Source organism: Melopsittacus undulatus, chromosome W (genome assembly GCF_012275295.1).
Source record: "Melopsittacus undulatus isolate bMelUnd1 chromosome W, bMelUnd1.mat.Z, whole genome shotgun sequence".
NCBI lineage: Eukaryota > Metazoa > Chordata > Aves > Psittaciformes > Psittaculidae > Melopsittacus > Melopsittacus undulatus.
In genome coordinates, this window is record NC_047558.1 from 3,295,498 (window position 1) to 3,439,676 (window position 144,179).

Below are 144,179 nucleotides of genomic sequence, written 5' to 3' on the forward strand. Positions count from 1 at the left end.
CACAAGCACACTCCACACAACTACAGTATTTGAAACACAAAATCCAGACAATCATTGCTCCCACTGCACGGTCCCACATGCAGAACGTGGCACAAGGACCTTGTGAAGACTATCAGGAAACCAGCTCCGAGAAGCATCATTGCAGTGCGAGGTGGCAGGCTCAACCTTAGCGGACGTCCCCGCAGAGGCTCTGCCTCCTTCACATCGCATGAGGCTTGAGCTTTTATACTGACCAAAATGCACACTCATTCCGACACAGGTGGCCAGCCTATGTTGGAAGAAGTTGCCAGCAATATCTATAAAGGTTTGCAAGGGTTGATAGAAACATGGACATACTTATATTTACCAACTTCTAGTACATGAGTATCACAGAGAGACTATATCAAAGGAGTTGTATATGGGGTCCCAACTCCATGGTCTGACACATTCTGCCCGATACCCCTGATAAGAGCATACAAGAGACCTTCCCATCTCGGGTGGGAAGCACACACCCCATGGGGAACTGTGCAATACATCTGCATCCCCCACCCGTCTCGCTTCTCCCTTTACAGCTACCCATTTACCATGAGGATCTGGGGGATATAAATCAGGCTTTTTTTCCAGATGAATAGGCTCCAGGTAAAAAGGACTATCCAGGTCAGCATCGGCATTATCAGGCATCAGAATCTCAGGAGCAGCAACAGCAAACTGATGAACGCACACAGGCTCTTTCTTGGGGTCAAGAGGACCTGAATCAAAAGGGTCATCTTCATCCTCGTCCTCAGTCTTCACTGCCGCGGCGGCAACCAGTGGAGGTTCGGGGGGGAGGGCGGGGTGGTTGCGCACTGGTCTCTATGATCTCATTTTTTGCCTTTAACGTCTCTAAAACAGTTCTCCAAATGACTAACAAACTTTTCACAGCTTCATTGCCTTGCATGGCTGCATTCCACAGTTTAACTCCTGCTTCATTCCACAAAGAGATCTCAAGTCCAGTAGACTCATCAATCTCTGGGCAACGTGTCTTCGACCATTTCAACATTAACTTTAAGTCTGTCTCTTTAAAGGTTGCTCCCTTCACCTTAAGAAGCACTGACAACATCCATAAATCAGAGGCTTCTTCCTTAGCAATTTTTTCCCATGTCTTGAGATTAAAAGCTTTGCCAACTTCCACAATTAACTCCTTCTCCTTACTACAGAGCAACAATCTTTTTAGCATAGCTTCATCAAAGTCTGTCCCTCTCACAGAGAGGATATGTTGGAAGAGCTTAAGCATTACTTCTTCTTCTTTACTTAACTGGTTTCCCATCCTTAAGCTCCCTTCCAACCGTCCGGCTACTCACCTTATTTGCACTGCGCAGTGTCTTCCGGGCTCACAAGGCTCCGATCCGAGGATTCCCTCCTCCGAGGCTTCTGACTCCCGATATTGGTCCAGGCAGATCGATTCCAGCCGATTTCTTCGCGGCCCAGTGATTCACACCCTCTTCCGTTTCAATGTGAACTTATAGAGGGTCCCTGTTCGGGCGCCATTTGCCGCAGAACAGACTCAGTCAGAGATCAATATGATCAGACAAAAAGCCATTTATTGCAAAGCATTAACTCCTTATATACTATTGCTTACACACACTACAGCAATTTGGCATATCATGACTGGATACTTGTCTTGAAGACCCTTAGTGACTAACATATAATTGGTTAAGCACAGGTGTGAGAACTTGACCTCAAATGCTTGCCAGCAGTCCACAGTTCTCATCACTCAGTGAATTACAGCTTCTTCTTATCTTGCTTGCTTAGGCTTCCTCTGGCCTCCCACGGCCTTGCTGTATCCCTCGGAGTTATTCAGAGCTCATGTACCAAATATCCATTCTCCTTGTTGGCAACCGTTCGAGGTCAAGTTCTCACACCTGTGCTTAACCACTACTGTGTCCTATCACTACAGTCCCTAATGAATAGTACCTCCCCAGCATCCCTATAGGCCCCCTTCAGATACTGGAAGGCTGCTATGAGGTCTCCACACAGCCTTCTCTTCTCCAGGTTGAACAGCCCCAACTTTCTCAGCCTGTCTTCATATGGGAGGTGCTCCAGTCCCCTGATCATCCTCGTGGCCCTCCTATAAACTTGTTCCAACAGTACGATGTCCTTTTTATGTTGAGGGCACCAGAACTGCACACAATACTCCAAGTGAGGTCTCACAAGAGCAGAGTAGAGGGGCAGGATCACCTCCTTTGACCTGCTGGTCACGCTTCTTTTGATGTAGCCTAGGATATGGTTGGCTTCTTGGGCTGCAAGTGCACACTGTCAGCTCATGTTCATTTTCTCATTAACCAACACCCCCAAGTCCTTCTCCGCAGGGCTCGTTTAAGGTCCTTGGTCTTATTTAAGGTTACAGTATCTTGGGCTACATCAAAAGAAGCATGAACAGCAGGTCAAAGTAGGCAATCCTCCCCTCTAATCTGGTCTTGTGAGACCTCACTTGGAGTATTGGGTACAGTTCTGATGTCCTCAACATAAGAAGGACATGGAGATGTTGGAACAAGTCCAGAGGAGGGCCACAAAGATGATCAGGGGGCTGGAGGACCTCCTGTATGAAGACAGGCTGAGAAAGTTGGGGCTGTTTGGCCTGGAGAAGAGAAGGCTGAGAAACACACTGAGAAACACACCTGAGAAATGGGCTTTGCTTTGCTTTCTTGAAGCTGAGGTGAGGCTGGTGGAGTTTGGTAGCTGTCCAAAGAAGCAGCCAGGGGTGTGTTTTTGTGTGGTTTTTTTTTCTTTTTTTTTTTTTTGTACCTTTGCAAGCTCCATAATGAAAGCACTGGTCGGGATCCCCTATGTCAGATTGCTCTGAACCTGCCTGTGATGGAATGTGCTGATAACAAGGAATATTTCCTTGTGCACTTGGTTTGACACACAAATTTAAATATTACTAACTTTGAGTACCAGCCTCAGCAAGAGACTTCACCTCTCAGTCTTCCATCTGTAAATGGTGGCAGATCTTCCTAGCCTTGAATGTCTAATTAGACAACAGGCTTCATAACTTTGTCTCTCAGTCTCTGCATTTACCTCAGTGGAGCCTTGAATTCTCTGAAAGAGCAATAAAAGAGTCAACAATCCACTTACAATATGACATGGCAGCCTGATGTATTAGGTATATGGAAACAATTTTTGATCATAGAATCATAGACTGGGTTGGGTTGGAAGGGACCTTAAAGCTCATCTAGTTCCAAGACCCCTGCCACGGGCAGGGACACCTTCCACCTCCACTTGGAGGTTGCTCCAAGCCCTGTCCAACCTGGTATTGAACACTGGGGGGATGTAGCATAAATGTGGTTAGTGTGTAGCAAGATGACAGAACTCAGCTCTGTTCTGAATCATAACTTTCACCATGAAAATTAAATGAATTCTTTAAGGACAAGTTTTTCAATAATCTGAAGCTCAGGAGTGTTGCATCCTGAGTAGAAGGAAATGAGGCAGGAGGGCCAGAAGACCTCCTTGGATGGATAATGAGCTGCTGAGGAAACTTAGAGGGGAAAAAAAACCTTATAAAAGGTGGAAATGAGGACAGGTGGCCTGGGAAGAATACAGGGATGTTGTCCAGTGATTCGGAGAAAACTCCAGGAACAAACTTGCCAACAAAGTTTTCAAGCTGACAAGCAGGTATTCTTTATTGTGGCAACGGGAGACAAGGGGGATAACTCCTCCTAACGTGTGTCTCTCTATTGCTACACAAGCCATCCTTATATAGTCCCTGGGCATACATACATATTCATGAGGCTACGTATGGATTACATCACTTTCCAGAAAGCTCCCCGCATGTGTACAGAATTGTGGTGGTGGTCTCTGAGGGTCGTTTACTTCTTCCAACAATCTTCATCACTTCTGGCAGCCTTTGAAGCACACGCAGTAGATGCTTGTACCAGTTTAATTGGTTCGTTAGCATCAGAGACATAATAACCCTCCTATCCTCCTACTTATCAGTTAGTTTACCCGTAGCCTATCCTGGACACCTGCTATTCCCAGATACTCCTTATCCCTGCGTCCTGTTCTTCTAGACTGTTTTTCTTAAGACCACATCAACTATAACGATTTATCTTGTGCCAGTATGTTCTCTATCTGTACTCTATTTTTCTATGTACTATGCACCTCAGTAATTTTCCACTGCTACTGTTACAAAGCCATTGAACTTAACATTGCTTAAAACTAATTCTAAAGGTTTATATATTCCATTTTTGTATTCCCCTTGTTTCAATCCCCCCTTTTTCTGTCCTTTTGCAAATTCTTTTGCAACATTTTATATCTTGCCATTACCATCAAAAATCCTTTGAAATAATTTCCCATTTTTACTTGGTGCTTAATTTCATTCCTTGTCCAATCTTCATAATTTATCATAGATAGTTTACAACACCAGAGGGAACATTGTATCATACCACAAGTAATCAATATTAAAATAATTAACATCAATATTCTTGCAATAAGTTGCCTCAACCAGGAGAGATTAGGTAACCATGAAGTTAACTTTTTCCATATTTCTTCGAAACCATAGGAGGTGTCATCCATGGCTGTCTCATGAAATATCTTCGTTTGTTTCCAAATTTCCTCCAGATATGTTTCAATTCTGCCACTTTGGTCTATATTGGAACAACAGCTTTCATTGATTATGGAACAAACTCCTCCTTGTGATGCCAATAACATGTCTGGAGCCATTCGGTTTTATACCACTTTAGATAGGCTGGTTATGTCTTGTTGTTCTGCCTGCATTATATCAATATTTTTACTTTCCATTTCCTCTATGGTTGCTGAGATATTTACAATTGCTTTCTCTAATTCACTTACTCCCAAAGATGGAATTAGCCCTCTCACAAAACTATGAAATGCAGTGTGCCGTTCAATAATAGGGTTAAACCTTCGCTTAATCCGTTTAACAAAACTTCTAATCCAGGTTCCGGAAGGATACCTGTTGATAATAGTAAAATTGGGTATTACAGCACCTAAGGTGCATGCCCCCTTCCACTTGGGGGGTAAAGTCTTATAAGCATTTTCTCCACATAACCAATACCATCCTTTCCCTTTAGGAACAGGCCACCACTGAACTACAATGCCATCTATATTAATAGTGTGATTGCAATTTCAGTGGTGACTTACATCTGTAACATTTAAGCAAGTATAGTCTCCTACCCTGGTTCTGGGTGTAATACATCTTTGTGCACAGGTGTAATATTTATTGCCTGGATTAGGATTAACTATTCCAAATTTTAACCTTTTCCTTTGGATGTAGATTGCTAGTATTCACCCACGAATTTGTCCATGACAGTGTTAGGAATTGGAACTCCAATTAATGGGAGTTCCAGGCTTTCTCCTGATTTAGGCAACTGTGCACACATCCAACAGTCACTACGATTAAAAACTTCAGTAACATTTTGCATTAATTTCAGATATAAAATCTGGTCTCAAGCTTGTGCACCAGTTACCATATGATTCCAAATTATGACCGACGCAATTTCATACGTAAGGGTCCTGAAGGTTCGATCTGCCATGCCTTCTCTGGTTCCGGTGCTTTCTTTATTCTTGAATAATGTATCCAAGCAGGTTGTTCCTTTATCTTCACTGCTGTAAAGGTGGTCTGTAATATCTGGTAAAGTCCACTCCAGTTCTCCTGTAGAGGATCTCCTGAAAAATTCTTAACATAAACCCAGTCTCCAGATCTGAAAGGGTGAATTGGATAATCCAAACCTCTTGCTCTTGTCCCTACTATGCTCTTATTTATCTCCTCCGATTCTTTTCCCAGATCAATCAAAAACTGTCGAAGATAGCCTTCCCCCACTTCCTGAAGAGTTTCTCCTTTAAACTGGGACTGTTGTGGTCTTCCATATAAAATTTCAAATGGCCTAACTTCTTCTTTTGACCAAGATTTACTTCGAATTCTTAATAGAGCCAGTGGTAAACCTTGGTACCAATATACTAATTTGTTGTTTGATCAGACGGTTTATCTTTTCTACATGCCCACTGGCCTGAGGCCTGTGTGGAACATGTACTTGCCAATCAATTTCCAATTTTTGCTAATTTCTTGTAACAATATTGCACTAAACTGCAAACCTCGGTTGGAAGAAATTGCAGCTGGTACTCCAAAGCAAGGTATTATCTCATTAAATAATGTTTTAATCAGTTGTCTTGCATTATTTATCCTACAAGGGAATGCTTCTGGCCAGCAAGAAAAAGTATCTGTTAACCCCAGCAAATATCAATAACCCCCTTTTCTTGATAATTCAGAAAAATCTATTTGCCAGTGCTGTCCCAGGTAACTTCCTCTCACATAAATAGTTGCTACCTCAATGAGTTTTATTATGTTCTCCCTGAACTAACTTCCAGAGTTGGTTATAGGGGATTACAATTCGCCCATCAGGTATCTGAACCCAATCCTCATTGTTTTCCTGTCCTTTTAGATCCTCAATCAATTTTCTATCTTCTTTTGAATACCTAGGTTTAGATTTTTCAATTGTTAGTTTGCCATCAGGGATTAAGGACATGAATTGTGATTGTTCAACTGCTCGTTTGGCTTCAAAATTGGCCAAATTATTTCCAATTTCCTGATCAGAGTCACCTTTTTGATGTCCTTTACAGTACATAATAGCTACTTCTTCAGGTAGCTGAACAGCCTCCAGCAATTGTAGAATTTCTGTAGCATGTTTGTTTAAAACTCCTCGATCTTTCCAGATAGCACCATGTGCATAATCAGTCCAAATATTTATCCTTTTATTTTTAGCCAATTCCAGGGCTCTTGTTAATGCTATTATTTCTGCCTTCTGGGCAGAGGTGTTCGAGGGTAAAGTTTTAGCCCCTGTTACCTGTGAAGTGGTGGTAATGGCATATCCTGCCTTTCGTTTACCGTTTTTTATGAAGCTACTACCATCAGTAAACCAAGAATCAGCATCTTCCAGAGGTTTTTCTTTCAAGTCTGGTTGGCTAGAATATACAGCCTCTATGGTGGCCAAGCAGTTGTGTGTTAGTGGTTCTGTCGATTGTTCCTGCAAAAAGGATGCTGGATTGACAACGTTAGTGACCACAATTTCTATATCATCTTGTTCCACAAGGGTGGCCTGGTATTTAAAAAAACATGAAGGAGATAACCAGTGGGGTCCTTTCTGTTCCAGGACTGCTGATACAACATGGGACATTAGCACAGTAATTTTTGTCCCAAGGTGAATTTGCGAGCTTCTTCAATATTCATGACAACTGCTGCCACAGCCCTTAGGCATCTGGGCCATCCTTTGCTCGCTTCATCCAGCTGTTTTGAAGAACACGTCACTGCCCTTCTGTAGGGTCCTAGTTTTTGAGCAAGGACCCCCAAAGCTATTCCCTGTTCTTCATAGGAATATAGCCAAAAGGATTTAGTCACATCCGGAAGTCACAGAGCTGCAGCTCTCATTAGCTCTGTTTTTAAATTTCTAAAAGCACCCTCTGCTGAATTAGTCCATTCTAAAGAGTGAGGGTTTCCCTTCAACAGTTCATATAGTGGTCTTACCAGAACACCGTAATCATGGATCCAAAGTCTGCACCATCAAGTCATTCCCAGTAATGTCCGGAGCTCCTTGCTGGTTGATGGTTGTGGAGTCTGACAGATGGCTTCTTTTCTAGCAGCTCCAAGTTCTCTCTGTCCTCCTGTTATTTCATATCCTAGGTAGGAAACTAGGGTTTGGATTAGTTGGGCCTCTTGTCTGGATACCCAATAACCATTCAGTCCCAGAAAAGTTAATAATTCCACTGTCCACTGGATACATTCTTCCTTTGTTTCTGTAGCAATTAATAGGTCATCCACATATTGTAACAGAGTCCCCATCTGAGCAGGTGGCTTCCATGATCCTAGTTCTCTTGCTGATTTCCAGAAATTGCTGGACTGTTTTAAACCCTTTAGGTAATACCGTCCAATTTAATTGGGTTTCCCTTCCTGTGTCAGTATATTCCCATTCAAAAGCAAATAAATTTTGTCTTTCTTTGGCCAATGGTAAGCAGAAGAAAGTGTCCTTTAAATCCAGGTTGGCAAAGCATTTCTGATTATTATTCAATTTAGTCAATAAAACATACAAATTACCTACTACTGGACAAACATCCTCTGCAATTTTGTTGACTGCTCTGAGATCTTGAACCAGTCTGCAACTTTTATCATCCTATTTTTTTACTGTCCAGAATATTATATTCCAATTCACATTCAATTAATAATATATATTTTAAAATTTATCAATGACTTTTTTTTTAATTCCCTTTGATCTTCTAATTTTCAGGGATATTGTTTTATTCTAATTTGGCAGGCCCCCCTTTTTATTTCCACTTTAACAGGCAAAGCATTTTTCACCTTACCTGGAACTTCAGATGCCCATACTCCCAGATATACCTGATTAAGGATTTCTTCTATTTCAGGGAGGTCCTCCTGTTTGCTTTTCTGTTGAATTAAAGATAAACTCAGAACTGCAATTAACTGCTTGGTTTTAACTCTAAATTCCATTCTGCCGTCTTTAAATGTTGCTTCTCACCCTAAGAAAGATTTTAGAGAATTTGGCATGCATTAAAAAAACCCTATTTATTTTCCCAATTTGTACTTTAAGGGTTTCAGAAAGAATGCCTCAGGTTGTTTGTGGGTGTTTTTTTTTTTTTCTTTTTCTTGGTGGCCAGTAGCTTCCACATCTGTAACAAATTCCTTTCTCTCAGATTTAACACCGAATAAGTTGCTCCTCTATCCACTAAAATTCCACTTTATTTCCTCTAGTTCCTACTTTTAATTTAAAAAGTGGATCTGCTAGGGTAGATTCCCCAGGTCCCTGTCAGTCTAGTTCCAATTCAGTCGCTGGAGACACACCATGGCACTACCCCCCACAAGGGCAGTCTCACTTCCAGCGTCCGAACTCTCCCCCCCCCAGTTTCAAAGCAACTACCTCAGCCGTGGCTATAGCACGACCCAGCTTTTTCTTTTCTACCTGTTCCCGATTCCTATACGCTCTCCATGCTTCCTCCTGTCCCCATTTATTCAACAGCCCCTCAGTCCTGTCCGTGAACATGTCTGTTCCCACTTGTTTGCCTGCCCCAGCACCCAGCATCCCACGCTCAAACACAGGAGCTGCTCGAGCTCCCCTCCTTTCCCCCTTGGTTTTCCATTTTTTTTTCCTCACAGTTGGTCACCCTGCTCTGCAGGGGCTTCAGATGCCTGCCTCTGCAACAGCACCTCTGGTTTAACCCTTTCTGAACTCGGAATGTGCATCTGCCGCTTGGTGCCAGTGACAGCAATCTCTTGCTCCTTATGAATATCAGAGAGGACAGATGCAGAGGGTGCTCCTCTCGGAGGCACCTGTGAGAATTTTACAGCCTATCTTCCTGATTACTGTTTTTTAACTTTAAACATCTTTCCCCAATATCACAGGCTGAACAACATCTCTCCATCTTAACTTTCAGGTGTTCTCTGTCCTTTTCCAAAGCCAAAATTAAAGGACCTGGAAGAGCTATATTAATTTTGCAGTGCGTCTGTCACTCCATGTGGTCTCTTAAAGTGAAGAACATATCGGCATACATTACTTCATGCCATTTTCCTTGCAGCCTGAAAACAACATTAATTGCAACAATGTATTATAGTTCAGGTTCCATTTTTAGGCCATTTTTCCTGATCTTCCAAAGTATACAAAGGCCACCATCGGTTACAATATTTTTCAAAACAGCTGGACAACATTTTCTTATTTCCCGAGCCCCCAGGAGACCCTGTGAGTTCTTTCCAGTGTGCCAAAATGCATTCTAAAGGACTCTTTTGCATGACCTCTTCACTCTGCTGATTTTTCATTATCAATCTCTCACTCACACACACTAGGGATCCCACAGACACAGTCCACACAGTTACAACACTTGAAACAGACAGAGACTAAAATTCTATCAAAAAAATCACAATTAATTACACAGTTATAACATCCTGTCACCAATAGCAAAATCACAAGACCAAAATCCTTAATGCAACAAGCCACAAGATCCAAAACCATTTCCACGAGACACCCCCTGCGTCTTGCAGGACCCAAACCACAAGAAGCCCCCTGCTTCTTGAGGGTGTATACCAAATGGATGCTAGCAGCCGGGTATACGCCTTTACCTACGAGATTTCTTATCTCGATTTATGGAAGGCTTCCAAACCTTGCGTACGCTTACCAAACCAACCCAGTGACCAATGTAGTCTTTATGCAAGATGCCCCCTGCACCTTACAGACTATAGAAGAGAAAAGAAAAGAATACCTTTGATGAAGATGGTCCTTGTCTGCTCCCGCAGTGATCTGAATGAGTCGAGGGGTCCCTCCAGGAAAAATTCCCGAGGGCCCTAAGGAGCCCTGTCCTCAGTGGGTCCTGCAGCCGAGCAGAGAGGGTCCCACCTGGAGTGCCAAATTGATTCGGAGAAAACTCCAGGAACAAACTTGCCAACAAAGTTTCCAAGCTGACAAGCAGGTATTCTTTATTGTGGCACCGGGAGACAAGGGGGATAACTCCTCCTAACGTGTGTCTCTCTATTGCTACACAAGCCATCCTTATATAGTCCCTGAGCATACATACATATTCATGAGGCTACGTGTGGATTACATCACTTTCCAGAAAGCTCCCCGCATGCGTACAGAACTGTGGTGGTGGTCTCTGAGGGTCGTTTACTTCTTCCAACAATCTTCATCACTTCTGGCAGCCTTTGAAGCACACGCAGTAGATGCTTGTACCAGTTTAATTGGTTCGTTAGCATCAGAGACATAATAACCCTCCTATCCTCCTACTTATCAGTTAGTTTACCCGTAGCCTATCCTGGACACCTGCTATTCCCAGATACTCCTTATCCCTGCGTCCTGTTCTTCTAGACTGTTTTTCTTAAGACCACATCAACTATAACAATTTATCTTGTGCCAGTATGTTCTCTATCTGTACTCTATTTTTTTTATGTATTATGCACCTCAGTAATTTTCCACTGCTACTGTTACAAAGCCATTGAACTTAACATTGCTTAAAACTAATTCTAAAGGTTTATATATTCCATTTTTGTGTTCCCCTTGTTTCACCAGGAAGCTAGGGAATAGCTTAGGAAAGCTAAATCCCAGTTAGAATTGAGTCTGACCACGGGTGTGAAAGATAACAGGAAGGCCGCCTATAGGTATGCAGCAAATAAAAGACAGACTAGGGACAATGTGGATCCTCTCTTGAAGCTATCGGGAGAACTGACTACCCTGAATTGGGAGAAGGCTGATGTTCTTAATGACTTTTTTGCCTCTGTCTTCACTGGCAAAGGCTCTGACCGCACCACCGAAGTCTTGGAAGGTGGATGCAGGGACTGTGAGAATGAAGACCTTAGGCCCACTGTACGAGAGGATCTGGTTCGAGACCATCTTAAGAACCTGAAGTGTGAACAAGTCCATGGGACCTGATGAAATACATCCGTGGGTCCTGAAAGAGCTGGCAAACGAAGTTGCTAAGACACTGTCTATCATATTTGAAAAATCATGGCAGTCAGGTGAAGTTCCTGATGACTGGAAAAAGGGAAATATAGCCTCCATTTTTAAGAAGGGGAAAACGGAAGACCAAGAAAACTACAGACCAGTCACTCTCACCTCTGTGCCTTGCAAAATATCGGAGCAGATTCTCCTGGAAGGCATGCTAAGGCATATGAAAAACAACAAGGTGCTTTGTGACAGCCAGTATGGCTTCCCTAAGGGGAAATCCTGCCTGACCAATCTGGTGGCCTTCTATGATGGGGCTACGGAACTGATGGACAGGGGTAGAGCAGTTGACATCATCTACCTGGATGCAATGCATTCAACACTGCCCCACATGACATCCTTGTCTCTAAATTGGAGAAACATAAATTTGATAAGTGTACCACTCGGTGGATAAAGAACTGGCTGGATGGTCGCACTCAAAGAGTTGTGGTAAATGGCTCAATGTCCAGCAGGAGACCAGTAACAAGTGGTGTCCCTCAGGGACCAGTGTTGGGACCAGTCTTGTTCAGTGACACAGACAGTGGGATTGAGTGCACCCTCAGCAAGTTTGCCGATGCCACTGAGCTGTGCGGTTTCGTTGATACGCTGTAGGGAAGAAATGCCATCAGGAATGACCTTGACACACTTGTGAGGTGTGCTGATGCCAACTTCATGAAGTTCAACCATGCCAAGTGCAAGGTCCTACACCTGGGTTGGGGCAATAACAGGCACAGCTACAGGTTGGGCAGAGAAGAAATTTAGAGCAGCCCTGCAGAGAAGGACTTAGGGGTGTTGGTCGATGAGAAAATGAACATGAGCTGGCAGTGTGCGCTCGCAACCCAGAAAGCCAACCATATTCTGGGCTGCATGAAAAGGAGCGTGACCAGCGTGTCAAAGGAGGTGATCCTGTCCCTCTGCTCTCGTGATACCTCACTTGGAGTATTGTGTACAGTTCTGGTGCCCTCAACATAAGGACATGGAACTTTTGGAACAAGTCCAGAGGAGGGCCACGAGGAGGGCCTGGAGAAGGCTGTGTGGAGACCTCATAGCAGCCTTGCAGTATCTGAAGGGGGCCTATAGGGATGCTGGTGAGGGACTCTTCATTAGGGACTGTAGTGATAGGACAAGGGGTAATGAGTTGAAACTTAAACAGCAGAGGTTTAGATTGGATATAAGGAAGAAATTCTTTACTGTAAGGGTGGTGAGGCACTGGAATGGGTTGCCCAGGGAGGTTGTGAATGCTCCATCCCTGGCAGTGTTCAAGGCTAGGTTGGACAGAGCCTTGGGTGACATGGTTTAATGGGAGGTGTCTCTGCATATGGCAAGGGGGTTGGAACTACATGATCTTAAGGTCCTTTCCAATCGTAAGTATTCTATGATTCTACAGAAGAGAGACGGAGAGTAATGACCCCCCACTCTTCTCAGCCCCGCAGTGTAAGTCACCACACCCACACGCCCGAGAAGGAGCACTGATTCACCCCACGTCTCGCCTCGGAGGGCGGTATCAGGTGGCGCATGCGCGGTGGTGGTGCTCTGAGTTGTGTGTGGTATGGCTGTTGGGACGGAGTTTACTAGTGGGGGAGGAAGTGGGGGGGTGGTGGCAGGAGGAGGGAAGAGGAGGAGGTTGATGGGCGGGTTAACAAAGGGCAAAGCTAGTGGTGGGGTACGGGAACAGGGAGTTGGCTGCAGTCTCATCATTATGCCGCGGGTTGTCCCTGACCAGCTGAGCAAATTTGAGAATGAGGAGTTTTTCAGGAAGCTGAGCCGAGAGTGTGAGGTGAGGCGGCGGCGAGCATACATACTCCTCTTGTTTTCTTCCTTTCTCTTCTCGAAAGTTTTTGCGGAAGGGCCGAGGAAGCATTTCGTCTCAGTGTATAGCCGAGCCCGATGGGGTGGAGAGCACTCCGCTTCGCCCTGATCGCCGCGATTGGCCCTTCCTGATTGCACGTTCTGTCTTTCGTAGGTTAAATACACTGGCTTTAGAGACCGGCCGCACGAGGAAAGGCAGGCACGTTTCCAGAACGCCTGTCGTGATGGTCGCTCTGAGATCGTAAGTGGCGCTGATCTTATTTCAGGTCTCTGCGCTGGGTAGCCGCGAGCAGGAAGCGGCTGTCCCTGAGTGCGGCAGCTTCTCTGGGGCGCTTCCCCCTGTGGGTGGGATTTTAAGTTAAAAGTTTCAGGAAATCTTGGAGGGGGAACCTTTCGAAGTGCCAGAGCCTGAAATGCGGGGTGTGGCGGGAGGGAGCCGTGGTCTGTACCTGCGCTGAGAAGTTTTGCTGGAGGAAAAGAAAAATTCTGCCGCCTTTCAAAGGGCGAGGGAGAGGAGGCTTTCCTTAAAAGGCAAAATTTCTTCCTCTCTTCAGAATAGCGCTTTCCTCGCTGAAACGTGTCGCTCTGCTTTCTCCAGCAGTGAAAATATGGTTGGGGGACTGAAGGGAAGTGATGGGTGGGTGAGGAACATCTCGAGGCCACACGCGAATATGAACTGGCTGTGCTGCCTGCCCTGTGCACGTGTTAGTCATAAGCTGCTTTTTTCAATATTCGATTCCGTTTTCCAACCTTCTCCCCCTCCCCTCCATCTCAAACTAGCTTTCAGAAACGTATACAATTGTTCAGGAGATGCTAGCTAAAAGGTCTTGACTGAGCTGTGTGATGTGGTTGCGAATTAAATCATAGAATCATAGAATCATTTGGGTTGGAAGGGACCTTAAGTAAATCAAATACTTTTAAAATTAGGTTTTGAAACTCACCACTTCAGCCCTGGTTTTATCATTCCTTAGGATTAGTTGCAGGCTAATTGCTGCTTCTTAATTCAGAAGTGAGATGAAGTATGGCCTAGAGTAGTCGAACTGACTAGTTATTTCCTGGGTTGATTTCTGTTTTATGTTCTTAACTCTTTGCTGTTAATAAAATTAAGTAATCTCTCATTTATAGAATATAATGAAAGGTAAAAGAGGTAAAGATTCTCGTTCCATAGAAAATAATCCCTACTTTCACCAAGTTTGATTTATGATTATTTTTCTTTAATTCACATGGTATAGGTACTGCTGGTTAATGTATGTTGGCGCTATTCTTATGCACGCACATCCCAGCAAATATAACTGAATACCAGTTACTGCAACTGATCTTGTTTATTTGCATTTGTGAGTAAAAGGATGTCCATTCAAGTACATGCTTACCCTTTACTGAGTAACTTTATTTTTAGCTGGATCTTATCCAGTGGTCTTAAAGCTTGTGATATTATTTAGTGAAAAGGTCCTTGTAGCTTATAGTCAGTCTCTTTAAGTTTAATTAATTAAACATTCACCAGGGAAACAATGGGTAGGCAAGGAAAACCTAATTTGCTAACACTTGAAGTTCCTTAGCAGGTAAAAGTGTATAGTATACCCGAGTCTACTAAAAAATAAAACAAATGGACATGTAGGCTATAACCTAGCTTTCTAATGCAGCCTACACAGTTATATAAAAGGAAAATCACTGTAGTTTCACCTCTACTTGCTGGTGTCTTTTTTTAGCCAGAGCTTCATCTCTTGGAAGCAACCAGTGATGTTTGTCTTGCATATTTTTACTTAATTATGAAACAGTGTTTAATCTACTTGATCTGAAACATCTGGTTTTGGTTTGTGAACAGGGCACAAGTAGTTGGGTTTATTTAGAAATGTGTGTGTAATGACTGATGTTAAAAAGAGCTAGCTAGTTTACTTTTATTCAATCTTGAATAAATCCTTGATGTCTGGAAAATTTCTTTTTTATTTTCAAGAGGAGCCTTTGCAAATGGCCTTACATATTTTCAAGCAGCAAAATAATGCAGATAATAGCTTAGGGATTTAATGTAGAACTGGCAGTAGGTTGCTGGTTACTTCTGTCAAATAACTTTTGATGGAATAAATAAAATAATTACCAGTGTTACTGAAAAGCTTAACAAAAATTTTTGGGCTTACTGGTATTGCTTTGGTAACCTGAAAATAACTTTACATGTCCAGTTTATTTTGGGGAGACTTCTAACTACCTTCTTGTGTGGAAGGTATTAGTATACACTTACATGCAACTTAAAATGTATGCAAGTGGGTCAGATCACCCTTGTACTACCTGATGAGCTTTTTGTAAAATGTGAGGCATATGTAGGATAGTATTTCAGATTGAGCTTTATTTAAAAAGCTCTGTAAAAAAAACCCAAAACCAACCAAACAAAAACTTCATCCCCTTCCCCCCAAAAAAAATCAAAACAAAATGATTTTTCTGACTTTCAAGTTTAAGCCCAAATTTGTGGTGTGATTTTTCTTAAATATTTTTTGAATTTGCTTGTTATTAGAGGAAAATTTTTGGGTTCAGTCTAGTCCTGTATGGTTACTAGCAAGACTTCTCAGGTTTGATTTTGTGATAAACACCTAAATGTATTAGCTTTCACAAATCATAGGTGTTGCTATATGGATATAATTGTATGAGTTCCCAGTAACAGAAACAAAGTTCACTAAAGACACAAGATTAGACAGCAAGTTGAAAATGGCCAGAACTTGAGCAAAATGGAGTCACATAGCAAAAGAATTTGTAAAGGTAAAAGAAAAGGGGAGATGGGGATGGGGTGACTTGATATGAGGAAAGCTAGTACCTGGAAAATATAGGGTTAAAGTGAAGTACTTTTAGCTTAACTTAGGTTGAAGATAAAGAACAATGTTTGTGTTGTAAGTCTGTGGTGAGATAACAGGATTTAGTGGCCCCACTAAACAGTGAATTATTTCACACCATCCTTCTACTTATCAGGTAGAGACAGTGCCTCCTGAACATCTGCTAGCTTTGGATACTCCTTGTCTGCCCATACTGTTTTGCTTGCAATAAATTTTGCATGAAGGTCACACTGTTCTAAAACTTTGCCAGCTATCAGAAAAATTACAGATATAGCTGATTTCAGCTAGTTTAGTGATTACTGGGGCATCCGACTGTGCCAGAGGTGAAAAGTACAGTGAGGAAGACAGCATACTTCATCCTCAAGACTCCTGCCCACGATCACCGTCGAGCAGTGAGCAGATGCCAAGAGGAGGAGACTTATCATAAGTTCTTGGAGCTAGTTATAATATTCCCCACATATATGTGGGAATTATGAATATGTATATGACTAATGCAATAATGAAAGTATATAAGCCTGTAACAAATGCTAATCAGTGAGCCTCTAGCTGCGGTCATGTGCCCAGCACTGTTGCTTTTGCTTTATTGACTTTGTCCCTCAATAAAACTCTGTTATCTTGATTAGAGGACTGAGCTCATATTTCACAGTTTTAAGAAGCACATGGGTATTTTAATTGGATGTTTTTATCTGCTCAAAGAGAGGGATTTCAAAAATCCAGAGAATAAATGTCTACATAGCTTTTTAGATAGCCTGTGATTTAAACATTGCCTGGATAACTTGATGAGGCTGTGGTAATTTGTGCTGCTTTTTTTCTGATATTTTTCCCATGTTTTTTTTCATAGCACAAGTTTGTGGGTGGAAGCAGGGAGGCATGGGCACTTAAGTCTTTTTTTGTTTCCCAGAAGGCAAGTATAGTACCCTTGGAGCCTGAGGAAACCAGAGTGGTCCAGAGGGATAAGGATAGTCTGAAAGGGGACTCTTATTGCAGAGTATTAGTCTCCCTTGGTGGAGGGGCAAAAAGTCAATACAAAGAACTTCTATTTTCAAAATGGCAGGTATTAATCTTGTGATAGTATTGCAGTATGTGACTAGAACTAGAACTATGTAGAGCTATTGTGTCATAAGTAGCAGTACAGTTACACCAAAAAGTTACTGAATTTTGGGTTGCTTGAAAAGAATCTGCTTGTCAGGAGATTCTAACTATAAGAGCAGTATTTGTATAGCTTTTAAGGAAAACTGTATTCAGGATTAATGACTACTTAAAGTGATTATGGTAATCAGTGCAGTTATTTAATTGCAACAAATTATGTTTAACCCTGGGATTTTGAGTAGAGTTATTCTGGGAGAATGCTTGAGTATTCACATGCTTACAGGATACTTGAGTGTGAGAGTGAAGGGCATAAATATTGTTAACCTGACTTCTTGCAGAAATATTTTTTTTTAAATTGAAATAATGTCTAGAAATTTACATATGCTGTATGGCTTGGAGTTAGGATTGCAAATAAATACAGAGTTTATAAAGAGAACTGAATCTTTTATTTGATACTATAGAAAATTATTTACTTGAAAGCAGCTTATGCTTCTGATATGGTTAAGTCATGATCCTTTAATAAATCCTTTAATGATTTTTATGAAGGGCTGCAGCTGAGAATTCCTACAGTTGCCTATTCTTATTGACACAGCATCTGCTGATTTGGATTTCACTGGTTTCCTAATATGGCAGGAGGGCTTCATCCTGTTAAGTTTAATTGAGCTGTATATTAGATTACAAAATAGGAATAATTACATTCCAGTTAAGTGTTTACCTAGGTACAAGGTAGGTTGTGCAAGGAAATAGTCCTTTGAAAAAGAATTGTCCCATGTAACAGGTCTCAGGAGTTAATTTTCCTTCAGCAATACTTTGAGATATTTGAGCTCTTTGAAAAACATGGGCAATTTTTAATGTTTTAGGAACTGTAAGTAGGTGCAGGGTATCCAGACAGAACTGAAAGGACGGATTCTAATGTCAGCAAAACTGATTTGAAAGAAGTATTGATTCTGTGTTGTATTTTATACCCAAAGCAGCCACTGGCAAATGTTGTCAAAATGGAATCGGATGTTTATATTTAAGAAAAATGATGAGTGCATGTTTTGACTTTAAGTATTCTCTATGCTGCCTGGCTTCAGACATGAACTCATGTAAAAATTGACTGCCTACATAATTTATGTAATGTTTTGCTCTCTGATTCTGTTTGTATTGATTTTTCTAAAAGGCTTTTGTGGCCACGGGAACCAATCTGTCTCTCCAGTTTTTTCCAGCCAGTTGGCAGGGGGAGCAGAGACAGACACCGACTCAGGAATATGTCGACTTTGAAAGAGAAGGAGGCAAGGTAAGACAGAAATTGGTGTGACTGAAATGTACTTTTATGTTGTGCTTATGATGCTGTTAATATGGACCACATGTATGAGCTGAAATTAATATTTCACATCTTGGTGCATGTAGGTAGTTCCATGAGTACAGATGGAAACTGGTCTGATAAAGTCTGGTATCATTTTGTTTTAGGGCATTGTTAATATTTCTGGAGGAAAACACGTGGGCAGTCCCTATGGCTTTTTATTATTTTGAAGACTGCAACTTTATTTATGCTGTCATGCTGTGACAGAATTTTGGGGAACAACTTAAATTTGGGGTTGAGTAGGTGCTTCAAAAATTGTTCAGAAATTGGACTTTTGGCAGTGTATTGTAGTAGACTTAATGAAAATTTGTGCTTTGAATAGGTTACTTCCTTGGGTTTTAAGTTACCAGTTGATACAGCAAGCATTCACCATGCTGCTTAATGGAGTGAAACTTTTTTTTTATCAGTTTCACTGTGAGAGATAACACAGAAGCTGCATTACTTTTGGAATTGATTTCTGATTTTTTTTTTTTTCTCCTTCCTGAGGTGCCTGGCCCATAGATAGATGTTGAAAGTTAGAATTCCTTCATGACAGTGATGGCTACTGTGAAGCTGTACTAGATTTAAAGCCAGAAGCTTTGCTTAGTCTCATCAGAATAAAGTTACTGAAATCACACCTGCTTCCCCCCCCCAGGCAAAACATGTATTTAAAAAGTGTATGCTTTCTTTTATCTGTGCTGCTGTAGGTGCTTTGGGACTGATCCAAAGGTCACTAAACTCAATAGGAGACTTTCTGTAGACCCCAGTATGTTTGGACCAGCACTTAAGCCCCCACAGCCTTTCTGTTTCAGGGTAACTTCTGTATAACTTTTTTACTTTAAACATTTTTTAGTAGACCACAAAATTCTTTCTTATATCTAAAATTTTTACTCCTTGTAACAAGTAACAGCTACTGCTATGCAACTCACTGGGCTGGAGGAAATATTTGAAGCATATTTGGGTTTAATGGCATATTGTGTCTTTTAAATGCTGCTAGGTAGAAGATAAATATTTCCTATAGTGGGAAAAGTTAATTGGGAAAAAAAATCCTGAGTGCAGTTATGGCATTTGGAATTCAAGTTAATGACCTCTTTTGGAAGAAAGTTTTCCATTTAGTCTTGTGAGGCTTGCAGGAGTTTGACAAATTGGGGAGGAGGAGTAAATTTGGCTATGGTGAGTATTGACTGCTTTGCTAAGGAAACTGAATTGAATCTGGCTCTGACTGAAAAAATGTTGATTCTGGCTCACAGCTGAATGAGTAATTTTTCTTGTAATATGTAAGAAGACTGAAGTCTCTCTCCTTGTCAGTTCAAAACTAATTTTATTCTATGATTTTTTTTAACTTTTCCTGAATGAATTCTTAAAGTACTGAACTAATTCATCCATTTTCTTGTGTTGTCTTAATCATGTTACAAGCATAGTAGATATGTTGTGTATTAAAATAGAACATGAGCCTCACTAATGAATGCCACTCCTTGTTTTATGTGTTTACAGTAAATTCTAGAGTACTTTGTTAAAATGTTTAGAAGAATTCATCTGAATGAAGCTGGAGGCGGACAAACTAATAAATGGGAGTAGTGTTATGCTCCAGTATGAACAAATTGCAAAATCACGGTTGTAATTAAACTTTACTAGTGTCAATCACATGTGAATGTGGGCTTGCTCTGCACAGAATTAAACTTCTCTGGGAGTAAGCCACTCCTAGAGCTTCAGAAGAGAAGTAAGATGAGAGCATGTTCCTTGTATCAACAGAAAGTGTTTCATGTGAGTTGTCCTGAGACTGTCCTCTGTAGATTTTGGTTGTTTGGCTTTTAAGAATTTCTTAGGCTCCAGCAGTCTCTTAACACCATGTGATTTTTGTAGATCTGTGAAACATTGTTTTGAGAGCTTTGATTCTCGAGGCAATGCATGATGTACTTGTTCATCACGAGATTTAAGCCAGCAATGCATGTTTTTAATTATACTAGTAAAAAAGTCTGGGGGGAGATGTCAGTTTATTATTATTTTTAGGCATTAGTGTGAGATCTAGAATGTAGATAAACTTCTCAGATCTAGAGTATTTTTGTTCTGGAATTCTGCTTTGGGGTTTGGCTGAGCAATGATGGCCTAGAATAGTTTATCCGGAGTTGAAGTATGTCGCTATTGTGACTAAACAGTTTTGTACAAAGATTGACAAAGCCACCAATCTGCTAGAATTGCTTCTTAAGTGATTGAATAACACCTTTGTAAATCCACGTGAAAGTCGGGATTCTGTGAATACTCCTTTACAGGCTTGAGGTTTCTCTTTCTGGTATTTCTTAACTGAGGGGGGTTTGGTATGCTTAATTTGCCTTTTAATTTGATGCATCTGATCTTCACAGTGGGTGGGTAGGCAGTGGGTACACTATCTTAATTCAAGAATTGGATAGCTAAGTGCTCACTTAATGTTTTAACTTGCTTTAAACTCAAGCTTAACATTTTTTCCAATATAGTTTTAGCATTCTGTGCTGTCTTTGACCTGTGGCAAATCTAGTTGTATATTTGAACAATTTCTCAGGTATGACATAGCAAAAGTAGAACTAAAGATAGGTCCCTAGATTTGTAGAAATGATAGAATATTGTATTTCATTGTGATTGTGGGGGATGTGGAGGGTACATCAAATTCAGTGTATGTCCTGTTTCTGGGTATCCAAATCACACCAAGGCTTCCTAGTTTGTGGGGTTTTCATTTTTTTTTTGTTTGCTTGGGTATTCTTTTGTGTGTTTGTTGTGGTTTGTTTTTTTTTTTAAGATATTGTTAAGAAATCCAGAGGCAGACAGTAGTAGTCTAATGAAAAATCACATAATTGAACTCTAGAATGAAACCAAGAGCTTTATTTTCACTTTGATTCTCTGGTATTGTTAATTACTTAGACTGTTTTTTATTGTGCTTAATGGAGTCCTTGACTTCAGTTTTATATTGATACCATATAAACAAACTTCAGGCTGAACTGTGTGTTTGGCCTTCAGTGCTTCTCAGAATATGATTTTATTGAAAGTCCCCTTGTTTTGGTAAGAACTGTGATCAAATATCTTTGCATAATTTTTTTGTGTACTTTTTACAGTAAGATAACATGTTCTCAGTTTTTGATTGTTGCTCAACATGTTCATACAGTTCTTGTTTTTCTTACCAGAAAGAATATTAGGTCTCAGATTTTTTTTTTATTGTTTAAATATTAGTCACTAGGCTGATGAAATGTGTGAAGGTTGTTTTATTTCCCCTCCCCTTTATAATACTATTTTCCATCTTGCTTCTAATGCAGCTTAACTTCCTGTCTGCTGCTTGGTGCAGCTGCTCATACGTACACCAGGCCCTTCAATACAAGCTCGTTTCGGTATAATATGCTGTAAATTCCACAACTCTGGATGGAAGCACATCAGAGATGATCAAAATTGATTTGCAGTGCCTGGCATGCTGTGTGTGATATAGGCAGGATTTTTACTCACTAGACCATTAACTTTGTTCTAGCCATAACCAAAGATTACCATACTTCAGCTTTCTTCCTGAAGATGCTGAGTTTCTACTCATTCAGGTTTTTGTTGTAACTAGGAAATTACATTTGGCTATAAGTTGATGTTAAGTGATTGGATGAATTGAACTGAAAATATCTGTGCTGCAGATGTTACAGCAGTTACAGAATGTAATGGGGGGGGGGGATGATGATGAATTTGACCAAAAATTATATTTAAATGAAAGCCAACAACACCAATTTTCCCACTTGTGTCCTCTTCTATCACTAGAGGTTTGATAGGGCTTGTCCCTAAATCAACTTCTTTTCTGACTTCAATAAAATTTCAGAGATGATTGGGTTGGTGTTTTGGCTGTTCCATTTTCTGGGCAAATTCAGTTTCCAGTCAAACATAGGATCACAGTGTACCCAGTGGAATTTGTTTGGGAAATGGAGATTAATTTATGAGAAATACCTAAGTATCAGTGCTAATCTGTATAAAATCAGAAGTTTTTTCTTTAATTTTCTTGGTATCCACCAATGTTAGATGAAACATTAAGTCATATAAAGTTGGAGTAGCAACTTCCTTTTTTTCTTTGTCTTGTTTTTTCATTGTCACTGTCTGAAATGTTCTCACAGTTAGCAGTTACTTGTATGTGTTCCCTGCCATTCACTGAGTCTCTGGACCAATAGGATTTGAGTTCAACTATTTTCCGGATCAGTGGGAAAGGACATCTAGTGTTAGGGATTTAGGGAAAAAGAAAAAAGAAGTATGTTAAAGCCATACTGTGGTATGCCACAACATAGGGCAAATGATAGCCATGAGATTCATGTGGTCTTAGCAGTTATGAAGTCTTAATAATTTTATTTGTAGTAATTTAATGCTCCTTCAAATTATTATGAAGATCTCTTTTTAAAGCACTTCAGGAGCTTGTGCTACAACCCTGAAGAGGTGGGCATTACCTAATATAAAAGTTCATGGAGCTGTTTGTAGGTGGTGGAGGCATATGGGATGTAACTTAAAAAAACGAACTAGCAAATGTCACCCTTTAAGGGATGTCCTGGCATTGTTTGTGGATTGTCTATTAACATGGTGTCGTGGTTTAAAACCAAGTCCGCACAGCTCGTTCACTCACTCCCCCCTTTGCTCCCCCAACTCATGGAGAGTTAGGAAGGAGAATCCAAAGAATGTATCCCCCATGGGTTGAGATAAGAATAGTTTAATAGCTAAGGTATAACACAAATCACTACTGCCACTACTACTACAAATAATAATGATAAAGCAAATAACAAGTGAAGAGAATACAACACCTCCCCAGCCACCAACCCATAACTCACCCCACCCTGCCGAATCGAGCACCGACCGATACCTCCTCCATCCCCCCAGAGCTTCAGCCCTTCCGGGTCTCCCCTGGTTACATCCTGGGTATGACATGCTATGGTATGGAATACCTCTTTGGCTAGCTTTGGTCAGGTGTCCTGTCACTCCTTCCTCCCGGCCTCCCCTCCTCCCCAGCAGAGCATGAGCTCAGAAAAGGCTTTGGCCAAACCAAACATTTGAGCAGTAACTCAAAACATACTTGCTGTCAGCAACTGTTCCCAGCCTGAAAGTCAAAACACAGAACTGCACCAGCTACCAAGAAGGAGAAAAATGACTGCTACTGCTCAAACCAGGACACATGGACATGGTAGGACGTCTGGTAAGGACACTTTGTTTTCCCAGGAGCTGTCATGCTCATAAGCGCTCTCCCTTGTGGAACAGTCCTGTTACTTCCAGATCTGAAGTTGAGCTGAGGTTTTTTGTGTAGCTATGCACAGTCCTTGACTGATTTTTAGCTAGTCCCTTAATGCACTGGTGGGTCAAAATAATATTTTGGCATCAGATTTTTATCATGTTTACCCCCTGTTCTTTGAGCTAGCAGAATGTTGCAGAATTTCTCCTTTGGCTTAGTTTCAGCTTGCTTTGGGAATGTGGAGCAGTGAAGATCTGACCAGTGTTTGTCCTTGGAGATTGGTGAACAATTGTTCATCCTCCTATTCAGGTCTAATTAATGATCCCGCAACCCCAAAACATTGTGGTAGGTGAGAGATCCTTCTGTGAAAAGCCGGTGGTGGTCAGTGAAGGCACATCAGCTGCTGAACTGTGTTCTCTGGCCTTTGAGGTGCTTTTGCTTTCTTTGAGCCAAGTAAAGTGGTGTTACCATATCACTGTTCAAGGCCAGGTTGGACAGAGTCTTACAGGTTTAATAAGCTTTTCTTTGCATGCGTGTAGCATAGTGTGTAAATTGTGTTTTAGATAAACCTCTCTAACCCTCTGGAGTTTCTAGTTCTGACTCATTTTTTTGCTCTACTACTTTCTGAAAGCTTGAAAAGAAAGAATATATTTTCCAGATGGAAATCTCGAAATTGGTTGGGAAATTCAATCAGTGTGGCAGAAAACTGTTTTTTCCCTGTTAATTAACTGGTTTTGTGAGTATAAGCATTTTTGGTTACATGCATACATTCTTGTAGAAGCAGACCAGCAGCAATGTCCTAACAATGTTTAGCTGTGAAAACATTACTCTTTAAATATTGCAAGAATGTGGTCTTTTTGAGTGCCATTTCAGGAGAGTAAATTCAGCAATCTTTATGATATAGAGTCTAGTGGTAAAGATGTACTGATAAAAGACCCTGTGAAGTTTCACAGGGGAAAACCCTGGCATGTATTTGCCTTTCAGATTATATTCTGTTCATAGCATTTTTGTTGTTGCTTGGTTTGAGCTGTGTGGTTGGCTTTGTCATTTTGAAGGCAAGGAGTCTGAGTATGAGATACTTCACGTTGGGAGGCATTGGACCTTTCTGTAGTGACACTGAGAATATAAGAAGCTACCTACTTTTTGCTTTGTATTGGGTTTTTTTGATGGTTTTGGCCAAGTGTAGTGAATGTTTCCTGCATTCGCAGTTTCAGTATTGCGGAATGAACTGTAGAGATTTATTTATTAAATGAATAAAACTTCTGTGCAGTAGAATTCTGGTATTTTTCCCTGCTAGCTTCTAAGCATAAATACTGACCAGTGATCTTAATCTAGGAATAAAATGCTGTAGTCTTCACAGATTTGAATTGCATTTACTCTGACATCCTTAATGCTTCATATCTGTTCTTGTTTGTAGACTTTTTTTTTTTAGTTAACTGAAACAATAACTTGCATAGTCTAATGAAACATGGATCTCCTTTTGAAAAGGAGTCATGATTACATAGCTGAGCTAACTACACAGGAGAAATGTAACAACCAGGCACCAAAGAAAGTAAGAATATCAAGCTTTCTTAAAGTGACTTGTAAATTCTGTCTCTTCACTAAAGTGAGGATGCTACTTCTGCAGTTCTTTATTTGATGTTTTAGAAACCAATCATCATGATAGTATTTCAGTACTACAGAAAACATGTGGAGAGGGACATTGTTACAGCTCTGGTACTACTTAAAGACATTTTTTCATGTGAATCCATACATGGTTATTTTTCCTACTTAGAATTGTAAAAATGGATTCTGCTGCATCCAAATTTTATGAAACTACTGATACTTGTAAAAATAGGTGACTTGTATAAGTATACATCAAAGTAGGCTGAAGTACATACTACCAGGCCATCATGTTTTTCAACAAATTCTTCAAGGCATTTTGTTCCTGATAGTTGGTGAATTTGTATTTCCAGTGCTTTTTGTAACCTGAAAACATTGTGGTATGAAAGACTGTATTTAGAACTTTATTTTCTTTTGTTCGAAGTGTAACAGTCTGGATTGAGACTCTTGGCAAGTAATACTGTTAAAAATTCTGGGTTTGCTTGAGTTAACCTTTGTCATGTTTCTGGGTTTGCTTGAGTCAGCATTTGTCATAGCTGATGAAATAGAGTAACCCTTTTTCATTTTGACTGTTAAACATTCTTTCCAAAAGTTCTTGTGGTCTGTGAAAAATAATGCCTGGGTAGTTGTGTTTTGGATATTTCTGGTTGTTTTTTTGGTGTTAAGGCATGTGTAAGTAGCACAGAGGAAAGAAGAAAACTGACAAGTTGAAAAGGGTTTTTTTTCAGAAAGCATTTAATGCATTATAGCGGGCCTGGTTATTCCTGATGTTACCAGACTCTCTTCAAATTATTTTTGTAGTCTAAAATTGCAAGTGAAATGCCTTTCTGCTATGACAGAAAGGAAGGAGGAGCTGTGGGAACAGGTCACAAGCAGAAGAATGATGGTACTGGGTTCTGTAAGGTCTGCTGTGCTCAGCCTGGTGTTCAATGCCATCCTGGCAGTGCCATGTCCAACCACAAGGGCCTGTTGTTGGTGGAGTGATACAGTTGTGTTGTGGTTTAAAACCAAGTCCGCACAGCTCGTTCACTCACTCCCCCCCCCTTGCTTCCCCAACTCCTGGAGAGTTAGGAAGGAGAATCCAAAGAATGTAGCCCCCACGGGTTGAGATAAGAACGGTTTAATAACTAAGGCATAACACATCACTCCTGCTACTACTACTACAAACAATAATGATAAAGCCAATAACAAGTGAAGAGAATACAACACCTCACCAGCCACCGACCCATAACTCACCCCACCCTGCCGAATCGAGCACTGACCAATACCTCCTCCTTCCCCCCCAGAGCTCCAGCCCTTCCGGGTCTCCCCTGGTTACATCCTGGGTATGATGTGCTATGGTATGGAATACCTCTTTGGCTAGCCTTGGTCAGGTGTCCTATCTCTCCTTCCTCCCGGCCTTCCTCCTCCCCAGCAGAACATGAGCTCAGAAAAGGCCTTGAACAAACCAAACACCTGAGCAGTAACTCAAAACATGCTTGCTATCAGCAACTGTTCTCAGCCTGAAAGTCAAAACACAGAACTGCACCAGCTACCAAGAAGGAGAAAAATGACTGCTACTGCTCAAACCAGGACAAGTTGTGACATGGGTTCCACCCTTGAGAAATTTAGAGCTGTATTCATCTTGAAAGCCATAGCTGTGTCAACCAAGTACAACTGTTCAGGAAGGACTCTTGCTTGGTCAGGAGGTATCATTTCCTTTGTGCTTTTACAGCATAGTATAAAATTTAAATTGTAACACCACCTTATTTTCACATAGTGGAGGCTGTGTCAAGTTGTAGCTTTCAAAATAACTTAAACGTGTTTCAAGGAAGAATAGTAATATGCTTTAAAGCATGAGATGGAAGGGTTGATGTAAGTCTGATGTTTTGGGGTCTTCTGATTTGCAGTGATGTGTCTATTATAATATTAGAAACAGTAATAAATGTTTCCTTCATAGTGACTTTCTAAATGTGATTCATTAACAACTGTTTCTATTGCCTGTTTCATTCCAGGTTAAAACTGTATTATAAGGGGTTTGCTTTAGAATTGAACTTAGCCTAATAAATTCTGTAAACTCAATCTATGGTGGTTCTTTGTTAGTTTGTTTTCAAATGTGTGACTAGTATTTGAAGTCTGGTGTGGAGTAGTCAGCTTTTGCTGTAGCTTTAGTTATTACACTAGTGAAGGTATCTATTGTGTTTTGTTTCCCAAATAATTGAGGATTTTAGTGCATTAGTTAAAGTTTTAGAAAAGCTTTTTTTGTATGTTTTCTTTGGTTTTGTTTTAATAGATTGCTGCTTCTTTTATGTTTGACTAGTGAGGTCCAGCCCATTGACGGGTCCCAGGAGTCAAGGGTACTATGCTAATGGAATTTTCCTCGACTGGTCCACAACGATGTCTTCCCCAATATTTCCCCTTTGTTGGGCCATTTTATACTATTTTTTAATTAACGTCATTGGTTTAGCAGTAGCAGTCATTTTTTTCTCCTTCTTAGTAGCTGATGCAGTGCTGTGTTTTTTGACTTTCGGCTTGGGAACAGAGCTGATAACATTGATGTTTAGTCTGACCAAGGACATGGAGTCTCATGCTCTGCCAGGAAGGAGGGGAAGCTAGGAGGAAGCAGAGACAGGGCACCTGACCCAAACTAGCCAAAGAGGTATTCCATACCACAGCATATCATGCCCAGGATGTAACTGAGAGTTACCCAGAAGGGCACGCTCTCTGCTCAGTCGGTCTCGTTTTCGGTGGGTGATACCATTTTGTCTTCCTTTGTTACTTCTCTTATTGTTATTACTGGTGGTAGCAGTAGTGATTTGTGTTACACCTTTGTTACTGGACTGTTACTGTCTCAACCTGTGAGAGTTGCATTCTTTCAATTCTACTCCCCATCCCTCATGGGGAGTGGGGGTAGACGGTGGTCAACCTGTGAAGGAGACATTTTCTTATACTCCCAGACCCCCTGCCCCTCCAGACCATTTACAGCCTTATAATACTGTTGAGACCTGTTTGGTTGTGATGGGGATCACCATGGTAGCATGCATACAGGGTATGTTTTGCCCACAGTCATTTAGTCTGATTTCAAGAGTTAAGTGGAGTCAGGTTTGGGCCTTTATTTGGGTTAAACAACAATGTAGGAAGACCAAGAGATTTACCCAGAGGCTGGACAGCCATGAGTGGCAGGGTGTGTGGGATAGTATGGGCAAGTAGCTAGGTCAGTGGACCCTTCCAGTTCTTTGGAGTTTCACCACCGAACAAGTGCAAAATCCAGAAAAATTAGTAAAACACTTACATGAGGTGTGTTGTCATTCTGGCCATACCAGAGACAGACAAATCATAGCAATGTGCTGGGGCTTGGCCTATGCCTACAGGGCCTTCTTCAACACTATCCAGCACCTTCAAAAGGCAAAAAATGTCCCTGGATCTGATGACAAAGCAACAGCGCAGCTGCTCCAGCTCCAAGCACAGCAGCTACACCACCCCCAGTGACAAGTACAGTCGCTACTCAAACTTTGGCTGCAACGGGTAGCGTAACTACCCCAGCGACAAGTACAGCAGATATTCAAACTTCAACTGCAACAGATAGTGCAGGTATCTCAGTTCCAAGCACAACAGCTACACCACCCCCAGCAACAAGTACAGCTGCTACTCAAACCACAGTGATAAACACTGCAGCTAAACCAGAGTACCAATTTCTACCAATAGCGGTTGCCCCTGCACACAAGAGAGCAAAACAGAGGCAAAAAGGGTGAAGCAAGATGAAGAAACAATATATTTACCACATGGTTCAACATTTGATCAGGAGTCATCATCACATGACGGAGAAGAAAAATAGGGGACTTCTCAACCTTGGAATTCAACTGAGCTGCGGAACATGCAAAAAGATTTCACCCGTCAACCAGGGGAGCACATCATCACCTGGTTGCTCCGATACTGGGATAACGGGGCCGATGGTCATGAACTAGAAGGTACAGAAGCCAAGCAGCTGGGATCACTTGCTAGAGAAGGGGGAATTGACAAAGCAATTGCAAGAGAGAAAAAGTCCCTCAGGCTTTGGAGGCGGCTTTTGGCAGCTGTGAAAGAAAGGTTTCCATACAAAGATGATGTTATGAGTCGTTCCTCCAAGTGGACTACTTTAGACAAAGGCATCCAGTCTCTGAGGGAATCAGCCATCGTAGAGATGATCCATCACATCAAGCTGAATAACCGGTGTATACCCATACACTCAGATGAAGTCGAATGTACATGACCCATGTGGTGAAAACTTACACGGGATGCACCGTCATCATATGCCCATTCATTGGCAACAGTAACCTGGAATGACATAGTACCACTATCAGTGGATGAAATGATTCATAAACTCAGAGAATTCGAAGACAATCTCACCCCTTCCATCATCCCAGCTGTGGAAAAACTGTCCCAGGATCTCAAACAATTGAGGGACGATCTATCTGATTTATCCAGCTCCTCACGTGTGCCACCACACACCTCAGCTATTAACAAAAGGAGTCCTATTGTTCAAGAGAGAAAATACAGAAGGTACACACCATGGGCCACCCTATGGTTTTACCTGCGGGATCACGGAGAAGACATGATGAAGTGGGATGGAAAACCTACTTCAGCCTTGGAGGAACATGTGGGTGAACTGAAGAGGGGAGCAAGGGCCAAGATTGATCGCCCCATGAGAGCTGCAGCTTCAGTCTCTGGTGAGCCGGTTCCCAGATGGAGTAAAAGAGCTGATTTTACTTCAGCTCATGTGATAACAAAGAATAATACCTTTCAACATGACTTAAGTGTCCAACATTGTGATGACTATTAGGGGGGCCCTGTCTGCAGCCAGGTGGAAGTAGGGGACAATCGTATTTACTGGACTGTGTGGATCAGATGGCCTGACACATCAGTGCCACAGAATTATAAGGCTCCAGTAGATACTATTGCACAATGTACTCTCATGTCATCAAACTGTCAAGGGGTGGAACCCATCTATATTTCTGGAGCGACATAAGGATCCCAGGAGTGGACTGTACTAGAGGCTGAAATCAGCCTGATTGGAAGGAAATGGCAAATCACCCCATTGTGACTGGTCCAGAGGCTCCATGCGTCCTCGGCATAGACTACCTCAAGCGAGGGTACTTCAAAGACCCAAAAGGGTACTAATAGGCTTTTGGTATTGCTGCTTTGGAGACTGAGGAAACTGAGCAGCTGTCCACCTTGCCTGGTCTCTCAGGATCCTTCTGTTGTGTGGTTGCTTAAGATTGAAGGACAACAAGTGCTAATTGTGACCAAAACAGTGCACCGGTGTCAATGTTGCACCGAGACTCCCTGATTCCCATCCAGAAGCTGATCCGTAGATTGGAGAGTCAGGGAGTGATCAGCAGGACCTGCTCACCCTTTAATAGCCCCATATGGCCAGTGGGAAAGTCTATGGGAGAGTGGAAACTAACAGTAGACAATCGTGGCGTGAATGAAGTCAAAACCACCATTGAGTGCTGCTGTACCAGACATGCTAGAACTTCAATATGAACTGGAGTCAAAGGCTGCCAAGTGGTATGCTATGATTGATATTGCCAGTGCATTTTTCTCAATTACTTTGGCAGCAGAGTGCAGGCCACAGTTCGCTTTTACTTGGAGGGGTGTCCAGTTCACTTGGAACTGACTGCCCCAGGGGTGGAATCACAGCCTTACCATCTGCCATGGACTGATCCAAACTGCACAGGTACAGGGACAAGCTCCAGAACACCTGCAATACATTCACGATATTATCACGTGGGGTGATACAGAGGAAGAAGTTTTTAAGAAAGGGAGGAAAATAATCCAAATCCTGCTGAAAGCCATTTGCCATAAAATGAAGTAAGGTCAAGGGACATTCACATGAGATGTAATTTTTGGGACTAAAATGGTAAGATGGATGTCACCAGATCCCTACAGATGTGATCAACAAGATAACAGCAATGTCTCCACCAACTAATAATAAAGTCAGACAAGCCTTCTTAGGTGTTCTGGAGAAAGCACATCCCAAATTACAGTTTCATTGTAATCCCTCTTTATCATGGGACCCAAAAGACAAATGATTTTAAATGGGTCCCTGAGCAACAACAAGCCTTTGAGCAAATTAAATGAGAGATAGTTCATGCAGCAGCCCTTGAACCAGTCCAGATCGGGCAAGATGCAAGAAATGTACTCTACGCCGCCCCCAGTGAGAACGGTCCTACCTGGAGCCTTTGACAGAAAGCTCCACAGCAGACTCGAGGTTGACCCCTCAGCTTTTGGACTTGGGGATACAAAGGATATGAGGTCAGCTATACCCCAGTTGAGGAAGTGATACTGGCAGACTGTGAAGGAGTTTGAGCTGCACTGAAGCACAGCTTCTCCTGGCACCCCGGTTGCCTGTGCTGGGCTGAATGTTCAAAGGCAGGGTCTCATCTACACATCATGCAATTGATGCTACATGGAGTAAGTGGGCTGCACTAATAATGCATCGTGCCTGAATAGGAAATCCCAGTCGTCCAGGAGTTCTATGAGTCATCATGGACTGGCCAGAGGGCAAAGATTTTGGAATGTCATCAGAGGAGGAGGTGATGCATGCTGAAGAGGCCAAACCATGTAATAAACTGTCAGAAAGTGTAAAGCAGTATGCCTTGTTTACTGATGGGTCCTGCTGTGTTGTGGTATAGCATTGGAGGTGGAAGGCAGCTGTATGGAGTCCCTTACAGCAAGTTGCAGAAATTGCTGAAGGAGAGGCTAAATTGAGTCAGGTTGCTGAGGTGAAAGCCATCCAGCTGGCCCAGGACATTGCTGAACGAGGGAAGTGGCCAGTACTTTATACTGACTTAAGGATGGTGGCAAATATCCTGTGGAGGTGATTGCAGCAATGGAAGCAGAGCAACTGGCAATGCAGAGGTAAACCCATCTGGGCTATTGCACTGTGGGAAGATATCGCTGCCTAGGTACAGAACCTGGTGGAGAAGGTAAGCCATGTAGATGCCCATGCACCCAAGAGTTGGGCCACTGAGGAACACCACAGCAACCAGCCAGCAAGTGGATAAAGCTGCTAAGATTGAAATGGTTCAGATTAATTTAGATTGGCAACATAAGGGTGAATTCTTTTTGGCCTGGTGGGCCCATGGCACTTCAAGCTATCAGGGCAGAGATGCAATACATAGATGGGCTCGTGATCAATGGGTGGACTTAACACTGGTCACTATTGCCCAGGTTATTTATGAGTGTGAAACATGTGCTGCAGTTAAGCAAGCTAACAGTTAAAGCCTCTTTGGTATGGAGGTTGATGGCTGAAATACAAATATGGGGGGGCCTGGCAGATTGATTATATCACACTCCCACGAACCCACCAAGGCAAGTGTTATGTGCTCACCATGGTGGAATGAACCACCAGATGTCTGGAAACATATGCTGTGCCCCATGCCACTGTCTGGAACACTATCCTGGGCATTGAGAAACACATTTTGTGGTGACATGGCACCCCAGAGAGAGTTCAGTCAGATAATGGGGCTTATTTCCGGAATAACCTTACAGACACTTGGGCTAAAGAGCGTGGCATTGAGTGGAAATGCTCCATCCCTGGCAGTGTTCAAAACCAGGTTGGAAGAAGCCTTGGGTGATACATTTTAGTGTGAGGTGTCCCTGCCCATGGCAGGGGGTTGGAACTAGATGATCTTAAGGTCCTTTCCAACCCTAACTATTCTATGATTCTATGCATAAACTTCTGGGAAAATCGAGCAGTACAATGGTGCCACAGAATTGACTCAGAGATCAATATGATCAGATGAAAAGCCATTTATTGCAAAGCATTGACTCCTTATATACTATTGCTTACATACACCTACAGTAATTTGGCATATCATGATTGGTTACTTGTCTTGAAGACCCTTAGTGACTAACATATTGTTGGTTAAGCACAGGTGTGAGAACTTGACCTTGAAAGCTTGCCAACAGTCAACAGTTCTCATAAGTCAGTGAACTCCAGCTTCTTATCTTGCTTGCTTAAGCTTCCTCGGGCCTCTCATGGCCTTTCTGTATTTTTCAGTTATTCAGAGTTCATGTACCAAATATCCATTCTCCTGTGAGAACACTGTCTGCACACAACAGGATGTTAAAAACTACACTCAGAGCAATGGGTGGGGAAACTTTCCAGCTTTGGGATACACAATTGCCAAAGGCCACCTGGTTGGTCAACACCAGAGGGTCTGCCAGCAGTGCTGGCCCAGCCCAGTCAGAACTTTTACATACTGTAGAGGGGGGCAAAGTTCTTGTGGTCCCCATGAAGATCTTGTGGGGAAGATAGTCTGGGTTATTACTTCATCAGGTAAAGGCAAACCCACTTGGGGATTGCTTTTGCTCAGGGACCAGGGTATGCTTGGTCATAATGCGGGAGGATGGGCAAGTCCGATGTATACCTCAAGGGGATTTGATTTTAGGGGAAAATAGCTAATGAACTTAATTGTATGCTGTTGCCTGCTGTGTAATACTTTTATAGCCCATCAATTAGATGTCTTAAGGTCACTAGCGACTGGCCCTTACTTCCCTCCAACCAACAATTTCTGCAATAAAGGAGTGATCAGCATTAGCAGGCAACAATCCAGAACTGCACACAGCCTCTCCTGCCTCGAAGGACTGTTATGAGATGAAACCTGACATCATGGACTGAGTGGGCTATAGGGTTTGGTGCATGCACTAAGAAATTATCTTTTTCTCTGTGTCTTTGGATGTATATATATATATATGTAAGAGCTATGGTATAATGAAAAAGTGGGATTTGGGTATGATATGAATGGTATGGAATAAGGGATGGATACTCTCCTGGGTTCAGCAGTAGCAGACGTTTTTTCTCCTTAGTAGCTGACGCAGTGCTGTGTTTTTGACTTTTGGCCTGGGAACAGAGCTGATAACATTGATGTTTAGTCTGACCAAGGACTTTGTGAGTCTCATGCTCTGCCAGGGAGGAGGGGGAGCCGAGAGGAAGCAGGGACAGGGCACCTGACCCAAACTAGCCAAAGAGGTATTCCATACCACAGCATATCATGCCCAGGATGTAACTGGGAGTTACCCAGAAGGGCACGCTCTCTGCTCAGTCGGTCTCGTTTTCGGTGGGTGATACCATTTTGTCTTCCTTTGTTATTTCTCTTATCATTGTTATTATTGGTGGTAGCAGTAGTGATTTGTGTTACACCTTTGTTACTGGACTGTTATTGTCTCAACCTGTGGGAGTTGCATTCTTTCAATTCTCCTCCCCATCCCTCCAGGAACCAGGTGGGGCTAGGTTGTGTGGCTGACTTGCCTACAGAGATTAAACCACAACACTTAATTAAAAATAATGCTATTTGGATTTGTAGTCAGAGTTTGAAATGGAAAATTTAGATTGAAGTGAAATGTGCCTTATGTAAACCGGTCACCCAAACAAAATATTTAGGTGTTTTAAGCTGGTAAAACTTGCAGATATCAATATGTTATGTTTTACTTGTGCCTGTGCCAGTGTGTGGAAGGTGAGGGTGCAAAGTGAGGGCAAACTTAATCTTTGTAATACACATTAGATATAATAATTCTCAGATACACAACTGCCTACTTTTGCTGTCAGAAAGTTGTACCCATTTGGTTGTAGGCTGTACTCTGACAGGAAGCAGCTGTACAGTATCTCTTCTTGTATGTCCCTGTAATAATGTTTGTAACATTAACTTAATGCATTCATTCCATCAGAAAAATCCATGAAATTGATAATTGTCTGATTTCCAGTCCTTCCTCCTTCTACTGCTATCTTGTGATTTTCACTTAAGGGTTGGAGCTTTAAAAGACTTAGTTCTGGATATCATGAAAAGTGCCCAGAGGTGTGGGTAAGATTCATAACATTACATCAATGCAGTTAAGATGGGGTTAGCAACACAACCTTGAAGGAGTTATTCTAACAAACCCATCCTTTTATCTACTTCTAATCAAATTGTATAGCTCATTAATACTGAGGGGTTGAGTTGGGGCCTTTATAGAAATAATGTCTTTTTCCTTTGCTTTCTTTACTATGACTGTCTTAAGGCAACTTTAAGAATAGATAATTCTGAAGTTTTTAAAAGACAGCTTTGCTGGATTTTGAGGTACCATAGGAGATCATGGGCTCCTAGACAAGAGCAATAACCTATTAATAATTAAGTTTGGAAATTGAAAGGGAACTACCATGGCTTTACTTGAAAAGATTTGTGGTTAAACTGTTTGGGCAAGTCTTATGTGGTTTCCATTCTCGAGAAAGAGGTGAGGTAGGGAAAAGCGGTCGGTCCTGGGTTCAGCAATAACAGTACTTCTTGTTAGGAGCTGGTGCAGTGCTGTGTCTTCTGATGAGTCCTGGTAGTTAAAACACAAGACATGTGAAGCAGGACTCCACTGGCATGTTTTGTGGTTTTCTTGCTTGTCTCTTTGACTTACTGTTCTGATGACCAACTGCTTTATCTCCTAGTTGCACCTACCTTTTGCATAGAATCATAGAATAGTTAGGGTTGGAAAGGACCTTAAGATCATCTAATTCCAACACACCTGCCATGGGCAGGGACACCTCAAACTAAACCATGTCACCCAAGGCTCTGTCCAACCTGGCCTTGAACACTGCCAGGGATGGAGCATTCACAACCTCCCTGGGCAACCCATTCCAGCACCTCCCCTTCCTAACAGTAAAGAATTTCTTCCTTATATCCAGTCTAAACCTCTGCTGTTTAAGTTTCAACCCATTACCCCTTGTCCTATCACTACAGTCCCTGATGAATAGTCCCTCCCCAGCATCCCTGTAGGCCCCCTTCAGATACTGGAAGGCTGCTATGAGGTCTCCACGCAGTCTTCTTTTCTCCAGGCTGAACAGCCCCAACTTTCTCAGCCTCTCTTCATACGGGAGGTGCTTCAGGCCCCTGATCATCCTCATGGCCCTCCTCTGGACTTGTTCCAACAGTTCCATGTCCTTTTTATGTTGAGGACACCAGAACTGCACACAGTACTCCAAGTGAGGTCTCACGAGAGCAGAGTAGAGGGGCAGGATCAACTCCTTCGACCTGCTGATCACGCTTCTTTTGATGCAGCCCAGAATACGGTTGGCTTTCTGGGCTGCGAGTGCACACTGCTGGCTCATGTTCATTTTCTCATTGACCAACACCCCCAAGTCCTTCTCTGCAGGACTGCTCTGAATCTCTTCTCTGACAAACCTGTAGCTGTGCCTGAGGTTTCCCCAAACCAGGTAGAAGACCTTGCACATGGCATGGTTAAATTTCATGAGTGTGACATCAACCCACCTTACAGTGTGTCGAGGTCCCTCTGGATGGCATTTCTTCCCTCCAGTGTATCAACTGCTTGCTGTCATCGGCAAACTTGCTGAGCGCGCACTCAATCCCACTGTCCATGTCAGCAACAAAGATGTTGAACAAGACGAGTCCCAACACCTATCCCTGAGGAACACCACTCGTTACTGGTTTCCAGCCAGACATTGAACCATTGACCACAAGTCTTTGTGTATGGCCATCCAGCCAATTCTTTATCCACTGAGTGGTCCACCTATCAAAATGTCTCTAAACAATTGCAGTGAGAGAATAGCAGATGTTTAACGATTCATTTATAAAACATGTAAATCATACTGAAAGACAAAAAGAAGTCAAATCTTAGTAAAACATTAAGTCATTACAGCACTCAGCTGTTAATTATTGCTTAGAGATAGAGGCAAGGCTACAGGGTTTGTGCAGGTTAAGGAAGCATGAATCAGCTGGTTCCTGCTGCAAGGAATGACTGTATCTCGTGTGCTACTGCTGACACAGGAATTCCAGTGTCTTTGTTTTTAAACTGGTTTGAACATCAGCATGTGAAAACAGGCCTGAAGTGAGGGCTCTTTAAGCATAGGCCAAGTCCTACATCTTGCCATGATTTGTCCATGTCTAGCATGCCCAGGATGAAAACATACCTGATTTAAAAGTTTTACTAATTTTTCTGGATTTTGCACTTGTTCAGTGGTGAACTTCCCAGGCATGGTAGGGGCCCAGTGGCCTAGATACTTGCCCATACTGTCCCACACACCCTGCCCCTCATGCCCAAAAATGGTCCAGCCTCAGGGAATATCTCTTGGTCTTCCTATATCGTTATCTAACCCTAGACTGGTCCCAAATCTGACCCTGTTTAACTTTAGAAATCAGTGGGTAAAACACATTCTGTATGTGTGCCAACATGGTGATCCCCATAACAGTCAGCAGGTGGGGCTCAAGGGTACCCAAAGGCCATTCAAAACCTTCAAAACTCTCAAGTGAAGCTCTAAATAGTCTGGGGGGGATGGGAAGGGAAGTTATGGGAATGTCTACTTCATAGGTTGACCACCCATGGAGGAAAAAAAGATATTTAATTGCCAAACACTTCTATTATATACCTCCCAAATATAGAGGTGGAGACCACAATGGAAATGCAAGCCAGATCAGGTTCATGATCAATGAGTCTATTGTATTACAAGTCATTACCATAAAGTACAATGAAACAAGATCCTTAGCCCAAGGCCTCTAGCCCCTAAACACTAAAACAGCAAATACTGAGATCAAGAGCAACAACTTTGAGAGCCAATAGTAAATCAGCATTGCAATGAGTGACTATTAATACTAAACAATGAATGCTTATCGCAAATACAATTAGACACACTCTGGTCAGATCTGTTGTTATCTCAACCCTTCATGCTCCATATTGGGCACCACAAAGAACCATTGTGATTTAACTCCAGCTGGTAACTCAGAACCACTCAGCCACTTGCTCACTCCCCCCTTCCCGTCCCCACCCTCTTTCTGTATAACACAAAGCCACTACTGCTACCACCAATAATAATAACAATGATAAGGAAAATAACGAGGGGAAAGAATACAGTTGTTCACCATCTGCCGGCCAATACCCAGCCCAACCAGAGCAGTGATCTAGCCTTTTCAGGTAACTGCCTCCAGTTTATATACTGTTTCGGGAAAAACTCCAGGAACAAACTTGGCAACAAAGTTTTCAAGCTGACAAGCAGGTATTCTTTATTGTGGCACCGGGAGACACGGGCGATAGCTCCTCCTAGCGTGTGTCTCCCTATTGCTACACAAGCCATCCTTATATTGTCCCTGGGCATACATACATATTCATGAGGCTACGTATGGATTACATCATTTTCCAGAAAGCTCCCTGCATTTGTACAGAAATGTGGTGGTGGTCTCTGAGGGTCTTTTACTTCTTCCAACAATCTTCATCACTTCTGGCAGCCTTTGAAGTATGTGCAGTAGATGCTTATACCAGTGTGATTGGTTCCTTAGCACCAGAGACATAATAATCCTCCTATCCTCCTACTTATCAGTTAGTTTAACTGTAGCCCATCCTGGACACCTGCTATTCCCAGATACTCCTTATCCCTGTGTCCTGTTCTTCTAGACTGTTTCTCTTAAAACTACGTCAAGTATAACGATTTATTTTGGACAAGAATTCTCAGTATGTTATCTAGCTGTACTCTATTCTTTTTCCTATGTATCATGCACCTCAGTAATTTTCCACTGCTACTGTTACAAAGCCATTGAACTTAACATTGCTTAAAACTAATTCTTAAGGTTTATATATTCTATTTTGTATCCCCTTTGTTTCAAATCCCCCCTTTTTCTGTCCTTTTGCAAATTCTTTTGCAACATTTTATATATTACCATTACCATCAAAAGTCCTTTGAAATAATTTCCTATTTCTGCTCGGTGCTTAATTTCATTCCTTTTCCAGTCTTCATAACTGATCATAGATAGTTTACAACACCAGAGGGAACATTGTATCATACCACAAGTAATTAATATTAAAATAATTAACATCAGTATTCTTGCAACCAGTTGCCTCAACCGGGAGAGATTAGGTAATCATGAAGTTAACTTTTTCCATATTTCTTCAAAACCACAGGAGGTGTCATCCGTGGCCATTTCATGAAATATCTTTGTTTCCAACTTTCCTCCAGATCTGTTTCAATTCTGCCACTTTGGTTTATGTAGGAACAACAACTTTCATTGATTATGGAACAAACTCTTCCTTGTGATGCCAGTAACATGTTTAGAGCCATTTGGTTTTATAATACCATCTTTGATAGTCTGCTTATGTCTCATTGTTCTGCCTGGATTATATCAATGTTTTTACTTTCCATTTCCTCTATGGTTGCTGAGATATTTACAATTGCTTTCTCTAATTCACTTACTCCCAAAGATGGAATTAGCCCTCTCACAAAACTATGAAATGCAGTATGCTGTTCAGTAATAGGGTTTAACCCTCACTTAATCCGTTTAACGAAACTTCTAATCCAGGTCCCGGAAGAATACCTGTTGATAATAATAAAATTGGGTATTACAGCACCTAAGCTGCATGCCCCCTTCCAGTTGGGGGGGGATAGAGTCAGATAAGCATTTTCTCCAAATAACTAATGCCATCCTTTCCTTTCAGGAAAGGGCCGCCACTGAATTAGGATACAATCTATATTAATAGTATGATTGCAATTTGAATGGTGATAACTTTTCCGTTGAATACAAATTGTTAGTGTTCACCCACAGGTTTGTCCATGAGATAGTGTTAGGAACTGGAACTTTAATTAATGGGAGTTCCAGGCTTTCTCCTGATTTATGCAACTGTACACACACCAAACAGTCACTGCGATTAAAAACTTTAGTAACATTCTGCACTAATTTCAGGTGTAAGTACTGGTCCCAAGCTTGTGCACCAGTTATTATATGAGTCCAAATTATGACCTATGCAATTTCATACGTAAGGATCCTGAAGGTTCAATCTGCCATGTCTTCTCTGGTTCTGGTGCTTTCTTTATTCTTGAATAATGTAATAATGTATCCAAGCAGGTTGTTCCTTTATCTTCACTGCTGTAAAGGTGGTCAGTAATATCTGGTACGGTCCACTCCACTTCTCCTGTAGAGGATCTCCTGAAAAATTCTTAACATAAACCCAGTCTCCAGATCTGAAAGGGTGAATTGGATAATCCAAACCTCTTGTTCTTGTCCCTACTGTTCTTTTATTTATCTCCTCCAATTGTTTTCCCAGATTGATCAAAAACTGTCGGAGATAGCCTTCCCCCACTTCCTGAAGACTTTCTCCTTTAAATTGGGACTGAGATTGTCTTCCATATAAAATTTGAAATGGGCTAACCTCTTCTTTCGACCGAGGTTTAGTTCGAATTCTTAATAGAGCCAGTGGTAAACCTTGGTACCAATATACATTCATTTCCTGACATATTTTACTAATTTGTTGTTTAATCAGATGGTTTATCTTTTCTGCTTGTCCACTGGCCTGAGGTCTGTATGGAACATGTAGTTGTTAATCGATTTCCAATTTTTGCTAATTTCTTGTAACAGTTTTGCACTAAACTGTGGACTTCGGTTGGAAGAAATTCCCTCTGGTACTCCAAAGCAAGGTATTTGTCATGGTTTGAGCATGTTTTGAGGGTGTTTTTGTTCAAGGTTTTTTCCAGCCAGGTGGAGGAGGGGAGTCCGGGAGGAAGGAGAGACAGGGCACCTGACCCAGGCTAGCCAGTGAGGTATTCCATACCATAGCACGTGATGCCCAGGATGCATACTGGGAAAGAGAAAGCTGGAGGGGTAGAGCTCTGGAGGAAAATGGAGGAGGGAGCACATGGTGCTCAGCCGGGCAGGGTGGAGTGAGTTATGGGTTGGTGGCTGGTGGGGTGTTGTATTCTTTTCACTTGCTGTTTGCTATATCATTATTATTTGTAGTAGGAAATGGCAGTGGTGATTCTGTGTTATGCCTTAGCAATTAAACCGTTCTTATCTCAATCTGTGGGGGCTACATTCTTTGGATTCTCCTTCCTAACTCTCCGGGAGTTTGGGGACTTGGTTTAAACCACGACAGTATTATTAAATAATGTTTTAATCACTTGTCTAGCATTATTTATCCTACAAGGGAACGCTTCTGGCCAGTCTAAAAAGGTATCTGTTAACACGAACAAATATCAATAACCTCCTTTTCTTGGTAATTCAGAAAAATCTATTTGCCAATGCTGTCCCAGATAACTTTCTCTCACAGTTATCACTATTTGATTTCTATTTTTAGTTTTAGGATTATTCCTAAGACATAGCTGATATTTTTTGGTCACTGATTGAACTGTGGTGTATAGATTTCTTCCTACAATTTGTCTAAATACTTATATAAAGAGTTGCTACCCCAATGAGTTTTATTATGTTCTTCCTGAACTAACATCCAGAGTTGGTTATAGGGTATTATAATTCATCCATAAGGTATCTGAACTCAACCCTCTTTGTTTTCTGTCCTTTTAGAACTTGAATCATTTTTCTACCCTCTTTTGAATACCTAGGTTTAGATTTTTCGATTGTTATTTTGCCATCAGGTTTTAAGGACATGATTTTAGATTGTTCAACTGCTCATTTGGCTTCAAAATCGGCCAAATTATTTCCAAGTTCCTGATCAAAGTCACCTTGTTAATGTCCTTTACAGTACATACTTCTTCAGGTGGCTGAACAGCTTCCAGTAGCCATAGAATTTCTATAGCATGTTTAATCTGTTTCCCTTGTGTGTTCAAAAGTCCTCATTCTCTCCAGATATTACTATGTGCATGGACCACACCAAATGCATATTTAGAATCAGGCCAAATATTTATCCTTTTATCTTTAGCTAATTCTAGGGTTCTTGTTAATGCTATTATTTCTCCCTTCTGGGCAGTGGTGTTTGAGGGTAAAGGTTTAGCCCCTGTTACCTGTGAAGTGGTGGTAATGGCATATCCTGCCTTTTGTTTACCATTTTTCATGAAGCTACTACCATCAGTAAACCAAGAGGTTTTTCTTTCAAGTCTGTTTGGCTAGAATATGCAGTCTCTTGTGGCCAAGCAGTTGTGTGTTAGTGGTTCTGTCGATTGTTCCTGCAAAAAGGATGCTGGATTGACAACGTTAGTGACCACAATTTCTATATCATCTTGTTCCACAAGGGTGGCCTGGTATTTAAAAAAACATGAAGGAGATAACCAGTGGGGTCCTTTCTGTTCCAGGACTGCTGATACAACATGGGACATTAGCACAGTAATTTTTGTCCCAAGGTGAATTTGCAAGCTTCTTCAATATTCATGACAACTGCTGCCACAGCTCTTAGGCATCTGGGCCATCCTTTGCTCGCTTCATCCAGCTGTTTTGAAGAACACGTCACTGCCCTTCTGTAGGGCCCTAGTTTTTGAGCAAGGACCCCCAAAGCTATTCCCTGTTCTTCATAGGAATATATCCAAAAGGATTTAGTCACATCCGGAAGTCACAGAGCTGCAGCTCTCATTAGCTCTGTTTTTAAATTTCTAAAAGCCCCCTCTGCTGAATTAGTCCATTCTAAAGAGTGAGGGTTTCCCTTCAACAGTTCATACAGTGGTCTTACCAGAGCACCATAGTCATGAATCCAAAGTCTGTACCATCCAGTCATTGCCAGTAATGTCCAGAGCTCCTTGACAGTCGAATGTCGTGTAGTCTGACAGATGGCTTCTTTTCTAGTAGCTCCAAGTTCTCTCTGTCCTCCTGTTATTTCATATCCTAGGTAGGAAACTAGGGTTTGGATTAGTTGGGCCTTGTTTGGATACCCAATAACCAGTCCCAGAAAAGTTAATAATTCCACTGTCCACTGGATACATTCTTCCTTTGTTTCTGTAGCAATTAATAGGTCATCCACATATTGTAACAGAGTCCCTGTCTGTGTAGGTGCCTTCCATGATTCTAGTTCCAGTGCTAACTGATTTCCAAAAATTGCTGGACTGTTTTTAAACCCTTTAGGTATTACCATCGAAGTTAATTGAGTTTCCCTTCCTGTGTCAGTATATTCCCATTCAAAAGCAAATAAATTTTGTCTTTCTTTGGCCAATGGTAAGCAGAAGAAAGTGTCCTTTAAATCCAGGTTGGCAAAGCATTTCTGATTATTATTCAATTTAGTCAATAAAACATACAAATTACCTACTACTGGACAAACATCCTCTGCAGTTTTGTTGACTGCTCTGAGATCTTGAACCAGTCTGCAACTTTTCCCATCATATTTCTTTACTGTGCAGATAGGAGTGTGATATTCCAATTCACATTCAATTAATAATCTATATTTTCAAATTTATCAATGATTTTTTTTATTCCCGTTGATCTTATTTTAAGGGATATTGTTTTATTCTAATTGGGCAGACCCCTCCTTTTTATTTGTAATTTAACAGGCAAAGCATTTTTTGCCTTACCTGAAAGTTCAGATGCCCATACTCCCAGATATACCTGATTAAGGATTTCTTCTATTTCAGGGAGGTCCTCCTGTTTGCTTTTCTGCTGAATTAGAGATAAACTCAAAACTGCAATTAATTGATTGTTGTTAACTCTAAATTCTATTTTGCCTTCTTTAAATTTTGATTCTAGCCCTAATAAAGATTTTAGAGAATTTGGCATGCATAAAAATATATGCATTCCTATTTATTTTCCCAATTTGTACTTTAAGGTTTTAAGAAAGAATGCCTCAGGTTGTTGTTTTGGTTTTTTTCCCTCTTTTTCTTGGTGGCCAGTAGCTCCCACATCTATAACAAAGTTTTTCTTTTCTCTCAGATTTAACACCGAATAAGTTGCTCCTCTATCCACTAAAATTCGTTTTTATTTCCTCTAGTCCCTAGTTTTAATTTAACCAGTGGATCTGCTAGGGTAGATTCCCCAGGTCCCTGTCAGTCTAGTTCCAGTTAAGTCACCGGAGCCACCCCAAGGCACTCCCTCCTCAGGGCAGTCTCATTTCCAGTGTCTAAAATCCCTATAGCACACCCAGGGGTCTAGTTCCACAGAAGAAGAGACCACTCCTCCACCTCCACTGAACATCCTTCCTCCCACCCTTTGAGCTTCTCAAGCTCCCCTCCTTTCTCCCTTGGTTTCCCCCTTTTTTTTTTTTCCTCACAGTTGCTCACCCTGCTCTGCAGGGGCTGCAGATGCCTGCCTCTGCAGCAGCACTGCTGGTTTAACCCTTTCTTAACTCGGAATGTGTATCTGCCGCTTGGTGCCAGTAACAGCAATCTTTTCCTCCTTATCAGTATCAGATAGGACAGATGCAGAGGGTGCTCCTCTCGGAGGTACCTGTGATACATAATTTTCCAACCTATCTTCCTGATTACTTTTTTTTTTTTAAACTTTAAACATCTTTTTCCAATATTACATGCTAAACAACATCTCTCCATCTTAACTTTCGTTTTTTCCCTGTCCTTTACCAAAGACAAAATTAAGGGATCTGGTGGAGCTATATTAATTTTGCATTCAGTCTGTCACTCCACGTGGTTTCTTAAAGTGAAAGACATATCTGGATACATTACTTCATTCTATTTTCCTTGCGGCTTTAAAACAACATTAATTGTAACCATGTATTTTAGTTCAGAGTTACAGTTTTAGGCCATTTTTCCTGATTTACCAAAGTACACAAAGGCCACCATTGGTTACAACATTTTACCAATGTTTTCTTATTTACCAAGCCCCCAGGAGACCCTGTGAGTTCTTTCCAGTGTGCCAAAATGCACCCTAAAGGACTCTTTTCATGATCCCTTCACTCTGCTGATTTTCTGTTATCAATCTCTCACTCACACACACTAAGGATCCCACAGACACAGTCCACACAGTTACAAGACTTGAGACAAAGACAGAGACTAAAATTCTATCAAACAAATTACAATTAATTACACAGTTATAACATCCTGTCACCGATACCAAAATCACAAGACCAAAATCCTTAATGTAGCAAGCTACAACAAGATCCAAAACCTTATCTACAAGATGCCCACCGCGTCTTGCAGGACCCAAACCACAAGAAGCCCCCTGCTTCTTGTGGGTGTATACCAAATGGATGCTAGCAGCCAGGTATACACCTTTACCTACGAGATTTCTTATCTTGATTTACGGAAGGCTTCCAAACCTTGCGTACGCTTACCAAACCAACCCAATTACCAATGTAGTCTTTATGCAAGATGCCCCCTGCACCTTACAGACTATACAAAACAAAAGAATATATTTTATGAAGATGATCCTTGTCTGCTCCTGCAGTGATCCGAATGAGTCGAGGGGTCCCTCCAGGAAAAATTCCCGAGGGCCCTAAGGAGCCCTGTCCTCAGTGGGTCCTGCAGCCGAGCAGAGAGGGTCCCATCTGGGTCACCAAATTGATTCGGAGAAAACTCCAGGAACAAACTTGCCAACCAAGTTTTCAAGCTGACAAGCAGGTATTCTTTATTGCGGCACCGGGAGACACGGGGGATAGTTCCTCCTAATGTGTGTCTCCCTATTGCTACACAAGCCATCCTTATATTGTCCCTGGGCATACATACATATTCATGAGGCTACGTATGGATTATGTTATTTTCCAGAAAGTTCCCTGCATGCATACAGAAATGTGGTGGTGGTTTCTGATGGTCTTTTACTTCTTCCAACAATCTTCATCACTTCTGGCAGCCTTTGAAACATGCACAGTAGATGCTTATACCAGTTTATTTGGTTCCTTAGCACCAGAGACATAATAATCCTCCTATCCTCCTACTTATCAGTTAGTTTAACTGTAGCCCATCCTGGACACCTGCTATTCCCAGATACTCCTTATCCCTGTGTCCTGTTCTTCTAGACTGTTTTTCTTAAAACTATGTCAAGTATAACGATTTATTTTGGACAAGAATTCTCAGTATGTTCTCTAGCTGTACTCTGGTTTTTTTCCTATGTACCATGCACCTCAGTAATTTTCCATTGCTACTGTTACAAAGCCCTCAAACTTAACATTGCTTAAAACTAATTCTAAAGGTTTATATATTCCATTTTGTGGTTTTGTGTCCTCCTTGTTTCAGTACTGGCCATGACATGCTGTGGTATGGAATATCTCTTTGTCTAGTTTGGGTCAGGTGTCCTGTCTCTGCTTCCTCCCGGCTTCTCCTCCTCCCTGGCAGAGCTTGTGACTTACATAGTCTGTGGTCAGAGTAAACATTACCGAACAGCAACTAAAAACATTGGTGTTATCAGCGCTGTTCCCAGGCTGAAAGTCAAAAACACAACACTGCACCAGCTGCTAAGAAGGAGAAAAATGACTGCTACAGATGAACCCAGGATAGAGCCTAAATTTCTTTATCTGAAGTCAAGGAGAACCCACCAGTGTGCTTTGTGCTTTGAGAGTAGTTCCTGCATAAGCATGTCTAGTCTCATTGTGAATTATGCTAAATTTGGTGATATAGTTTTTTTAAAACTCTGATATCTTGCTAATGAATTCAGCTATTCATAGTTGAAATCTGTGTATTATCTGAGTTTTGTAGACCTACCAAATCCAGTGGTGCAAGGCTTTCGGGGCTCTGATTTGGAAGCAAGGGTGGAGTACTTTATCTGGAAAGGTCAGTCTGTATACCAGAGGTTCCCCAGCTGCTTTGTCAGCACCTCAGCTGTTGATCGCTGTGCTTAGGGCAGATAGTAGGCATCAGTAATCATATTGCTTCTGTCAACTTGGTTTTTTCCCCCCTTGACTTCTGAAGAATTTCACAGAATTTTGCGCATTGCAAGCCTGAGCAGGTCATGTTTAAGGCATTGTATTGGAATTACTGAGTTCTCAGCAGCTCCATCTAAGCTATGTGCTGTTGCACTGAGCTATGAAGTTTGCATGCAGTGCATTAGCAGCTACAGTGATCAAGGCAGTTGAACAGCCACTGAAACAATGCAGTTAGTTGCAGCATGGCATTCGTTGTTGAGGAAACAAACAAAAATTACTCTCTTTATAGACAACTTGAGCAGCTAGATTGTCATCTGTGGGAAGTCCTCCAGCTTTTGATGTCACAGGCTTTTGTTTTGGGCCAGAAGGGTAGGAGAGGCTAGGTGAAAGGTAAACCCTAAATGAAGATCAGTAAAATACTTGTTTGTTTTCTCAGAAAGAAATTGACAATAGAGTACAGACTATTTTATCTTTACAGACCCATAGTTGATGCTGCACTTTTTATTTTCTGCTTTCTCAAAGAATGATTTCTTACTCTGAAATTCTCTGTCTTTCATTTCTAAACCACTTAAATGCATCTGTTAAATTGACTGTGCCTACTTTGTTTCTTGTGAGATGAATGTGTGAACATGGTGCTGAAAGGGAGTAATATATTTTGTATGTTGTTTGAAATTATTAATCTTGAAATGAGGGCTGTGGGACATGGTTTCTTGGTAATTCACATCTTTCTCATGCTGGTTTTGACACCTCTGCTTGCAAAGGCTCTTGGTTGGTTGATTTGTGCCCTGCATAGCATGCTGTCATGGAATCACAGAATCCCGAGGGTTGGAAGGGACCTCGAAAGATCATCTAGTCCAACTCCCCTGCAAGAGCAGGGTAACCTAGAGTACATCACACAGGAACTTGTCCTGGCGGGCCTTGAGTATCTCCAGTGTAGGAGACTCCACAACCTTCCTGGGCAACCTGTTCCAGTGCTCTGTCACTCTTACAGTAAAGAAGTTCTTCCTGATGCTAACATGGAACCTCTTATGCTCCAGTTTACACCCATTGTCCCCTGTCCTACCACTGGATATCACTGAAAAACACCTAGCTCCATCATCCTGACACCCACCCTTTACATATTTGTAAACATGGATGAGGTCACCCCTCGGTCTCCTCTTCTCCAAGCTAAAGAGACCCAGCTCCCTCAGCCTCTCCTCATAGGGGAGATGTTCCACTCCCTTAATCGTCTTTGTGGCTCTGCACTGGACTCTTTCAAGCAATTCCCTGTCCTTCTTGAACTGAGGGGCCCAGAACTGGACACAGTATTCCAGATGCGGCCTCACCAAGGCAGAGTAGAGGGGGAGGAGAACCTCTCTTGCCCTACTAACCACACCCTTTCTAATGCACCCTAGGATGCCTTTTGCCTTCTTGGCCACAAGGGCACATTGCTGGCTCATGGTCATCCTCCTGTCCACCAGGACCCCCAGATCCCTTTCCCCTTCACTACATTCCAGCAGGTCAACCCACAACCTGTACTAGTACATGGGGTTGTTCTTCCCCAGATGCAAGACTCTACACTTGCCCTTGTTGAATTTCATCAAGTTTCTCCCTGCCCAACTCTCCAGCCTGTCCAGGTCTCGTTGAATGGCAACACAGCCTTCTGGTGTGTCAGCCACTCCTCCCAGTTTAGTGTCATCAGTGAACTTGCTGAGGGTACACTCAGTTCCCTCATCCAGGTCGTTGATGAAAATATTAAACAGCACTGGTCCCAGCACTGACCCCTGAGGGACTCCACTATTCACAGACCTCCAGCTAGGTTCTGTGCCATTGACCACAACTCTCTGCCTTCTTCCTTTCAACCAGTTCTTGATCCACCTCACTACCTGATCATCAAGCCCACACTTCCTTAGCTTACCTATGAGGATGCTGTGAGAGACAGTATCAAATGCCTTACTGAAATCAAGAAAAACCACATCTACCGCTCTACCATCATCCCTCTACCTAGTTACTTCCTCATAGAAGGCTATAAGGTTGGTCAAACATGACTTCCGCCTGTTAAAACCATGTTGGCTCTTCTTAATGACCCCCTCATCCTTGACATGCCTAGAGATGGCATCAAGAATAAGTTGTTCCATCACCTTTCCAGGGACGGAGGTAAGGCTGACCGGTCTATAATTACCTGGGTCCTCCTTCTTGCCCTTCTTATAGACTGGCATGACATTTGCCATCCTCCAATCCTCAGGCACCTCTCCCGTTTCACACGACTTACCAAAGATGATGGAGAGTGGCCTAGCAATGGCCTCCACCAGCTCCCTCAGCACCCGTGAGTGTTTTCCATCTGGACCCATCGATTTATAGATGTCCAGATTGCATAGCTGATCCCTAACCCAATCCTCATCTACCAAAGCAAACTCCTCCTTTGTCTTGACTCCTGGGGCTATAGGAATCTGGGACCCCCAGGGAGAGTCTGCAGGAGTAAAGACAGAGGCAAAGAAGGCATTTAGCACCTCTGCCTTCTTTATATCCTCTATCTCCAGGGCACCCACCTCATTCAGCAGTAGGCCTATATTGCCTGTTGTGTTAGTTTTATTCGCTATGTATTTGAAGAAGCCCTTTCTATTGTCATTAACCCGACTAGCAAGGTTAATTTCCAAGGCGGCCTTAGTTGTCCTAATTGCCTCCCTACATCCTCTAACAACTGTTCTATATTCCTCCCGAGTGGCCAGACCCTCTTTCCATGATCCATAGATTCTCCTTTCCCACTTGAGTTTGCCCAGCAGCTCCTTGTTTAACCATGCTGGTCTCCTAGATCCCTTACTTGATTTCCTACCCATTGGGACTCTCTGATCCTGAGCTTGTGTCATGGGTTCAGCAGTAGCTCATGCTCTGCCAGGGAGGAGGGAGAGATGGGGCGCCTGGTCTGGGCTAGTCGGGGAGGTATTCCATACCACAGCACGTCCTGCTCGGGGAGGGGACTGGAAGCTGGCCGGGAGGGAAGGGGTTAACACGCCGGGCTGGGCTCGGGGAGGCAACTGGAAGCTGGCCAGGAGGGGAGGGGGGAGCTCTCTCGCTCTTCCGGGCTGGGCTCTTTTTCAGCGGGTGGTATCGTATTCTCTCTCTCTGTCTCCTCTAACATTGATTTGTTATTGGTACCAGTAGTTATTTCTGTTATACCTTGATTGCTGGACTGATTTTACCTCAATCCGTGGGAGTTGTATTCCTCCAGCTCTCCTTCCCATCCCTCCGGGAGTGGGAAGGTGAGGAGGGGAGGGGAAACAAAGGGGGAACTGTGCAGATTTAGTTTAAACCACGACAGCTTGGAAGAAGTGGTCCTTGAATGCTGACCAACTATCATGAGCCCCTTTACCACCTAGTACCCTTTTCCATGAGACTTCCCTTAGCAGTTGATTGAAGAGGCCAAAGTTGTCCCTTCAGAAATCCAGAACTGTGGCCTTGCTAGGTGTCCTATTCCTCCCACACAGGATCCTAAACTCCGCTATCTCATGGTCACTGCAGCCAAGGCTGCCATTGACCATCACCACTTCAACCAGACCCTCCGTGTTGGTGAGTACTAAATCTAGCAGCGCTTCTCTTCTAGTTGGATTGTCCACCATTTGCATTAAGAAGTTATCATCAATCCACTGGAGGACCCTCCTAGACTGTGAATGATTGTCTGTGTGAGTCTTCCAGGAAATATCGTGGTAGTTAAAATCCCCCATGAGGACTAAGGCATGAAGTCATGAGGCTACTTCCAGTTGCCTGTAGAAAGCCTCATCAACTCCTTCGTCCTGATCAGGAGGTCTATAATAGACCCCCACAACTGTATCACCCATACCAGTCTGTCCCTTAATTCGTACCCACAGACAATCCACTTGCTCCTCATCTGCTCCCGGACAGAACTCAATACATTCTAATCGCTCTCTCACATAAAGGATGATTCCACCACCTCGCTTTGCTGACCTATCTTTCCTAAAAAGGATATAGCCATCCATGAGCACATTCCAGTCATGTGAGCTGTCCCACCATGTCTCTGTAATTGCCACTAGATCACAACCTTTAGACTGCACACAGACTTTTAACTTCTCCTGTTTATTCCCCATACTGCATGCATTGGTGTACAGGCATTTCAAGGAGCGAGCAGAGCATGCTGATGGCACTCTCGGGAGGCAGGAGGCCTTCTGGTCTTCATTAATAGTAGAACAGTGCCCCACTAGTATAGCTACAACCCCCTCACACTTTGAATCTAACCTGAAGCTCTGTGAGTGAGCTCTGCTAACTCTTGTCCTAGTACCCTTTTTCCCCTGCGGGACAGGTTCTAAACTATCCTTTCCCACAAATGAAACAATAGATTGATAGTCCTCCCTAGTCGGCCATCCTTCAAGCCCTAGCATGTTTCTCTTGGGCTTGTCCCTAACAGGCCCAGTTATCTCCCCTTCCCCCTTCATATCTAGTTTAAAGCCCTGTCAATAAGCCCTGCTAACCCCTGCCCCAAAACCCTTTTTTCCCTCTGGGACTGGTGTATCCCACCTGCCACCAGCAAGCCAGGTGTCTCATACAGCAGCCCATGACTGAACAACCCAAAACCCTGCCTTTGGCACCAGTCATGTAGCCATACATTAATCTGCAGACTCTTCCTATTTATCTCTTCACCCTTGCTTGTAACAGGTATGGAGGCAAACACCACTTGCGCTCCAGACCCTTTAACCAGCCATCCCAGGGCTCTAAAGTCTCTCTTCATTGCCCTTTCCTTCCTTGCAATAATTTCATCACTGCCAACCTGAAAAACCAGCAGCGGATAGTAGTCAGAGGGCTGCACCAGACCAGAGAGTTTCTTTTTAACATCTCTAATCTGAGCCCCAGGTAGGCAGCAGACTTCCCTGTGGCATGGATCTGATTGACAAATGGGCCCTTCTGTTCCTCTCAGAAGGGAGTCACCCTCCAGAGTTACTCTTCTTGGTTGGGGAAGTTCTAAGGCATGGGGGTGAGTGACAAGCCCTAGGTGACTCACTAGATAGATGTACCTCTCCATCTCCATTTACCTGGCTCTGTAGTTCCAAGACCTCATACCTGTTATTCAAGGGCAACTGGGAGGAAGGAAGGGATTGCGAGGGTTTTTGCTTACCTCTCTGAGGAGGGACCTCCCTCCATACAACCTTGTCCCTTAAGTTCTCTCCTTCTGTCTGATGGTAGGAGGGAAGGGGATCCATCACTTTTTCAACCAAGAAGACATAGGTGTGATGACATGCATAGCTAGTCTGTGAATACAGGACAGAAAACTGCTCTGCACTTCTCAGTGGAGACCCTACAGTAGGAATGCTGATAGAAAGAAGATATGCTTGAGCTAATATTATTTCTTCAGTATTAAGGTACTGCATGTTGTACTAATTAAAATCTCTGTAGAGTATGTCACTTCATACTGAAGTGTGATAAGTTGTAAAAATCAAGCTTGGAGATTAAAATCTGTATTTTCTTTTTCAAATAACATTACTTGCTTGTCACTTGGTTTTATTTGTTCCTTTCCACTCATGGACTGCCTTGCATGTTGTTCAGTATTTAATTTTACTATGACAGCCTTAGTGTAAGGAAGGCTTACCTATCTCCTATGGCTCTACTAAGTCTTTGCTTTTTCTGCTTGAATGACCTTAGCTGATGAGTGTGGAACAGAGCAAGTTGGCACACTTGGGGCGCTTTGAAATGCACCACAGTGCTAAACATTAGTTATGCTTTGAGGTTTTGCTATAGGATGAATTTAGAACTATTGGAGGAGATGCTGTGTGAAAATTCCCCTACCTAGCTGGGTTGCTACTTAAGGCATATTGATGCTGTAGGTGGTGCTTCTTTTAAAAAGCATTTTCACAAATGCTAGGGTAGATACGGGAAGCCTAATCTTAGCATGGTGTGTGTATGTATAGTATATTTTACCAAACTCTGACTAGTTGGTAAATCTGAGGAGGACTGAAACTGGTGCTTGTTCTTTGTTGAAAGAGCTTGTGTATTGGGGTAAAATCCAGTGCTGCTTGAGAGTTGGAAAGCATGTGTTGGTTTAACCATTTGAATGTGCCATAAAGGATTCTATGCTGTTTTCTTTGCAACACAAGGGAAAGCCGACAAGAAAAAGTTACTTTAACTGAAAGCACTAACAGAATTTTAACCAAATCCTAGTGTGTGCCAGTTCATAAAATGAGAACACAAATTTATTCCATCCAGTGCAGTAGGCAAACGTTACATTACTCAGTTAAAATGAATTCTTGGAAAGGAGGCAAGAGAAGCTAAGTGGAGTCTCGTGTTACCAGCTGGCTTGGAAGTTCTGAGAATATATATAGAAGCTTCCTGCATCAGTATTGTCACTGTGCAGGCATGTGTATAAATGCTTTCAGCTTCATAGCATGTATTTTGCTTTTGTTTCAGGTGTACTTGAAGGCACCTATGATTCTTAATGGTGTTTGTGTAATCTGGAAAGGCTGGATAGATCTTCAGAGACTGGATGGTATGGGCTGCCTGGAATTTGATGAAGAGAGAGCACAGGTAAGACAGTCTGCCCACAGCTACTATGCCTTAGACATTCTTGTTCTGGAAGGAAACACAGGTAGTGATCACGCATTCTAATGTGCTTGTTTCCTGCCTGCGCTTTGAGTACAAATTCCAAAGAAAACTTACAGCATAGAAGTTCAGAAATAAGTGATTGTAGTTAAACTACTGTTTTAAATTACATAAAAATATTAGGGGTAGGAATCATCTGTAGTTTACAACTTTCTGGACGATTTAACACTATGCTATGGATTAGTACATCTTGACGTATTTGAAAAGCTATGTCTAACTTGTAACAATTGAACTGGTCTATTTTAGCAGTTTACTTTAGGGTGGTTGGTTTTTAAGTCTTTTTTTCATTACATATGGGGGAGGATGAATAGGGTTTTACCATTTGTTCTCTTCTTTTCCCGGTCCTGCCCCCCCCCCCCCCCCCCCCGTTGTCCCATCCTCCCCACCCCCCTCCCTTCCCTCCCCATTGGCATTTGAAGGAGCTCGCTTGTGTTCTAGCAGATTCTGTAGAACATTTTTGTCTTTGATGTCAAGTGATCCCTAATATTCAAAAGAAATGTGATCTGATAGAAACAAGGGTAGTGTCTTGTATCACTTTGGTTTGTTAGCAGGAAGATGCACTGGCACAACAAGCCTTTGAAGAAGCTCGGCGGCGAACCCGTGAATTTGAGGATAGAGACAGGTCTCATCGTGAGGAAATGGAGGTGAGGGCTTCACAGCTGATGTCAGTAACTGGTTAGTACTTTACAAAAACTTTAGAATTGTTTCCATTTATTTGTCTCTGTATGATGTTGTGTTTGCTGTTTGTTGTTGAATAAAAAATGCAAGATGCATTTTTTTAACTCTTAAAATGAATTTGAAGGTTTTGAAGTTGTGATAAGAATTCTCAGGTTTTATCCTTCTGTCCTGGGTTCAGCAGTAGCAGTCATTTTTCTCCTTAGTAGCTGATGCAGTGCTGTGATTTTGACTTTCAGCCTGGGAACAGCACTGATAACATCGATGTTTTTAGTTGCTGCTCAGTAATGTTTCCTCTGACCAAGGACTTTCTCAGTCTCGTGCTCTGCTAGGGAGGACAGGAAGTCGGGAGGAACCAGAGACAGGACACCAGACCCAAACAAACCAAAGAGGTATCCCATACCACAGCATGTCATGGCCAGTATATAAACTGGAGGCAGTTACCTGGAAGGGCTAGATCACGGCTCGGGTTGGGCTGGGTATCAGTCAGCGGGTGGTGAGCAGTTGTATTCTCTTCCCTTGTTATTTGCCTTATCATTATTATTATTGGTGGTAGCAGTAGTGGTTTGTGTTATACCTTAGTTAATGGACTGTTCTTATCTTGACCCGTGGGAGTTAAATTTTTTCGATTCTCCTCCCCATTCCTTCGGAAGCAGGGGGAGGAAGAGGAGAGAGTGAGCTGATGGCTGTGTGATTTTCTGCATTGCCAGCTGGCCTTAAACCACACCAGTTCTTTGTGGTGCACAATATGGGGCATGAAGGGTTGAGATAACAACAGATCTGACCAGAGTGTGTCTAATCGTATTTGTGATAAGCATTCATTGTTTTGTATTAATAGTCACTCATCACAATGCTGATTCATTGGCTCTCAGAGTTGTTGCTCTTGATCTCAGAATTTTAGCATGTCATACCTGTCATGGTTTGAGCATGTTTTGAGAGTGTTTTTGTTCAAGGTTTTTTCCAGCCAGGTGGAGGAGGGGAGTCCGGGAGGAAGGAGAGACAGGACACCTGACCCAGGCTAGGCAATGAGGTATTCCATACCATAGCACGTGATGCCCAGGATGCATACTGGAAAAGAGAAAGCTGGAGGGGGAGAGGAAAATGGAGGAGGGACCACATGGTGCTCGGCCAGGCAGGGTGGAGTGAGTTATGGGTCGGTGGCTGGTGGGGTGTTGTATTCTTTTCACTTGCTGTTTGCTGTACCATTATTATTTGTAGTAGTAAATGGCAGTAGGGGTTTTGTGTTATGCCTTAGCAATTAAACCGTTCTTATCTCAATCCGTGGGGGCTACATTCTTTGGATTCTCCTTCCTAACTCTCCGGGAGTTGGGGGACTTGGTTTAAACCACGACAATACCTTACAGCCGGTATTTGCTGTGTTAGTGTTTACTGACTGGGGGCCTTGGGCTAAGGTTCTTGTTTCACTGTACTTTATGGTAATGACTTGTAATACAATAGACTCAAGTCCAGAGGAGGGCCACGAGAATGATCAGGGGACTGGAGCACCTCCCATATGAAGACAGGCTGAGAAAGTTGGGGCTGTTCAGCCTGGAGAAGAGAAGGCTGCGTGGAGACCTCATAGCAGCCTTCCAGTATCTGAAGGGGGCCTACAGGGATGCTGGTGAGGGACTCTTCATTAGGGACTGTAGTGATAGGACAAGGGGTAATGGGTTGAAACTTAAACAGCAGAGGTTTAGATCGGATATAAGGAAGAAATTCTTTACTGTTAGGATGGTGAGGTACTGGAATGGGTTGCCCAGGGAGGTTGTGAACGCTCCATCCCTGGCAGTGTTCAAGGCCAGGTTGGATGAAGCCTTGGGTGATATGGTTTAGTGTGAGGTGTCCCTGCCCATGGCAGGAGTGTTGGAGCTAGATGATCTTAGGGTCCTTTCCAACCCTAACTGTTCTATGATTCAATGATTCTATGAACCTGATGTGGCTTGCATTCCCATTGTGGTCACCACCTCTATATTTGAGAGGTATATAACAGAAATGTTTAGCAATTACACATCTTTTTTCCCCTACTTGGGTGGTCAGTCTGTCAAAGGAGACATTCCCTTAACTTCCCAGCTCCCCCACAAGAACATTTACTGTATCATTTGAGAGTTCTGAACGTTTTTAATGGCCTTTGAGTACCCGTGAGTCCTGCCTGCTGATTGTGATGGGGGTCACCATGTTGGCATGCATACAGAGTGTGTTTTACCCACCATCATTTTGTCTGATCTCAGAAGTTAAGCAGGGTAGGATTTGGGCCTTGTCTAGGATTAGATAACGATATAGGAGGACCAAGAGATTTTCCTTGAGGCTGGACAGTCATGAGGGGCAGGGTGCGTGGGATAGTATGGGCAAGTATATAGGCCAGTGAGCCCCTCCCATGCTTTGGAACTTCACCACTGAACAAGTGCAAAATCCAGAAAAATTAGTAACACACTTAAATGAGGAGTGTTGTCATCTTGGTCATACCAGAGCGAGACAAATCATGGCAACATGCTGGGGCTTGGCTTGTGCTTACAAAGCTATATTCTACACTATCCAGCACCTTCAATGGGAAAAAAAATGTCTCTGGATCTGATGGCAAAGCAACCGACAATGTAGCTACTCTAACTTCACCGGAGTGGAGCGGGGGGAGATCAGCATCCAGGAGCCTCACCTCAGAGTGACAAGAGCCACTGAGGAGGGAGCCTCAAGTCCTCGACAGGACTTGCCCAAGAGCCAGCAGCTCATTTCCCGTGAGGAGCTGACTCACCGGGGGCGGAGCCAGGAGGAGTGGCACCAGCTGTGAATGGTTAAAACTCTGCCCAGGGAGCGCGGTGACCAGGAGCGTGGCGAACAGAGTGGGTCGAGGCAGTTTGTGCGGCCGTTTGCACTGGCAGGTGAGTGGGATGGTGAGTGCTCGCCGTATGACCAGGGCGCGGTCTGGAATCTCTGCCGTGGCTGCTCTGAGGGCGGCCAGCATAAGTACCCAGACAGAGCTAGTAAGAGGGGACGCTGCGGTGCAGAGCTCGGAGTGTAGAGAGTGCCTGCACTGGTCTGGTGAGGGAAAGGTGTAGAATGGGCAGGGCTGCACTCGCTGCTCCCTGATGGAGGTCCTCCTGCAGCAAGTGGCTGAGCTGCGAGATGCTATCACTAAGCTGCAAGATGTCAGGGAAGCTGATAGGAAGTAGGATTGCTTGCTCCAGGCCCAGACTGTGCAGGGGCCTCAAGCTTCCCCTCTAACTCATGGAGGAAAGAAGGAGGCTGTTGACCCAGGAAACTGGGAATTAGTAACAAAAACAAAACAACAAAAGGAGGAAATGCCCGTAGCATGGGGAACAAACAAGAGAAATGAGAGATGTGTGCACATCTACGGGGCTATGATATAATAGGCATCACAGAAACATGGTGGGATGGCTCCTTTGACTGGAGTGTTGGAATGGAAGGTTACAGGCTTTTTAGAAAAGACAGGCCTGGTAGAGGGGAGGGGGAGTTGCCCTTTATGTTAGGGATAGGCTGGAGACTAAGGAACTGTGTCTGGGGACAGGTGATCAGTTAACAGGAAGTTTGTGGCTCAGGGTTAAGGGAAATCGGTGATGGGACACATTACTGTGGGGATATGTTACAGACCGCCTGATCAAGAGGAACCTGTTGATGAAGAACTCTACAGACAAATAGGAAAAACCTCACTTGCAGGCCCTTGTTCTCATGGGGGCCTTCAACCACCCTGACATCTGTTGGAGCAATGGTACGGCCTGGCACAAGCAGTCCAGGAGGTTTCTCGATTGTGTGGAAGACAACTTCCTTCTGCAAGCAATAGAGGAGCCGATGAGGAGAGGTGCCCTGCTTGACCTTGTGCTCACCAACAGGGAAGGGCTCGTGGGAAATGTGACTCTCCAGGGAAGTCTTGGATGCAGTGATCATGAGATGGTCGAATTAGAGGTCCTCAGGACAGTGAGAAGAGCGTGCAGTAAGCTCACTGCCCTGGACTTCAAGACAGCAGACTTTGGGTTCTTTAGGAACCTGCTTAGCAAGATACCATGGGATATAGCCCTAGAGGGCAGGAGGGCACAAGACTCATGGTTAATACTCAAGGATCGCCTGCTACAAGCTCAGGAGTGTTGCATCCCGACTAGAAGGAAGTGCAGCAGGAGGGCCAGATCTCCTTGGATGGATAAGGAGCTGCTGAGAAAAATTCACAGGAAAAAAGAGGCTTATAAAAGGTGGAAGCAAGGACAGGTGGCCTGGGATGAATACAGGGATGCTGTCCGGATAGTTAGGGACCAAGTTAGGAAAGCTAAGGCCCAATCGGAGCTAAACTTGGCAAGGGATGTTAAAGATAATACGAAGGGATTTTATAGGTATGTAGTGGCTAAAAAACAGACTAAGGACAATGTAGGCTCCCTCCGGAAGCTTTCGGGAGAACTGGCTACCCTGGATTTGGAGAAGGCTGAGGTTCTGAATGTCTTCTTTGCCTCGGTCTTCACTGGCAAAGGCTCTGGCTGCACCACCCAAGTCTTGGAAGGCAGATGCAGGGACTGAGAAAACCTAAACCTTGGGCCCACTGTACGAGAGGATCTGGTTCAAGACCATCTTAAGAACCTGAATGTACACAAGTCCATGGGCCCTGATGAAATCCATCTGCGGGTCCTGAAGGAGCTGGCAGATGAAGTTGTAAAGCCACTGGCCATCATATTTGAAAAATCATGGCAGACAGGTGAAGTTCCTGATGACTGGAAAAAGGAAATTATAACCCCCATTTTCAAGAAGGGGAAAATGGATGACCCGAGGAATTACAGACCAGTTTGTCTCACCTCTGTGCCTGGAAAACCCTTGGAGCAGATTCTCCTGGAAGGCATGCTCGGGCACATGGAGAAGAATACGGTGCTTGGTGACAGCCAGCATGGCTTCATTAGGGGAAAATCCTACCTGACCAATCTGGATACCAGTAACGAGTGGTGTCCTTCAGGGACAGGTGTTGGGACCGGTCTTGTTTAACATCTTTGTCGGTGACATGGACAGTGGGATTGAGTGTGCCCTCAGCAAATTTGCCGATGACACCAAGATCTGTGGTTCGGTTGATACGCTGGAGGGAAGGAATGCCATCTAGGGGGACCTCGACACACTGTAAGGTGGGTTGATGCCACCCTCATGAAATTTAACCATGCCAAGTGTAAGGTCCTACACCTGGGTTGGAGAAATCTCAGGCACATCTACAGGTTTGTCAGAGAAGAGATTCAGAGCAGTCCTGCAGAGAAGGACTTGGGGGTGTTGGTCGATGAGAAAATTAACATGCGCCGCCAGTGTGCTCGCAGCCCAGAAAGCCAACCGTATTCTGGGCTGCATCAAAAGAAGCGTGACCAGCATGTCAATGGAGGTGATCCTGCCCCTCTTCTCTGCTCTCGTGAGACCTCACTTGGGTTATTGTGTGCAGTTCTGGTGTCCTCAACTTAAAAAGCACTTGGAACTGTTAGAACAAGTCCAGAGGAGGGCCACAAGGATGATCAGGGGACTGGAGCTCCTCCATATGAAGACAGGGTGAGAAAGTTGGGGCTGTTCTGCCTGGGGAAGAGAAGGCTGCGTGGAGACCTCATAGCAGCCTTCCAGTATCTGAAGGGGGCCTACAGGGATGCTGGTGAGGGACTCTTCATTAGGGACTGTAGTGATAGGACAAGGGGTAATGGGTTGAAACTTAAACAGCAGAGGTTTAGATTGGATATAAGGAAGAAATTCTTTATTGTTAGGATGGTGAGGTACTGGAATGGGTTGCCCAGGGAGGTTGTGAACGCTCCATCCCTGGTGGTGTTCAAGATCATGTTGGATGAAGCCTTGGGTGATATGGTTTAGTGTGAGGTGTCCCTGCCCATGGCAGTGGTGTTGGAACTAGATGATCTTAAGGTCCTTTGCAACCCTAACTATTCTGTAATTCTGTGATTCTAATCTGTCCAATCTCTCCAGTTCCCCACGTGTACCAACCCACGTCTCAGCCATTAACAAGATGTGTCTTACTGCTTGGGAGAGACATATACACCAGGTGCCACCCTGCTGCGGAATGGACTCAGTCAGAGATCAATGTGATCAGACAAAAAGCCATTTATTGCAAAGCATTTACTCCATATATACTATTGCTTACGCATACCTACAGCAATTTGGCATATCATGAGTGGATACTTGTCTTGAAGAACCTTAGTGACTAACATATAATTGGTTAAGCACAGGTGTGAGAACTTGACCTCGAACACTTGCCAACAGTCCACAGTTCTCATCACTCAGTGAACTCCAGCTTCCTGTTATCTTGCTTGCTTAAGCTTCCTCAGGCCTCCCACGGCCTTGCTGTATCCCTTGGGGTTATTCAGAGCTCATGTACCAAATATCCATTATCCTGTGAGAACAGTGTCTCCACATCTACCCCTTTTTAGTTTTACTAAAAGTTTTTTACAATTTGGTGTGTCTGCTCTATCACTGCTAGACATGTGTAACGTAACAACCCACTACTCTAGGTATCTTTATTTCAGTAAGATTAGTCTGATTTGAGGTCACTTGAACCTTTATAACATGTGGCATACAGGTGGTTTTATACACAAAATCACAACCTCTAATAATAGCTACTTTACAAGCATGCATATTCAAGCTGTTACATATCAGTTGCCCCCAAGTGATGTTTTGCAGTCATTCGTTTCTCTCTATCTGATTCTGCTTGGGGATTTCACGGTCAGCTCCTGTAGCTGATGCATCGAGTTCTTCCACTCATCTGTCCCGCTCATGGGAAGGCTTGACAAACTTTGCAGGCAGCCGCCATGGATCTGTAGGTAGGAGGACACAAATATACCCCTTTCTCCCAAGGTTATCAGTTCTTGAGAAATAGACAGGTTAAAGTGATTCCTCAAAGCAGAAGCATTATGATGCAAACGGAATGTGAAGGAGCTGCAGAAATAGACTGCACATTTTTAACAGTCGAAGGGATTTGCTCCATCATTACACTACCCCCCCCCCTTTTTTTTGTCGCACAAGCAGAATCAAAAGCAATACTTCCTATCCCCTATGGCTCAGACCACATTTTAACATTATAAGGGGGGTTTCCTTGAACCCTTTATATTTGATCAGTCTGTCAGTGTCCCAAACACGACGAGACCCTTCTGTCCAACTAGCCTGTCTGCATCCCACTGTGGGAACTGTATTGGACAGCCCACTGTATTGGAGGGTGTTTCAACTAACCTATTCAGGAACCCACGCTGACAGTGTCACTGAATCAAATCCCTTACATGCTGTTGATAGTACACTGGCTGGAAAACAAGCTTGAAGCAATACACAACAAAACTACAGTCACTAATAACAGCTAGAATTAGTTAATTATTTAGCAATAGGTGTCCCTATGGGGAGAAGGCAGTGTCAGCCCATCAACTGATCCCAGAAGTTCCCATGAACTTCTCCCCTCCTTTTTTTTTTTTTTTCCAGAGTCGCTCACCCTGCTTTGCACAGCTACAAACACCGGCCTACCGGCAGCAGCTACAGTTGTCTGCCTTCTCAGCAGCAGCAACAAATATCTGCCGCACTTTTGCATTAAGCCTTTCTTTCCCATAATGTTAAACTGCTACGCATTAAAAAGTTTTACATGAACCCGACAACAAAAAATATACAGAACACTGTCTGCCCTCATCACACACACACACACGCATGGGATCCCACAAGCACACTCCACACAACTACAATATTTGAAACACAAGATCCAGACAGTCATTGTTCCCACTACACAGTCCCACATGCAGAGCATGGCACAAGGACCCTTTAAAAACTATCATGAAACCAGCTCCGAGAAGCATCATTGCAGTGCGAGGTGGCAGGCCCAACCTTAGCGGGCGTCCCTGCAGAGGCTCTGCCTCCCTCACATCGCATGAGGCTTGGGCTTTTATACTGACCAAAATGCACACTCATTCCGACACAGGTGGCCAGCCTATGTTGGAGGAAGTTGCCAGCCATATCTATAAAGGTTTGCAAGGGTTGATAGAAACATGGACATACTTATATTTACCAACTTCTAGTACATGAGTATCACAGAGAGACTATATCAAAAGGAGTTGTATATGGGGTCCCAAGTACACGGTCTGACACATTCTGCCCGATACCCCTGATAAGGGCATACAAGAGACCTTCCCATCTTGGGTCCAGCCAGATTGATTCCAGCTGATTCCTTCACAGCCCAGCGATTCACACCCTCTTCCGTTTCAATGTGAACTTATAGAGGGTCCCTGTTCATGCGCCATTTGCCGCGGAATGGACTCAGTCAGAGATGAGTGTGATCAGACCAAAAGACATTTATTGCAAAGCATTAACTCCATATATACTATTGGTTACACACACCTACAGCAATTTGGCATATCATGATTGGATACATGTCTTGAAGACCCTTAGTGACTAACACATAATTGGTTAAGCACAGGTGTGAGAACTTGACCTCGAACGCTTGCCAACAGTCTACAGTTCTCATCACTTTGTGAACTCCAGCTTCTTCTTTTCTTGCTTGCTTAAGCTTCGTTGGGCCTCCCACGGCCTTGCTGTATCGCTCGGAGTTATTCAGAGCTCATGTACCAAATATCCATTCTCCTGTGAGAACATTGTCTCCACACCACCCTATGGTTTTAATTGAGGGATCATGGAGAAGACATGAGGAAGTGGGATGGAAAACCTACCTCGGCTCTGGAGGGACAGGTGTGTGAACTGAAGAGGAGAGCAAAGGTCAAGGATGGTCATCCCATGAATGATGTGACTTCAGTCTCTAGTGAGCAGGTTCCCAGATGGAGTGGAAGAGCTGATTTTTCTTTAGCTCCTGTGATAAAGACTAATCCCTGTCAACAAGATGTAATTGAGCAATGTGGTGACTATTAGAGGGGCCCTGCCTCCAGCCAGGTAGAGGTAGGGGACTATTGGATTTACTGGACTGTGTCGATCAGATGGTCTGGCACATCAGTCCCATAGAAGTATAAGGCTCTAGTAGATACTGGTGCACAGTGTACCCTGATGTCATCAAACTGTCAAGGGGTGGAACCCATTTATATATCTGGAGTGACAGGAGGATCCCCAGAGTTGACTGTACTGGAGGCTGAAATCAGTCTGACTGTGAGGAAGTGGCAAAAGCACCCCATTGTGTCTGGTCCAGAGGCTCCATGAATCCTCAGGATAGACTACCTCAGGCGAGGGTACTTGAAAGTTCCAAAAGGGGAAGTACCAAATGGGCTTTTGCTATTGCTGCTTTGGAGACAGACGAAATTGAGCAGCTGTCCACCTTACCTGGTCTCTCAGAGGATCCTTCTGTTGATGAAGGTTGAAGAACAACATGTACTAGTCGCCACCACAATAGTCTACTGGTGTCAATATCGCGCCAACCGAGACTCCCTGGTTCCCATCTGTCCTGGTTTAAAACCCAACTGCAGTCTCCGTCCCACCCCCCCACCCCCCTACCCCTCACTCCTGGAGGGCTGAGGAGGAGAATCAAAAGAATGCAATTCCCACAGACTGAGATAAGAAGAGTCCAGCAACCAAGGCACAACACAAATCACCACCGCTACCACCAATAACAATAATGATGAAAGAAAAAACAAAGGAAGAGAACACGATATCACCCACCGAAACGAGCTCGACCCGGAAGAAAGCGAGCCCCTCCGGGGAATTCCCAGTTACTTCCCCAGGCATGACATGCTGTGGTATGGAATACCTCTTTGGCTAGCTGGGGTCAGGTGTCCTGTCTCTTCTTCCTCCCGGGCCCCCCTCCTCCCTGGCAGAGCCTGAGACTCACAATGTCCTTGGTCATAGTAAACATTACTTAGCAACATCTAAAAGACCATCGGTGTTATCAGCTCTGTTCCCAGGCTGAAATTCAAAACACAATGATGCACCAGCTACTAAGACCGAGAAAAATTGACTGCTACTGCTAAATCCAGGACACCATCCATAAGCTGATCCGTAGACTGGAGAATCAGGGGGTGTTCAGTAGGACCCACTCACCCTTTAATAGCCCCATATGGCCAGTCGGAAAGTCTAACGGAGAGTGGAGACTAACAGCAGACTATCGTGGCGTGAATTAAGTCAAAAACACCATTGAGTGCTGCTGTACCTGACGTGCTAGAACTTCAATATGAACTGGAGACAAAGGCAGACAGGTTTTTAGAAAACTTGATTATTGTTACTGCTAAACTACTTTTCTTCTGGCATCTTTATAGATAATTGAGATTAGACAAGCTTTTTTTCCCTTCCAAGTACAATTTTAAGGCAGTAAGCCTGACAATGAGAGGAAAGAGGCAGATGCAGAGAGTATTATCTCTCTCTTTGAATGGATGACTGGTGTTCCTCTCCTTGCAAACATTGATGTGGCCAGGTCAGATGTCATCTGTAGCAAAGGTAAAATCCTTGCCTTGGAGGACTCACTGCCCCTGGATCTTTGGAGTGACAGTGAGATTACCTGAAGTTTTCTGCCTTTGTCACAGCAGAGCTGGAACCTCCTTGTAAGTTCAGTTCAACTGGAAGGTGAAATTAACTTAAAGCTCTTCATGGAGATCTGTGACAGCCTGTCTTATTTCTAACAACACAGTAGGAACTTCAAGCCTGCTCCATGTCCTTGACCTCGATTTACTTCAAGCTTTTCTTGATTTTTGTTTTCTTTTACTGTGCCCTTCTTCATCGTTCCTGTTATTATGGAGAAGCTGATGTGATTACTGAGTGCTGAAGGTTAAAAAAAGAATGAAGCTTCCTGAAATAACTTCTGGAGTTCTGTGAGACTTATTCTTTCCTTCAAGAGTAGAAGTAACTTTTTTGCAGCTAGGATGTGCAAAACCCCTTTTAATTAACATTGAGATTGAGGTAGTATTGGGTATTTGGGGCAGCATGACAGACATCAGAACTTGTGACACTGAGACGCAAAAAGCAACATCCCTGGCCAGCTGCAGGACCTGGATTCAATAACTTCTGAAAAGACTCTGTCTTTTAATAAGGCAGTAGGCAGTTGTTATTAAATATCTTTATTAGCTGCCAGTAGACATTTTCTCTTAAAACAACAGCAATCACTGTTCCAGCTCTAAAGCACTGGTGTAGATCACCTACTGAAAGGAAGAAAAGGAAAAATTACTGACTTGAAATATGCTTAAGCAGAATGAAAGATTGTCAAAAGTTACTTCAAATTTGTTACGTCAAATACAGGATTTTAATAATTGAAATAAATTGTTATGCATACTTTAGATTTTATTTTACTGTACATGTGTAATATGTATAACAGAGATCTTTGCTTCAATTACTTGCAGTTCTGTAATTGGTGTTTTTTACATTTCAGTTTTTCATTTTTGTTTGGAGAAAGATGTCCTGGCTGTATATCTAGAATGATCTTTTGCAGTCTGGATCTTAAGACTGTGTAAAAATTGGGATCTTTTGAAGCAGTGCAGGGGAAAGAGCTAAGATAGACTTACAATACATTCCTAAGGAGGAATCAAATTTCCAAACAATTGTTTCCTTGACTTTCACTTTAGTTGTGTTCAGTGCAGTGTCTGGGCAGAGTCAAATGAACTTTAATCAGTAAGTGCTTAAGGTGCTCATGATCATCATACAGAATTCCCAATAGAAAGTAATGCAGAAATTCACGTTCCCATGTTGTGTTTATGGCTTATATCAAATTTTCCAATGCTTACATGCTTGGTCAGCTTGTACCGTATTGATAGTTGTGTTGCTGGCAGCTATAAAAACATTAGTCTAAAGTGATTGTGTACAGTTTATGCAATTTCAGTAGGTGAAATATCTTTGGTTACACTTGAAGGTTTTCATATCTAGAAAAGGTGTGTTCTAAGTGTGGGAAGTGAAATTTTCATGTATATTTCACTACACACAGATGAAGATGCCCTCAGCATGCATAATCTTTTCAATACAGTAGCTATATACTTTTCATCATCACTAAAACTGAAAATTTTTCTTTCCTACTAAGCTTGGAGAGTAAAACTCAGAATTGCCAGACCTGGAATAGGATCTCATCAGTGTTAGACTATTTTAAGAACTGCAAAACAGTATACAATTGGGATATTTCAGACAGTAGAATTACAACTGAAACACCTTTAATAGAGACCAGATTCTGCTTCAGTGGGGGAGGGGAATCTTGCACTATTTCACCCACTCCTACCCAAAAGAGAGGTGCCAGTGCTTTGGAAACATTTATCCACTCAAAGCCTGGCAGCATATGAAAATGATCAGATTCAGTTCTTTATACAGCTTTTGGTGTAAAAAACATTCTCTAGTCTAAGTCTCTCTGTAGACTTTTAAAACAAAGCGGTATATCTTTGCCTAGGAATGATTAAGGAAGGTTGTTGAAAAGAGTAGAAGTGGTTTGTTTGTATGTGGCACTGGCTATTAGGATGGTGATACTTTGAAGGGGAAATAGCTAGTGCATTAACAATTTGGGAGTAATCACTATTTTGTTACGCTTCTTAAAAAAAACACAAAAACACTGCAACGAATTAAAAAACAAAACCACAAAAAAACCCAAAACAATTAAAACCAAACAAAATTAAAAAAAACAAACAAAACCAAACCCAACAAAACACAACACACAAAACCAAACTAACACAACACACAAAACCAAACTAACACAACCAAATAAAGGCACCAACAAAAAAAACCAAAAAAAACCCAAAACCAGGTTTGTTTTCCTTCCTTTAATCACATAAAAAAGTTGTTTTGGGGTTTTTTTTGGTGGTTTTTTTTTGCATCCGCAGGCAGAATCAGTAGTGGTTGGTAGCTTGTGCTTAAATTTCCAGAAGTGATCAAATTTCTGTGCAGTTACAGCACTCCCCTAATGTAATGAGGATGTGATTGGATTTAGGAATTTTCATTGAAATTAAGTGCCTCTAAATTGAACTTTGTTCTGTTGTGTTTTTAATGTTTTCAGTTCTAAATACAAGATGCTTTTGTTTTTTTTCTATCAACTTATGTAGTTTGGTCACATCAGCTACTGCAAACCCTGTCTCACTGTTCAGTATTCTTTTGTTTCAAAGATGCTTTTGAAGTCAGTGAGTTCTTAATGGCTTCAAAATTAATAATTCCAATGGCTTTCACTTCTACAGAAACATTGGAATCCTGAGATAGTAAACATTTAATGATACACATGAAGAAAGTCCTTGTCCCCAGTTAAAAACTATAGTAAAAATAAATGGTTGTGTGAAGCTTTGTCAGTTTAGCAATACTGATATACTTGGCAAGCTTTCACTGTTTAGGGGCTTCATACTAGTTGAATGCAAAATTCTCTTCCCATGACAAGTGCCTCACAACTGGGAACTTGGTCCAAGGCCATTTGTTTCAGGGTGTGTTCTGGAGCTGATGCCTTTGAACAGGTATATGAATTTGAAGTATTTGTATGTTCCCCTTTGCCAAACTACTAGAAGAGAGGGAGGAGGCTAAAGAAGCATCAGCAAGGCAGATGCTTAATTTTCGCTATCTTTCTAAACCATGACACAAGGGGGATAGTCAGTACTAGTGTTTTCTGTTTGCTATGGCTTCAGCATGAATGATCAGAGTTCAGTGTCAGGATGAAAAGTGGCTTTTTATTCAGTGTTCTGGTCATAGTAACATGATGCAAAATGGTCATGGTTTAAGTCCAGCTGGTAACTCAAAAACCATGCAGCCGCTTGCTTGTGCCCCCCCCCCCCTCCCGCTCACTGGCAGCAGAGCATGAGACTCAGAAAAGTCCTTGATTGGGGTAAGTATTACATAGTAACAACTAAAAACAGTGTGCTATCAGTGTTGTTCTCAGACTAAAGTAAAAAACACTGCACTGCACCAGCTAGGAAGGAGGAAAAATAACTGTTATAGCCGAACCCAGGACAGCATTACACTGTCCAGAGAGAGATTTAAACAGCCCCCATTTGGTGAAATTAGAATACATTGCAAGTAACAGCCTGTGTTCAGTCCAGAAAAGCAGCAAGCAGGTGCTTCCTGCAGCTCTTCACTGGAGCAGCAGGTACAAAGCTGGATTTCAAGGGGGTGGGTAAAGAGAAGAGTTTAACTCATGGTGCAGTGTGCAGATAGTTGTTTTTCTAAAGGTTTGTTTTGTATAGGCAAATTAATTTCAGTTTTTAAGTGATCTGTTTGAGCACACAGTTTGTCCTACTCTACTACTCTTGAGCTTAGCCAAGGATGTTCTTCTGATTGCTCCTTTTTTGGAGGTGGGTTGGATTTTTTCGTAGTTTTACAACATAATTTGTTCAACCAGGATCTTTTAAATGTCACTTTTCTATGTTGTTTTCATTTCCCATGCTACTGCCACGCACTCTATTTTGGCAGCACCATTAGTAAAGAGGCAGAGTGGTTTGTTCTTCCCTGAAACAGTCTGGTCTAGTGATCTGTCTGGTTGTGGGCTTGTGCTAAATATAAATTATGTTAATGGGTAAGCAGAGCCATTTTGTGAAACTGCATGAAATTCTCATTTGGAAATCCTTAATTGTGCTGAGGAATAAACGACAAAATTGAGTAGTAGAACTTTCCTATTCTTCCAAGGCTCTAGACAGTGAAGTTGTCATTAAAAAAAGGGGGGGGGATTTAAGATGAACCTGCTAGTGTATATGAATTCTCTATGTTTTGTCAAATATAACTGGCTTCAGAAGAAAATACGGTATTACAATAAGGTTTTCTCTTTTCTTCTTTCTCCCCTCCTTATCAAACTCTGATTAGTTTCAAATGAGTTTAATTGCTACTTATTGTATGTACATATTTACAGTATGTGCTTCCTAAACTAACAACAATATAAAAATAGTATAACCTTTAATGCAGGTTTTTGGATGAGAAAGAAACACAAACTGCTAATTCTTCATATGTGGTGGAGAGTGAAGAGTGGGTATATGCTTGTGTATGTAGAAGTATTTGTGTATGAACATCTATATATGACCTGTTTATATTCAGGATGAATACAGTGCAATTTAGAAAATAAAGTATGTGTATGAATATGCATTGCCTCAAAAGGCTCTACAATGTGAGTCTAGTACAAGTAGGCCTGTAAGGTTATGACTAGATGGTTTCTTTGTTTCACAAGAACTTTCAATAGCTGGTACTTCCGTAAAAATGCTATGGAATACATATCTTGCAAAAACAATTTGTGCTGTACAGAGTCAATGCTTAGGGTAGTAGAAAGGAGATCAATCTTGCAAATCAGGCAACACTGTAATATAAGGGAATTAGTAACAAAAAAAAACCAAAAAAACAAAAAAAAAAGAGGAAGAGAGCAATTAAAAGCAAGGGGCTTCCTCCTAAATCTGCTGTACCCACCCAGAACCGCTTTGCTGTCCTGCAGGGGGCTGATGAGGAAATGCACTTGCATCAGAAACAGTCGGCTGGTACACTGGTACAGAAGATCTCTACTGGTGCCGCCAGGAAAAAGCGGCAGGTTGTAGTAGTAGGGGACTCTGCCTTGAAAGGGACAGAGGTGCTCATCTGTCGGCCTGACCTGGTTGCAAGGGAGGTGTGTTGCCTACCTGGGGCACAGATCAGGGATGTTGTGGACAGGCTGCCTGCTCTAGTAAGACCCACGGACTATTACCCACTTCTAGTGATCCATGTGGGTGCTAGGGATATAGATAGTAGTAGCCTGAGGAGTATAAAGAAGGACTACAGAGCTCTGGGAGAGGTGGTCAGGGGTTCTGGAGCTCAGATAGTCTTTTCGACAATTCTCCAAGACACAGGAGAGGACCTTCCAAAGGCTAGGAGGATTGGACAGGTTAATAAATGGTTAAAAGGGTGGTGTCCTAGTCAAAGGTTTGGGTGTCTTGGACATGGGGCCCAAATTTGTAGGCCAGGCCTACTGGGGTGTGGTGGAGCTGCACTGATAAAGAAAGGGAAGAGTGGTTTTGCTGGGAGCCTTGCCAGACTTGTCAAGGATGCTTTAAACTAGTTGTGTTGGGGGAGGGGAGCATCATTCCATCCCAGCACACCCAGTCAGTTGCCAGCACCTATAATAAATACTCTGAGCAATGTAGTAATATTCTAGCCGCTCCAGCCACCTAGCCGGCTTCACTTGGAGCTCAGCTCAGATGCCTTTATACAAATGCCCATAGCATGGGGAACAAACAAGAAGAAATAGAGATGTGTGCACATCTACGGGGCTATGATATAATAGGCATCACAGAAACATGGTGGGATGGCTCCTTTGACTGGAGTGTTGGAATGGAAGGTTACAGGCTTTTTAGAAAAGACAGGCCTGGTAGTGGGGAGAGGGAGTTGCCCTTTATGTTAGGGATAGGCTGGAACCTGTGGATGAAGAACTCTACAGACAAATAGGAAAAGCCTGACACTCGCAGGCCCTTGTTCTCATGGGGGACTTCAACCACCCTGACATCTGTTGGAGCAATAGTACGGCCTGGCACAAGCAATCCAGGAGGTTTCTCGATTGTGTGGAAGACAACTTCCTTCTGCAAGCAATAGAGGAGCCGACGAGGAGAGGTGCCCTGCTTGACCTCATGCTCACCAACAGGGAAGGGCTCGTTGGAAATGTGAATCTCCAGGGAAGTCTTGGATGCAGTGATCACGAGATGGTCGAATTTGAGGTCCTCAAGACAGTGAGAAGAGCATGCAGCAAGCTCACTGCCCTGGACTTCAAGAGAGCAGACTTTGGGCTCTTCAGGAACCTGCTTAGCAAGGTTCCATGGGATATAGCCCTAGAGGGCAGGGGGGCACAAGACTCTTGGTTAATACCCAAGGATCACCTGCTACAAGCTCATCCTTGTCTCTAAATTGGAGTGTCATCAATTTGATAGGTGGACCACTCGGTGGATAAAGAACTGGCTGGATGGTCACACTCAAAGAGCTGTGGTCAACAGTTCAATGTCTGGCTGGAGAACAGTAACGAGTGGTGTCCCTCAGGGATCAGTGTTGGAACCGGTCTTGTTTAATATCTGTCACTGACATGGACAATGGAATTGAGTGTGCCCTCAGCAAGTTTGCCGATGACACCAAGCTGTGTGGTTCTGTTGATACGCTAGAGGGAAGGAATGCCATTCAGAGGGACCTTGACATGCTTGTGAGGTAGGCTCATGAAGTTTAACCATGACTAGTGAAAGGTCCTACACCTGGGTTGGAGAAATCTCAGGCACATCTACAGGTTTGTCAGAGAAGAGATTTAGAGCAGTCCTGCAGAGAAGGACTTGGGGGTGTTGGTCGATGAGAAAATTAACATGCGCCGCCAGTGTGCTTGCAGCCCAGAAAGCCAACCGTATCCCGGGCTGCATCAAAAGAAGCGTGATCAGCAGGTCAAAGGAGGTGATCCCGCCCCTCTGCTCTGCATTTGTGAGACCCCACTTGGAGTATTGTGTGCACTTCTGGTGTCCTCAACATGAAAAGGACGTGGTGGTACTGTTAGAACAAGTCCGGAGGAGGGCCACGAGGATGATCAGGGGACTGGAGCACCTCCCCTATGAAGACAGGCTGAGAAAGTTGGGGCTGTTCAGCCTGGAGAAGGAAAGGCTGCATGGAGACCTCATAGCAGCCTTCCAGTATGTGAAGGGGGCCTACAGGGATGCTGGGGAGGGACTATTCATTAGGGACTGTAGTGATAGGAGAAGGGGTAATGGGTTCAAACTTAAACAGCAGAGGTTTAGACTGGATATAAGGAAGAAATTATTTACTGTGAGGGTGGTGAGGCACTGGAATGGGTTGCCCAGGGAGGTTGTGAATGCTCCATCCCTGGCAGTGTTCAAGGCCAGGTTGGATGAAGCCTTGGGTGATATGGTTTAGTGTGAGGTGTCGTTGCCCATGGCAGTGGTGTTGGAACTAGATGATCTTGAGGTCCTTTCCGACCCTAACTATTCTATGATTCTATGATTCTAAGTGTCATCTTTCAGTCAGTGAAGGTTAGAAAGGGTCTGAGCAATAGAGGAATACTTTCTATAGGTAATCAATATTAATGATTACCTTTATACCAGCTTTCAAACAATACTTTCTAAAAGGGAGCGTTTCGCTTCCTCCCCCCCAAAGAGAAGTTTTCAAAGTAAAGTAAAAAGTTTTAGTCTTTATTAAAGCTCTTGAGCTATGCACTTGCCATGTTGCTGCTTTTCTTGGTTTGATCTTAGTCCAGTTATCAATGTGGTAGTACTAGAATCTGTATCTTCATAATAGCTTTTAAACAAAGATGCAACTGCTGCAATGATTTCAGGCAAGAGACCGCATCAGGACTGGTAAGCAATTTATACTCCTTGGCCTGGTCATGCTCTATAGCTCTCTGTAGCTGGTGGTGTGAGAGCAGACTCTGAATATAACATGACTGATGTGTGTTTAGGAGGACTCTGTTTTTAGGAAGATCATTGGAGGCTTAAAATAAAATCTTGATGGAGGTAGGTGCTAAATATTTTTTATCTATGACCTTTATTAAGAAAATTGATTATTTTGACATTTAGTGTAGTTTCTCTTACTAAATTTGAGACTTTTCCATTTCTTGTATATTTTAAGTAGTGATTGATATTAAAATTAAAGATCAAGATTACTTCTTCCCAGGTTCAAGTGAAAAGAAGAGGTGACTGCAAAATAGCTGTTATGGCCAGCAAACAACTTCCAGAGACTGGATCTGGGCCACAAAGTCTTATGCTGATAGCTATACCTGCTAGGAATGTGATAAAAATCATATCCCCTACTGAGTGCCAGTGGGTTGTAGGTGCAGTATGTAGTGATAATGGGGTCCTTTTGATGCTATAGCTAAAGCTCTTCTGAGAACTGAAGATTGAGGAGAGTCTCTTCAAGCCTTGCAGAGACCTGAAAGCACACAGGGTGCTTTATCAGGCTGTGACTATGACCAAAGTAAGTCATATTATATGTAAGCTGTCATTCTTACTGTATTGTAGGGGCCTGGTTTTGGTGACTTCAGTTCTGAGAAGGCTGAGGTTTTTTTCCACCCCTACACTTCTACTGAATAAAGGTGACTGAAGTGGAGGCATGGTCAGCATTTTAACTGTGTTTAAATCTCTACAGGAGAGGTTCTAGCTAACCAGCAGCTTGGAGAAGAGCTTTCAGTTTGCCACTTTTCCTTATGTGGGTCTGCTTCAGTTTAGCAGGACTAACATGGAGAGGTGTGCTTGATTGGAACTGGTCATCTTTGAATGGTGCTCTCTGTTTCAGATTTTTTGGCTGTGTTTTTGTCCGGGTGTGTTTTGTCCTGTGGTTGTATACTTTTTGAAAAATATCTGCAGTGTGTTCTCAAGTTTGTATTTTCTTTTGGTGTCTTATTTAAATTATTTTCAGGAGGTTCACAGTCCTTCTAAGAGAATCCAAATGTTCACTGTTTAGTTTGTCATACCCTGATTTTTCCCTTTTTTAGTAAATTGTAGGTGACATGCCAAGGCACATAATGTATCTGCTCTGTTTCAGCAGTATGGAGTTGCCAGAATGCAATTAAAGAAATGTGGTCGAGTTGTCTGTGGAGAGACTTTGGTTACTCCTTGTGACAGCCCTTCAAATTATCTCCCTCCTCATTACCTCTTCACCAGTGTCCCAAGTTATATATGCAGTGCATATTGTTGTACTTGTGGTTTCACTGCCTAGTATTCAGAAGTCCCAATTTTGCCTGCTAGGGTATTTTTAGGTGATTCATTGAGAGGAAAGGCCATCTTCATGGCAGCCCTGTCCATCCTCACTAAATTTACTTCCAACTTTCTCAGCTCTGCTTTCTCAGAGCTATCGTGTAAGCCACATGGTGGGACTATGTTTTATTTTCTTAATGAACTTGTGGTAAAAGGAATTACTTATTCTTGGGTATGTCTGAGCCCTCTGAACATGCACAGGAAGGGGCTAGTTACAGATGCTTTCTCAAAGCCAGCTTAAGGGGTTTGATTTGCACTGTGAAATTCATGTTCAGCTGCAGTATCAGTCAGGGTTGAGTGGGCAGAGGAGGATGGTGGTGTCTGACTGTCTTGGCTGCTGGAGGAACTGCTTGGGTGCCACCTTCCTTAATCACCATTATGCTTAGATTTGGTTTTCCTAAGTGCCCCAGTAAGAGATGCAAATGCTTCAGTGTGATTGCTGACCAAAAGAGTCACAATCCTAAGTGAATGATTTGATGAACTGAAGCTATCCTAATTAAGAAGAAAATATTATACAGAGATTACTGCATCATTCTTTTGATAGGTATTTTAGTCTGTACCAGTTAAACTATATTTAAGTTTGGGAAAAGCTCAGAGATCACAGGGTTGAAGAGAGCATAGGTGTAAGAGCATTGAAGGGAATACTTTATGTGTTGGTGTAAACTCAAGTCAAGATTATTTTGTTAATAACTTTTCTGTTAGTATATTAGTACTCCTACGTGTCCTGGGTTCAGCTGTAGCAGTAATTTTTCTCCTTCTTAGTAGCTGGTGCAGTGTTGTCTTTTTGACTTCAGCCTGAGAGTAGTGCTGATAACAGAGTGATATTTTGAGTTGTTCCTAAGGAATGTTAACTCCAATCAAGGACTTTTCAGTTTCTCATGCTCTGCCAGTGAGGAGGGGCATGGGAAGCTGGGAGGAAGGAGACAGGACACATGACCCAAACTAGCCAAAGTGGTATTCCATACCACAGCACATCATGCCCAGTATATAAACAGGGAGGCTTTACCCAGAAGGCACAAATGGCTGCTCCGGGTCAGGCTGGGTATTGGTTGGTGGGTGGTGAGCAACTATATTGTGCATCACTTGGGTTAGTTGTTTTTGGTGGGTTTTTTTGTTTGTTTTTGTTTGTTTTTTTTTGTTGGTTGTTGTTTTGAGGGTTTGGTGTGTTGTCCCCCCCATGCCCCCCCCTTTTAGTTTTATGTTCTCTCCCCTTGCTGTTTCCCTTGTGATGGTGATTATTGGTGGTGGTAGTAGTATTAGTTTTGTATTATACTTTAGTTACTGGACAGTTCTTATCTCAGGCCCTGGGATTTAAATCCTTTTGATTCTCCTCCCCATCCCTCCAGGGGTGGGGGGAGGAAGAAAGGGGGGAGAGTGAGTGGGCGGCTGCATAGTTCTGAGTTATCAACTGGGCTTAAACCATGACATTTCAGCATCCGACGTGGGGCATGAAGGGTTGAGGTAACAACAGATCTGACCAAAGTGTGTCTAATCGTATTTGTGATAAGCCTTCATTGTTTCAGATTAATAGTCACTCGTCACAATGTTGATTTATTTGCTCTCAGAGTTGTTGTGCTTGATCTCAGAGTTTCAGCATGTCGTACCTTACTTATAGCCAGTATTTACTGTTTTGGTGTTTATCGGCTGGGGGCCTTGGGCTAAGGTTATTGTTTTGCTGTACTTCATGGTGATGGCTTGTAATACAGTAGAATCATTGATCATTAAACTGGTCTGTCATGTGTTCTCACCATGGTTATTGCCCCTATCCTTTGGGAGGTATATAATGGATTTGCTGAGCAATTAGACAGCTTTTTTTTTTTTGTCCTTGGAGAGTCAACCTATGAAGGACATTTTCCCTCACACCCTTTGCTCCCCCACCAGGCTATTTAGAGCAGCATTTAAGAATTCTAATGGTTTTGGATGGCCTTTAGATACCCTTGAAACATGCCTGCTGCTTTTGCTGGGAAGCAGCACGTTGCCACAAATACTACATGTGCTCTACCCACAGCCATACCCCCTTGAGAACACCCTATTTCATCTGATTTCAAAAGTTAAGCAGGGTTGGGCTCACGTCTTGTCTAGGATTAAATGATGATATGTGAGGACCATCAAGAAATTTTCCCTGAGGCTGGACAGTCATGAGTGGCAGGATGTGTGGGATTGTATGGGCAAGCACATAGGCCAATGGGCCCCTCCAGTGCTTGGGAAGTTGGCCCCTGAACAACTGGAAAATTTAGAAAAACAAGTAAAACACTTAAATAAGGTGTGCTCTTGTCCTGGCAATACCAGAGAGGGACAAATCATGGCAACATGCTGGGGCTTGATCTACACCTATAGAACCCTGCTCAACACTATTCACCACCTTTAAGAGGAAAAAGATGACTCTGGATCTGATGGCAAAGCAACAGACAATGCAGCTGCTCAACCCCCAAGCACGGCAGCCACTCCAAACCCACTGAAAGACACTACAGCCATTCCAACCACAGTGACAGACTGCAGCTTAACCAAAGGACAAATCTGTGCCAATATCAATTGCACTATGAGCAAGGGTAAAAGAAAAATTACAGCCACAAAGATCATAGAATCATAGAATAGTTAGGGCTGGAAAGGACCTCAAGATCATCTAGTTCCAACCCCCCTGCCATGGGCAGGGACACCTCACACAAAACCGTGTCACCCAAGGCTTCATCCAACCTGGTCTTGAACACTGCCAGGGATGGAGTATTCAGTACCTCCCTGGGCAACCCATTCCAGTACCTCACCACCCAAACAGTAAAGAATTTCTTCCTTATATCCAGTCTAAACCTCTGCTGTTTAAGTTTGAACCCGTTACCACTTGTCCTATCACTATAGTCCCTAAAGAATAGTCCCTCCCCAGCATCCCTGTAGGCCCCCTTCAGATACTGGAAGGCTGCTATGAGGTCTCCATGCAGCCTTTCCTTCTCCAGGCTGAACAGCCCCAACTGTCTCAGCCTGTCTTCATATGGGAGGTGCTTCAGTCCCCTGATCATCCTCGTGGCCCTCTTCTGGACTTTTTCTAACAGTACCATGTCCTTTTTATGTTGAGGACACCAGAAGTGCACACAATACTCCAAGTGAGGTCTCACAAGAGTAGAGTAGAGGGGCAGGATCACCTCCTTTGTCCTGCGGGTCGCTCTCCTTTTGATGCAGCCCGGGATACGGTTGGCTTTCAGGGCTGTAAGCACACACTGCTGGCTCATGGTCATTTTCTCCTTGACTAACACCCCCAAGTCCTTCTCCGCAGAACTACCATGAATTTCCTTTTTGCCGAACCTGTAGCTGTGCCTGGGATTGCTCCGACCCAGGTGTAGGACCTTTCACTAGTCATGGTTAAACTTCATGAGGTTGGCATCAGCCTACCTCACAAGCATGTCAAGGTCCCTCTGAATGGCATTCCTTCCCTCTAGCGTATCAACAGAACCACACAGCTTGGTGTCATCGGCAAACTTGCTGAGGGCACACTCAATTCCATTGTCCATGTCAGTGACAAAGATATTAAACAAGACCGGTTCCAACACTGATCCCTGAGGGACACTACTCGTTACTGTTCTCCAGCCAGACATTGAACTGTTGACCACAGCTCTTTGAGTGTGACCATCCAGCCAGTTCTTTATCCACCGAGTGGTCCACCTATCAAATTGATGACACTCCAATTTAGAGACAAGGATGTCATGTGGGACAGTGTCAAACGCTTTGCACAAGTCCAGGTAGATGACGTCAACTGCTTCACCCCTGTCCATCACTTTTGTAGCCCCGTCATAGAAGGCCACCAAATTGGTCAGGCAGGATTTTCCCCTAGTAAAGCCATGCTGGCTGTCACCAAGCACCTTGTTGCTTTTCATGTGCCTGAGCATGCCTTCCAAGAGAATCTGCTCCCAGATTTTGCCAGGCACAGAGGTGAGACTGACTGGTCTGTAATTCCCCAGGTCATCCATTTTCCCCTTCTAGAAAATGGGGGTTATATTTCCCTTTTTCCAGTCATTGGGAACTTCACCTGTCTGCCATAATTTTTGAAATATGATGGCCAGTGGCTTTGCAACTTCATTCGCCAGCTCCTTCAGGACCCGTGGATGGATTTCATCAGGGCCCATGGACTTGTGTACATTCAGGTTCTTAAGATGGTCTTGAACCAGATCCTCTCGTACAGTGGGCCCAAGGTCTAGATTTTCACAGTCCCTGCGTCCGCCTTCCAAGACTTGGATGGTGCAGCCAGAGCCTTTGCCAGTGAAGACCGAGGCAAAGAAGACATTCAGAACCTCAGCCTTCTCCAAATCCAGGGTAGCCAGCTCTCCCGAAAGCTTCCGGAGGGAGCCTACATTGTCCTTAGTCTGTTTTTTAGCTGCTACATACCTATAAAATCCCTTCGTATTATCTTTCACATCCCTTGCCAAGTTTAGCTCTAATTGGGCCTTAGCTTTCCTAACTTGGTCCCTAACTATCCGGACAGCATCCCTGTATTCATCCCAGGCCACCTGTCCTTGCTTCCACCTTTTATAAGCCTCTTTTTTCCTGTGAATTTTTCTCAGCAGCTCCTTATCCATCCAAGAAGGTCTCCTGGCCCTCCTGCTGCACTTCCTTCTAGTCGGGATGTAACACTCCTGAGCTTGTAGCAGGTGATCCTTGAGTATTAACCAAGAGTCTTGTGCCCTCCTGCCCTCTAGGGCTATATCCCATGGAACCTTGCTAAGCAGGTTCCTGAAGAGCCCCAAGTCTGCTCTCTCGTAGTCCAGGGCAGTGAGCTTGCTGCATGCTCTTCTCACTGTCTTGAGGACCTCAAATTCAACCATCTCGTGATCACTGCATCCAGGACTTCCCTGAAGAGTCACATTTCCAACGAGCCCTTCCCTGTTGGTGAGCACGAGCTCAAGCACGGCCCCTCTCCTCGTCAGCTCCTCTGTTGCTTGCAGAAGGAAGTTGTCTTCCACACAATCGAGAAACCTCCTGGATTGCTTGTGCCGGGCCATACCATAGCCCCAACAGATGTCAGGGTGGTTGAAGTCCCCCATGAGAACAAGGGCCTGCGAGTGTCAGGTTTTTCCTATTTGTCTGTAGAGTTCTTCATCAACAGGTTCCTCTTGATCAGGCAGTCTGTAACATATCCCCACAGTAATGTGTCCCATCACCGATTTTTCCTTAACCCTGATCCACAAACTTTCTGTTAACTGATCACTTGTCCCCAGAGAGGGTTCCTTAGTCTCCAGCCTATCCCTAACATAAAGGGCAACTCCCTCTCCCCACTACCAGGCCTGTCTTTTCTAAAAAGCCTGTAACCTTCCATTCCAACACTGCAGTCAAAGGAGCCATCCCACCATGTTTCTGTGATTCCTATTATATTATAGTCCCGTAGATGTGCCCACATCTCTAATTCCTCTTGTTTATTCCCCATGCTACGGGCATTTGTATAGAGGCATCTGATCCGAGCTCCAGATGAAGCCGGCTCGGTGGCTGGAGCGGCTAGAATATTACTACATTGCTCAGAGTATTTATTATAGGTGCTGGCAACTGACTGGGTGTGCTGGGATGGAATGATGCTCCCCTCCCCCAACACAACTAGTTTAAAGCATCCTTGATAAGTCTGGCAAGGCTCCCAGCAAAACCACTCTTCCCTTTCTTTATCAGTGCAGCTCCACCACACCCCAGTAGGCCTGGCCTACAAATTCGGGCCCCATGTCCAAGACACCCAAACCCTTGTCCTTGACACCACCCTTTTAACCATTTATTAACCTGTCCAATCCTCCTTGCCTTTGGAAGGTCCTCCCCTGTGTCTTGGAGAATTGTCGAAAAGACTATCTGAGCTCCAGAACCCCTGACCACCTCTCCCAGAGCTCTGTAGTCCTTCTTTATACTCCTCAGGCTACTACTATCTATATCCCTAGCACCCACATGTATCACTAGAAGTGGGTAATAGTCCGTGGGACTTACTAGAGCAGGCAGCCTGTCCACAACATCCCTGATCCGTGCCCCAGGTAGGCAACACACCTCCCTTGCAAACGGGTCAGGCCGACAGATGAGCGCTTCTGTCCCTTTCAAGGCAGAGTCCCATCAACCCATGCATTGAAGAAAGATGAAGACCCAATGCATGTACTAGAGGGGATGGCAAATGACAGTTATTAATACAGGAATCGGAGGAAGAGTTAATTTATGGATCCTGGACCTCGACCTAGTTGTGGAATATGCGAAAAGATTACATCCATCTTCCAGGGGAGCATATGTTCGCCTGGTTTCTCTGATTCTGGGACAATGGGACCGATATTCACAAACTAGAAAGTATGGAAGCCAAGCAGCTCGGATCACTTGCTGGGGAAGGAGGAATTGACTAAGTGCTTGCACAAGAAACGAGCCCTTAGCCTTTGGAGGCGCGGCTCCTGGCAGCAGAGTGCGTGCCACGAGTTACTTTTACTTGGAGGGGCATCCAGTACACTTGGAATCATAGAATTATACAATCATAGAATAGTTGGGGTTGGAAAGGACATTAAGATCATCTACTTCCAACACCCCTGCCATGGGCAGGGACACCTCACACTAAACCGTGTCACCCAACGCTTAATCCAACCTGGCCTTGACCACCAGGGATGGAGCATTCACAACTTCCCTGGGCAACTGTCATGGGTTCAGCAGTAGCTCATGCTCTGCCAGGCAGGAGGGAGAGATAGGGCGCCTGGTCTGGGCTAGTCGGGGAGGTATTCCATACCACAGCACGTCCTGCTCGGGGAGGCAACTGGAAGCTGGCTAGGAGGGGAGGGGGGAAGCTCTCTCTCTCCTTCCGGGGCTGGCCTCGTGGCGGCGGGTGGTATTGTATTCTCTCTCCCTGTTTGTCTCCTCTAACATTGATTTGTTATTGGTACCGGTAGTTATTTCTGTTATACCTTGATTGCTGGACTGATTTTACCTCAATCCGTGGGAGTTGTATTCCTCCGGCTCTCCTTCCCATCCCTCCGGGAGTGGGAAGGTGAGGGGGGGAGGGGAAACAAAGGGGGAACTGTGCAGATTTAGTTTAAACCACGACAGCAACCCATTCCAGTGCCTCACCACCATAACAGTAAAGAATTTCCTCCTTATATCCAATCTAAATTTCCTTTGTTTAAGTTTTGACCTGTTGCCCCTTGTCCTATCACTACAGTCTCTAATGAAGTGTCCTTCACCAGCATCCTTATAGGCCCCCTTCAGATACTGGAAGGATGCTATGAGGTCTCCACGCAGCCTTCTCCTGGCTGAATGGCCCCATCTTTCTCAGCCTATCTTCATATGGGAGGTGCTCCAGCACCCTGATCATCCTCGTGGCCCTCCTCTGGACTTGTTCTAACAGTTCCATGTCCTTTTCATGTTGAGGACACCAGAACTGTACCCAGTACTCCAAGTGAGGTCTCACGAGAGTAGAGTGGAGGGGCAGGATTGCTTCCTTTGACCTGCTGGTCAAGTCCTTTTGATATGGTTGGCTTTCTGGGCTGTGAGCACATACTGCCGCCTCACGTTTATTTTCTCATCAACCAATACCCCCAAGTCCTTCTCTTCAGGACTGCTCGGAATCTCTTCTCTGCCCAAGCTAAATCGACTGCCCCAGGGTTAGGAACACAGCCCTACCATCTGCCATGGACTGATCCAGACTACACTGGAACAAGGGCCAGCTCCTGAACACCTACAGTACACTAAGGACATTATCATGTGGAACGATATAGCAGAAGAAGTTTTTGAGAAAGGGAGGAAAATAATCCAAATGCTTCTGGAGACTGGTTTGGCCATAAACCACAGTAAGATCAAGGGACCTTCACCGGAGATTCAATTTTGGGGAATAAATTGGCAAGATGGATGTCACTAAATCTCCAGAGATGTGACCAACGAGATAACAGCAATGTCTCCACCAACTAATAATAAAGTCAGACAAGCCTTCTTAGGTGTTTTGGGGTTCTGGAGAATGCACATCCCAAATTACACTCTGATTGTAACTAGTGTCTGTCACATGACCCTGAAGAAGAATTATTTCAAATGGGGCCCTGAGCAACAACAAGCCTTTGAACAAACTGAACGAGAGATAGTTCATGCAGTAGCCTTTGGACCAGTCCGGACTGGGCAGCATGTGAAAAATGGCCTTTATGCTGCAGTTGGGGGAGAATGGTCCTACCTGGAGCCTCTAACAGAAAGTTCCAGGAGAGACTTGAGGTCGACCCCTAGGCTTTTGGAGTCTGGGATACAGAGGATCTGAGGCCAGGTATACTCTAACTGAAAAAGAGATACTGGCAACCTACAAAGGGGTTTGAGCTGCTTCAGAAGTGATTGCACTGAAGCAGAGCTCCTCCTGGCACCCAGGTTGCCCGTGCTGGGCTGAATGTTCAGAGGCAGGGTCTCCTCCACACAGCATGCAACTGATATTACTTGGAGTAAATGGGCTGTACTAATTACACAACAAGCTAGAATAGGAAATCCCAGTCGTCCAGGAGTTCTAGAAGTCATCATGGACTGGCCAGAGGGCAAAGATTTTGGAATGTCACCAGAGGAGGAGGTGATGCATGCTGAAGAAGCCCCACCATATAATAAACTGTCAGAAAGTGAAAAGCAGTATGCCTTGTTTACTGATGAGTCTTGCCATATTGTGGGAAAGCATCGGAGATGGAAGGCAGCTGTATGGAGTCCTCAACGAAAAGTTGCTGAAACTGCTGAAGGAGAGGGTGAATCGAGTCAGTTTGCTGAGGTGAAAGCCATCCAGCTGGCCCAGGACACTGCTGAATGAGAAAAGTGGCCAGTACTTTATGTTTATACTGACTTATGGATGGTGGCAAATGCCCTGTGGGGGTGATTGCAGCAATGGAAGCAGAGCAACTGGCAATGCAGAAGTAAACCCATCTGGGCTATTGCACTGTGGGAAGATACTGCTGCCCAGGTACAGAACTTGCTGGTGAAGGTACGCCATGTAGATGCTGATGTTCTGAACAGTCGGGCCACTCAGGAATATTGGAACAGCCAACAAGGTGGATCAAGCTGCTAAGATTGAATTAGCTCAGATGATTTTAGGTTGGCAACATAAGGGTGAATTTTCTTTAGTCTCGTGTGCCCATGACACCTCAGGCCATCAAGGCAGAGATGCAACATATAGATGGGCTTGTGATAGAGGGATAGACCTAATAATGGACACTGATGCCCAGGTTATTTACGACTATGAAACGTGCTGCAGTTAAGCAAAGCAAGTGGTTAAAGCCTCTTTGGTATGGAGGTTGATGGCTGAAATACAAATATGGGTAGGCCTGGCACCTTGAATATATCACACTCCCACCGACCTGTCAAGGAAGGTGCCATGTGCTTACCATGGTGGAAGCAACCTCCCGATGGCTGGAAACATACTATGTGCCTCGTGCTGCTGCCTGAAACACTATCCTGGGCCTTGAGAAACAGATTTTGTGGCGGTATGGCACCCCAGAGAGAATTGAGACAAACAATTTGCCTCATGTCCAGAACAACCTTATAGACACTTGGGCCGAAGAGCATGGCATTGAGTGGGTATATCACGTTCCCTACCATGAACCAGCTTCTGGGAAAATCGAATGGTACAATGGGCTGATGAAAACTACACTGAGTGGATTAAGTGGTGGGACTCTCAAACATTGGGGTACCCAATGAAAGCCACCTGGTTGGTCAACAGTAGGGAATCTGCCAGCAGTGCTGGCCCAGCCCAGTCAGAACTTTTACATACTGTAGAGGGGGGTAAAGTTCCTGTAGTGCACAGAAAGAATTTGTTGGGGAAGACAGTCTGGGTTATTCCTGCTTCAGGTAAAGGCAAACCCACTTGTGGGATTGCTTTTGCTCAGGGACCCAGATATACTTGATGGGTAATGCAGGAAGATGGGAAGTCCAATGTGTACTTCAAGGGGCTTTAGTTTTGGGGTAAAATGCTTAATGAACTTAATTATATGCTGTTGCTTCCTATGTAACACTTGTGTAGCCCATCATCTAGATGTCCATTTTGACCGCTTTGGCCTTTGAAAACAAAGTTTGTGCTGTCATGATCACCAGTAGCGAATGAAGTAATGGGAAATGCCAACAGCAGCAGAACTGTCCTCAGGTCACCATCGTCTGACCCTGAATTCCTTTTGATCATCTCTCCAAGAAAGAATCAACTCTGAAACCAGAAGAGATAAGCAGTGACCAGATGAGTTCAGCTGTGTTGTCAGCAGACAATAATCCAACACTACATACTGTGTCTCCTGCCCTGAAAGTCTGTTACAAGTGATGGAGCCTGACTACATGGACTGAATGGATTCAGCAACTTTATAGGGATTGGTCCATGGAGTAAGGAATGATACTGCTCTCTTTGTGTGTGTGTGTATATGAGACTAAAAGGAATGGTATATTGAAAAATAGGTGATTTGAGCTTTATGTGGATGGTATGGAATAAGGGGTGGATACTTTCTTGGGTTCAGCTGTAGCAGCTATTTTTCTCCTTCCTTGTAGCTGGTGCAGTGCTATGTTTTCAGCTTTAGTCTGAGAACAATGCTGATAACACTCTAATGTTCTTAGTTGTTGCTAAGTAATGTTTACTCTCTTCAGTCTCATGCTCTGCCAAGGAGGAGGGGCATGGGAAGCTGGGACAGGATGCCTGACCTAAACTAGCCAAAGGGGTGTTCCATAACCCAGCATGTCATGGCCAGTATAGAAACTGGGGGGAGTTACCCAGAAGGCCCAGATCCCTGCTCAGGTCAGGCTGGGTATTGGTCAGTGGGTGGTAAGCAATTGTATTGTGTATCACTTGTGTTTTATTGTTTTCCTTTTCCCCTTTTATATTCTCTCCCCTTGTTATTTCCCTTATCATTATTATTATCTTTGATGGTAGCAGTTGTAGTTTTATTTTATACCTTAGTTACTGGACTATTTTTATCTCAACCCATGCATTTTATATTCTTTTGTTTCTCCTCCCCATGCTTTTTCGGATCCAGGGAGAGTGAATGAGTGGCTGTGGGGTTTTGAGTTACTAGATGTGTTTAAAGTATGACAACCAGCAGTAGTAATGTCAATTGTCCTGTTCAGTGTGGTCCTGTTAAGATTTCTCCTGCATGTAGGAAAAGCAGATTGTTTCTTTTTGTTGGAATATTTTGTAGATAGAACAGAGCAAAATTTTCTTGCCCCTGTATACTTAAAATGCAACAGAAGTACTGGATGCATAAATGTAGTAGGTAGCAATTGCGATATTTAAAATAGCAAGGGTGCTTCCAAAACAAGAATGGCAGTACAACCACTAAAGAAAGGCAGGAGGGAATTGTCTTCTCTGGGAACATGCAGATTACTAGAGGGATTTATTGAATAATCTCTGTGTACATCAGAATGGGATCTTTGCACATGAAAGGAAAATGTCACTTTAAATCAGTATTTAAATGGGAGAAGGTAGTAACAGTTCTCTGGGTTAAGCTGACCAGTTGTGCTGGGAGTGTAACATGAGGCAGATGCAAATGGTAGATAAGGAATAAGTGAACAAAGAAATAAAAGTTTAAATTGGAGAAGGTGTTGGTGGCAGTATGTGCCAGAGGGTTGTCTGTTCCTGCTTCTTTCAACAAAATTACAAGCTTTTCAAAGTAGGGAGGTGGTCACTTGATTTGCATTTTTCCAGAGAGTGTTTGGTTTTTTTGTTTGTTTTTGGGTTTTTTTTGCAGCTGGTGAAACTAATGGAGCTACATGGAATAATGTTTGTGTAATAAAAGTATCAGCACTGAAATATCTTAAAAACCAGCTAGCATATATTAGATGTTCCCAGAATTGAAGTATTGTTTTAAAATTCCAGTATATGTGTTTTAAAGTATTTACCTTCAGCATTTGTGTCTGCTACTTGAGAGCAGCCTGCATGTGTACAGGTAGGGAAAGCAGATGACTGATATTATTATGACTGACCGTCCTTAACTTCCTCTTTAAAATATCAACTCAAACTGTTTAACAGAATCACTTATTTAAAGGAGAGCTTACATTACTTTTTTTTTTAACACAGGGCTGTAATAAGTGCTAGAGTTCCTCAGTTTTGTATTATTGCTAACTTTACAGGTGCACCAGTATGCTATGGTAAAACCACAAGTGTTAAAATGTGTGTCAGTCTACAGTTTACACTGTGCTCGTGTGTTATGTATATCATGTTATCTATATTGATATGTATATCATGTTTATTCCAGACAAACCTAAAGTACATGTTTCTCACACAAAAATGCTGAGGGGAGATCTATTGGGCAGTGTTGTAACATACTCTGTCATCTAGCCTTTATCCCCACAACTCTTGATCCTGAAAATGTTTACAAAAAAGGTTAACAAGGAATTTTACAGGAAAGAAAATGTGGTTTGGAAGAAGAGACACAAAATTATTGCCTAACCATTCTGGAAGTCTCTTGCTGATGGCTGAAGTGATGTGTAGAAGTGTTTCAGTCTGGTTACAGGAGAGCCTTTGAGGCAGTCTGAGTGTGCATGTTTGTGTGCACACTCACTCCCCAGAGCGCCAGCCTTGCCTGCTCCCAGGCCAGATTGGTTACTGCTTGAAATGTAAAGTTTCTGCCTTAGAATTGTTTATGGTCTTGGTCATGTTAGTATGCTAAAGAAATTAATTGATAATTTCTAAATTCTTTCTTTTTGATCCTAAATATGTCTGTCTTAATGCAGGCAAGAAGACATCAAGACCTTAATCCTGGATCTAGCATAGAAAGTGGCAATGATCTCAAACTACGTTAATCAACAGTGGCAGGTGTACCATGGGTCTGCACCCATGCATTACTTCTACTTGACAAAGGATTTAATAAAAGACCAGAAACTGTGGTAACTGGGTATAGTATGGTCTCTTTCCTGACCTGCAGCAGTCAGAATCACCATGAACTGTCATAGTTTGCACTATGTTTGTGTTACAATACCTTCATTTCCCATTTTAAGCATGTAGCCAGTGGTAATTGGTTTTTTTTTCTATACAGACTTACTTTTGTTGGTACTATTTTAGTGAAATAGAAAATTATACAGCTATAAAACCATTTCTCTCAAACCTAATAATTATCACTTAAATAGGTCAAGATATTACAAATTTAAAGCTTTTTTCTGTTTTGGTTTTTGGTTGGTTGTGTGTTTTGGCTTGGTGGGTTTTTTTTGGGGGGGGGTGTGGTTTTGTTTTTGGTGGTTTTTTTTTTTTCTTTGGGTGTTTTTTTTGTGGGTTTTTTGTTTGGTCGGGTTTTTTTCTTAATCTGCTTTTGGAATTTTGTACTTATTGTGCTCCTGCTTTTAGATATACATTCTTATCTTCCTTTTACTACTTTTTCTAAATTTGCAACACTTTAAAACTGCTGACATTTTGCATTATTTCCAAGCTAAACCCAGTGAATCAGAGCTGTTGGAATCCCTTCTCAAACTTTGTGGGTTTTTAAATGTTATTTGTAGTATTCTTTTAACTGCTAACAATCCATTGGTTCCACTTTTTAAAGGATAAAATCTTAAAATGTAATTTTAATGCATTAATAATGCATTCTGCCCCAGTACCTGTGTCATATTTTAATTACAATACCAAGCAAGTTTGGGTGGTGGTTGTACCCCTGTATATAGTACTTTACTGAAACTCATAGGAAGTTGCAGGCTGGCTTCTGTTTTATTCAGGGATTTTTTTTTTAACTAGTTCTTCAAAGGGATACTGCAACTCTACAATCGGATTCAACTGGGAACAAAAGCTGATATGTATTAAGTCATGCTTAAGATAGCTGCTTTAAGTATATTTTATAACTTAAGCTTTTTATAAAGTGCTGAATGGTAAAAAGTTGAGATGAGGCTGTGTGCAGAGAATCTCATAGTATGCATAAGACAATCTTATGCAAATTAAGACTACATTGCAGTATATATTGCATTTTCTAACAGGTTAAGATTTAGAATGAATTTGTGTGAATTATCTTGTTTTATTTGGGGTGATGGTGAATGGACATGTTCCAAATTTTTTATTGCATCCAATATTTGAAGAAAATAGATTGGAAATGTGATGTCATTTGGCTTTGTTAAAATGTTTTGCTTCCTGTACAGCCTGATGAATTAAACTGTCACTGCAATTTTATTTTATTTTTTTTTAATAGATGATCTGGCTTCAGTATTTTAAAAATTATTTCAAAGTTAAACTCTGTATGGTATAGAACAGTTAAATCTTTATTAAAATCTGTGATGAAGATAATTACATTCTTCACCACTAATTGCAAAACAGTTGATACAAAAGAGGTCTTGCAAAAATGTAAGCAGATGTCAATGTGAAGGAGATTATGTTAATATGAATATTTAACATTCACATCAAAATGTCAATAACAGTAAACTGTGATAATGTCATCAAATAGGAATAATTTGATACTTCACTTTAAATGTGATTCACTTGAAAAAGAACCTTTTTTCACTCTTTGACAACATATTCTTCTTGCTGCTCTTCCCCCAAAGAAAGAATTTTTCTGAAGTTTCTGCAATAAGTTAAGGGGCACCTGCATGCCCCTGCATGCATCCCTGGCCTTGGAGCTCCTCTGCCATCTGTGTATTTTTTTTATGGAATAGTCTGAGGGTGTATTTTAAAAGGCTTCCCTGCCTTTTTGGGCAGTAGTTTTACACCATGAGTACACAGGAAATTATGCTATCAGATATTAATGTTATGTTTGTGTAAATACTGAACTTCCCTTATTATCATTTAACGTTCTGCTGCTTTTGATATCTTAGTGCTGGCATTAAGATCACAAGCTCTTACACTCTGCTGGTTAGTGCAGACTTTTTAAAGTGCATTTTAAGTTATTGATGTAATTTTATATTTTTCATAATTTTTATTTAAACTGAAGTTGCATCATCTTTCTTAAATTCATCTTCTGTAAGAGTTGTCTTAAGCTACAGGATTGCTTTTGCTACTTTGTATTGTAAGTTTAACTTTCATAATAAACTTGTATAGTGAAAACAAGTCACTGTAAATTTATTTCTGACATCTTGCCAATCTATACCCATGTGTTAGATGTTTATGGGGTGATTTTTCCAACCTACTGCGTAAGCAGGGCTGCCTTGGTGTCCATGGTTAAATCAATAGTGACATCCAGTGGTCAGAATTAAGGTGAGGACCTCCCTTGTTTGGGGACACCTGCAAACCCCTTGTGAAGCTACAAAAATCTTAGGTGGTATAACTTCAAGTATCTAATATTGAACCTCAGTGGTGGTCATGTACTGAAATCACATAGGTGATTGCTTTGTGAATAACTTGAGACCTGCCACCTGCTTTGGGAGTGTTTGCATGTACTCCATTTGTGTGGCCTGACAGGATCTTGGCAGCACTTCTGTTTTTTTGGGGTTTTTGTTTGTTTGTTTTTATTTGGTTTTGGTTTTTGGGGGGGTTGGTTTTGAGGTTTTTTTTGGTTTTTTGTCTGCCTTTAGCCCAGGACCCCACTCTTATTACAGCTGTGCTCAGGAACCCATCCTGTGCATAGGAACAGGACCCATTTCTGTCAAGCTATGTTCTTTTGTTACTATGTTTCCTATGCAAATAAGAGAATAACAAAAATGGCTTCAAGAATGAAAACTGCAGTGTGAAGTCAGAGCAGAGCCGATGTTTGAATAGGCCACATTTCTCATAACTAATTTGCCTGACATCCTGTCCTCACACTGCTGCGACATGGAAATACCAGGACATGCATATTCACCAGCTGCCACACAGCTTGGAGCTGCTCGGGGGTTAAGTAACTTTATTAAATAGCTTTCTCAATTACAGATTGAGATAAGTGAGTTTCCAGAATTGACTTAGGCTCATTTCTTAAAGTTGGGGGGGGAAACAATGTGGAAGAGCTGAGTGCTGCTTTGGCCAGTACTGTGAAGACTGGGTACCTGTAGGAGGGGATGAAGTGGGAAACAGGAATGTTTCTTGCTCAGCTGAATGCTGCTTACTTGGCTTGGTCCACAGTTTACCACAGCTGGTGAGGCTTTTGTGAAGTCTTTGTTGCTCCCCACAGCTCTTCAGGTGAGTAACTGTATTGGGGGACATGGGTTTTTCCAGTGCTCTGCTTCAACTCACTCCATGCTGTAATTCTGTTTTTCACAAGAAGTGGTGACCTTATCACCTTTCACTCTTCAGTCCTCTCTCTTTCCCATAGCAGGGGAAGGATTAGATTGAAAATAGGGAAACTTTCTAGAGCTGGAAAAAGTTTGTACTGGATAGCTCTCGTGTTTTCCAGCTGTTCTCCACTGCTTTGTTGAAAGAGACTGTCCCTACAAGCCTTGCACATTTGCACCCCCAACCCTTTAAGCTTTTCCTATTTATACCATGCAAAAATCCAGCAAAGTAGAAAAATGAGCAGTGTAAGAGAACTAAAACAATTTGGCTGCTGACTGTACTTGGCCGTAACAGCTTCTCATATGAGGACATTGTTAGTGAAGCACAAAGTTGGGGTGATAGTGCTGCTGCTGGAGTACTTTTGGAGGATTTCAGGGCTTTGGCCCTTTGCTGCAGGGATGCAGATTGTGGCTCTTCAGGTTGTTCTCCCTGGGGAGAACTGGGATGTAAAGAGATGAGGTCTGTACAGGGGGAAGTAGGCAGTTCATGGAAGAAGCCATGTGAAGGTGGTTGGGCTTTGCCTTCGAGAAGTGAGCAGATACCTGAGCACATCAGGTTAGAAAAGGGAAGGGGGGACCTGCAGGGGCAGGCATTCCCAACAGCAACTCTTTCCTTCAAGTCTAGCAGGCACTGTTGTGTCTGCCCTCACTTTAGGCTGGCAAAAATCGCTGTGGTTCTTGGCTTGAGTGGAAGATCAGGGGACATGCGGTACTGAGGGCTCATACATAGTGCAGCGGTTCTGGGTACCAATTAGTGGATTTGTTGTAGTCCACAGATTTGGGAGGATATTTGGGGATGCTCAGTCCTGCATGTGGACTGCGTGTGGTCCAGCTCCGGGTCATTTACTCTAGCTGTGTTTGAGGACAGGGGCCAGGGTGAGGAGGAAAGGGAGGGATAGGCAGTGTTGCATGCACAGACTGCTCTTAGCTGCCCTGTGCTTGCCTTGTGCTTGGGCCAGAGATACTGCTGCCTCTGAGAGTCCTGGCAGGGACATCCCCAGCTCAGAGTGGCTCTGTGGATGCTCCCACATGGAAGAGAGGACAGATCCTCTTTCTGGTTCTGCTCTGCAGAGCACATCTGGCATACAACTGCTGCAACCTGGTGTCAGTGGGACCATGGGATGTGTGACTGAAACCACCAACCCCACCAAGGTATCTTTGTCATTGGCTCCTTGAAACCCTCTTGTTGTCTTGTATTTTGCTTCCATGTCCCAGGCAGGGCATGCTGGTGGGACCATGGGACACCGTTCTGCAAAGTGGGACCAGAACAAGAGGGAATAAACTGGAAAGTGAGCCCCTGTAGTCTAGGAGTGTGAGGGGATGGCTTCAAAGGGAAAAGGAGCAAGGTAGAAAAGCAGGGTCTGCCGGAAGGACCTTGCTCCAGCTGGTTGCCTCTGCCCAGGGAAGGGAAGTCAGCCATCAGGCTCTTCAGCACAGCACATGGCCATAGCAGGACCTCTTCTTAGCAAACTGGGCTCATGCTCTGCTATGATGAATTTGTAAGAGACTTTTAATTGTGACAGACAGCAAGCCCTTTGAAAAGCTGTCCTCAATTCTGTATTGAAGATCTGCCACCCCTGTAATGTTTTGCCCTGCATTTTAATACTGTAGCCCATTGCTCAGGCTGGGGATTTTAACAGAGTAACAACTGGTAGATGTTTCCCACTTGGTGCATGCTGTGTTCAACCCCTGGCACATGGCACAGGATCTGCCCCCCCCCTCCCAATTTCTTGCTCCAAAGAAACCATTAGTGAAGGTGGTGCACCCATCAACAGAGATGGAAGGTTCACACAGGAGACCAGTGGCTTGGCTCTGTGGCTGTAGCACATGTAAGGGAGCTCTGCTACCTCCAAAGTAGCTTTTTGGTGCTCTGTGGCTGACTGCAGTGTGAGCTGGATGCCACACGACAGCAGCAACAAGTATAGATGTAGGCTTGGGTGCAAAACAGATCCTTTTGGGTGCAAGACCCTTTCTTGCTGAGGCTGGGCTGGTGGTGGGGATCTGTACAGTGAGGTCCCTGCTAGCAGTGCCAGCAGTACATGCTCCCCTCAGTTCCCAGAAGGGCTGCAGGGCAGTTTACTGCAGTCCCACAACTATGGAAAACAAAACTGTTAGAAAAGGGTGAAATTATATGTTAAAAATAATTATATTTGAAAGTTTGTAAATCAATAGAAGGCCTTTATATATTGTAATTTTGCTGTTCTGTACCTTAGTTAATCGTTTTGTACCTTAGTTGTAACATTGCTGTTCTGTACCTTAGTTGTAATTTAGGCATGGGTGGATTTAAGAAAGTATTGTAAAACCTTATCCAAGCAGAACATGCAGACTGACCAGAGGCAGCCAAGTGAAAACAAGAGAATGCTGGCATCCACATAATGGTTGGGGCCTGTCCAAAGAACGGACAGGTGAAAAGGACAAAGCGAGGAAGACTTCTTACTTCATCTGAGGAAGACTCCTTACTTCATCAGGACGACCACCAGAGGGGGACTACGCAAGCGCAGAAGAGGCTGATGTCGTAATAGACTGATGAGGCAATCCCTAATGCATATGTATTAGTTAAGGAAGCAATTTAGGTTTAGTATGCATTAATTGCAAAACTTTTGATGTATAAATTGCAAGCGCAATGTGACAAGGTCGAAGCCAGATTTGGGCGAGTGCCCCTGGTTTCCCAGCGCTGCAATAAAGCACCTCATATAACCATTCCGGTGGTTATGTGTACATTCTTACGCTAACATTTTGGCGACCCAGGTGGGACCTCGCGGGCATTGCTGAGGCAGATCGCGTCTTGATCCTGCTCCAGCCGGCACCAAGAGATTCTCGGGGAGCTATCAGCTGCGACTGACCTCCGCTGCTCATGACGGACCTCTGACATGGTAAGAAAGGTGCTTTTAATTTGTTTAATTTAGTAACGGTACCGATTTTAGTAACGTATGGTGCACCGACTTCTGGTGAAGTCTGGTCTGGTAAAGCCTGCCAGTTAGATGTGGTGAAAGCTGCGCTTGGTTGGGCTAGGGAGCTCCCAGGGAAAAGCCTAGGTGCCATCTGTTAGACAGTGGCAAAAGCCCTGCAGGTTCGGCAAATCTGGTCTGGTAATGCTGCAGGTACAGCATTCTGGTGCCGTCTGTTAGTCAGTGGCGTCTGTTAGTCAGTGGCGTAAGCCCTGCAGGTTCGGCAAAGTAATTTAGTAGTGTAAAGGAACTTGTTTCCATGGGAATTCCTCAATAGTGTAAAGGAACCTGTTTCCTTAGGAATTCATTTGTAGTGTAAAGGAACCTGTTTCCTTAGGAATTCCTCAGTAGTGTAAAGGAACTTGTTTCCTTAGGAATTAATTTGTGGTGTAAAGGAACTTGTTTCCTTAGGAATTTCTTTGTACTTACAAAATGCCTTCAATTCCCAAATCATCTCCATTAGGCTGTCTTTTAAGCCATTGGAAGAAAGGGGGTTTTGGGCAAAGTATGCGGAAAAATAAGTTGATTGATTATTGTAATGTTTGGTGGACACAATATGAATTAGAAGATCAAGAAAAATGGCCTGAAAATGGAACTCTACAGTATAATACAATATTGCAATTAATGTTGTTTTGTAAAAGAGAAGGAAAATGGGATGAAGTGCCGTATGTAGATCTTTTCTTTACCTTAAGAAATAATGAGGAATGGCAAAAATCCTGTGGAATCATGGTTGTTAAATCTAATGCAAATGAACAGTGTAAGGGATGTGTTGCTAAGAAAATGTGTATTGGGTGTCTTGCTTTAGAAAACAGTTTGAACAGTTTGCAGCACCAGAAGGATGACAAAAATCTTGATTTGGCAGTGGCTCCATCAGCCCACCGGTAACAAATGAAGACAGGGGGGAGGAGAACGATAGCAATAGTGATCTCGAGAGTGAGAGTGGTCACGGATGTAAGAGGGGACAAAAGGCAGATCTCCCTGCCACTCCAGTCTCGCACCAAACTCGTCAAAAGGGAGGATGAGAGAGAAAGGGTTAATGCAAAACTGCGGTTACCAGCAGATATTTGTTGCTGCTGCTGAGAAGGTAGGCCAGCGTTTGTAGCTGCATAAAGCAGGGTGAGCAACTTTGGAAAAAAAAAAAAAAGAAAAATTATTTTATAAGAGTTCAGTAACTATGTTCAGAAGAAGCCGCCCTCCAGTTCGGCTCCCAGTGCTCCACTGGTGGAACTGCCAGGATGGACACTGCAGCCAAGGAGTGGAAAACAAAATAAAAAACCAAACCTCTCAATCTATTGAAGTATTGGGGCAGTTTGTAACATGGGGGTGAATCCAAGACTTGGAGTAACAGATCAGTTGAAACAAGAGCTGCTAACTGAAAAAGCGAGAGGGGAAATGCAACCACAAGCTTTATCAGCCATCACCTAAGCAGCATCAGGGTGGCAGAGAAAGAAAGGGAAAAAAAAGTGGGTAATGATACAGGAAACCCCTTTGACTGTTACAAAGGTGCAGTTTACTTTTACAGCTGCTTCACATTCCCTTTGCATCAGAATGCTTCTGCCTTAAGGAATCACTTTAACCTGTCTATTTCTAAAGAACTGATAACCTGGGAGAGGGGGTATATTTGTGTCCTCCTACCTACAGGTCCAGGGAAGCTGCCTGCAAAGTTTGTCAAGCCTTGCCATGAGCTGGACAGATGAGTGGAAGAACTCGATGCCTCAGCTACAGGAGCTGACCACGAATACCCCAAACAAAATGAGGTAGAGGAAGAGAAGAACTAATGATTGCAAAACATCACTTGGGGGTAACTGAAAAGTAACAACTTGAATATGTATGCTTGTAAATTATTAGAGGTTGTGATTTTGTGTATAAAACCACCTATATTTACTAGCCAGTTGCTAATAAGAAACTATACCTTGTATTGTATGGATTTATCACTTGTAAAAGAGATGTTAGAGCATGCAAATTTGCAGCAGCTACTAGAAAATGCTAAAGCAAAAGCTAGAAAGATTCTAAGATGATGATAATGTTATAAAGCAGGTAATGGACCAAATTAAGAGGATGGGAGAACTCCACTGTGAGATCAAGAGAAACAACTGTGAGAGCCAATAAATCATCATTGTGACGAGTGACTATAAATCCTGTCAGATTTGTTGTTATTTCAACCCCTCATGCCCCACGTTGGGCACCAAAAAGAACTGTTGTGGTTTAAAACCCCACCTCAGTCTCCCGCAGCACCACCCCACCCCCCCTCCGCCCCCGGAGGGATGGGGAGGAGAACCGAAGGAATGCAACTACCACGGGTTGAGATAAGAACAGTCCAGTAACTAAGGTATAATACAAATCACTATTGCTACCACTAATAAAAACAATGATAGAGGAAATAAACAAGGAGAGAGAATACGATACTACCTGCCAAAACGAGCCCGACCCGGAAGAGAAGTAGCTCCCGCCCCTCCGGCCAACTCCCAGTTACCTCTCTGAACATGACGTGCTGTGGTATGGAATACCTCCTTGGCCAGCTTGGATCAGGTGACCTATCTCTGCTTCCTCCTGGCCTCCCCTCCTTCCCTGGCAGAGCAAGAGACTCACAAAGTCCTTGGACAAACCAAACATTTGAGCAGTAACTCAAAACATAAGTGCTATCACAATGTTCCCAGCCTGAAAGTCAAAACACAGCACTGCACCAGCTACCAAGAAGGAGAAAAAATGACTGCTACTGCTGAACTGAGGACAGTTACGATCCAAAGGAACTTCCAACCTTGTATTGGGTAGAAATGAGAACAAATTCAGAAGAAGGAAGATTAATTGGAATAAGTTATAATAAAGTTATAACCAGTTTGAGTACCTCACTGTCAATAATTTTTGATGCATGTGATATTATAGATGATGATTTAGATACTAATTGTGGAAGTTTAGAGCGGGGGCAGTACTATAGTAGTCAACCAAAATATTTTTGCCCAGGTGGATACCAATGTCACATAAATCCTGATTATGTACCTAGTCAAACAGCTAGGTATCAGTCATCACACCTCTGTGGAAGAAAAGGATAGTCTTGTGTATGCTGGGATACTGCAGGCTGGGGATATGATTATCAGTGTAAGACTCTATGAGGTTCAATAGCAAGAATACAAACAGTAGCTGTACAACCCATGCCTGCAATCCAGGAAATTTAACTCTCATAGATTTGAAAAATTGGAAACAGAAAGTAACTATAATTGGACTTAAGATATATGGAACTGGAGAAGACCCAGGTGTGATTATTAGTATTAAGATCAAAGAAAAATATAGAGAGTCAATACAACATCATTTATTATTCAGTTCATTCTATCATGAAATGGAAACTGGAGTCCAATATGAAATTCCCACAGTTGCTAAAAATCTCTTTGCGAATCTTGCTGAAAATATAGCTAAAAGCATTGAATGTAACTAACTGCTATGTTTGTGGGGGAACTAACCAGGGAAAGAGATGGCCCTGGGAGGCAATGGAGAGTAATATAAGCGACCCTGCAATCTGGAAAAATTGAAAAGGGAACAAAAGGAGACAACAACGGATCTTGCAAACGAGTATAATCGGAAAAAGTTGTTGGCAAAATTTAGAAAATGGTGGAAAACCAGTAGAAAATTTACTTTGTGAAGGGGGTTATATATGGAACAGAACAAAGAAAGACTGGAAAAAATGAGGAAATCCTATAGAAATAAATCAACAATTCAGTAACTGGACTAATGGAACTAACATACCAAACAGTTGGCCTACTCCAAATAGACATTATTGGATCTGTGGTAAAATAGCCTTTGCATTTTTACCTCAAAATTGGACAGGATCATGTATATTAGGAACGATCAGACCTAGTTTCTTTTTATTAAGGAGATAACGATATAAAAGAAAACTACAAATTGGTACTTGGAAAGACAATGAGTTGCCACCTGAACGAATAACCTCTTATTATGATCCAGCAACTTGGGCCAAAGATGGGTCCTGTAGATACAGGACTCCTATATATATGTTGAATAGAATTATAAGGTTACAAGCTGTGGTAGGAATAGTAGTAAAGAAAACAGGAAATGCATTAGGATTAATTGCAAAGTAAAATACTAAAATGAGAACTGCAATATACCAGAATCGTCTGGCTTTAGATTACCTGTTGGCTCAAGAAGGAGGGGTCTGTGGAAAATTTAATTTTAGTAATTGCTGTTTGCAAATAGATGATGAAGGAAAAGCCATAAGTGAACTTGTAAGGGAAATACTAAAAAAAAAAAATACTCCCAAACTCAAAATGGGTCAAATTGGAAGGGGCAATGGACCAGGCCAACAATGGCAGATTGACTTTACGGAACTGCCAAGGAAAGGGGGTATAGGCATTTGTTGGTACTAACAGACACCTTTTCAGGTTGGCCAGAAGCCTTTCCAATTAGAAGTGCAAAAACCCGGGAAGTAACGAAAATATTGTTACAGGAAATAATACCACGATATGGAGTTCCAGCCACTGTATCTTCAGACAGAGGACCACATTTTATTTCAAATGTAGTACAACAAATTGGCAATTTCATACTCCTTACCACCTTCAGTCAAGTGGTCAGATGGAGAAAATAAACCATCTAATTAAACAACAAATTGTGAAATTGGGACAGGAGGCCAGTTTACCTTGGCCCCAGTCACTTCCATTAGCTCTGCTAAGAATTTGAACTAAGTCAAAGACTCAAGAAGGGTTAAGTCCTTTTGAAATTCTGTATGGAAGACCATATGGGGTCCAACAGGGAATGTCTCTCCAAGTGGGAGAAGAAACTATGAATAACTATATAATAGAATTAGGAAAACAACTCAGGAAAATTGAAAAACATGTGGCTGGAACTCAAAGCAGAGGACTGGATAGTCCTGTACATAATATACAACCTGGAGATTATGTGTATATAAAATCTTTCAGACCCACAGGGGAAGAAGATCTTGAACCAAGGTGGAAGGGGCTGTTCCAAGTATTACAACTTTCACTGCTATAAAAATTAGAGAACAAAGCATCTGGATTCAAAAAGGCCCCAAAAGCTCCCTGGAAAATCACATCGAGTGGTAATAACAGACTAAAATTAAAACTAACTCGAGAAAGATAGAGTGATCCATGGGTGTTAACACAATATTGCGATTGTAATCAGAATATAAATCCAGGTATCACTTACTACCTGAATATGAGATAAGGATAGTGCAAGTGCTGCACATACTACATGAAGCTTGGCCCAATTATAATGCCTTCCATAAATCAAGATAGGAAATCTCATGGGTAAAGGTGTATACCCGGCTGCTAGTGTCCGTTTGGTATACACCCACAAGAAGCAGCGGGCATCCTGTGGTTTACAATCACAGGAGGCAGTGGGCATCTGGTGGTTTGGGTCCTGCAAGACGCAGTGGGTGTCTTGTAGAAAAGGTTTTGGTTTTAAAATTAAATCCTTTATATCTATACCATGGTCCAAGCCATAGCTTTATAACTGGCCCATGGACATGATTGTGAGGATTTCGAAGGTATGTGTTGCATGAACTTATCTGACAATTCTGAATCAATCCATGCTAAGCTGCGAAAATTGCAGGAGAATATGCAAGAGCTTAAAATTGTTGGAGGTGGATTGGATGAATAGCTAAATAACCTAGGAGTTACTGGATGGTTCAGAGATATACTTAACCAAGGCCTTCTAATCTTAGCTATAGTACTACTCATTTTACTGATCGCATGTATATCAAAATCACTTCATAAATCAATAGAAGGAACATGGATAGCTCTGTCATAAATAATATAGTAAAAGAATTTACTCACTATAGAAAAAGGGGGGATTGATACAGGGGTAACCAATGTGCAGGGGGGTAATACAGAGAAATTGTACAAGGTTGTTAAAGGAATTCCTTTGCTTAAACAAAAGTATTGTCTGTTCTAAGTACCTAACATGCCAAGGCATTGACTACTGCTGAGGAGGAGAAGCAGATGCTTAGTTCTACTGATAAGGGACAAAAGCAGATGCTTGGCTCTACTGGTAAGGGACAAAAGCAAATGTTTGGTTCTACTGATAAGCGGGGGAGAAGCAGACTGGGCGCCAACCAAACCCTAAGGCCATGTGTGAAGATTAAAAGGTGAAAAGTTTAAGAGGAAGACTCATTTACTTCATCTTGAGACCCCTGCCCATGACCAGAAGGGGCACTGCGCAGGTGCAAAGGACCTTCTAGCTCATTATAATACGAAGCGGGGATAGATAATAAATATGTATAGGCATATCAAGTAACCTAATGCATATGTATACCTTAAGAGAATAAATATTAAGGGAAAACACCCCTGAGGTGTGCATACTTTGGAGGAGCTATTCCCATGCACCTCAGCGCTGAATAAAAGCATACCTACTTTACAACTTTAATGAGTTGTGGAGTCTATCCGCGCATCAGAGCAACCTGGTCTAGTGGAAGGTGTCCCTGCCTGTTGCAGAGGTTTGGTTTGGGTTGGAAGGGACCTTGAAACTCATCCAGTTCCAGTCTCTGATTCTATCCCTGACCAAGCACAGAATCACTTCAGAAATCTTTATTCTTGATGTGCTACATGGCCGTGAGCCCAGCACACCCCATGGCCAGCAGATAGAGGAAGGATGCAAGCCCTAACCCATGGAGGGTCTCTGGATAAGGTTCACAACATGCTGGAGTTTTCATGTGTGCAGGTAACCAGCCCATCAAAGAAAACTTTCTGCCCTGCTGTCATTCAGCTGCAGCATCACAAGCAGAGAAGGGGGCAGCTCCTCATTGCCTGGCCATGTGTTCATGCTGCATATTGTTCCCATGTTAACCTTGCCTGCTGCTCTAGCAGGTTTCTGGGTGATTAGAAACATCCCAGCAGTGCCTGCTTTGTGCAGGTGAAGGGGGAGAAGTGCTGAGCCAGAGAAAACCGGAGCCAGGGGTTTCCCATGGGAAGGGCCATGCTCAGCACTGTCCAGCCAGGGACCCCCACACTGGCACTGATGGTGAGGCATCTCTCTACTCCAGCTAGGTCTATGGGAGCTGCCCACCTCAGTGAGACCCATGGCACCCAAAGCTCTTGGTTGTGGGATTAAACCCCCCTGAAGAGGTGGGATAACCCCTGAATAGGGTCCCATCACATGAACAGAGCCCCCCTTACTTTGTAGCCAGAGGAGCTGCAAATGCTAGAACTGTTTCAGACTGCAATCCTGAAGCTCTTTGGCAGAAAATGTACCCACTGTGAAATGTAGCCATTGGCATATTTCCCCACACATGGCTGCAACCCCCAGTGTGTTTTTGGTCTCTCCTAGTTGCTGTTGCTTTTGCTCCTTGCTTCCTTGCTCCCCTTTTGTTTGACTGGATCACAAAGCCTGGTTCTTTTTTGCTAAAATAACCCCACATGTGTGTGGAATTTGGGAAAGTCAAGTCAAAACCCAGTAATTGCCTACAGCTGCTAATCCCACCCCAAGCTGTGATGCCATTGCAAGCCTTTGGTAGCAGGAACCTGAATGGATACACTGTTGCCATTTCTTCAGTCTGAAATAATTAAGTTGTTCATTTATTTGCATGGCATAAATAGAATTTTATGACATTTTGAACATTTCATGTGAACACATATATAGAGAGTGAAGTAAAAGCAATCCTAGGGATGCCCTATCCCTGGCAGTGTTCAAGGCCAGGTTGGATGGGGCTTGGAGCAATCTGATCCAGTGGAAGGTGTCCCTGCCTGTGGCACAGGGGGGTGGATCTAGATGAGCTTTAAGGTCCCTTTCAGCCCAAACTAGTCTGTGATGCTATGTGATGTTAAAACTGAACCAGTCTTTAAAATTAATATAAGCTTCAGAAAGATGTGTATTGCTTCCTGAGCCCTGGGACCAAAATCTGGTATTTTCTAAGAATTGTTCTGTAATCTGGAGAGTGAGAAGGATAATTTAAAAAAAAATGTTTTTCCTGTGCCAAATGGCTGCTGAAATTATGGTGCTTTACCCCATCTGCCTTGAAAAACACCATCTGGCCTGGTGCCACTGGGGGGCATGAGAGGGATACTGGGTGTTCCCGGCCCCTGGACACAACCCCCAGCACAAAGGTGTCCAAAGGGAAAACCATGCCAGTGCTTCCGGGCAGCTTGCTGTCTTTGGAGCACAGTAGGCAATGGGGGGAACTGGGCATTTTCATAACCACTGTCTCAGCTGTGCAAGAAAACCTTCCAAACCAACTCAGCAGCTGGAACTTGTCTGGGATGGTCTCTCCAAGAGAGGAGAAAGACAGGAGAAAGGGATGTGACTTCAGCAGGTTTCAAGCCTCTGATGGTCCCCTGTGTAAACCATCCTTCTGCTGCATTTAAAGCAAGGGGCTCAAAAGCAACCTTCAAGCTGCTTGTCTTTGGTGCTGCAGCCACTATACAAATGAAGCCTTGGGTCCTTAGATGAGTTTTCCACCTTGTAGTGACTTGTGAATTTATTTACTTTCCCCTTTCTTGGTAGAATGAGAATTGCAATCTGAAAGGGAACCAGCCCCTCTGAGAGTCCAGGGAGGATGCTGTAGGTGCATGGGGGGATATTTTCTTGCACCTAGGGAAGCAGAGGGCTCAGGCTTGGTGGTAGGCATGGGTGCAAGGAGATGCTCTGTCTCCTTCTGTGACTGTGCTTGCTCTCCTTCAGGATGCTGTGGTGGGATTTTGATAGAATCACAGAATGGTTTGAGTTGGAAAGGGCCTTAAGGTCATCTAGTTCCAACCCACCTGCCATGGGCAGGGACATCTTCCAGTAGACCAGGTTGCTCCAAGCCCCATCCAACCTGGCCTTGAACGCTGCCAGGGACGAAGCATTCACAAATTCCTTGGGCAACCTGTTCCAGTGCCTCACCACTCTCTCAGCAAATAATTAATTCCTTATATCTAACCTAAATCTCCCCTGTTTAAATTTAAATCCATTACTACTTGTCCTATTGCTACAGTCCCTGATGAAGAGTCCCTCCCCAGCATCCCTGTAGGCCCCTTTAGATACTGAAAGGCTGCTTATGAGGTCTCCACACAGCTTCTCTTCTCCAGGCTGAACAGCCCCAATTTTCTCAGCTTGCTTTCATAAGCTCCAGCTTCCTTATCCTCATGGCCTGCTGTCCTGGGTTCATCTGTAGCAGTTGTTTTTCTCCTGGTGCAGTGCTGTATTTTTTACTTTAGTCTGAGAACAATGCTGATAACACACTGATGTTTTTAGTTCTTGCTAAGTAATGCTTACCCAGATCAAGGACATTTCAGTTTCATGCTCTGCCAGTGTGGAGGGGCACAAGAAGCCAGGAGGAAGTAGAGACAGGACACCTGACCCAAACTAGCCAAAGGGGTATTCCATACCACAGCATGTCATGACCAGTACATAAATTGGGGGAGTTACCTGGATGGCCCAGATTGCTGCTCTGGTTGAGCTGGATGTAGGTCAGCAGGTGGTGAGCAATTGTGTTGTGCATCACTTTTGTATACTGTTTTCTTTTCCTTTTCCCCTTTTAGTTTTATATTATCTCCCCTTGTTATTTCCCTTATCATTATTACTATTGGTGGTAGTAGTGTTACTGTAAAAGTCTGAGAAACTTTCTAAGACTCAATTTGGAGTTTTAGAAAGCAGCATTCTTTATTGCAGCACTGGGTGCACATGAGAATAGTTTTGCAAAGGTGAGTGCACCCATTACTTACCAGCAACAGCTATATATTTAGCATACTCATGCATATTTACACAATTGCCAGGAACTAATTATAATATCTGCATTCTAATTAAGCATACGCTTTCTTGCTGAGTGAGGGTCTCTGGTGTTTGCCAATGGTCTTCCTCACCGTGTTTACTGAATGATCTCAGTGCTTGTGCACGCTCTCAAGGTCCTAGTGTAACGTGGCAGGCTGTGCCAGAGTGTAATCAGGGCTGGTGTTGTGGGTCTGGTGACAAGGACAGGGGGTGGCAGTGGAGCTGCACCCACCACCTGCAAGACAACCCTGAATCTCCTTCATCGGGATTCGAACTCCTCTCTCCCTACCCCAAGCCGACACCTTTCCCCTTCAACCACGGCTGGTGGGCGGGGCGTACTCTCCCTTGGCCACGCCCCCTCCCTATGCGCGGGCTCGCCTGACGGCAGCTGCAAGGCAGTTTTTCAGCAGCCGCAAGTGAGGTGAGTTGTGGTTTCGTAGTGTGCGGGTAGAGGTTGTGTTTTGCCCTCTTCTCTGCCGAGTCCTGTGGGTACGTCTGGGGGTAGTGGTTTCTTTTTCCCCCGATGAGGTGGATTTTTTTTTTTTTTCCTGGCGGGAGGAGCAGCGGCTGCCTGCGCTCTGTGTCTGGCCCTGGCAGGGCGGGCGCGCAGCTAGCGGGGCGGTGGGGATGGGGGGGCCTTGTTGCTGCGACGGCCGTGCCTGCGCTCCTTGTTCCACCCGGTGTCAGGGGCTTCGCCGTGGACTCAGCGCTGCCCCATCGGGGTTGGGGGTCAGGGCGCAGGCTGCCATCGAGCTTTCTTCCGTCCAGCTTGCCTCAGAGGTCCGGCACAGTGACCGGGTAATCTGCGGTGCCAGCCTGCGGCCTTCGCGCTACCTGAGCCAATGCTAGATCTGGAGGTGGTGCCCGAGCGGTCTCTGGGGAACGAGCAATGGGAGTTCACATTGGGTAAGTATGTGCCCCCCTCAGTCCCCGTGAGGATGAGGGGGTGGTTCGGGTCTCCTCAGGACCTGTAAGGTTTCTCTTACTGCTTTCAGGAAGTTGTAAGAGTGAAAGAGAGTCAAGGCTTGCCTGTTTTTATCACCAAAAAATACTAATTTATAAGCTTTAAGTCTTCAGGTTTTGCACAGCATGTTGTGCTTTGTTCATCAGTGTCTGTGCTTTCTTCTTTGGGTTTTTTTTCTTCGGTTTTTTTTCTTCTTAGTTTTGGGGGTTTTTTTCTCCTTTGTCTTACCTTGCCATGTTGGACTGGAAATTTTTTAAATGACTTCTAAAAGATGAGGCATGTGTGTATTGATTATTACCTGAATATATGTCAGGTGATATCCAGCATCTTCAGCTGTGCTAATACTGAAATACTGTGCTTTTTCTGTACAAATCCTTCATAAATGAGTAGAGTTTTACAATTTCTTTGTGTTGTTGCTGAATTGCAACAATATATTGGAGAAGGTAAAGTTTTGAGAATTTTTCTTCATGTTGGATAACCAGTATTTCTCCCAACCAATAATGTGCGTTTTTCATGTGGGCAAGAGGCCCTTCCCTACCAGTTATTGCTCTGTTTACTATGATGAGAAAGAACTTTTTCTTAGCTGTTTGAAATTTGGCTGGTGCTCATCCCAGGTCACTTAAATATGTAGTTGAAACTCTGTGTGGATTCTTCAGATGACCCATGTTTTTAAGCATATAGTGGTAGTCCTTAAAACTTCAGAAAATCATAAAATAGCTAGGGTTGTAAAGGACATTAAGATCATCTAGTTCCTGCCTGCCTGGATCATCTAGTCACCTCCCCTGCCATGGGCAGGGACACCTCACACTAAACCATGTCACACAAGGCTCTGTCCAACCTGGCCTTGAACACCGCCAGGGATGGAGCATTCACCTTCCTTGGGCAACCCATTTCAGTGCCTCACCACCCTTACAGTAAAGAACTTCCTCCTTATATACAATCTAAACTTCCCCTGTTTAAGTTTTAACCCATTACTCCTTGTTCTATCACTACAGTCCCTAATGAAGAGTCCTTCCCCAGCATCCTTATAGGCCTTCTTCAGATACTTGAAAGCTGCTATGACATCTCCATGCAACCTTCTCTTCTCCAGGCTGAATAGCCCCATTTTTTTCAGCTTATCTTCATATGGGAGGTGCTCCAGTCCCCTGATCATCCTCATGGCTCTCCTGTGGACTTGTTCCAGCAGCTCCATGTCCTTTTTATGTTGAGGACACCAGAACTGCACACAATACTCCAAGTGAGGTCTCACGAGAGGAGAGCAGAGGGGCAGGATCACCCCCTTCAACCTGCTGTTCATGCTTTTTTTGATGCAGCCCAGGATACAGTTAGTTTCTGGGTTGCGAGCTCACACTGCCAGTTCGTGCTCAGTTTTTTGTCAACTAACACCCTCAAGTCTTTCTCCGCACGGCTGCTCTGAATTTCTTCTCTGCCTAACCTGTAGCTGTGCCTGGGATTGCCCTGACCCGGCTGTAGGACTTGGTCAGTCACTTGGCTTGCTTGCACTTCATAAGACTGGCATTGGTCCACCTCACAAACATGTCAAGGTCCCTCTAGATGGCATTCTTTCCTTCCAGTGTATTAATCAAACCGCACATCTTGGTGTCATTGACAAAGTTGCTGACGGTGTGCTCAATCCCACTGTCCATGTACCTGACAAATATGTTGAACAAGAGTGGTGACAGTACTGATCCCTGAGGAACACCACCGATCCCTGAGGAACACCACTCGTTACTGTTTTCCAACTGGACGTTGACCCATTGACCACAACTCTTTGCATGTGGTTATACAGCCAGTTCCACTGAGTGGTCCACCTATCAAATTGATGTCTCTCCAATTCAGAGACAAGGATGTCGTGTTGGGACAGTGTCGAACACTTTGCACAAGTCTAGGTAGATGATGTCAACTGCTTTACCCTGTCCATCAGTTATTTAGCCCCATCATAGAAGGCCACCAAATGGTCAGGCAGGATTTCCCCTTAGTGAAGCCTTGTTGGCTGTCACCAACCTTCCTGTTGTTTTTCGTGTGCCTCGGCATGTTTTCCATGCTGTTGCATGTTTCCATAGGTGTTGCATTTTCAGAGTGATAGATTGAGATACCAGCATTGGACTCTTCTGGTTTATCTGTCTTTGCTGTTGCTTTGTATAGAGCACAGTTAATGGTGGTAGTAGCTTGGCTTATGCAAACAGGGTTCTGTATGGCAGCTGCCTGTGTCTGGCAAGGCTTATTGTCGACGCAGGAGTCACGGACAACGCAGAGACGATCAGTGTGATCAAGCGATTGCCAAACTTTATTAGATACACTGCTCTTCTTATACCCTTACACCCTTATGTAACAGCCTTGGATACTGAGCTCTAATTGGTTAGTCTAGAGGGTACTACCGTTTACAAAGCTAATGTTTATAACTTGTTATAATTGTGATTAAATACCTTACTCTAAAAATACAGTGGGAAACTACAACCTTGGCAGAGATCATTCTCTGCACGTTTTCAGTGGAAAATTACAGAGGCCTAACAAGACAATTGACCTTGCTTATGCCTGCCAAGAATCTTCTTACTTTACAGTAACAAGGCTCAGGGTATCGGGATTGCTCGCTACGTGGCCTTGGCTCTTTAAAAATTCCCACATACCATCACTCATATATATATATATATATATATATATATATACACACACACATATATATATATACATATCTGCATACACCCAGAGAGAAAGAAATCATTTCTTAGTGCATGAACCAATCCTATGATGCTGCTGAGTCCATTCAGTCCATGATGTGAGGTTCCATCCCTTGTAATAGACTTTTGCAGCGGGACAGGCTGTGTGCCGTGCTGGACCGTTGTCTGCTGATGCTGATCATTTCTTTACTGCAAAACTCGTCTGGTTCTATAAAAATTCATTCTCTGTTGGGATGTTGGTCAGAGGGAAGTCAGGGCTAGTCACTGGTGACCTTAAGACATCTAGTTGATGGGCTATAAAAATGTTACACAGCAGGCAACAGCATATAATTAAGCTCATTGGCTGTTTTCCCCTAAAATCAAATCCCCTTGAGGTATACATTGGACTTCCCCATCTTCCCACATTACCCACCAAGTATATCTGGGTCCCTGAGCAAAAGCAATCCCACGAGTGGGTTTGCCTTTACCTGAAGCAGGAATAATCCAGGCTGTCTTCCCCAGGAAATTCTTCATGTGCACCACAGGAACTTTGTCCCCCTCTACAATATGTAAAAGTTCTGACTGGGCTGGGCCAGCCCTGTTGGCAGATCTCCTAGTGTTGACCAACCAAGTGGCCTTTGGTAAACGTGTATCCCAATGCTTGAAAGTTCCCCCACACATTGCTCTCAGTGTAGTTTTTAACAGCCCATTGTACCGTTCAAATTTCCCTGAGGCTGGTCCGTGGTGGTGATATGATATACCCACTCAGTGCCATGCTCTTTGGCTTAAGTGCCTATAAGGTTGTTTCGAAAATGAGTTCCATTGTCTGACTCACAAAATCATAGAATGGTTAGGGTTGGAAAGGACCTTAAGATCATCTAGTTCCAACCCCCCTGCCATGGGTAGGGACACCTCACACTAAACCATATCACCCAAGGCTTCATCCAGCCTGGCCTTGAACACTGCCAGGGATGGAGCATTCACTACCTCACTGGGCAACCCATTCCAGTACCTCACCACCCTAACAGTAAAGAATTTCTTCCTTATATCAAGTCTAAACCTCTGCTGTTTAAGTTTGAACTCATTACACCTTGTCCTATCCCTACAGTTCCTAATGAATAGTCCCTCACCAGCATCCCTGTAGGCCCCCTTCACATACTGGAAGGCTGCTATGAGGTCTCTCCCCAGCCTTCTCCAGGCTAAACAGCCCCAACTTTCTAAGCCTGTCTTCATAGGGGAGGTGCTCCAGTCCCCTGATCATCCTCGTGGCCCTCCTCTGGACTTGTTCCAACAGTTCCATGTCTTTTTTTATATTGAGGACACCAGAACTGCACACAGTACTCCAAGTGAGGTCTCACAAGAGCAGAGTAGAGGGGCAGGATCACCTCCTTTGACCTGCTGGTCACGCTTCTCTCTGGGGTGCCATGTCACCACAAAATCTGTTTCTCAAGGCCCAGGATAGTGTTCTGTGCAGTGGCATGTGGCACAGTGTATGTTTCCAGCCATACGGTGGTTGCTTCCACCATGGTAAGCACATGGCGTTTGCCTTGGCCGGTTGTTGGGAGTGTGATATAGTCAATTTGCCAGGCCTCCCCATATTTACACTTAAGCCATCGTCCTCCATACCAAAGAGGCTTTAACTGTTTCGCTTGTTTAATTGCAGCACATGCCTCACACTCATGAATAACCTGGGCAATAGTGTCCATTGTTAAGTCCACCCCTTGATCACGAGCCCATCTGTATGTTGCATATCTGCCCTGATCGTCTGAAGTGTCATGGGCCCACCGGACCAAAAATAGATCACCTTTATGTTGCCAATCTAAGTCCATCTGAGCCACTTCAATCTTAGCAGCTTTATCCACTTGTTAGTTGTTGTGGTGTTCCTTAGTGTCTCGACTCTTAGGTACGTGGGTATCTACATGGCGTACCTTCACCACTAGGTTCTGCACCCTGGTAGCGATATCTTCCCACAGTGCAGCAGCCCAGATGGATTTACCTCTGCGTTGCCAGTTGCTCTGCTTCCATTGCTGCAACCACCCCCACAGGGCATTTGCCACCATCCATGAGTCAGTATAGAGATAGAGTACTGGCCACTTTTCTTGTTCAGCAATGTCCAGGGCCACCTGGATGGCTTTCACCTCAGCAAACTGACTCGATTCACCCTCTCCTTCAGCAGTTTCAGCAACTTGTCATTGAGGACTCCATGCGGCTGCCTTCCGTCTCCGATGCTTTCCCACAATATGGCAAGACTCATCAGTAAACAAGGCATATTGCTTTTCACTTTCTGACAGTTTATTATATGATGAGGCTTCTTCAGCATGCATCACCTCCTCCTCTGGTGACATTCCAAAATCTTTGTCCTCTGGCCAGTCCATGATGATATCTAGATTTCCTCGGTGACTGGGATTTCCTGTTCTATCTTGTTGTATAATTAGCATAGCCCATTTACTCCATGTAGCATCTGTTGCATTACATGTAGAGGAGACCTTGCCTTTGGACATTCAGCCCAGCACGGGCAAGCGGGGTGCCAGGAGGAGCTCTGCTTCAGTGCAGTCACTTCTGAAGCAGCTCAAACCCCTTTGTAGGTTGCCAGTATCTCTTTTTCAGTTAGAGTATACCTGGCCTCAGATCCTCTGTATCCCAGACTCCAAAAGCCTAGGGGTCAACCTCGAGTCTCCCCTGGAACTTTCTGTTAGAGGCTCCAGGTAGGACCATTCTCCCCAGTTGCGGTGTACAGTATGTTTCATACATCTAGGCCGGTCCGGACCGGTCTAAGCATCACTGCATGAATTTTTGTTTAATTTGCTCAAAGGCTTGTTGTTGCTCAGGGCCCCATTTGAAATAATTCTTTTTGTGGGTCACATGATAGAGAGGGCTTACAATCAGAGTGTAATTTGGGATGTGCATTCTCCAGAACCCCAAAACACCTAAGAAGGCTTGTCTGACTTTATTATTAGTTGGTGGAGACATTGCTGTTATCTTGTTCATCACCTATGTGGGAATTTAGTGACATCCATCTTGCCATTTTATTCCCCAAAATTGAACCTCCTGTGCACGTCCCTTGACCTTACTCCGTTTTATGGCAAATGGCTTTCAGCAGGATTTGGATTATTTCCCTCCCTTTCTCAAATAATTCTTCTGCTGTATCTTCCCACACAATAATGTCATCAATGTATTGCAAGTGTTCTGGAGCTTGCCCCTGTTCCAGTGCAGTCTGGATCAGTCCATGGCAGATGGTAGGGCTTTGTTTCCACCCCTGGGGCATTCAGTTCCAAGTGAACTGGACACTCCTCCAAGTAAAAGCAAACTGTTGCCTGCACTCTGTTGCCAAAGGAATCGAGAAAAATGCTTTGGGAATATCAGTCACGGCATACCTCTTGGCTGCCTTTGACTCTAATTCATACAGAAGTTCTAGCATGTCTGGTACAGCAGCACTCAATGGTGGTGTGACTTCATTCAGGCCACGATAGTCACAGAATCACAGAATCCCAAGAGTTGGAAGGGACCTCAAAAGATCATCTAGTCCAACCCCCCTGCAAGAGCAGGGTAACCTAGAGTACATCACACAGGAACTTGTCCAGGCGGCCTTGAATATCTCCAACGTAGGAGACTCCACAACCTTCCTGGGCAACCTGTTCCAGTGCTCTGTCACTCATACAGTAAAGAAGTTCTTCCTAATGTTAACGTGGAACCTCCTATGCTCCAGTTTACACCCATTCCCCCTTGTCCTATCACTGGATATCACTGAAAAAAGCCTGGCTCCATCATCCTGACACCCACCCTTTACATATTTGTAAACACTGATGAGGTCACTCCTCAGTCTCCTCCAAGATAAAGAGACCCAGCTCCCTCAGCCTCTCCTCATAAGGGAGGTGTTCCACTCGACCACAGTTGACTGTTAGTTTCCATTCTCCCTTAGACATTTCCACTGGCCATATAGGGCTATTAAAAGGTGAGTGGATCCTTCTGATCACTCCCTGACTCTCCAGTCTGTGGATCAGCTTATGGATGGGAATCAGGGAGTCTTGGTTGGTGTAATATTGCCGCCACTGCACTGTTGTCACGATTGGCACTTGTTGTTCTTCGACTTTCAGCAACCCCACAACAGAAGGATCCTCTGAGAGACCAGGCAAAGTGGACAACTGCTCGATTTCCTTAGTCTCCAAAGCAGCAATACCAAAAAAACATTGGTACCCTTTTGTGTCTTTGAAGTACTCTCTCTTGAGGTAGTCTATGCCAAGGATCCATGAAGCCTCTGGACCAGTCACAATGGGGTGCTTTTGCCATTTCCTCCCAGTCAGGCTGATTTCAGCCTCCCGTACAGTCAATTCTTGGGATCCTCCTGTCACTCCAGAAATATAAATGGGTTCCACCCCTTGACAGTTTGATGACATGAGAGTACACTGTGCAATAGTATCTACTGGAGCCTTATAATTCTGTGGGACTGATGTGCCAGGCCATCTGATGCACACAGTCCAGTAAATACGATTGTCCCCTACTTCCACCTGGCTGGAGGCAGGGCCCCCCTAATAGTCATCACAATGTTGGACACTTAAGTCATGTTGAAAGGGATTATTCTTCGTTATCACATGATCTGGAGTAAAATCAGCTCTTTCACTCCATCTGGGAACCTGCTCACCAGAGACTGAAGCTGCAGCTCTCATGGGGCGATCAATCTTGGCCCTTGCTCCCCTCTTCAGTTCACCCACATGTTCCTCCAAGGCTGAAGTAGGTTTTCCATCCCACTTTGTCATGTCTTCTCCGTGATCCCGCAGGTAAAACCATAGGGTGGCCCATGGTGTGTACCTTCTGTATTTTCTCTCTTGAACAATAGGACTCCTTTTGTTAATAGCTGAGGTGTGTGGTGGCACACGTGAGGAGCTGGATAAATCAGATAGATCGTCCCTCAATTGTTTGAGATCCTGGGACAGTTTTTCCACAGCTGAGATGATGGAAGGGGTGAGATTGTCTTCGAATTCTCTGAGTTTATGAATCATTTCATCCACTGATAGTGGTACTATGTCATTCCAGGTTACTGTTGCCAATGAATGGGCATATGATGACTGTGCATCCCGTGTAAGTTTTCACCACGTGGGTCATGTACATTCGACTTCATCTGAGTGTATGGGTATACACCGGTTATTCAGCTTGATGTGATGGATCATCTCTACGATGGCTGATTCCCTCAGAGACTGGATGCCTTTGTCTGAAGTAGTCCACTTGGCGGAACGACTCATAACATCATCTTTGTATGGAAACCTTTCTTTCACAGCTGCCAAAAGCCGCCTCCAAAGCCTGAGGGACTTTTTCTCTCTTGCAATTGCTTTGTCAATTCCCCCTTCTCTAGCAAGTGATCCCAGCTGCTTGGCTTCTGTACCTTCTAGTTCATGACCATCGGCCCCGTTATCCCAGTATCGGAGCAACCAGGTGATGATGTGCTCCCCTGTTTGACAGGTGAAATCTTTTTGCATGTTCCGCAGCTCAGTTGAATTCCAAGGTTGAGAAGTCACCTCTTCTTCTTCGTCATGTGATGATGACCCCATATCAGATAATAGACCAGGTGGTGAATACATAGTTTGTTCATCTTGCTTCCTCTTTCTTGCCTCTTTTTTGTTTTTTCTCTTGCATACAGGAGCAGCCTATATTGGTACGAATTGTTCCTCTGGTTCAGCTGCAGTGATTATCACTGTGGTTTGAGTAGTGACTGTACTTGTTGCTGGGGGTGATGTAGCTGCTCTGCTTGGAGCTGGGGTATTTGTGCTGTCTGTCGCAGTCGACGTTTGTATAGCTGCTGTACTTGTCGCTGGGGTAGCTGCACTGTCCGTTGCAGCCAAATTTTGAGTAGCAACTGTACTTGATGCTGGGGGTGGTGTAGCTGCTGTGCTTGGAGCTGGAGCAGCTGTGCTGACTCCTGCTTTGCCCTCAGATCCAGGGACATTATTTTCCTTTTGAAGGTGCTGGGTAATGTTGAACAAGGCCCTGTAGGCATAGGCCAAGCCCCAGCACGTTGCCGTGATTTGTCTGTCTCTGGTATGGCCAGAACGACAACACATCTCATGTAAGTGTTTTACTAATTCTTCCGGATTTTGCACTTGTTCGGAAGTGAAACTCCAAAGTACTGGAAGGGCCCACTGACCTAGATACTTGCCCATGCTATCCCACACACCCTGCCACTCATGGCTGTCCAGCCTCTGGGTAAATCTCCTGGTCTTCCTATATTGTCATTTAACCCTAATAAAGGCCCAAACCTGACTCCGCTTAACTCTTGAAATCAGATGAAATGATTGTGGGCAGAACACACTCTGTATGCGTGCTACCATGGTGATCCCCATCTCAGTCTACATAAAAGTCTTATCAGTATTAAAAGGCTTTTCAAAAACTTCAAAACTCTCAAATGATGGTGTGAACTGTCGGGGGGGGGGCACTGGGACGGTAAAAGAATGTCTCCTTCACAGATTGACCACCTGAGAAGGAGAAAAAAAGATGTGTAATTGCTAAGCACTTCTTTTATATACCTCCCAAAGTATAAAGTTGGTGACCACACCGGGAACATTAACCAGGTCAGTTTCATGATCAATGTGTCTGTTGTATTACAAGTCATTACCATAAAGTACAATGAGACAAGAACCTTAGCCCAATCCCCACACTTGAAAAACACTAGCACAGCAAATACCGGCTGTAAATAAGGTATGATATACTGAAACTGAGATCAAGAGAAACAACTGTGAGAGCCAATAAATCAGCATTGTGATGAGTGACTATAAATCCTGTCAGATCTGTTGTTATCGCAACCTTTCGTCCCCCACATTGGGCGCCAAAAATAGCAGTCGTGGTTTAAAACCCAAGCACTGTCTCTCTCTCTCTCTATGACCCCCCCCCCCCCCTGCTCCCGGAGGTATAACACAAATCAATACTGCTACCACCAATAAAAATAATGATAGAGGAAATAAACAAGGGGAGAGAATACGACACCACCTGCCAAAACAAGCCTGACCCAGAAGAGAGCAAGCCGGAGCCTTTTCGGCGAACTCCCAGTTACCTCCCTGGGCATGACGTGTTGTATGGAATATCCCTTTGGCTAGTCTGGATTTGGTGTCATTTCTCTGCTTCCTCCCCGCCTCCCTCCCTTCCCTGGCAGAGCATGAGACTCACAAAGTCCTTGATCAGAGTAACATTTGAGCAGTAACTACAAACACAGGCCAAAAGTCAAAACACAGCGCTGCACCAGCTACCAAGAAGGAGAAAACATGACTGCTACTGCTGAACCCAGGACAAGTTGTTTGAGCTGTGTTGGTGCTAATGAGGCTGGAAGTGCTGGTGTAATGGGGCTGTGGCTGCTCTTAAGAAAGCTAATGGCAGTATTCTTGAACTGCTGCTGTCTCTAGCTTCCAAGTATTGTGTCCATAATGGAGATAACTGAGGGGAAATACCAGGAAAAGTTTTTACATAAGTTTTTGGTTTCTGTTTCTGCCTCTAGTGTTGAGTCTATGGGATCAGAGCATAAAAAATTCAAGCAAGGCTGAGTTTTGTGTTCAGTTAGGTACTTTTGTCACTGCACCTCTCGGGCTACATTCCTGCTGTTTTAAAGGAAAACAAGTATTTCTGTAGTGCCTATAGCTGTATTAGTGTTTGAGTTTTGTATGACTTTTAAGGTATGCTTTCATTTTTCTTGCTTTTTATATTTTTCTACTAAGTTTCACTTTTTATATAAAGTGTTACAATTCATCTTCTTTTAGATTTTCTTGTCTTCTCTTTTAGTCTTTATTCACTCCTCTAGCCCTCTCCCCTTCAAGACACTTAGTCTTAGCATAGGCTAATGTTTCAAGCCTTGCTGAAACACCAGGGCATGTGAGAAGCGCGTCTTTTCCACTTGTAGCACCCTAGCATTTAGAAAAGGGAAAAGTCTCCAATGAGAAAGTTCTAGAACTGATCTTTGTGGGTATTATTTGCTATGGCTCAGTTTGGTTGACTGATGTGCTGGAAACTGCATCCCTGTTCCCCCTGCCTGGTGAGCAGGGGAAAAAAGAATTCTTTGTTTTCCTTCTTGACTGCAGAGGCTGATGAATATTGATGAAAAGGGGGCATGTTTTGTGTGTGTGTGAGTGAGAAGGGTGGAGAAAAATAACTGTTTCTTTACTCTTCCTTTGGCTCTCTGCTGATGGAGGTAAAGGGAGGATACCAGCTCCTCCATGTTTTAGGTTCTGTGAAATGTTACTGGAGAACTTAAGCTCCTCATTGCAGCTTTGCTAAGCAGCTGTGTGGAAAATTCTTGATTCTCAGTTGCTGAACACTGAACAAAATCAGTCTGTGTCCTTTTGCTTGCAGCTTGAGAAAGCTCTGAGAGTCACATGAGCCATCTGTTTGCACACTTACCAACCAAAGATTTTTTTAAAAGAGCTCATGTTCTTGCAAGTCTCCTAGAAATACTGACTTTGAAAATTATTTTTATGCTTTTAAATTACTGTTACTTTTTTTTTTTAATCATAGTGCTTTCTAGGTTAAGAAATGTGAAGCTTTCCCAACAGCATTTTTGATCTTAGCTTCCTGCTGTTATGTTCCTGTTCCATTTTGAAAATATTACCTAATACATAATAACTGTCTCTTTAAAACTCAGCTGCTGAGACTACAAGGCAAATTCTATTTCCTAGGTAATAGGAAACAGTGCTGCTTTACTGCGTGGCTCTGGGCATTTTCATTTTATTACTGTTTTAACCTAATAATTATTCTTTTTGATGTTATATAGAATCATAGAATAGTTAGGGTTGGAAAGGACCTTAAGATCATCTAATTCCAACACCCCTGCCATGGGCAGGGACACCTCACACTAAACCACGTCACCCAAGGCTCTGTTCAACCTGGCCTTGAACATCACCAGGGATGGAGCATTCACAACTTCCTTGGGCAACCCATTCCAGTGACATGGTTTAGTGTGAGGTGTCCCTGCCCATGGCAGGGAGGTTGGAGCTAGATGATCTTAAGGTCCTTTCCAACCCTAACTGTTCTATGATTCTATGATTCTATGATTAGTAGGGAAATACAACTTCACAATTATGAGCTTGTAACCTCTATAAAGGCCTGCTTTGAATCCAGGAGCACACTCATGTTTTATTTGGAAAAGCAGCAGAGAATTTAAGTGTGATAAAGGATGAGATGGTGTTATGGTTTAAGCCTAGTTGGTAACTCAGAACTACACAGCTGCTTGCTCACTCCCCCCCTTCTTCCCCCTTGCTCCCAGCAGTACAGGGAGGAGAATCAAAAGAATGTAAATTCCACAGATTGAGATAAGAACAGTTATGTAACTAAGGTATAATACAAAACTACTGCTATTACCACTAATAATAATAATGATAAGGGAAATAACAAGGGGAGAAAATATAATTGCTCACCACTTGCTGACTGATACTCGGCCTGACCCAAGCAGTGTTCTACCCCTTCCAGTTAATTCCCCACAGATTCTATACAGGGTATGATGTCCTGTGTTATGGAATACCCCTTTGGGTAGTTTGGGTCGGGTGTCCTGTCTCTACTTCCTCCCAGCTTCTTGTACCCCTCCTCACTGGCAGAGCATGAGACTGAAAAACCCTTGTTTGGGGTAAACATTACTTAGCAACAACTAAAAACACTGGTGTGTTATCAGCGCTGTTCTCAGACTAAAGTCAAAACCACAGCACTGCACCAGCTGCTAGGAAGGAGAAAAATGACTGCTACAGATGAACCTAGGACAGATGGTATGGAGCTGTTCTCTCTGCATAATCAGCTGTCACTTTCAAAATCACTTTCAAAAGTTTATAGTTGTAAAGATACACACTGAAGGGACACCCCCCCCCAAAGAAAAATAAAAACAATTAAGTAAAAAAAAAACAAAAAAACCCCACCAAAAATAGCCTTTGAAATTGTGTTAGAGGGTAAATGACTATTAAGTGTATTACTTCAATTGAACCAAATTGTTTAGTAAACTGAGAAGATAAAGTTCCTTGGCATGAATGTAGCTGTATCAGCAGCTAATGTGGCCTGTTAGGTCTAAGGGGAATCATTGCTCTGCTTTAGTATTTGTATCCTCTAGGACTTCTCAGTACTTAATCAAGCTTATGAGAGGTTCGGCCATATAATGTGGTCTGGTAGCCTATTGAATGTGTAATGGAGTGTTCTAGCCAGTTCTAGTGCAGTTTGTTTACCAGTTACTGGATTGTTGACCCCCAAAATTAGAAAATTTCATGCATGGATTGCATAAAGATCTGTGCTTTTTCTACCTGAGCTTTGCTGTTTCATTTTGTGGCTAGAGATACTTTTATATGTGCCTAAGAAACTGGTAGGTAAGTAATGATACTTCTGTTTGAAGAAACAGGTCTGTGCTGATAGTGTCAGGCAGGTTTATTTGTTGATTGCATACCTTTCTTTTGTAATGTCCTGTTTGTTGATGGCAGCTGTTACCTCATCTGTAACCTTTCTGTTAAAAAGAACTGTTAGCTGGTCTTGGAACTGAGGAAATCCAACTGGTTTTATTCACAGGAATGCCGTTGGCTCAGGCTGTAGCAATCCTTCAGAAACACTGTCGCATTATCAAAAACATCCAGGTTCTCTACAGTGAGCAGGTGAGTAGTGCATGGTCTGGCTGGGTCACTCACCTCCTTGTGTTGCAGAATTGGGGTGTACACTGATAATGGTGTCATGCTAACATATTGTATGAATTGTGGAGCTATTTGAAATTGAATTACCCAATGCCACCATATCAGAGGTGTAGCTTTTAGAAGTTTCATGTTAAGTGTAATAATCCTCAGCACAGTGCAGTGATTTAACTTAACAGGTATCAGTCTTGTATGTGCAGTGGTGGGGTAGTATTGTTTTTCCTTTAAGAAGGAAAATGTTCTATAGTTATCTCGATAATTTAATTCTAGTGTTTTGATATTATAGTTGTCAAGCATTGCAGTGTTTTTGAAGTACCAAATCACTTGCTACTTTTTGTTTTCATCAGTGGTGATGAATCCCCTGAAAAGGCTTCCATACTTTCTCTCTGGATCTGCAGGAAGTGAATGCAATAATTTAAACCAGCTATAGATGTTTTAATCGTTCTTCATAACTAAACATTAAGTTCCTAGTAAGTTTGACTCTCGTCAGAAAGGGGACTAGAAGTGAAACTTTTCTGCTAGATGAAAAATGAAGGAAGTGGAAGGGAAGAGATGGGACAGAGGAGGATTGTGACTCTCCAAATGTTTATTATGTGAAATTAATATTAATCAGAAGATATTAATGTGTTGATTACTGATTTTTGCATCAGGAAAAAGGCAAAGTGCTAGAATGTCAGCTTGTACCAAAAGACTGATTGAGACCCATGTGTTTGCAGTGAATGCTGAGTGGCTATGGAACAAGCTAGACTCTGGTGCTTAATGCTGGGTAGATACTTGATGTAATTGAATTATCCTTTTATGTTTCACATTATGTAGATTAATGGGGTTTATGATGACTGAATTGCAAATTGAAAACCTAGTTCCTTGTATTTAATAAAGTACTTTTTCAAATCTACTACTGTCGTGGTTTAAGCCCAGCTGTCAACCCAGAAACCATGCAGCCGTTTGCTCACTCCCCCCACTTCCTCCCCTTGCTCCTGGAGGGATGGAGAGGAGAATTGAAAGAATGTAACTCCCATGGGTTGAGATAAGAACAGTCCAGTAACTGAGGTATAACACAAATCACTACTGCTACCACCACTAATAATAATAATGATAATAATAATAATGATAAGGGAAATAACAAGGGAAGAGAATACAACCGCTCACCACCCACTGACTGATACCCAGCCTGACCCGAGCAGTGATCTAGCCCTTCCGTGTAGCTGCCTCCAGTTTACATGCTGGGCATGACGTTCTGTGGTATGGAATACCTCTTTAGTTAGTTTGGGTCAGGTGTCCTGTCTCTGCTTCCTCCCGGCTTCCCCTCTTCCCTGGCAGAGCATGAGACTGAGAAAGTCCTTGGTCAGACTAAACATTACTAAGCAGCAACTAAAAACATTGGTGTTATCAGCGCTGTTCCCAGGCTGAAATTCAAAACCACAGCAATGTACCAGCTACTAAGAAGGAGAAAAATGACTGCTACTGCTGAAAAGTATCCACCCCTTATTCCATACCATTCACGTCATGCTCAGATCGCACATTTTCAATATGCCATCACTTTTATCTCATAGATATACATACATATACATCCACACAGACCGGGAGAGACAGAGAGATCATTCCTTACTGCATGGACCAATCCCTATAAAGATGCTGAGTCCATCTGGCCTGTGATGTTGGGCTTCATCTCTTGTAACAGTCTTTCAGAGCAGGAGAGATTGTGATGTAGTCAGTCTTCCAGGCCTCCCCATATCTATACTTCAGCCATTGTCCTCCATACCAAAGAGGCTTTAACTGCTTGGCTTCCTTAACTGCAGCATGTTTCACACTTGTGAATAACCTGGGCAATAGTGTCCATTGCTAAGTCCACCACTTGATCATGAGTCCATCTATATGTTGCATCTCTGCCCCGATGGCCTGAGGTGTCATCAGCCCACCAGGCTCAGAATAATTCACCTTTCCTTTCAGCAGTTTCTGGAACTTGTCGTTGGGGACTCCATACAGTTGCCTTTCATCTCCGACGCTTCCAAAGCACTGGAGGGGCTCTCTTACTCATGATTGTCCAGCCTTGGGGAAAATCTCTTGGTCCTCCTATGTCATCGTCTAATCCTAGACTAGACCCAAACACAACTCCACTGAACTTTTGAGATCAGATGAATTGGTCGTGGATAAAACACACTCTGTATGTGTGCCACTATGGTGATCCCCATCACAATCAGCAGGCAGGTCTCAAGGGTACCCAAAGTCCATTCAAAACCTTCAGAATTCTCAAATGATGCTTCTATACTTGTCACTTGGGCTGGTGTAGCTGCACTGTCGGAGTTTGAGTAGCTGCTGTACTTGTCACTAGGGTGTGTGGGAATGTCTCCCTCATAGGCTGACCACCTGAGGAGGTAAAAAAAGATGTGTAATTGCTAAGCACTTCTATTATATACCTCCCAAGGTATAGAGGTGATGACCACGCTGGGAACACAAGCCAGATCAGTTTCATGATCAGTGATTCTATTGTATTACAAGTCATTACCATAAAGTAAAATGAAACAAGAACCTTAGACCAAGGCCCCAAGCTAATAAACACTAACACAGTAAATACTAGCTGTAAGTAAGGTAGGACGTGCTGAAACTCCGAGATCAAGAGAAACAACTTTGAGAGCCAATAGATCAGTGTGGTGATGAGTGACTATTAATGGAAAACAATAAATGCTTCTCACAAATACAATTAGTCACGCTCTAGGCAGATCTGTTGTTATCTCAATCCTTTGTGACCCATGTTGGGCGTCAAAAAGAACTGTCCTGGTTCAAGCCCAGCCTGTCACTCAGAAACCAAGCAGCTGTTCGCTCACTCCTCCCAAATTCCTGTATGTGGATGGGGATGAGGTATGGGGAGGAGAATCAAAAGAATGTAACTCCCATGGGTTGAGATAAGAACAGTCACAGAATCCCAAGGATTGGAAGGGACCTCAAAAGATCATCTAGTCTCTACAACTACCTGAAAGGAGGTCATACTGAGGTGGGGATTGGTCTCTTCTCCCAAGTCGCAAGTCATAGGGCAAGAGGTAACAGCCTCAAGCTGTGCCAGGGGATGTTTAGACGGGATATTAGGAAAAATTTCTTCACAGAGAGGGTGCCCAGGTATTGGAACAGGCTTACCAGGGAAGGTAGTATTGCCATCCCTGGAAGTGTTCAAAAGCCATGTAGATGAGGCCCTCAGTGACAAGGTTTAGTGGTGGTCTTCGCAGTCCTGGGGTAATGGTTGGACTTGATCAGCCTAGTTGATTCTATGATTAATGCATGGGAGCATCTGTCTGGCAGTAAAAATTCCTTGGTGTTTGTATGCTTTGGAGTTTTTTAGGTTTTCTTACCATGGTGCATTCCAGAATTATTTCTAGGTTTGTTTAGATAAATTATGAGATTCCTGATCCTCTCTGGTTTGTAGAATCACAGAAGGATTAGTGGTCCAGTGCTAAAAAGCAAGGTAATACTGCTGTGTGGTTTTTTTATGCCTCTTGGAAAGCTGCATTGTGCTTGACCATGTACATTGCATTTTTTATTCTATTTGAGGGGGGTGTTAGAGTTTTTCTCTGCAAACTGTAGTAAGTGTGCCACGGCCAGGTGGAGGGGAGAAAACACCGATACGATGTAGGTTCACAAAATGCTCCGTTTATTGATTACAAGGCTGCTCTTAATATACTGTTTTAAGCTTCCTTACACGTGATCACGCATTACTTGATTGGCTGCCTCGCTTTGTCCACAAGGCATACACGTTCCCCTTTACCTTTCCTGATTGGTTTCAAACATTCGTGTCAGCTTAGCGTTACATCATGCTTTTGCAATTACTGGCATCCTGTTATTGCATTCCTGTTTTGCTGATCTTGACACTTCTTCTTTTAACCTGGGGTCATAAGTTCACTTTCTCACAGCTTGCTGTAGGCCTGTTCAAGCGCCCATGCTCAACCCCCAACAGTAAGTGTAACGATGTTTTCAGCATCTGCATAATTCAACAAAATAATAGTTCTTAACTTAGTGGAATAGTTATGCTGATGATGGTTTTTTTTTCCTGTATATTATTCTGATTCCGTTTTTTATACCAGTGCAATTTTTTTCACATGCCACTCAGGGACTGCAGTTGACTGTCTGACTGTATCCTCACCTGCGTGCAGAACATCATGCACTTCGTTAGCAGCTGAGCACAAAGAGCTGCTGCTGCAGACCTTAGAAAATTCAAAGCTTTATTTAAACTTTGCCGTGCACAACTTTTATGTAGTTAGACTATACCTAAACAGTCTTCAAGTCTTTCCTCTTTTCGTTCTAAAAAAATACCTTTGAGCATAGTGATCAAATGTTATTTAAAGTTGTTGCATGTAAAGCGCTGAATTTCTGATCCTGGAACTCCAGTGGCAAGTATTTCCTTTTAAAAATTTATATCACTATTAAATGCAATTAGATCTGCCCACAGCTCTCTTTTAAACTTGACATATATGGTATACCCAAACTGTGCCAAAAAAGCTTGATGAACCCTTTTCTGTGACTAAAGAATTTTGTCTCCTTTTTGGTCAGTTTAAGTGGGGTATTTAATTGATTTTTTTTATGTTTTCCTAAGCCTCTTCGTCTGGATTTGTGTTGACAGGATTGTTCAGTGATAACGGTTTTTTCCAGCTTTATGTAGATTAGCAGTGTAACTACATATCTGTGTTCCTTCCTTGAGGAAGGACTCTTGTTGCTTCCCAGCATCATCTTTCATACTTGAGGTTCTATTTTGTGTATTAAGTCACACAAACTGTGTGCCCTTGGAACTCTTCTTCTATTAGAAAATATGCCAACATAGATCAGAAGCTATTTGCAATTATCAAGCTTTTCCTCAGATGTTGTTTTTTGTTGGGCATTTCTTCCCACTCACTCAAAAGTACTTGTAATGCCCTCATTAATTTTGGAATAACTTTAAGAACATTCTGCTTAGAACCCAGTAAAATGCAGAGCATATCCCATATCAGAAAAACTGTTGGTATACTTAAATATAATATGACCAGTGGGTTGTTTTTTTTTTCCTCTATCTGTAGCCTTTCTAAATTAGATTTATGAAGGATTTTGTTAAAGAGACCATCAGGATCAACATTAGACCTTTTTATTTCATGGTTATATTGCAGTGCTGCTTCAGTTCTACGCAGTATCATAAAGATTTGCCAGCAGTAGCGAAGCATTGATGCCACTGTGCAAGAGGCTGTGAAGATTTCATTTGGAAGACAGTTTGTACACCAGATCACTGGTGTTCCAGAAAAAAAGAGCTTGAACCTGCTTCAGGAAAAGCTACTGGGGTGACCAAGGGGAATGGTAAATCTGCATCACATGGGATTGAAAGCCCATGGTTTCTTTTGACCTAGCAATGTGAAGTCTAGGATCTGATTACTTCAATGTATGGTTTGGGTAGGACGCATGTGAAAATGCACAGAAAGTATTCAGGCTAGAAGACAGTGATCACAGAATCACAAAATGAAAGAATCCCAAGGGTTGGAAGGGACCTCGAAAGATCATCTCGTCCAACTCCCCTGCAAGAGCAGGGTAACCTAGAGTACATCACACAGGAACTTGTCCAGGTGGGCCTTGAATATCTCCAACATAGGAGACTCCACAACCTCCCTGGGAAACCTGTTCCAGTGCTCTGTCACTCTTACAGTAAAGAAGTTCTTCCTGATGTTAACGTGGAACCTCCTATGCTCCAGTTTACACCCATTCCCCCTTGTCCTATCACTGGATATCACTGAAAAAAGCCTGGCTCCATCATCCTGACACCTACCCTTTACATAGTTGTAAACACTGATGAGGTCACCCCTCAGTCTCCTCTTCTCCAAGCTAAAGAGACCCAGCTCCCTCAGCCTCTCCTCATAAGGGAGGTGTTCCACTCCCTTAATCATCTTTGTGGCCCTGCATTGGACTCTTTCAAGCAATTCCCTGTCCTTCCTGAACTGAGGGGCCCAGAACTGGACACAGTATTCCAGATGTGGCCTCACCAAGGCAGAGTAGAGGGGGAGGAGAACCTCTCTTGCCCTACTAACCACACCCTTTCTAATGCACCCTAGGATGCCTTTTGCCTTCTTGGCCACAAGGGCACATTGCTGGCTCATGGTCATCCTCCTATCCACCAGGACCCCCAGGTCCCTTTCCCCTTCACTCCTTTCCAGCAGGTCAACCCCCAACCTGTACTGGTACATGGGGTTGTTCTTCCCCACATGCAAGACTCTACACTTGCCCTTGTTGAATTTCATCAAGTTTCTCCCTGCCCAACTCTCCAGCCTGTCCAGGTCTCGCTGAATGGCAACACAGCCTTCTGGTGTGTCAGCCACTCCTCCCAATTTAGTGTCATCAGTGAACTTCCTGAGGGTACACTCAGTTCCCTCATCCAGGTCGTTGATGAAAATACTGAACAGCACTGGTCCCAGCATCAACCCCTGAGGGACTCCACTAGTCACAGACCTCCAGCTAGATTCTGCCCCATTGTCCTGGGTTCAGCAGTGGTGGTCATTTTTTCTCCTTCTTGGTAGCTAGTGCAGTGCTGTTTTGACTTTCGGGTTGGGAATGGTTGCTGATAGCATGTATGTTTTGAGTTACTGCTCAAATGTTTGGTTTGTCCAAGGAATTTCTGAGCCTCATGCTCTGCTGGGGAGGAGAGACAGGACACCTGACCCGGGCTGGCCAGGGAGGTATTCCATACCATAGCACGTCATACCCAGGATGTAACCGAGAGTTACTCGGAAGGGCTGAGGCTCTGGGGGGATGGAGGAGGTATCGGTCGGTGCTCAGTCGGGCAGGGTGGGGTGAGTTATGGGTCGGTGGCTGGTGAGGTGTTGTATTCTCTTCACTTGTTATTTGCTTTATCATTATTATTTGTAGTAGTAGTAGCAGTAGTGATTTATGTTATACCTTAGTTATTAAACTGTTCTTATCTCAACCCGTGGGGGCTACATTCTTTGGATTCTCCTTCCTAACTATCCAGGAGTCGGGGGAGCAAGGGGGGGAGTGAGTGCACGAGCTGTGTGGCTTTGGTTTTAAACCACGACACCCATTGACCACAACTCTCTGCCTTCTTCCTTTCAACCAGTTCTTGATCCACCTCACTACCTGATCATCAAGCCCACACTTCCTTAGGTTATCTATGAGAATGCTGTGGGAGACAGTATCAAATGCCTTACTGAAATCAAGAAAAACCACATCTACCGTTCTACTATCATCCCTCCACCTAGTTACTTCCTCATAGAAGGCTGTAAGATTGGTCAAACATGACTTCCTCCTGGCAAAACCATGTTGGCTGTTCTTAATGACCCCCTCATCCTTGACATGCCTAGAGACGGCATCAAGAATAAGTTGTTCCATCACCTTTCCAGGGATGGAGGTAAGGCTGACCGGTCTATAATTACCCGGGTCCTCCTTCTTGCCCTTCTTATAGACTGGCATGACATTTGCCGTCCTCCAATCCTCAGGCACCTCTCCCGTTTCCCACGACTTGCCAAAAATGACGGAGAGTGGCCTAGCAATGGTCTCCACCAGCTCCCTCAGCACCCGTGAGTGTTTTCCATCTGGACCCATTGATTTATAGATGTCCAGATTGCATAGCTGATCCCTAACCCAAGCCTCATCTACCAAAGCAAACTCCTCCTTTGTCCTGACTCCTTCTAGGGCTATAGGAATCTGGGACTCCCGGGGAGAGTCTGCAGGAGTAAAGACAGAGGCAAAGAAGGCATTTAGCACCTCTGCCTCCTTTATATCCTCTATCTCCAGGGCACCCACCTCATTCAGCAGTAGGCCTATATTGCCTGTTGTGTTAGTTTTATTCGCTGTGTATTTGAAGAAGCCCTTTCTATTGTCCGTAACCCAGCTAGCAAGATTAAGTTCCAAGGAGGCCTTAGCTGTCCTAATTGCCTCCCTACATCCTCTAACAATTATCCTATATTCCTCCCAAGTGGCCAGCCCCTCCTTCCATAATCCATGGATTCTCTTTTTCCACTTGAGTTTGCCCAGCAGCTCCTTGTTTAACCTTGCTGGTCTCCTAGCTCCCTTACTTGATTTCCTACCCATTGGGACTCTCTGATCCTGAGCTTGGAAGAAGTGGTCCTTGAGTGCTGACCAACTATCTTGAGCCCCTTTACCACCTAGTACCCTTTCCCATGAGACTTCCCTTAGCGATTGATTGAAGAGGCCAAAGTTGGCCCTTTGGAAATCCAGAACTGTGGCCTTGCTAGGTGTCCTATTCCTCCCACACAGGATCCTAAACTCCACTATCTCATGGTCACTGCAGCCAAGGCTGCCACTGACCATCACCACTTCAACCAGACCCTCCTTGTTGGTGCATACTAAATCTAGCAGCTCTTCTCTCCTAGTTGGATTGTCCACCATTTGCATTAAGAAGTTATCATCAATGCACTGGAGGAACCTCCTAGACTGTGAGTGATTGTCTGTGTGAGTCTTCCAGCAAATATCAGGGTACTTAAAATCCCCCATGAGGACTAAGGCATGTAGTCGCGAGGCTGCTTTCAGTTGCCTGTAGAAAGCCTCATCAACTCCTTCGTCCTGATCAGGAGGTCTATAATAGACCCCCACAACTTTATCACCCGTACCAGTCTGTCCCTTAATTCGTACCCACAGACAATCCACTTGCTCCTCATCTGCCCCCCGGGACAGAACTCAATACATGTGACAATAAATAGGAGAGAGAACATAGGATGAAAATTAGACAGCCAAAACCTTCTCCTAGAAGAGCAAAGGGGAAAGAACAGTTTTTAAGATAGCTTGTGCTTGATTCATGAAAAGGGCTGTATGGTGTGGCTGCTGGCATTAGAAGCCTGTATATGCCCCAGATGTCTCATCCCCATTATTTCTTTTCCTAGGTAACTGCTAGGTGTGATTCCTTTTTTTTTTTCCCCTCTTTTTCCTCCTCTGAGGAGACAGTCATGGAGGATAGAGCTTTTTGAAGGAAATGTGCTTTAGATGGCACATGATCAAATAGCTGAATTAGGGCCAACTGATTGTGTACACATGGATTGTACCAGTACAGGATTGAACAGCTTCCACAGTGTTGTGGTAGACTGAGAGGGTGCAGAGCTTGTAGAGACACCAGTGAAGCCGGTGGAATGTCTCCTATTGACTCAGCAGACTGTGGATTAAGCCTTTGGTTGTTATGATTCACAATAACTAAGGAAACGTAAATTTCCAACAAAAGAGTCTAAAGGCTTCCTTCTGAGGCTGGAAAAAGGCTGTGACAGTATTTGATTTTTGAAGTGGAAAGCCCTCTCACCATCCTTTTGTCAAGTGTATGTTTGGTCCTGCTGTGAGACTTGGTGAGATGGGCTGTTATTTTTGTGTGCCAAGAATGCAACAGACTTCCTGCATGATGTATCTGATGCTAAACTTTGAATGCTAATTTTCAAGGTGGGTTTGTTGTCGTCCCCCCTGCCCCCAGTTAAAGCAATGGACAACTACCCTTTTGGGAGTTCTTGTATCTCTTATGCAGACACTTTGTTTTCTTTTCATAAGGAAACTGAGGGGGTGAGAGGTTTGGCCGAATGTATTTTTGTTATGCTCATTCATTGAACAGTGTTTGTTTTCTAAGGATGTTTTATTTTTCCAAAGTAACCAATTTATATTCCTACAATGATCTATATCTTAACAAAGGAACCTTGAAATTAAAAGTCTAACTTTTTTTTTGTTTTTTTTTTTGTTGTTTTACAGTCACCTCTTAGCCATGACCTGATCCTTAACCTGACTCAGGATGGAATCAAACTGCTGTTTGATGCTTTCAATCAGAGACTTAAGGTAGTAAAACACCCTTCCTGCAAACCACACAATGTAAACCAAAATCCTAGGATATGTTGATGCTTAACAGAGCATAAGTATGTGTTTCCTTTAGCATTTAATTTGCTATTTATAGTGCTCTCTTGTGTTAATGAACTGCATTTTGTCAGTTTGGGGGTTAAATAATTGTTTATAGGATTAAGATGCTTTACTATTGTACTGGGGACAATAAGAGTGCCGTAGGACTATAATGGTCCAGTGTGGTCTCACTTGTCCACCTTGAGACAAGATGGAGCAGAAGCTGCTTCCTCCTGTTCTTAGTTTTCAGTTGAGTTCACAGAGTACTCATGTAGCTGTGAGCGCGTGCTTTCTCCCAGAAAGCCACGTTCAGGCCTGTCATGAGCAACTGCCTCCTGCACTGACTTTGGTTTCTTCTGGATGAGGTTTTGTTCTTGTGATCTTGTGATCTTATCCCCCAAATGACTGTATGAGTGTAGCAGTGTGGTATCAGCTGAAACTTGAGCTCTTTAATGTATATTTAATGCTTTAAATGTATATATAAAATTGTTGAATAGCAATCCAAACTAATAGTTGTTGGAAGTACTTATTTCTCTAGTAATAACCTGTAACACCATGGTATGTTTGCATTTTTCTTTTTCAAAATCTATTTTATATTAACTATAAAAATACACATTTTGAAGAACAATATTCAGTTCAAATGGTGTTCAGATGGGGGACAAGTGAATGCTTTTTTGCCAGATTTCAGTTTGGAATTGCCTTATGGTAGTTTCTGTTCATGAAGTCAACCTGTAATAATGGGATTTTTATTTTTATCAGGGTTTAGAACTGAATTATTCAGATTGCATATGTGAATTTGCAGTTTTTAGGAGAATATGTTAAAGTCTGTCAGATGAGCCTTTATCAGTGTAAGCGAAATCTGCTGTATAAAATATATTTAATTCTTAAGGAGACTAAACTCAAAACTGACATAATCACTTCAAGTGCCTGGCTTGCTTACTGATGCGTTTTGAAGTGTCTCAATCTAATAGTGTATTTGATGTGCTATAACTAGTGTATGCCATGTCTCTTCAGCTCCACTGTTTGAGGGTCTGTCATTTCAACACCCAGTGTTCCAAGAACTATGCTAGAGCTTTTCCTCTCACCTTTCTCCACAATGATTCTCCACAAAGTAATTTTTTTTAAAGAAAGAAAAAAACAACTGCTTCTGGTATGTGTTTTTAGGTTTGTTTAAAATAAACCAACTAACCAATCTTTTCTGGTATGTTGTGGTTCAGTGGTCTAGTGATACCTGTGTTTTAACTATGAAGAGTAAAGCTTTGCAAATGCATACAGTGCTATGAAAACTTTATAGTTTTCAGATAGTGTTATGGAAGAAATTCTATAGGAACAGTTCAGAAGTGAGCAACAGGGCCTGTTAAAGAGTAGTGTAGCTGTAGAATAAGTGATGCCTGTTTTCAAGTTTGTATAACTGTTTTTGATGTTGCTCAGCAGCACTGGAAAAATCAAGATGCCTCTTATTTTTCTTTGTTTTTGTGTGGTGTTTGGTGCAGGGTTTTTTTGTTTTTGGTTGGTTGGTTTTTGGTTTTGTGGGATTTTTTTGTTTGTTTTTTAATTTTTTTATTTAATACACACTTGCTATTGCATTTGGTTACGGAAAAGAGATTGAAATACAGGCTAATAAAATGGAAAGTCTTGACAGACCCAAAGAAGCTGGTGCAGGAATAAAGCCATAGCAATATTCCTAAAAAGTTTCTGCCCTTTTTTCAGGGAGGGGAGGAAGGTTTGTATATAGTCTCTCTACTCTCCTTCAGCAGCCAGAGCACTTCAGGAGATGTGAGCTAACAGGCAGGAGTAGATCCAGGACCAGGTTCTGAAAACATTGCTATGAATTTTAGCAACAAGGTCTACTAGCAGGTTCCCTCTGAGCTGGAAAAAGAGTCAGATTTCACAGTGTTGGTCTGATATTACTGATTAGTAGTCACCTGAATGTTTTTGAGTCTTACTCAGTAGTAATTATCAAAACAGTGAGTGTGACAAAACATTGGGTTTTACTCATCTAAACCACCTGCCTTCTGGCTGTGTAGTAAAACTATTGCTGAGTAATCCTTAGTCTTCTCAGGCTTTGTTTCTCTGCACATAGAAAGAATCACATTAATCCTTTTGTCAGTGTAGCTTCTGTTGTTCAAAAAATAAATCTTTTCTTAGTGCTATGGTCTGTTGCAGTTTCTTCAATACTTCTAACTTCAGGAGAGTGCCCAGGACAGGGATGAGGAATTTTGGGGGCTGGGGTGGTGTACAGTATGCCTCTATTTTCAGAAACATTTTTTTGGGGGGGAAAGATGATTTGCAGAGTCATATAAAAATATAAAATCATTCCTAGGTTTTCAAGAAAGTAGCCTTTGTTTTCAACAAGCTGTGCAATAAAGGAAACTTGGACATGTCAAACTGTATGTGAATGAAAATATTGGATAACCAGGTTTTTCCAAGGAGCATAATTCAAGGTATATTTATTAAAAATTTATTTATTTGTAGCTCATGGAGAAAGAAGGAGGCTGTTAACCCAGGAAGCTGGGAAACAGTAAAAAAAAAACCAACAAACAAAAAACAAAAAAAGGAGGAAGAGGACAATTAAAAGCAAGGGACTTCCTCCTAAATCTGTTGTCCCCACTCAGAACCACTTTGGTGTCCTGCACGGGACTGATGAGGAAACTCACTTGACCCAGGAAAAACCTGCTGGTGCACTGGTAAAGAAAATCACTATGGGTGCTGCCAGGAAAAAGCGGTGGGTTGTAGTAGTAGAGGACTCTACTTTGAAAGGAACAGAGGCACCCATCTGTCAGCATGACCCAGTCTCAAGGGAGGTGTGTTGCCTACCAGGGGCATGGGTCAGGGATGGCCTGGTCTAGTAAGTCCCACTATTACCCACTTATAGTGATCCATGTGAGTGCTAGTGATATAGATAGCAGTAGCCTGGAGAACATAAAGGACTACAGAGCCCTGGGAGAGGTGGTTAGGGGCTCTGGAGCTCAGATTGTCTTTTCATCAGTACTCCAGGATAAAAGGGAGGACCTTCCAAAGGCTAGGAGGATTGGCCAGGTTAATAAATGGTTAGAAGGATGGTGCCATAGTCAGGGGTTTGGGTATGTAGAACATAGGACTCAATTTAGTAGGCCAGGTCTACTGGGGGCTGGTGGAGCTGGTCTGGCAAAGAAGGGGAAGAGTGGTTTTGCTAGGAGGCTTGCCAGACTTGTCAAGGATGCTTTAAACCAGATGTGTTGCGGGAGGGGGGCATCATTCCATCCCAACACTCCCAGTCAGTTGCCAGCACCAATAATAGATGCTCAGAGCAATGTAGAGATATTCCACCTGCTCCAGCCAATGAGCCAACTTCATTTGGAGCTCGGCTCAGATGCCTCTATACAAATGCCCTTAGCATGGGGAACAAACAAGGGGAATTAGAGATGTGTACATGTCTATGGGGGTATGATATAATAGGCATCACAGAAACATGATGGGATGGCTCCTATGACTGGAGTGTTGGAATGGAAGGTTACAAGCTCTTTAGAAAAGACAGGCCTGGCAGATGGGGAGGTGGAGTTGCTGTTTATGTTAGGGATAGGCTGGAGATTATGGAACTCTGTCTGGGGACAGGTGAGCAGTCAATAGAGAGTTTGTGGGTTAGGGTTACAGGAAGAACAGCAATGTGAGACATTATTGTGGGGATCTGTTACAGACAGCCTGATCAAGAGGAATCTGTGGATGAAGCACTCTATAGACAGATAGGAACAGCCTCATGCTCACATGCCCTTGTTCTCATGGGGGACTTCAACCGCCCCGATATCTGTTGGAGGGATGGTATGGCCTGGCAGAAGCAATCCAAGAGGTTCCTCGATTGTGTGGAAGCAAGGACAGGCGACCTGGGAAGAATACAGGGATGTTGTCCACGAACCTAGAGACCTGGTTAGGAAACCTAAGGCCCAGTTTGGAAACCTAAGGCCAGTTAGAATTAAACATGGCTAGGGATGTGAAAGATTAACAAGAACGTATTCTATAGGTACCTTGCAAATAAAAGGCAGACTAGGGACAATGTGGACCCCCTCCGAAAGCTATTAGGAGAACTGGCTCCCCTGGATTTGGAGAAGGCTGAGGTTCTGAATGACTACTTTGCCTTGGTCTTCACTGCAAAAGCTCTCACCGCACCACCCAAGTCTTGGAAGACAGATGCAGAGACTATGAGAATGAAGACCCTAGGCCCACTGTAGGAGAGGATCTGGTTTGAGACCATCTTAAAAACCTTGAACGTACAGAAGTCCATGGGACCTGATGAAATCCATCCGCAGGTCCTGAAGGAGCTGGCAAATGAAGTTGCTAAGCCACTGTCCATCATATTTCAAAAATCATGGCAGTCAGGTGAAGTTCCTGATGACTGGAAAAAGGGAAATATAACCCCCATTTTCAAGAAGGGGAAAATGGATGACCCAGGGAATTACAGACCAGTAAGTCTCACCTCTGTGCCTGGAAAACCCTTGGAGCAGATTCTCCTGGAAGGCATGGTAAGGCATATGAAAAACAGCCTCTATGGCATCACTAAGGGGAAATACTGCCTGACCAATTTGGTCGAACTGATGGGCAGGGGGAGAGCAGTTGATGTCAACTACCTGGACTTGTGCAAAGCGTTCAACACTGTCCCACATGACATCCTTGTCTCTAAATTGGAGAGACATCAATTTGATAGGTGGAATACTCGGTGGATAAAGAACTGGTTGGGTGGCTGCACACAAAGAGTTGTGGTCAATGGCTCAGTATCTGGCTGGAGACCAGTAACGACTGGTGTTGCTCAGAGACTGGTGTTGGGACCACTTTTGTTCAACTTATTTGATGGTGACATGGATTGAGCGCACTGTCAGCAACTTTGCCGATGACACCAAGATGTGTGGTTTGATTGATACTCTGGAGGGAAGAAATGCCATCCAGAGGGACCTTGACACACTTGTGAGGTGGGCTGATGCCAACCTTATGAAGTTTAACCATGCCAAGTGCAAGGTCCTACACCTGGGTTGGAGCAATCCCCCAGCTACAGGTTGGTCAGAGAAGAGATTCAGAGAAGCTCTTCAGAGAAGGACTTGGGGGTGTTAGTCGATGGGAAAATGAACATGAGGTGGCAGTGTGCTCTTATACCCTAGAAAGCCAACCATATCAAAAGGATCGTGACCAGCATGTCGAAGGAGGTGATCCTGCCCCTCTACTCTGCTCTTGTGAGACCTCACTTGGAGTATTGTGTGCACTTCTGGTGTCCTCAACATAAAAAGGACATAGAACTGTTGGAACAAGTCCAGAGGAGGGCCACGAGGATGATCAGGGGACTGGAGCACCTCCCATGTGAAGATAGGTTGAGAAATTTGGGGTTGTTCAGCCTGGAGAAGAGAAGGCTGCATGGAGATGTTATAGCAGCCTTCCAGTATCTGAAAGTGATGCCTGTAAGGACTCTTCATTAGGGACTGTAGTGGTATGACAATGGGTAAGGGGTTAAAGCTTAAACAGGGGAAGTTTAGATTTGGTTTAAGGAGGAAGTTCTTTATTTTAAGGGTGGTGAGGCACTGGAATGGGTTGCCCAGGGAAGTTGTGAATGCTCCATCCCTGGTTGTGTTCAAGGCCAGATTGGACAGAGCCTTGGGTGATATGGTGTAGTGGGAGGTGTCCCTGCCCATGGCAGGGAGGTTGGAACTAGATGATCTTAAGGTCTTTTCCAACCCTAACTATTCTATGAATCTGTGATTCTAAGAAGAAATATTAGTTTCCTGCTCTTAATGTTCTGCCAGATTGTTCATTTGTTACTTGCTTAAGGCTTTGATTGTTGCTTATATGCCGAAATGTGTGGGCTTCTGAGAAAACAGAGTGCTTCAGAGAACTCTTCCAAATTTTTTGAGTCAACAGCATGATGTTAAATGTTGATTTTTTTTTAAATTTTATATATATATATATATATATATATAGGTTGTTTTATTTAGGGTTACTTGCTGGGCATCTCCCCAAACTTCCTTTTTAGCTGGTGGTATTTTTACGCTTTAAAGTCACATTTGGTAGCAAGTTCTCCAGGGACTTCTTTCTTGTAGCTGAAGAGTGAGTCCGTTCTAAATCTGACAGTGATTTGTTGGAGGATTATACAAAGCAATAAAAAGTGCTTTACCTTTTCTTTACAGTATTTACAATGTTTTCCTTTTCCTGCTGACACAGGAACACATGCTTGCTCTGATTATTTGTGGGTTGCTCTTCTGATTATCTTCGGTAATGCCTGGAGAGATTGCTAGGTGTCTCTATGTAGTATTGAAATGGAATAATACTTAATCTTGCCATGTTCATCTTTTACTTCAGAAGGAGTTGGAAAGTTAGAAAAGTGTGGTCAGTGTTAGGACTTGCTACGCTGCCCAGGCATTCTTCAAGGTAATAAGAGTAACTCAAAGAATGGCCTACTGATTGACATGTGTTAGAGGATTCCCTAATTAGCTAACCTTTGCTATTACCTTCTTTTGAACTTGCTTAAGAGTAATCTTTGCAGAAATCAAGATGCTGATGTATTAGTGCAAAGATTACTTTGTGCAGGTGAGTGCTGATTTGCACAGGATCTGGAGGTCCTGCTGCAAATTAGGGGAGTGAGCAGCACTAGCTAGTCTTGCCTTAATGATTTCCAAATATGTGAAGTATGGTAATGTTTGTTTCCTGTGTTTCAGGTGATTGAAGTTTATGACTTGAGTAAGGTGAAGTTAAAGTATTGGTAAGTTATCTAAGACCTTCCATGATTTCTTCTTGATTAGTGACTGGTTTCTCTCTTTTTATTAATCCTGACTTCACTTTTTTTCCCCAATCATTCTTGTTTAAAAAAACAAAACCAAAACAAAATAACTGTCAAAAAGGACAGTGAATGCAGCACTTGGTTAAATTACCAGTTTACTTTTCCCTTCAGTTTTGGAGACTTACAATTTAAATATGGTATTGCCATTAGTAAATGTTTGTATCATCCATTCAGTATTCTTAAGGCAGATTAATTTTGTTTTCTTTTTCAGTGGTGTCCATTTTAACTCTCAGGCAATTGCTCCAACCATAGAACAAATTGATCAGTCATTTGGAGCAACACATCCAGGAGGTAAGCCAAAGTACACCTAAGCCCACCTAGATTGACAGCCTTCTTTCTAGGAAGTCTTTCCTGTATGTCTGCCTAGAGAAATGTGTAGACACTTCTGTTGTCTAATGATCTGAAGTTGTGTTCCAGAATGGTTGTATTTTATAGCTGAGATATTATGTAATAAGTACTGTAAATTCAACTGTGACTGTTTCAGAGTACAGTAGTGAGGCAGAGAGTCACTGGCACAGAATGGTGTGTTCAGATATCATTAATGATCTGTTTTGAACTGCCAGTACCAGAAAATAGTGAGCTTTGTTGTTGATGCTGTTGTTTTCACACATTCTTATGCATGGTCAGCTCAAAGTGTCCTTAGGGATTAAATATACCATGAACATACATTTGTGCTGATCTCTTGTGCAGTCAGCCAGGACTCGGGCTCTGTCCTCTGAGAATGTGGTTATACCTGGCTAAGGCAGGATCAAGTCTGAGCTTGTGTATAACTGGTTTGCCTTTTCCTGTTCCTCCTTCCTGTTACTGGGATTACTGGGGAGGTGTGAAGCCAGCCTACATGCAGGATGATCAGAACCAAGACAAGTTTAATTAACCTGGCTGAACCCACTCTGCCTCTTTCAGAGCTACTTGGCTGTTCACCTGTTCACCAGCTCTGTAGCAGGAAAAAGACTATCTTTAAGCTCCTTGTTTATATATAGAATCATAGAATAGCCATGGGCAGGGACACCTCACACTAAACCATATCACCCAAGGCTTCATCCAACCTGGCCTTGAACACTGCCAGGGATGGAGCATTCACAACCTCCCTGGGCAACCCATTCCAGCACCTCACCACCCTAACAGTAAAGAATTTCTTCCTTATATATATGAATATAGAAAGTGTATTTCAGGAGTTTGTTAGGTGATGAAAATAAGCTACTGGTGAAACTTTGAAGAGGATATTATAATTAATTATAATTAAGCTGCTCAGGAACCCTCAAGAATTTGAGCCACAAACTGGAATATCAAGAAAGAAGCCTAACTCCATGTAGGCAAGATACCTTTTTTTAGAGCATCACTTTCTATTTTCTATTTTTAGCTTAACCCAGTCCATTTGCACTAGTCAGGCTGATCCCAAATAGGCTAGTGTTCTTTGTGATTGATGGTGGCTGCATATCCAGTCTTTGTCCCTGTTCTCTGCAGTCCCTTGCATATTACAGAACATGATTTATTAACTGTGGAGGGTCATGTGGCTGAAGTAATATCATTACATAAAAGCCTTCTGTAGTAGACGAATATCAGATGGAGATAATGAAGCTTGGAGGATTTCTAGCCATAATATTCCAATGACCAGACTTGGCATTTTTAAACTTCACTTCAGTAATGATGTTAACATTTCCTCTTAGGCATAAACTCTGAGGTCTATAGTACGTACTAGTTCCATAATAGATCTAACAACAGACTGTGTAGAACTTGGGAAGGGTGAAAGTTGTTGCACATTCTTGACAGTTTATAAGAGATTATGGCTTATTTGCAAATATTTAGTGGTTAAGCACTTGAAAAATTGTGATATTATGAATGATAAAAAGACCTACTCAGCTGTAAATATTGCTTATGATAGGACTAGCATGGTTTATTACTACATAAAATTGTATATAATCACTTAAAACATAGATTGGCACCACATGTCCTCATGCTCAATTTGCCAGATCTTGTGTGACTGTCTCATTCAGCTAAGAAAACTTGTACACTTGCTTCATCTGATGTTATGAAAAACTATCACCTTTTCATCCAGTGGAATGTAGATATGAAAATGTATTTATTAAAATGCTGCTTCTAATACCATTTCACTAGTGTATTTGCTTATTGTGTTTTCTGAAACAGAAAAGGCAGAAAACAGAATAGTTTTCAGTATGTGGGAGGGATGATGACGGTGTTTTCAACTTCCATAAAAATTTGACCTAGGGTGAGGAGAGAAAGGTGGGAAGAGAAACCTTCCTCTTAATGTGACTAAAGTACCAAATGCCAGTTTTCATGAATGAGTATGACATAACCACTTATTTTCTTCTCCATACTAATACTCCTCCAAAACGCCAATGCAAGCTCATTTAAACTTGTCTTTTGTTGCTTATCTCTGTGTTTAAACCTCCACTAGAACTTCAAAAAAAATGTTGTCTTTCACTTAAAACCAAAGTGATTGCAGCAGAACTTTCCTGCAACAGGATACGATGGTAGTTTCAAAATGTATTTCAAAAGGTTAGCAACAGTTTTGTGTTGAAACAGATCTTCAGTGAGCAGTTTTGGTTTTGCCAAATCAGTGTTTCTAAAGAAGTCATTAGGAAAATTGCAACCAGCTTCATTACTTTTTGGCTAATATTAGTTTAATCCATTGTAGTATCTTTGTCATGGGGCTGATCGAAATATGACTATCTTTGTCGCTGACATGGACAGTGGGATTGAGTGCGCCCTCAGCAAGTTTGCCCATGACACCAAGCTGTGTGGTTCCGTTGATACGCTAGAGGGAAGAAATGCCATCCAGAGGGATCTTGAGGCACTTCTGAGGTGGGCCTCATGAAGTTTAACCATGCCAAGTGCAAGGTCCTACACCTGGGTTGGAGCAATCCCAGGCACAGCTACAGGTTGGGCAAAAAGGAAATTCATGGTAGTCCTGCGGAGAAGGACTTGGGGGTGTTAGTCAATGAGAAAATGAACATGAGCCAGCAGTGTGCACTCACAGCCCAGAAAGCCAACCGTATCCTGGGCTGCATCAAAAGCAGCGTGACCAGCAGATCAAAGGAGGTGATCCTGCCCCTCTACTCTGCTCTCGTGAGACCTCACTTGGAGTACTGTGTTCAGTTCTGGTGTCCTCAACATAAAAAGGACATGGTGCTGTTAGAACATGTCCAGAGGAGGGCCACGAGGATGATCAGGGGACTGGAGCACCTCCCATATGAAGACAGGCTGAGAAAGTTGGGGCTGTTCAGCCTGGAGAAGAGAAGGTTGCATGGAGACCTCTTAGTAGCCTTCCAGTATCTGAAGGGGGCCTACAGGGATGCTGGTGAGGGACTATTCATTAGGGACTGTAGTGATAGGTCAAGGGGTAACGGGTTGAAACTTAAACAGCAGAGGTTTAGACTGGATATAAGGAAGAAATTCTTTGCTGTTAGGGTGGTGACGTACTGGAATGGGTTGCCCAGGGAGGTTGTGAATGCTCCATCCCTGGCAGTGTTCAAGGCCAGGTTGGATGAAGCCTTGGGTGATATGGTTTAGTGTGAGCTGTCCCTGTCCATGGCAGGGGTGTTGGAATTAGATGATCTTAAGATCCTTTCCAGCCCTAACTATTCTATGATTCTGTGATTCTATACTTTGGAGTTCAATAGAATCATAGAATCATAGAATAGTTATGATTATGGATCAAGAACTGGTTGAAAGGAAGAAGGCAGAGAGTTGTGGTCAATGGCACAGAATCTAGCTGGAGGTGTGTGACTAGTGGAGTCCCTCAGGGGTTGATGCTGGGACCAGTGCTGTTTAATATTTTCATCAACGACCTGGATGAGGGAGCTGAGTGTACCCTCAGGAAGTTCGCTGATGACACTAAACTGGGAGGAGTGGCTGACACACCAGAAGGCTGTGTTGCCGTTCAGCGAGACCTGGACAGGCTGGAGAGTTGGGCAGGGAGAAACTTGATGAAATTCAACAAGGGCAAGTGTAGAGTCTTGCATTTGGGGAAGAACAACCCCATGTACCAGTACAGGTTGGGGGTTGACCTGCTGGAAAGGAGTGAAGGGGAAAGGGACCTGGGGGTCCTGGTGGATAGGAGGATGACCATGAGCCAGCAATGTGCCCTTGTGGCCAAGAAGGCAAAAGGCATCCTAGGATGCATTAGAAAGGGTGTGGTTAGTAGGGCAAGAGAGGTTCTCCTCCCCCTCTACTCTGCCTTGGTGAGGCCACATCTGGAATACTGTGTCCAGTTCTGGGCCCCTCAGTTCAAGAAGGACAGGGAATTGCTTGAAAAAGTGCAGCGCAGAGCCACAAAGATGATTAAAGGAGTGGAACACCTCCCTTATGAGGAGAGGCTGAGGGAGCTGGGTCTCTTTAGCTTGGAGAAGAGGAGACTGAGGGGTGACCTCATCAGTGTTTACAAATACGTAAAGGGTAGGTGTCAGGATGATGGAGCCAGGCTTTTTTCAGTGATATCCAGTGATAGGACAAGGGGGAATGGGTGTAAACTGAAGCATAGGAGGTTCCACGTTAACATCAGGAAGAACTTCTTTACTGTAAGAGTGACAGAGCACTGGAACAGGTTTCCCAGGGAGGTTGTGGAGTCTCCTACGTTGGAGATATTCAAGGCCCACCTGGACAAGTTCCTGTGTGATGTACTCTAGGTTACCCTGCTCTTGCAGGGGAGTTGGACTAGATGATCTTTTGAGGTCCCTTCCAACCCTCGGGATTCTGTGATTCTGTGGTTCTGTGCTGGCAACTGACTGGGTGTGATGGGTATGGAATGATGCATCATCAAAGCCATGATTTGATCCCACATTTCCATGATTCTCTCACCTGACCTCCTGCTGGGAGGCATTTGCTCTTGCCAGTGGTTCTGCTGAAATCGTGTCCTCTCATGAGTCGTTGTGGATATTTGCCAAAGTGCCATTCAGCATGGATATGTGGTCTGTGGGATTGAACTGAATTCATAAGGTAGAAGAAAAATCATCCTTCTCTCCTGCTACAGTGTTTTTGCAAGGATGGGGGGGTTGTACTGTCTTCTGCCTCTCTAACTCTAGGAGACTTTAGAGGTTGCCCAGGTTCCCCTGAGGTGCTGGAAAAGTCTTGCTGGTGTTGGTGGCTTTCCTGGAAGGCAAACTCTCTCCCTTTCTCTCACCCGTAGTGCAGCAGCAACGCAGCAGTCTTTTTGCTTCCATCAGAAATTTTTAATTATTCTGCATGATATCTGTGTAATAAATAAATAAATAAATTGAAAAATTAATTAAATAATCCAAAAAAGTGTACCTTGTTCAGTCACATGGTTGCAACAGCTGGTCTTGAAGGAGACATGAAAGAACTTTGTAAGGGTAAAAAAAAATCCTTGCCCTTTAAGCCTGAGCATCAACAACCATTGCAGGGGATAGGAACTGATGGGATTTGTATAATCAGATATCACACTAGGCATGACTAGGGGAAAAACACTTCTCCAGCTGGCTGTGGGCTTTGGAAAAGATGCATAATTTATCACACGAGATTTGTGTAATTTTCTGTATGGGTTCCTTTGAATGACAAGCAAGGAAAATGCTCTTAACTAACATATTCTCCAAAAAAGACAAGTAATTACTTTGGAAAACTTAATTCTTATTGTTCAAGTAATTATTTTTTTTTGTCCTGGGTTGCCTGGCACTGTTCAGACATCTTGTGGTATGTGTCTCAAGTTGAACATTTGAAAGGCACTTTGGGATGGGGAAAAATTTATATTAATATGCATTTTTATCTCTATGCTATGTCATCTTAAATATAAAATTGTAAGGAAAAAAGGGAATATTGAACCAGTTTACTTTGGTGAAGTGGAAGAAAACAGCTTCTCTTGTTGGAGTGTTTCTTTATTGTTCTTTTGCCTCCGCTGTTTTCAAACTGTTTTGCAAATGAACCAGCTTCTGTATGTTCCCCCCAGCAGCTACTGGGCACAAGTTGACGTTTGGGAGCATCGATCCCCAAACTGTTCCCAAGCTCCCAGTCTCCTGGGATTGTTTTTAAGCTTTCCACAGTCTCACAAAACAGTATGTCTTGTTAGAGTAAGTACTGGCATGAGTTTTGTTGCTGTTTATAGTTGATGTTGTGCAGTTTATTGCAGTACATCAGGAGGTCTTGTGAGGTGATAACAGCTGGAAGTCTCTATGTGTTCTGATTTATTACTGCTGTTTGTAAAACCTGACTCATCAGCTGGTGTTTCTAATGACAGTGTGCTTAATTACCACTGTAAATGGCCTAGGACTCGTGTGTAGGAAGCATGTCCTTAGTGCACCATGTTACTTGGGATCATGGATAGCTGAACTGGGGCATGCAGGCAGGAGCTTCTCAGGAAGAGTGGGAGGGAGGTATATGTGAGCTCCCACTTGGAAACTTGCTTCCTAGGGGTGTTAAATATGGAATTTATCAGTGCTCTGGGCACACCAGTCTAAATGACATTCTGGTTAATATTGTCCAAGTGTTTCACATGACAATGAACAGAATTGTTTTGCACTTCCAGTGGCTGTTTAAACTACTTTAGGGATATTAAGTTGTAATTGATTATGTCATATTGTATAATTGTATCATTAGGGATAGGCTTGTGCCTACAGGCTTGCCTAGGCAACTCTAATGAACATAAGGTTTCTCCTCTTATTGCCATGTTTCTATTGCAAGAACTTAAAAGCAAAACTATTAATTGTTATGTGTAATTGTGTTCCTCCTCCATTTTGAGACATAGTAAATTCATTGAGGTGATGAAGGTGCTGTTGGATCTGGAAAATTCTTAGGTTTTTTCTAACTCTGTTCTTATTTTCTTTCCCTTTTTAGTGTATAATTCAGCTGAGCAGCTCTTTCACCTCAATTTCAGAGGACTGTCGTTTTCTTTTCAGTTAGACTCCTGGACTGAAATTCCGAAGTATGAGGTCAGCAATCTTTCTTAGTTAATGGATAGTCTTTTTGCCTCTATAGTACCTGCAAAGTATTACCTACTGCGTGTCTCGCCTGCAAGCAAAAGAAGCCAGTAATTTGAAAGGAATTTAACTCCTCAGTTGTACTCTTATTCATGCTATGTAATCATTTTGAAGTTAAAGATTTTCTTCCTTTTAGCAGAAGGCATATGCTTAGATGTTTTGCTTGCATCATGAACTTGGACTAGCAGTTGTGTTGTTGAAAGGAGCCTGCTAAAAATTAGAGTGTCTATGCAAATACATAAATATTAAGCAACCTACTGGAAGGCTGTTTCTTATCAGATGTTTTTAAATCTCATCAAAGCAATTGTGCAACTATAATAGGGTGTAGTTCATAAAATACATTTTCATCTTAAGTGTCCTTCAGCATGAGTGCTTTTAGAAAGACAGATGAATGAGCTTTATTTGTAATGCCTGTTTGCATATTCACCAAATGTTCAGATGAGTTACTGAATAACTGAATGTATTGCTGCATTCTCTGAAATCTTTGGAAATCACTGTCTAGTGGAAACAAGAACAGGTCTTCTGTGATTTCCACCTATGCTAACAAAAATGTATGTATAACTTTTGTGTGAGGATGGAAATGCTGTCAGTTGTATTATCTAGGCTCATCAGTTAAAAAGAACACGTGCTGTATTGTATTAAAATAATAAGGCACCTATAAAGAGCCAAGACAAAGTGGGAGAAATCAACCAACGTGATGACACATTTCATGTTACAGCCTGGTACTTCAGTAGTTGCATCTTAACATGTTAGAGAGCCAAGGGGGTAGGTAACCAGGGGAAGTTACTATTTAGTAGTAGTGAAGGTCAGTTGGCTTTCAGGAATATTGGAAGGTAAATAGAAACCTAATAAGCCAAGCAAAGAATGTCTCAACAAAGAGTAGTTGCCTTTCATGCAGTTCCCAGGGCATTTATGAATTAAATGGCTGAGCTGCTAAGAAAGTCAATCACTATACCAAAGATTTGAAAAGATCATAGAATATCTCAAGTTGGAAGGGACTCGTAAGGATCATGGAGTCTTAACTCCCTGCTCCTTGCAGGACTACTTGAAAACTAAAAGATGTTAGAATAAAACTGCTAGAACCAATTCTAGCCGTTGCATCTGAATGTCTTGTTTTGGTGTGTGGTTCAATTAACTGAGAAAGTAATTAAGGATAGTTACAGAATGTTTGGTGTGAATATGCTTTGAGAGGAAGATAGTATGGTTCTTGGGGATGATACAGTTCTTCATAGCTGCCAGAACAGCAGAGAAAATAATATTGCATTTTCAAATCTTTCATCCACTTGATGAAATGAGGTTAGTAAAATGTTGCTTGCACAGAGTGAAAGGCAAGATTCTCCCCAGGATTATAAATAGGTAAAAATAGGATAGTTTAGAAAAGAGTAGTATTGAACAGTCCACAGGGAAAATGACTGTGGAGCCTTTCAGGTAGGAACGTTAGGAAAGACTGAAGAGCAAAATTAAATTTGAAGATGTAAAGTCTTGTAAGTTCAGAGAGGATCATACAGCAGTTCTAAGCTCACTAGCAAAGCAATGTAACCTCTGCTTATGGAAATGAAAAAGCTCTTAAGAAAACTTAGGGGTTTTCATATAGCTGATAAAAAACTGAAGGTGAAGAGAACATGAAAGTCTACTTATGCTGTTTCAGTTAAGAAATTAGGTATATATGGCCCAGGCGCTCCCATGGCTCTAGAGATTTCTTTGTTGATAGAGCATAAGTATGTTAAAAGATAATGCTGCATCTGACCACTTTAGAAAGTTGTGTTTGAGGTTTTTATGTTTTGGGATATTTTGAGGATTGAACTTGGGGCATCTCTAGGTTTGTGAAATAGTTGCAGATTCCCTTCTAAACACCTAAACCAGTGAAAGTCATTGCTCTGGGTTAATTTTTGATTTTTCTAAGAATAACTTTTTGTGTTTACTTTATGTGATGTCCTGCTAAAGTAGACCAGGATAATAGTTTGCATATTGTGCATCTTGGTTTTGTTGACTGTGTGTGACAAAGTTTTTCTGTCCCATGCCAGCAAAATATGCTGATGGTCTTGAAGAAGGTCCTTTAATAGAATCATATAATAGTTAGGGTTGGAAAGGACCTTAAGATCATCTAGTTCCAACCCCCCTGCCATGGGCAGGGACACCTCACACTATAACATATCACCCAAGGCTTCATCCAACCTGGCCTTGAACACTGCCAGGGATGGAGCATTCACAACCTCCCTGGGCAACCCATTCCGAGGAAATAGCCTCTTAATGTACTAGAAGAATAAAACTGACTGACTTAGCTCACTTTTGATTTGATGAGAACACTCAAAATCCCTATCAAAACAGTGCATGTAAGAATGTGATGATAAGGAGAGCAGAAAATCTATTTAATGAATGAACTATTTAATCTATTTAATGAATGTTCATCAGATAAGGGCATTTTACAAATCAGAAAAAATGTTAAAAGGCTGAAATTAATGCAGTGGGAGACAAAAAAAAGTTCTACCTTTAAGATAGCAAATTTATTAGATGCAACATATAGATACAAATACTTTTATATTGCTAGTTGCCAGTGAAACCCTATCAAACTTGAATTCTCAGTACACACCATGGCTAATTGTCAGAATACTGCCACCTTTTGGTGGATAAACATAGCATTTCAACTCAGCTTCAGAATCCAGGAGTGGCGTGGAATGTGAAGAAACACCATCAAGGAGGGGGTTTGATTGTTGTTTTTCTCCCCTTGTTCTTTGGCTACAGACTTAGCTGAATTGCTAACCATATGCTGTATTTCTAATGTAATTTATAAATATGAACTCAAGTGTCTACTATGTCATGTAACAAGAATGATTTTGTATATCTGCAGCCTAACTTTTCCCATGGTCTGGCCTCTCTGCAAATTCCACATGGTGCAACCGTGAAACGCATGTACATCTACAGTGGAAACAGTCTGCAGGATACCAAGTAGGTACAGCTGGTCGTGCTATTTCGATCAGTTAGAATATGCTTTTTCTTCCTCATTTATTTAGGGTTTTGTGAATATTAAATACAATCATATACTTTTTTTAGTTCAGCTTAGGTCTTTTATGAATTTTGCAGAGTGCAAAGTGCCTTTAGATACCAACCTCTTTCAAACTTCCATAGGTATTGTCTTCAAACCTTAGAATTGGTTTGAATTGGTTTGATTTATGTTGCTATAAAGTCAGCTTGGCTCAGCTGTCATAGGCTAATCCAATTGACCTGAGAATTAATTCATTAAGTAAAGGAGGAAAGTAGTGAGTCTTGTAAAAGGTGTGGTTAGGCCATTACTCTAGGTTTTGTTTGCATGCTAATGGCCTCTCCCTAGACAAATCAAACTTGGTGTAGGCAGTCAGTAATTTTGTAGTGTATTGGCATTATTTATGTCATGGAAGGGTCCTACCAGGGGTCTTACACATTTTATTATTTTTGTATAGCAAGAGAGTTTATTTTCAGGCTTAAGCCATATGCCTAATCTACCACAGATTAAATATATTTTCAGTTACCTGACTGAACTTACTGTTCTGAGGAAACTAATCTTCATGCCTTATTACTAATGGAATAGTTATATTTTAATATGGCTAATGTACAATAAATTATGGCTTAAAAGAAAACAGAATATGATGCCGCAGAAAACATCTGATGTTTTGTTTTTTCTAAAAACATTGTTCCTGGGGTTTCCTACTCAAGGAAAAATTTAAAGGACTTCTGTAAATTCTTCCTTTCAGCTTATAAACACCCAAACTGATAAGGTGGTATTTTTTGCAGGCACAGTTGTGTTTTAATGCCAGGAATAGATTAACACATGCTTGAATTACTGCTCAGAAGGGAGGGAATCTTGTTTGTGCAGATGTTGTCTCCTAATTAGAAATAAGTGTATTTCAGGAAAATGTTGTCTCTGCTCATCTGTGGCATGTTGGGTTCAGTGAAAGCACTAATTGTCACATGGGGCTCTGGGGTGTGTGTGTATGAGAGCTCAAAGTCTTACTTTTAGCTCAAGTAATTCACAGAGGAGAAGTTCACATAAGAATCATAGAATTGCAGAATGGTTTGGGTTAGAAAGGACCTTAAGAGCATCTAGTTCCAATCCCCCTGCCATG

General features: G+C 43.1%; 2 protein-coding genes across 11 annotated transcripts in view; both read left to right on the top strand.

Annotated features, from left to right (window-relative positions):
* Window positions 1-13,095: 13,095 nt before the first annotated feature.
* LOC117438021 (core-binding factor subunit beta-like) lies at window positions 13,096-86,645 on the top strand. Of its 6 annotated transcripts, none has more exons than XM_034073376.1 (6): window positions 13,096-13,221; window positions 13,408-13,494; window positions 18,321-18,437; window positions 53,116-53,232; window positions 53,856-53,982; window positions 86,175-86,645. In XM_034073376.1, exons 1-6 carry the CDS (start codon window positions 13,144-13,146, stop codon window positions 86,195-86,197), a joined length of 549 nt encoding a protein of 182 aa, XP_033929267.1. In that variant the 5' UTR covers window positions 13,096-13,143; the 3' UTR covers window positions 86,198-86,645. The 6 variants fall into 6 exon arrangements, with proteins under 6 accessions (XP_033929267.1, XP_033929268.1, XP_033929266.1 ...); XM_034073377.1 differs by having other exon boundaries at window positions 53,859-53,982; XM_034073375.1 differs by having other exon boundaries at window positions 53,859-53,951.
* A 15,976-nt stretch (window positions 86,646-102,621) lies between these two features.
* The window catches only part of LOC117438023 (UPF0183 protein C16orf70 homolog), a 57,230-nt gene continuing 15,672 nt past the window's right edge, over window positions 102,622-144,179 (top strand). The window contains exons 1-8 of one of the 5 annotated variants that reach the window (XM_034073383.1): window positions 102,622-102,674; window positions 103,022-103,159; window positions 116,384-116,466; window positions 126,199-126,282; window positions 133,011-133,054; window positions 133,344-133,423; window positions 139,937-140,031; window positions 142,928-143,025. In XM_034073383.1, coding sequence (XP_033929274.1) covers window positions 103,096-103,159; window positions 116,384-116,466; window positions 126,199-126,282; window positions 133,011-133,054; window positions 133,344-133,423; window positions 139,937-140,031; window positions 142,928-143,025 — 548 coding nt within the window. In that variant the 5' untranslated portion in view covers window positions 102,622-102,674; window positions 103,022-103,095. The other 4 variants (XM_034073382.1, XM_034073381.1, XM_034073384.1 and 1 more) reach the window with 4 other exon arrangements.

Coding starts and splice junctions, on each gene's coding strand:
- LOC117438021 (XM_034073374.1), top strand. CDS start 13,144: ATGCCGCGGGTTGTCCCTGACCAGCTGAGCAAATTTGAGAATGAGGAG. Junction 13,222..13,407: donor AGCTGAGCCGAGAGTGTGAG/GTGAGGCGGCGG, acceptor TGTCTTTCGTAG/GTTAAATACACTGGCTTTAG. Junction 53,233..53,855: donor TTGATGAAGAGAGAGCACAG/GTAAGACAGTCT, acceptor TTGGTTTGTTAG/CAGGAAGATGCACTGGCACA.